This window comes from Oryx dammah, unplaced genomic scaffold (genome assembly GCF_014754425.2).
Source record: "Oryx dammah isolate SB20612 unplaced genomic scaffold, SCBI_Odam_1.1 HiC_scaffold_2, whole genome shotgun sequence".
NCBI classification, from domain to species: Eukaryota; Metazoa; Chordata; class Mammalia; order Artiodactyla; family Bovidae; genus Oryx; species Oryx dammah.
Window position 1 is genome coordinate 103,394,525 of NW_024070186.1, and position 144,179 is coordinate 103,538,703.

Sequence of the window (144,179 nt, forward strand, 5' to 3'; positions counted from 1 at the left end):
TTTCCCAGAGGTTCTGAACTAACAGTCAACTATAAACCCGGTGCAACTACATGCAGCACAGCCCCCACTGCTCACAGAAAACATCTCGCACTTTCTATTGATGCTGAACCAATTATGAAATATTGTTATTTTATTCCCTCCATTTTCCTATCTACTGACTTAGCATCCTTAGTCCAGCAACATGATTAACCTTACCTAATGAAAGAGAACCACATGGTTCTTCTATACTTTGAAAAGCATCCATCATAGAACAGATCTTTTGGACATGCCCATATCAGATTCAGACTTTTTAGTTATTGATAAGTTTTATCTTAAAAGTGAAAGGTAATAATACCAGAATGGTATTGTTGGATAAGCAATTACTCTAGACTCTCTCATAGAACCTAGTCCCTTAAAAGAAGCCAAATCAGCTCAAATAGTTGAACTTGTAGTCATACAAAGGGCATGTTAAATTGCCAATAAATAAGATATACATACATTACTGATACGATTTTGGAATAGTTCATTCCAAATAGTTCAGGACTTTGAAATGCTATGGAAACCCTAAGATTTTCTACCTGAGAAAGTTGCTATCATCAAGATAGAAGTCTGTAATTAAAAAGACAGCCATAGTATACCACCATTCTTAATAGGTGGTGTTAACAGAAGTTCTAGTACAAATGCACTCTCTCACAGAACAGAAAGGAAAAAACTTATGCAGAAGTTCAAGGAGTCCACAATAGAAGCATAAAATTAGACCTCAAAATCTGGGCAAAAATAGAAGTCATCACATTTTAAAAGTCATGAAAAATCTGTGAAATCAAGGAAAGACGTCTGGTGTCATCAGATAACTTGCAAAGAACCTTGCTAAAATCCTCCATGATATGGTTAATTATAATTGAGACAAATTGCTTCTGATATTAAATATTAATGGGAAACCTTTTCTAGAAGAGAGGATATGCCCAGTTTATGCTCCAATCTGTAATTAACATAATGATTAAAAAATGACAAAGGTAATACAGACTGAAACTACAAATGACAGGATTGGTTGAACATCTCCAAACAAATTTTATAAAATGGTTTACCCCATAGGTGAATATGTAGTAGTAGTAATAGAATATTTATTTTCTGGATGGTCAAAGACACAGCAATTGCAGTGAGCATAATTTAAAAAGAGAGACTAAGTTTTCATAATTTCTACCTAGGTCAGCCTAACATTTATCCCCATCCACTGATAGGGAAAGACATTTTGGTGGGGAGCAATTATTCATAGTTTATGAAAGGCTTTGTCCTTAATTCAGAAACTTCATTCACTGTCCTTGTTAATCCAAACTCTCTGTAAAAGTGGAAGTATTCTTAACATAGCTAGAAAGTTACAACTACTAGAGACCTTAAAATGACATTCAACTGCAAGTCAACTGCTGATTTAAGATCCTCAGAGGAAGCAAGCAACTGAGTGAAGTTGATATTTTTGCCCCATATCATCTGAATGAGATATCCAGAACCATTACTGGCCTGACTTTACAATGACCAAGAACTGGGCAAACAAAACTGAACAGACTTGGGGACCAACCAGGACAGAACTGTTTCCATTAGCACCTACTATAGATGCCATAGAAAAGGGCGTCAAGTTTCCTTATGTCCAATATTTAAGGTACTACAAAGGCAGGATAGAACTAGGCAAGGGGACTTGGGCTGGCTTGATATTAAAGACAGTGAAACCATCAAGAAGTTGATGTAAATGCACTCTCTTGACAGCCATAGATGACAGCCATAGGCTGGCCTTGGAGTTCCTTTCCACCTTGGCCCTGGAGATTCCATGACTGCTGACCCGCTTTATACCACCATGTAGCAGCCTGACTCATAAACCCTATACAACTCTGCCCTGGCACAGGCCTACCAGGTGCAAAAACCTCAGTAAGACCTTCAAAAGGAGAGATATAAAGACCAAAGGCATATGTACTAGATTTTCTCAAGATAACTTTTCCTAGCCCCAAAGGTAGGCATGATAGCTGTAACTCCTTAGGCCAAAACATAAAAAGCACTTGTTTTTGTTCAGTCTCTGTGTCTGACTCTTTGTGACTCTATGGACTACAGCACACCAGGCTCCTCTGTCTTCCACTGTCTCCCAGAGTTTGCTTAAATTCACATCCATTGAGTTGGTGATGGCATCCAGCCATCTCATCTTCTGTTGCCCTCTTGGCCCTCTCTAGCCTATCCAGACTTCTTTATCCTCTTCATCCATCTCTCATGCCCTGGCAGTCAGGATGGGTCTGAGACTTAATGCCCAACAAATTCTAAACATGAAGCTGGTATCAGCTCCCTAAGGTCTTATGGAAGAGTCTGTTGCCCACCCCCACTGCCAGAGTAGAGGAGCATCATTCATTTTTCTACCTCCCCCAAATCAGCATTTCAAAACATTAGTGTCTAAAATTATTCAAGGATCCCTTGAAAGAACAAAGACACAAAGCTGGAGCCCGCATAGCCTCAACACAATACCTTGAAAAATTCTGACTATGCAAGCATATCAGAAAAGGACAGGTAAAACCAAGTTACCCATTTATTCTTTCTACCTGTGTAAAAGGATCAGGCAAGAAGGCAAATCATATGAGAAATATCTTCATCTGTAACAATTTGTAACAGGGGGAAACAGATATTCAATATCTTAATATTAGATATTGATGACTTAGATATTTATACTTACTGTTACTTGAACATTATATTGAACTTATATGCAGAGTATATCATGCAAAATGCCAGGCTGGATGAAGCACAAGCTGGAATCAAGATTGCCGGGAGAAATATCAACAACCTCAGATATGCAGATGACACCACCCTTACGGCAGAAAGTGAAGAGGAACTAAAGAGCCTCTTGATGAAAGTGAAAGAGGAGAGTGAAAAAGTTGGCTTAAAACTCAACATTCAAAAAACTAAGATGATGGCATTTGGTCCCATCACGTCATCGCAAATAGATGGGAAAACAATGGGAATAGTGAGTGACTTTATTTTGGTGGCGGGGGGTGTTGCTCCAAAATCACTGCAGATGGTGACTGCAGCCATGAAATTAAAAGACGCTTGCTCCTTGGAAGAAAAGTTATGACCAACCTAGACAGCTTATTAAAAAGCAGAAACATTACTTTGCCAACAAAGGTCCATCTAGTCAAAGCTGTGATTTTTCCAGTAGTCATGTATAGATGTGAGAGCTGGACCATAAAAGGCTGAGTGCCCAAGTATTGATGCTTAGAACTGTGGTGTTGGAGAAGATTCTTGAGAGGCCCTTGGACTGCAAGGGGATCCAACCAGTCCATCCTAAAGGAAATCAGTCCTGAATATTCATTGGAAAGTTGATGCTGAAACTGAAACTCCAATACTTTGGCCACCTGATGATAAGAACTGATTCACTAGAGAAGAGCCTGATGCTGGGAAAGACTGAAGGCAGGAGGAGAAGGGGACAACAGAGGATGAGATGGTTGGATGGCATCACCGACTCGATGAACTTGAGTTTGAGCAAGTTCCGGAAGTTGCTGATGGGCAGGGAAGCCTGGTGTCCTGTAGTCCACGAGGTAGCAAAGAGTCAGACACAATTGAGTGGCTGAACTGTATGTTATGTTTGGTAACTGACCTAGAAATATGAACCTAAGGAGAAAATGAACCAATTAATTGTTCCTGCCTTCTAATTCAGTATCCAGAGGGAGACAGTCCATTAAGCAGCAGAACCTCAAAGTTACCTGTTGCATTAGTCACTCATCTTAGAAGAATGTCCAGATCATTACATAAGTATTTAGAAAAGGAAATATCACCTAACAAAAAATCTCAAATTATTTGGCATTGGAGTAGGAGCTAGATAGCAAGAAAATTAACTTTGGCAGCTGACAGAGTAACAGTCCATATTACACAGCAGTGAAACATTTGGTTAGGTTGTCACCTGTGATACTTGGAAGGTATGTAATGCACATGCTTGATAAACTTGCATCTCAGAGGGAAGAGGTTAGAAGAGAGAATTTTAATTACCATAGGTTATATCTGCCAACAAACAATAAATAGATGAAATTATTTAACTTGGGGATGAGATAGCTGATTTATAAGAATGAATGAAAGGGAACAGAGCAGATCCAGAAAGTCCAGGACTTGCAGGGTTGAGAAAGGCAATGCTTCTCCCCCAACTGATAAAAGATAAAAATAAGAAGACATCTGATCCAAAAGAAAGGTTTATTAAAATTTAGCCTTATAGCAAGAACTAAATCAAAAGCTTGGCTGAAACTGAAAACTTCTGAATGGTTATAATGATCAGAAACCATAGATCTATTTAAGGTTGCGGCATCCACTACATCATTTTTAAGAGGACAAAATGATTCAGTGAAAACAGACAAGGCTATGATTCTCCCACCAAACCCTCATAGGTTCAAGCTGTGCACTTAATTGGACTTAGCCTAGCAATGAAAATTATTGTGGACGTCTATTGGCACATGCTGCTGAATGGAATCAAACAGATGAGAATTCAATTAAATGTGTAGTTTTAGTCCAAAGAACCATAAGACTAGACCAAAATTCAATGATTATTTGAAACTTAAAATGATTCTTGGCCCTAAAGCACAAGCTGAGAAAGCTTCTTCATCTCTAAGGAAGATATATTCTCTAATGCTCTCCTCAAATATAATGGAGAAGCTTCCCAGGGCCTAAGCCAAGGACCTTGGAAAAATGAACTTGGAAGTCCTTTCCACAAAGCAAAATTGAGCTCTAATTAGAAATACCCTCAATCCACTGATAAAGAATCGAAACAACACATTCCTAGGGAGATCTTTATACTGCCATTGACTTTCAAATTTCCCATTCTTTCCCAACCTGAACAGGATTATTTGTTTCAGTTATCCTTTCTTTTTTCCACCAAAGTATGACTGTGTGAGAAACTAATAAATTTTCCTCTTAATTCATAGGTTTCCAGATAATGAAGGGCCATAACTGGACCTGATGAAAAGAATTCTATTTATTACTTAGAGATTCTGGGCTTTGAGTTTGATGCATTGACTGGAAGTAAACTTTGCATGGTATCTCTCAAGAATGATGGAATGTATTCTGGCTGCAAGAAAGTGGTGACCTGCATATCTGATGGCCAGAAAGACAGATAATAGAGATTTTTGCTGACTATTTCCATCTTGATTATTTCTCGTAAAAACAGGATTATACTTCCTGGATCTTTTGGAAATGGGTAAATGACCAATGACCAAAAACAAGACCAGGAGCTGACTGTGGCTCAGATCATGAATTCCTTATTGCTATATTCACACTTGAATTGAAGAAAGTAGGGAAAACCACTAGACCATTCAGGTATGACCGAAATCAAATCCCTAATGATTATACAGTGGAAGTGAGAAGTAGATTTAAGGGACTAGATCTGATAGAGTGCCTGATGAACTATGGATGGAGGTTCATGATACTGTACAGGAGGCAGGGAGCAAAACCATCTCCAAGAGAAAGAAATGCAAAAAAGCAAAATGGCAGTCAGAAGAGGCCTTACAAATAGCTGAGAAAAGAAGAGAAGTGAAAGGCAAAGGAGATATACCCATTTGAATGCAGAGTTCAAAGAATAGCAAGGGGAGATAAGAAAGCCTTCTTCAGCAATCAATGCAAAGAAACAGAGGAAAACAATAGAATGGGAAAGACTACAGAAGACGTCAAGAAAATTAGAGATACCAAGGGAATATTTCATGCAAAGATGGGCACAATAAAGGACAGAAATGGTATGGACCTAACAGAAGCAGAAGATATTAAGAACGGGTGGCAAGAATGCACAGAAGAACTATACAAAAAAGATCTTCATGATCCAGATAATCACGATGGTGTGATCACTTACCCAGAGCCAGAGATACTGAAATGCGAAGTCAAGTGGGTCTTAGGAAGCATCACTATGAACAAAACTAGTGGAGGTGATGGAATTCCAATTGAGCTCTTTCAAATCCTAAAAGATGATGCTGTGAAAGTGCTGCACTCAATATGCCAGCAAATTTGGAAAACTCAGCAATGGGCACAGGACTGGAAAAGGTCAGTTTTCATTCCAATGCTAAAGAAAGGCAATGCCAAAGAATGCTCAAACTACTGCACAATTGCACTCATCTCACACTCTAGCAAAGTAATGCTCAAAATTCTCCAAGACAGGCTTCAACAGTATGTGAACCAAGAATTTCCAGATGTTCAAGCTGGATTTAAAAAAGGCAGAAGAACCAGAGATCAAATTGCCAACATCTGTTGGATCATCAAAAAAGCAAGAGAGTTCCAGAAAAAACATCTACTTCTGCTTTATTGACTCCACCAAAACCTTTGACTGTGTGGATCAGAAAAAACTGTGGAGAATTCTTCAAGAGATGGGAATACCAGACCACCCTGCCTGCTTCCTGAGAACTCTGTAGAGTTAGAACTGGACATGGAACAGACTGGTTTCAAATAGGAAACAGAGTAAGTGAAGGTTGTATATTATATTATATTGCTTATTTAACTTATATGCAGAGTACATCCTGAGAAATGCTGGGCTGGAGGACACACAGGCTGGAATCAAGATTGCCGGGATATGCAGATGAGACTACCCTAATGGCATAAAGTGAAGAAGAACTAAAGAGTCTCCTGATGAAAGTGAAAGGGGAGAGTGAAAAACTTGGCTTAAAACTCAGCATTCAGAGAACGAAGATCATGGCATCTGGTCCCATCACTTCCTGGGAAATAGATGGGGAAACTGTGTCAGACTTTATTTTGGGGGGCTCCAAAATCACTGAAGATGGTGACTGCAGCCATGAAATTAAAAGACGCTTGCTCCTTGGAAGAAAAGCTATGACCAGCTTAGATAGCTTATTAAAAAGCAGAGACATTACTTTGCCAACAAAGGTCCATCTAGTCAAGGCTATGGTTTTTCCAGTAATCATGTATGGATGTGAGAGTTGGGCTAGAAAGAAAGCTGAGCACTGAAGAACTGATGCTTTTGAACTGTGGTGTTGGAGAAGACTCTTGAGAGTCCCTTGGACAGCAAAGAGATCCAGCCAGTCCATCCTAAAGGAAATCAGCCCTGAATATTCATTGGAAGGACTGATGCTGAAGCTGAAGCTCCAATACTTTGGCCACCTGATGTGAAGAACTGACTCATTTGAAAAGATCCTGATGCTGGGAAAGATTGAAGGCAGGAGGAGAAGGGGACAACAGAGGATGAGATGGTTGGATGGCATCACCAACTCAATGAACATGAGTTTGAGCAAGTTCTGGGCGTTGTTGATGGATGTGGAGGCCTGGCGTGCTTCAGTCCATGAGGTTGCAAAGAGTCGGACATGACTTAGTAACTGAAATGACCAACTCCTGGCCAATATTTGTTGGCACTAAATGCTCCAGAATTCTTTCTTCCTCTTTGTCTCAGCATCCAGCAATGGGGGGGGGGGGGGGAGGGGGGAGGTGTCTGATTGACAATCCCTCAGTTATTGTGACAAGCAGAAGCCCTCTGGTGATCCACAGTTGACATATTTATTTCTCACTCAGGCATTCTGCCTGTTTAAACCATAAACATATGGGAATGTATGGTACTGAAACATGATCTAACATATCCTGACTGATAAAAGAACCCATTACTATAATTTTCTTCTTGGTACACTTTCACCAAAAATTATGAAATTTGAGTTTCTAATTTCAGGACCTGGATAGTAAAAGTACTTAAATATGTTCCTCCAAAGAAGTTTGTAGGATCTGAAGCAAGAAATTAACATCTAGAATGTACAATAAAGAGACAGGAACACCAAAGAAAAAAGTGCAAACTATATACCCACAAGCTATTTACAGAAAATGCAAAAGCTAGCAACTATATAACAAGGTGCTCAAACTCATTAATAATCAAAGGAATGTAAATTAAGAAAAGATATTATTTTACACCTATTAGCCTGGAAATAGGAAGCTGGATGACTGTCAAATATTGGCAAGAATGTGTGAATATAGGGATCCTCAAGAATGGATCATGGGAAATTGACGAGTGAAATCTTTCGAGGCCAACTGGTTACCACATAGTCAAATTAAAACTCTTTAAAACTGGTTCTCATATGAAATAGAGGGAGATGGATTGAGAAGAACCATTTCTGTAAGTTAATACATCTGCAAAACAGAACACATTTTATAAGAACACATTAAAAAATATAGACAGTAAACTGATTAGAATGCTTGCCAATGACTGCAGAGGACTATGGGAATAAAGAATGAGGATGAAGGGAAATAATAAAGGGTTTAATGATAATGAGGCACAAACTGACTACCACCACCCTCTGCACTAGAGATCTCCCTGTAAATAAGTCATTTTGTTTCTTACCTCATCCCAACCAAAAGTGGGTTATATAAAAGGAGCAAATAATTTTTGTCAGTAGTTGTCATATAGCCAGTGACTGTAAGCCACAGGAAGATACCCCTGAGCACAAGTAAATGCCAGTGACCTTATCTGGATCATTTCATAACCTTTGAACAGTAGTATATACTGATGCAAGGTTTAACAATTACTTCTGAAGCAGGGAGTAGGAGCTGAATTTGTAGGGTTTTCTCATTTTTTTGATGTAAATATTGCCATCACAGTTGATTTCAAACTATTAAGGAATTAACAAACTATTGACAAAACTCCAGAAAATTTAACATTTGGCCCTCACAAGCTGGTAGGAGCATGTTCCAAGCAGTACCTTTGAGACTCCAGAATTACAGCAAAAGACCCCCTGATTTAAATGTAGATCTTGCCAAGAGGGGCACATAAACACGTAGAGATTTTCTGTTCATAAATACTTAGAAAGCAACACATTTCACCCACACTGAATCTTTAATCTGAGCTAACAGGAACTTCTTCCATCTTTCAATTTGGAATTCTTAATTATTGTACAATCACAGGGCACGTTATTTAATGTGAGTCTCACCAAAGTGAGATCTGAATCAGAGTTTAAACCTTGAGTGGTGTTATTTTGTTCCTACCTAGAGGGAGCAAAGTACCATAGTTGTATGTTCTTAACCACTTGAACAAAAGACATTAGCTCAGGTTAAGAGTACAGAGTGCCTGCGCTACCATCTCACAAAGGCTTTCTCTGTCTTCCAAATCATTGATCTCTCTCATCTAAAAGTCTGCTTAGATGGCAACCTGCTCTATTTCCAACATCCAATTTTCTTTTTGTTCCTCTTTTTTTGCAGATTCTGTTTTTCTTTTTTTTTAATTTAATTGGAGGCTAATTACAATATTGTATTGGTTTTGCCATAAATCAACATGAATCCACCACAGGTATACACGTGTTCCCCATCCTGAACCCCCCTCCCACCTCCCTCCCTGTACCATCCCTCTGGTTCATCCCAGTGCACTAGCTCCGAGCACCCTGTATCATGCATCGAACCTGGACTGGCAATTTGTTTCACATATGATATTATACATGTTTCAATGTCACTCTCCCAAATCATCCCACCCTTGCCCTCTCCCACAGGGTCCAAAAGACAGTTCTATACGTCTGTGTCTCTTTTGCTGTCTCGCATACAGGGTTATCATTACCATCTTTCTAAATTCCATATATATGCATTAGTATACTGTATTGGTGTTTTTCTTTCTGGCCTACTTCACTCTGTATAATAGGCTCCAGTTTCATCCACCTCATTAGAACTGATTCAAAGGTATTCTTTTTAATAGCTGAGCAATACTCCATTGTGGATATGTACCACAGCTTTCTTATCTATTCGTCTGCCAGTGGACATCTAGGTTGCTTCCATGTCCTGGCTATTATAAACAGTGCTGCGATAAACACTGGAGGATATGTGTCTCTTTCAATTCTGGTTTCCTTGGTGTGTATGCCCAGCAGTGGGATTGCTGGGTCATATGGCAGTTCTGTTTCCAGTTTTTTAAGGAATCTCCACACTGTTCTCCATAGTGGCTGTACTAGTTTGCATTCCCACCAACAGTGTAAGAGGGTTCCCTTTTCTCCACACCCTCTCCAGCATTTACTGCTTGTAGACTTTTGGATAGCAGCCATTCTGACTGGTGTGAAATGGTACCTCACTGTGGTCTTGACTTGCATTTTCTCTGATAATGAGTGATATTGAGCATCTTTTCATGTGTTTGTTAGCCATCTGTATGTCTTCTTTGGAGAAATGTCTGTTTAGTTCTTTGGCCCATTTCAGATTCTGTTTTTCATCTGAAGTAGGAAGGGAAGTAAAGTGAAAATCGCTCAGTCATGTCCAAGTCTTTGCAACCCCATGGACTATACAGTCCATGGAATTCTCTAGGCCAGAATACTGGAGTGGGTAGCTTTTCTTTTCTCCAGGGGATCTTCCCAGGGATCAAAGAGTTACATAATTTCTCATGATCCCAATTTCCTCTACTATTAAGGAGACTTAATTGAGGACAGTGCAACCTCCTCAGAGCTTTTATGGAGATTAGATTTGGAAGTATCAGTAGAGTTCTTGGCACATGAAACTAACACGCTTGCATGTTAGTTTACTTCTTGTTTCCCAAGTCCTAATTCAGCTTTATGGGCTAAAAAGCAACAAAAAAATGAGCAAAATTAGTCTCTGACCTAGTTTTCTTCTTTGCTAACAGCCTATTTCCTCCTCAAGTACATTTTCTTCTCTAGGCTCAAGCAGTTGAAACTAACAATATTCCTCATGAAAGGTTAGGAACCATAGATTTAGTTGTGGTTCTCAATAAGGCTGGTACTGTAGGCTAAGGTACATCCTCAAAACATGGGAACATTTTCACTTTCCTGATGACTGTGACAGAGATGCAGAGGCTCTTAGGCAATTAGGTTAGGGGCCAAGAATTTTAGATGTCCTAAATTAGAAATGACAATTTCACATAGGGAGTATCTTCCTGAACAAAATTTTAATACACCAGGTGTCAAACCCACTACAAGTACAAACTAATGATACTTTAGTAGATGAGATACCAAAAAGATTTTTCATATATTTATGCAAAAAGTCAACATAATTTAAGAGAAGGCTGTTATAGAAAGAAAAGCTTAAATGTGACAAAGACTGTTTTCAAACTATTCAATAGTTTACTATCTCTCTACTTTCTATCTACTCACTGTTATAAAGCCTTTTTAAATGCATATTAGTTTAAAAATGGTTTCAGCACAGAAATGCAATTTCTATAAAAACTTTAAAAACAAGGCAGATTGCAAATAAATGATAGCTTTGGGACTCCTTTTGTGACTTCATGCCAAGTATTATTACACTAGCATAACACTACATTTCATTATAAAAATATTTTTTAAATTTCACATATCATTTTACATTATATTTCTGTAGTACTGGGACCAAAACTTACATTGTGAAAACAGCATTAAAATTATTTGGGGGTTGCCTGTTTTCAGCTCTTACTATTCAATACAATATTGTCCCTTAAGGTTCATCACATAATTTCTCGTAGCCTCTTAGTCATAGTTTCTTTCCAATCTACAGTCACTGTTCTTATGGAAGAATAAAGCCTCCCAGGTTGTTTTAGCTGAGACTTACCACGTGTTCCAATATACACAATTTTGAAATGGCAGAACACATGAACTCTGTCACTAACATACCCTATGTCACAATATAGGAAATTTTAACACCACTCTTGTTATAGTGAGCTCATTTGTGAGAATCATATATTCTCATTTGTTTTCACTTCAACAGTCTGTAATTTATCTCGGCATGTTATTTCTACTTCAACTGGGGCTGTTCTTTCTCATTACACATAAATAAGTTCTTTTCCAATTATGCACAAGAGCAAAACTTAAGTTACATTCTAGTGTCCATTCATACCATTGCTTTTATTATATGAAATGACTTCTGATTGTCTCACTTATTCAGGAAGAAGGTACTAACACCTGACTACTTATGTTCTAATATATTTAATGTATTTATGACTGGACATTTATATGCTTGAATACATAATTTTTAATTTTTAAGATTTCTCCTGTATGTAACAGGACATTATACTGATTTTTTGAAACCATGTAGTTAGGCTATATTACACATAATTTCATTTTGGCATAGAAAAGAAAGCATTACAAACATTTGTTGTAAGGGTGCACTGTGTCTGACAGGACTGAGAAGCATGGATTTCAGGGAATTTTTATAAACATGAGCTCTCCTGGGTCTTGAAGCAAATTCCTTAGCTGTGAAGCTAGTCTGCATTCAGTAAGGAGGAGGCAAAGTCTACGGTTATCATTGTCTTTGACAGTATCATTTCCTCTAATTAATTCTTCTGCATTGCAAAATAATCTGTCTTCTAGTATATTTTTTTTAGTATATTTTTAAGAATAAAAATATAATTCACTACTATACATTATAATGGATAGTTTAAAAAAAAAAAAAGCATCCTAATTGCTTGTGAAATCAAAGGACACTTACTCCTTGGAAGGAAAGTTATGGCCAGCCTAGACAGCATATTAAAAAGCAGAGACATTAATTTGTCAACAAAGGTCCATCTATGGTTTTTCTAGTAGTCATGTATGGATGTGAGAGTTGGACTATATAGAAAGCTGAGTGCTGAAGAATTGATGCTTTTGAACTGCGGTGCTGGAGAAGACTCTTGAGAGTCCCTTGGATTGCAAGGAGATCCAACCAGTCCATTCTGAAGGAGATCAGCCCTGGGATTTCTTCGGAAGGAATGATGCTAAAACTGAAACTCCAATACTTTGGCCACCTGATGCGAAGAGCTGACTTATTTGAAAAGACCCTGATGCTGGGAAATATTGACGGCAGGAGGAGAAGGGGACGACAAGAGGATGAGATGGTTGGATGGCATCACTGACTCAATGGATATGAGTTTGGGTGGACTCCGGGAGTTGGTGATAGACAGGGAGACCTAGCGTGCTGTGGTTCATGGGGTCACAAAGAGTCAGACACGACTGAGTGACTGAACTGAACTAAATTGCTCGTGAGCATGCAGAGCAATAGGAACTTTCGTTCACTGCTGATGGGAATGCAAAAAAGGTAAAGTAACTTTAGAAGACAGTGACTTGGAAGTTTTATTATGAAGCTAAACACAGATTTACCATATAGTCCAGTAAGTCTGCTTCTAGATATTTACTCAACATAAAAATGTATGTTCATACAAAAATCTGTAATGAATGCTTCTTGTAACTTTATTCATAGTCACAAAAACCTAAAAACCACCAAAATGTTCCTGAATAAGTAAATGGATAAATAAACTGAGGTACAAATGGAGTATCAGTTATTAAAAAAAAAAAGAAACAAGCTATCAAATCAGGAAAGAACATGGATTTATTTTAAATGCATAAGACAAAATGAAAGAAGACAGTGACAGTCTGGAAAAGTATAACTGTAGAGACTGTAAAAAGATCAGTGTTTTCCAAGGAGAGGGAAGAGGGAAGGGTGAGTAGGTGAAGCATGGAAGATATTTTTAAGGCATGCATTTTGTATTATCACTTAGTTGTGGATACATTCAATTACGCATTTGTCAAAAGCAATAGAACTTCATAGCTCAAAGAGCAAACTGTAATGCATGCAAATTTAAAAAATCATTTAGACGGTCAGAGGATTCTAGGGTGGAATGCAAACTGTGACAAAACAATCTAATTGTACTACAAATGTTTGAGACAACTTTACTTTAAAAGTAGAAGAGGTGCTGAACAAAGTATAACTGTGGAAATTAGTGGACCCTCTAACACTACAGTGAAAGAAACTGTACATAACCACTGTACCCTCACTGATAAAGTTGTTTCCCACTGGGGTACAGATGCACAATTCTGATATCACTATATACATATAGTGGAGTTGAGCAATTAAGTAAATAGTTGGCAGATGAGGGGAGCCAGTTTTCTCATTGTTGGGAATTTACAGATAAGCAAGAGAAGAGAGAGTCCCTAGGACAGCAAGGAGATCAAACCAGTCAATCCTAAAGGAAATCAACCCTGAATATTCATTGGAAGGACTGATGCTGAAACTCAAATACTTTGGCCACCTGATACAAAGAGCTGACTCACTGGAAAAGACCCTGATGCTAGGAAAGACTGAGGGCAGGAGAAGAGGTCAACAGAGGATGAGATGGTTGGATGGCATCACCAATTCAATGGACATGAATTTGGGCAAACTCTGGGAGACGGTGAGGGACAGAGGCCTGGCGTGTGGCAGTTCATGGGGTCACAAAGAATCGGACATGACTTGGCGACTGAACAACAAGAGAAGGAAGCTAGAATGATCCATGTGGTAACAGATTAAAGTTGGAAACATTAATATAAACTCAGATTTAGCTTAGTGATAGATACAGATTGTTACATATAAAAATATTTCTAGATATATACATACAAGTTTTAGTGTATGGGTTAGTGTAACATATATTTCTTTGCTCTGTAGGCTAGAATGGTTGATTCTAGGACTAAGGCAGAAAATCAGCCTGAACTTAAGAATAAAATATAAAACTGTAGAACTTTTAGAAAAAAAAAATAAGAGAAAATCTTTAGTAACCAGAGTTGGATGAAAGTTCTGAGATTTGACACTAAATACATGATCCAAAGGAGAAGGCAATGGCATCCCACTCCAGTACTCTTGCCTGGAAAATCCCATGGATGGAGGAGCCTGGTAGGCTGCAGTCCATGGGGTCGCGAAGAGTCAGACACGACTGAGCGACTTCACTTTCACTTTTCAGTTTCATGCATTGGAGAAGGAAATGGCAACCCACTCCAGTGTTATTGCCTGGAGAATCCCAGGGACGGGGGAGCCTGGTGGGCTGCCATCTCTAGGGTCGCAAAGAGTTGGACATGACTGAAGCGACTTAGCAGCAACAACAGCAGCAGCATATGATCCAAAATCCTACTTAAATACTTAACATCCAAAAATTTAAACTTTTACTTTGCAAAAGACTCGGTTAAGAGAAAGAAAACTACAGACTGAGAGAAAATATTTGTAAGCCACATATCTGGCAAAGGACTAGTATCTGAAATATAGGAAGCACTTCCAAAGCACAAAAGCAACAAAGCAAAGAATCCAAAAGAAAATGGACAATAGTCATGAAGAGACATTATAGCTAAGGAGATACAGAGATAGCAAATAAGCAAATGAAAAGATATTCAGCATCATTAGACACTGGGGAAATGCAAAGTAAAACTACAATGAGATAATCACTACACATCATAAAATTTTTAATTAAAATAAATTTTTTAAAATAATTAAATTCAAAAAGAAATGACTTCCAACACTGATGAGGATGTGGAGAAACTGAATCTCATAACATTGCTGATGGAAACCCAAAATGGCACACCCAGTCCAGAAAACAGCTTGGCAATTAAAAATAAATAAATAAATATGCAACTACCATAGGATTCAACAACTGCACCCCTGAGCATTTACCCCAGAGAAACGAAAACACGTTCACACAAAAATCTGTACTATGCATAGTAGTTTCATTTGTAACAGTAATAAACTGAAAACAACGCAGATATCCTTGAATGAATGGTTAAGCTGTGAATGGCTAAACTGTGGCATATCTAGACCATAGAAAACTACTCAGCAATAAAAAAACACCAACTATAGATACATACAACCAGATGAATCTCCAGAAAACTATGCTAAGTTTAAAAAAGCAATTCCAAAAGGCTACACATAGTTTTAGTCTATTTATGTAACATTCTTTAAATGACAAATTACATAAACAGAACAGTTTTACAGACACCAGTGGTTAAGTGAAGTGGCAAGGGAACTCTGTGGTAATGTATTGACTATGTCAATATCCTGATGATGTGATTGTACCATAGTTTTGCAAGATGACACCACTGGAGTATACAAAGGGTACAAAGGATCTCTCTGGATTATTTCTTACAACTGTATGAGAATCCACAATTATCTTAAAAGGTTAATTTTTAAAAAGGGCCATGGGAAAGCTTTATTGCATATCCAAATAATTCTGTTAGGGGCTGCTATATTATCCAAGTACTGTGGAAGAAGCATGGTAATGTTCAATTTGTAGTGGAAAGACTATGCGCTTTGTCATTCGAAACCTTGGGTCAGATACAGCTTACTACATATCAGCTGTATGACCTTAGACAGTCTGACCTTCAGTGTCCTCTTCTATAAAACACTAGATTCCTTTTGAGGTTTAAGCAAGCCCTTTTATAACTGCTAAATTAGACACATAAAACACTGTATACTTAAAACCTCTGGCACTGTGCCTAACCGCATAGTAGTAGTCAAATGCTAGTTATCAAGAAGGAGAAAGAATCAGAGCAATTATTTAGCAAGCAATTGTTTCCTCTGTCCCTAGGATGCGTCCCTTGTTAAGTGATTATTTATTATAAAACAAAGTGTACAAGAGACAAGGAACCCCAACTAAGCAGACATGTTAACAGAAGTGTATATGTAATTTTTTTTTAAAAAATGGTCTAATAACATTTCCTTATTTTTAAAGAGTATATGATTATAGAGACTGAACATTTTAAAAAGAAACACAGAAAATGCAATCATTATAGAATAACATGATTAATCTTATTTTTATATGCATATATTTTTAGAACACTGTTATTATGTTGCTGATATACAATTTTCAGATCTACTTTTTGATTGCATGAGTATTTTTCCACATCATCAAATATCTTAAAACATCTTTTGCAATGTTATCTAAATTAGAGCCTTAATAGAATGGACATATTATTGATTCCAATTTTTTTCTTCAGTAAAAACTAATAGAAAAATTCAAGTTACATAAAATTTTGTATAAGTTGACTATTGACAAAAGAATACTTTCTATAGAGGGGATATTGAGAAAAAGAATATACAGGTAACCCACACACACACCTTTTTGAAAATTTGCTTTACACTTCATTTTTACAAATTACCTACATTAGTACCTGTTTTTGCTAACAGAAAGAAATCCAAAGAGGATTTTTGCTTTTACAAAAAATAGGCAAAAAGCAAAAACTGCACTCAGTGTTTGTTTTGCAGTTGTGCAGTTATAAAGGTGCTGCAAGCCCCAAGCAGTGAGAGTGGCGCCGCCCAACTCCTTTCTGGGAACCACACTCAGCCTCTCAGCTTTGAGCTGCCATTGCTTTGAACTGTGTCTATGAGCATGTGTGATTTATCTTGATTTACTTTGTGCATCCGTTAGCAAAATGTGTCCTAAGATGATTGCTTCTTTGCTTTACACCATTTCAGCTTACAAAAAGTTTAATAGGAACGTTCTACTTTCAGATAGCGGGGGAAACTTGTACTCTAAAATTCTTGATTTGTGTGACAAATCCTTCTGAAAAGAATGCAGCAGGATTTTTAAGAAGATGCTTTTTTGGAAGTAAGTATTTGTTCCTCTTGAATTAATTTCACTCTGATCAACACACATTAATGCTTTTTGAAGTAGAAGTAATAGAAACTTGGGAAGAAAGTGGAAACATCTCAGAATCTATTACATTTGAAGAAAAGAATGTCAAGTATGTTGTGAAAAGTATACCAGATATTGGGAAAATTTATTTCAAAGCACTTAGATCATTCAAATGTTAGACAGTCTCTTAGTCTGAAAAACAGTTCAGGCCTGATAGGAGGCTCAAACTAAACTCTGGACTCATTTAGGAAGTTACAGAGGAAAGAAAAAAAGGGAAACACATATATAAATTCAACAACCCAAATTACAGTTCCAGGGAATAGGTATATAATCAAAAAAACAAGAAAGGACTGCATTAGGAAGCCAAAATTAAGTTTTCAAAGAAAAAGCAATAAAGACAGGATAGACCCCCTGCTTAAAGAATAAGATTAAAAAACCATCCAGTGAAAAGAAGTAGAACTGCTTAATTTTGTTTTTATTTCTTCTTCATAAAGGAGAAAAAAAATCTTTATTGTATGGTTGAAGAGTACTGATAGAAAGCTAAAGCCCAAATGGATAGAGCAAAATGATAATGAAGGGAGGAAAATTCACATTGCACAATGTCACAGGGTAGTGTAGTCAATCCAACAAGCAGTATTTTGTGAAAAAGAAGATAGTTCTGAATTTTTAATCCACAGCAATATGATGTAAGATAGAAGCAGTAACTTTCCTGGGAGGATGATATAGCTACTAGCTGCATTTCAGATTCAACTGTAGAGAGATTTTAAACACACAGATATACAGGCTCCATTCAAATGCAGTAAATCAAAACACCCTTGTTGGCTGGGGGATGGGCATAACTGCTGCTTAGTGAACTAGTCTTTAGTCAACTAGGATCACCAACCCCATACATTTAGGAAGACTCTCATTAAATAGTACTTTTAGAATCTAAAAGGTTAATCCTCAATTACCTTGATTTTATAGCCAGAAACTGCCAATGACAAGTAGGTATTATATAAAATATATGTCTTACTGGTGCATACTGAATGATACCTTAAGACTCAGATAAGTTCAATTAATTTCTCAAATGAAAACAATCTCCTCTCTAGTTCTGTAGCTTTAATTAACATCAAACATAGGTGCCCTACTTCCCCTCTCTCCATTATACTTACAAATGATCTCTAAACAGGATATAACTACCCAAACAGATTTTTCTGGATTCATGGTACTTTTCATTATTATTTTAAGCTTTCAACCCAGTACTTTATGCAAGAACAAAGTAAAAGAACTATCCCTCATCTCTATATACATATTTCCTCTTTGATCAAGCCTGTCAGAATTGAGAAAGAGAGACCATGGAGAAAGCAGTCCACTTTGTTCTATGCTAGTCTGACTACAAAAACAAACGGAATGTAGGAAAGATAAAGGTATAATCCTACGCATCTTCAAGAAAGACAGTCCCAAGTGCAATAATTAGATTCTGTATATCTCAAGGGAAACGTACTGCTTTATCAAATCCATAATGAAAAGCAAGGATTGGTAAGAAAACTTTTTCTAATTTCAACGGATCTTTGTTTTCTCTTTAGAACTGTGCAGATTTCTTAAGTTACCATGCTATGCAAATTGTTACAGGCAAAATCAGAATTATAAATAAATGATATCTACTGCTGCACAAAACTAAAATAAGAATTTTATATTTAGTGACAGGTCAGAGCTAAGTTTGCAGTAAGGATTTCATTCGTGATAGAGCTTTGTACTGAGTTTTGCTAGTCCTGAAGCCAATTTATTTTAAATGGTGGATTTTCTCATCTTCCCAACTCATTTTAGTTTGGAAAACCTGACTTCTCTCTGATACCTCTGAATTCTCCAAACAATATCACAAATCAGTGAGCTCTTCATGCATAAATCACATAGAGATTAAACAAACTCAGGGGTAATTTGACACAGCCGTAAGATGTACTTTGTTTGGTCTCATTTATTTCCCTCTTGCTTCTTCTGTTACTTTGCATTTTAACCACTGTATAGATGGAGATTTAATCCATTTTATTATCTAATATTCTTCATTTACTTTTTGGTAATATTTTTAAAGGGAGACATAGTAGGGGAAGGTTGGAGAATTGTTTGGAATGTCCTTCAGGACAAAGTCCTATCATTCTTCCCACTTCTCTCATAGTTTCCTTACTGTGGTAAACACTGCACTTGAATACACTGAGAAGGTTCTTAAGAAGTCATTAGGCCTATTAAGGCCATTTAATTACCTTTGGATGAGAACTCAGCTCCCTAATTCCCAGTTTAGAAAGGCCATTTCAGGAGGCAAGTTAGGATTTTATTATTTTGGAATTAAATGTCAGACTACGGTTGAATTGTTTATCAACCACCTAAGAAAAAGGAAGAATCTTCAAATAGTTCCCTGCAGTTTGTTATTTGGAAAATTCCTAGTTTTCACCATCCCAGATTTAATTCAGATGAGGAAGAAAAGAAGACTTAACTCTTATCGTACAACTGGAACCACATGAACTTGTAATTTTATTATCCTACGTAGTTTTGCTCCCAAAGCAGGTTTAAGGGAGGAACAGTTAATTGAATGCCTATTAAGCACCTGTGTGCCAGATGCAGAGGAAGAAGGAAGATGGAAACAGAAGTAAATGGGCAATTATAACACAAGTGAAGTGTGTTATGATGAACATAAATCCAGGAAGCTAGCAATGGCAAGAAACTAAGCTGCAGGTTTTCTACAGCCTTCCTTGCAGCCCACTGACCTGCTGAGGTGTTCAGGTGCCAGTCCTTTCAGTGAAGTTTTAAGAATTCAGTAATCACAGGTATGCTGGGACATGCCCCAGAGAAGACGACAAAGCACTATATTTTGTATTCTCTACACAAAGAAGAAAGCAACATATTCCAAACCGGGGAAAATTCACCCCACCCATTTACAGGGTGATATAAAAGGCTTCCAGCTTTGACGGAGGCCCTTGGACTGCACGTCCAGTAAAGTGTGAGCACTTCCACACAGGCTTTCTTCCCTTTAGTCTGCACATAGATCAGTCTTACACCAAGACTGAGTGTTGACCCAGCCTTTGCCAGTTCCCTTCCCATTTTCCAGTCAAGGCATATAGACTAATAAACGAGACTGCATGTTCAATCACATTTTGGCCTCTGATTCCATAAAGACTCAAACTAACACAAGTGCTGTAGAGAAAAGTCACCTAAAGAAGAAGGATCCATTGCCATCTTTAAAAAGAAACTCTAGAGGGAACAAAAGGGAGGAACTGAATTTATAGAGTGAGGAGAGGATGGTCACACGGGGTAAGAAACAAGGGGAATATGTATAGCCATTCTCCCCATTCCACCCTCTCAGTCTCAACTGAGAAGAAACTAGAACCACCATTCGGTGTGAGGAAGTTAATCAAAGCATGACTTTGGTGGTACTGACTACAAAGGCAGATAAAGGCAGAAGAGATATAGGATCTAAACAGCCATGGTTAAAACAGCATTAAGATTGGTGGCTCTCCCAGACAAGAAGACTGATAGATACTTCAACCAGGATGAAGGATCGGTGAAGGACGTTAGTTACTACTGAGGGCAGATGGCTACAATCTCAAATCAGATGGAAATAACTTAGTAATTACTAAGTAATGCAATTTAGTAATTTAAGGGTTGAACTTGAATCTATTTGAAATAAACCTAGTATGAAAACTACGGCTTAATATTTTCCTTGTTGTAGTGACCATAGAAAGGGCTTAAAATCATCTTAAGAAGAACCATCTTTGCCATAAGCAGCCTCTGGGTCTAGTGAGATCTCTAGGCTGTAGGGGATCCGAATATGACACAGTGAGAGTTCTAGGGTTCTAGTGAGATCTCTAGGCTGTAGGGGATCCTAATATGACACATTAAAATATGTCACACTGACTTAAAGATTATTTTGAGTTGAAGACAGCTAAGAAATAGCAGATGCCAAAAAAAGAAAAACAAAACAAAACTAACTCTCTGCCCTCCCCTACATTTGCCTAAAACTAAACTTAGACTCTTCAATCACTGGAGATGCCTTCCAACCTAGAGCCAGCACGGAGAAGAATCTACATGACATGCTTTACCAAAACAACCCTTATCTTCCACTGGTTTCCCCCATATATTTACCTTGGAAGCTTAAAACCCTTTTCCTTTGTCTTGTCTCTTCTCAACATATTTACTGTCCTTTGTCAAAAATACTACATAAGCCCAATTCTAACCACCTCTGAGTTACTCATCACTGATTTCTCCTGCATATAAGCTCACCACACATGTTAACAAACTGTTTACTTTTCTTTTGTTAATCTGTCTTGTCAGCAGAGCCTCAGCCAAAGAAGCTAGAAGGGCAGAGGAAAAGTTCTTTTCAACTTCAGCTTACTGGACACTTTATCTTAGTCATTATTTATTGACCTGGTATTATTTGAGATGATAAATCAATTCCCTTAGTAGAGGCAGATATACTAGGAAATTAGTAAAATTTATGTTCCAAGGAGCATTGCCCCTTGCGTTATCCCTCCTAAGGCCCTGAGGCTCATTTTGAAATCAAAATTTTATATTTTTTTATATGAGGAAGAATCCCCATCTCCAAATTCCATAAGCTTCAAGCTTCACAAAGCCCAGATATGCCCCCTGGAGGCTTGTATAGCAGGCTAAGAAATGTGGATATTGTCTCAAATGGAGGATCATGTATGGATGTCAGGCAGGACAGTGATGTGTCCATATTTGCATTTCAGAAAGATTACTCTAGGAACAATGTGAAAGAGGACCCTATTTGCAGGGAAAATATAAGGAAGCTGACATTGTATTCCAAGCAAGAATAAAGTCCTTTTTCTTTTTCTTTTGTTAAAAGGACTTGTGTTCCTTTTGAAAGAGCAAGATCCTCTGGGGCATTTCTAATTTTACTTATAAAAGCTCTGGTCTCCCATTTCAGAAGTATTATTCTTCCTCCAAGAAGCTGAGGAGATTCCGATCTTTTGCAGTGTAACAATCCTTTCTCGCCTTCAGAAAGCAAAATATGGAGTTTCCATATTCAACAATGCTAACTTACTAGCATAAGGAGAACGGCAAGAATTTATTTTAAAATTACCTGTCAGTTTAAACATCGAAAATAGAACAGACTTAAATAGAGTATATGTTATATCCCTGGATGATAAACTTAATGTTACAAAAAATATACTAAGAGTACATATTTTAACATTAAATAAATTTAGAGCTCACCTGGAAGAAGAATATATCATAAACAAGAAGAGTGAGAGAGTTAGAGGTGGGTTGTTCTACCTGAGAGTAAATTTTAAAGCCACAAAAAACAGGGCTTTTTCCATAGGCATGAGAATAAGCAAAGAGAAGTCTGTTCAAAGTCTGAACTTTGAAAATGGACCAAGTATAAACATTCCACATGAATAGGGTAAGAATGAGCCGGTAGATGGCTAGTCATCTTTGCGCAGTTCTGTGGGATGAAGGGGAATCAACTTTTCCTCCAGGTGGGAGCTGTAGGGAAGGTCTCTCATTCTTCCTGATGGCTGAGACAACCACACAATCTATGTACCTCACAACTGTTTATTCTTCCTCAGAAAGCGACTATGACAAATCCATACACTGCCTTGGGGTACTGCCGAGAAGGAAGAAAAGTTTTCTACAGAGTTTATGAGTATTCCTCTGCCCTCTATAATTTTTTGAAATGCACATTGGGGCATGCAGATAAAACACAAAAACACACTGAAAATGGTAAGATGTTAGAAATTCACAAAAAGTTTTTAGTTTATGCTCTTGATTCAGGTTCAATCCCTGGGTCAGGAAGATATCCTGGAGAAGGTCATGGCAACCCACTCCAGTATTCTTGCCTGGAGAATTCCATGGACAGAGGAGCTGGGTGGGCTACAGTCCACAGGGTCACAAAGACTAGGACACAACTGAGTGATTGACACTTTCATATTGGGGTAAGGGCTTTAGAATGCACTTACACACATTTCAGTTTGAATTCTTAGTGAATTGGACATAGGTGCATGTTCTCCTTCAGACTGAAACTACCCGACTCTATAGGCAGACCCCTTGCTAAAGTTCCCAAGTAAAAAGAGTCAGGTCAGCCCCTCTGCACCTTTCAGCTAAAGGGCAACAACACCCAAAGACCTCTCCAGGCAAGAGATCTACCTCAATTATATAAATTCTCCTACCAGTTTCCCCTAAAACTTACAACTCTTCTGAGCCTAGGTTAAAAACAGACCTCCAGAGAAAGTATGTACAGAGGAGACACAAGCAACTTTGCCTTGTGGAGAGGTATGACAGAAGTCTGGAGAGCCGTTTTCAAAAATATACTCTACTTCTCCATATCCTAGATTGTAACTCCCAATTTACACATATATCCCACATGAGCGTGTGCGCTCTTTGAGCACAGAGGCCAGGCTCATAAGTCTTTGTATCACCATGCCCAAGCATGTGCCTAACACGTGACACATACTCAAATATTTGCTGTATAAAAATTTAGAAACTACTCTGTCAAAGCAAAATTCTGATCTCTAGATCAGTTAGTTTGGACTTTCACATTCTTGCCTTCAGAAAGAAAAAAATTCTCTCGTCAAAATCTCACTAGATGCAAAAGCAGAATGGATTAGTTGTTCTATTCAGGCAGCAAAATATGTAGGTATGGAGTAGGAAATCGTTTCCACTAAACAGCTAGGAATAAAAATTAGATGTTTGGATGTAATGCTTTAGTATCATGTAATGGTTTGGGCAAAGGGTTCCAGAACCTCATGACAAGGTGCTAATAACTGTTCGACAAACAGCCATCAGAATGGCTGATGTATTGTGTATTGCAATGCAGAGCTGTACTACTGAAAGAGAGTGGGATCCTATGGTCCTGCATCCCTATATCCTCCGTTTGTCTTTGTCTCTGGAAAAACTTTAGCCAGAGAGTAAGTTTAATCAGAGAAGTGAGAAAATGCAGAAACAAAGGTAAACAGTCAAAGAAGATCAAGTAATAATAATGTAAGCATAATCAAGGACCTTTGGTTCCTCCTCAATGGCTACGGATAATATTCTGAGCCATATTCAGTCTTATAGATACTGAATCCTCCACCAGGTGGTAGAAGTTAACTACATGAAGACCAGACCGTAGCCATGATATAAAGCTGCCACAATTCCAAAAACTCAAAGAAATGGAAACCAACCAATCCTGGAACTGAAGGTTCATTGTACTTAAAATAATGAAAATAATGCCAGTTAGACCACTGATGACTAATTTCAAGGTGACAGTCAGGGCTACTGTGCTGTGTCTGCATGTAACCCCATTCCTCAGCCTATAAAAGCTCTTGCCTGTGCGTTGTCAGTGGGGGAGAGGGGAAGGGGGGTAGGCCTTTGGGCAGGCATCTGCCTTCCACCCTCCATCCCCCACCCGTTGCCAGGATCCAAAATAAAGCAAACCTTCCTTTTCACCAAGCCGGCCTCTTTATTAGCTTTTGAGTGGTGAGCAGCCACTTATGGTTACACTATGAAAGTGTGGCATCTAGAAGATTTTGCTTTTATTAGGCTCTAGGGACCCCCATTAAGAATGATTTTTTTATGACATTTGTTATTTAATCTCCAGCTTGAATTTAATTTTTCCTTGAGGGAAAAGATGCTGTCCCAGACTCTAAAATAAATCGAATCATCTCAATCTAGACCTTAAAGAATAAACCTATTTCTATTTAACCTTCAAAACTCTGACAAATCCAATCAATCCTTCTTGTTAGTACCCAATATATATCAAATTAAGTGTTACTAACATATATGATGCAATAGAACGCTGTATCAAGAAACTAGAATGAATGTTTCAAGATTTGCAGAGTTACTTACCTATTTTCCCATCTGACAGTATATACTATAGCTGATCAATCTTTAGCAGACTTAAAAAAAAAAAAACAGCTTAGGACCATCTTCACTACTTCAGAACCACATAAGAAACTCAGAAATGTTGCATTTTAATGTCAACTATTGCAGTAAAAGTTGCCAGTGCTTGCCCATGTCCCTTTTCACCAGGTTGATAATGCATTTCCCAGTTGCTATGAATACTGGGGGCTCAGTGTTCACAGCTGCATTCTTTTCCAGAAAATTACCCTTGCCCACCCCAATAGATGCCACCCCACCCAGAGATGTATGTGGACAGCCTACAGCCAATGAACCAGGGAGGAAAGGGTATAAAGGGCCTTCTTACCCTACAGTGGATACATCCTATGGTGCCATTTGTGCCCCAGGGAACATACCATGGTGCCCATTACTACGTTCTGTCGAATCTCCTTCCAAATATTTAACTATCATTTTCTCACCATTCTAATCGCCCCTCATCCCAGTTCAGAACCATCTCTCACCTGACTATTCAAATTGCCAAATCAGTAGGCCCTCCTCTACAATATTGCCTGAATACTCAAAGATGCAAATATAATCATCTTCCACACCCCTCCCACAGCACACACATGTCTACGTGAAACCCTTCAATAAACAGCCCCACCATCTACACAGAGGGAGGAAATGGAACTCAGTTCACCATGCACTTCGTTTCTCCTCCAAGAAAATGAAACCAGGGAGCAAAGTCTTAAAATACATAGAATGTAATTGGATGGCATTTATCTATCTTGAAAGCCAAAGTTAGCTGAAATGGTTAATTATTTATAATCTTGGGGGAGTTAGAAGACTTCCTTCCATTTAGTAGAGAACTAAAAAAAATGAAGTAAATCCAGGGAAATGGGTTACAAAACTATTCACTTCTAAGTTAGGGAGTTTGTTACAGCAAGTTAGGACTTGGTGTGTGCTATGGTGTTCTGGGCAAGAATCTCTTGTATTTCTGGCCCAGAAATTGGTACACTGGATGGGAAATTTCACAGGTTCAGGTAGGGATGATTGGTTGCCAAGTGGGTAAGTAATGAAGAAAGTCAAACCTACAGTAGTATAATTATGTTTAAAAAATATGTGCTTCTTTGATATTTAAGTATCTAATGTTTGAAAGTTTAGCCTGTTAGAGAAACAGACTTGAGATTCTGAGTAACCAATTTAGACTTTTGGTTTACATTGGCACCTACCTTTACAAACAGTATTGGAATATTTAATAAAACTTATTTCCCTCCTCTCCCATTTTTTACTTTTAGATTCAGGAGATGTTATAGCATCTGCAATAGTTTGTCAGATAATATCAAAATAATATAATAAGCTTATGTTTCTTACAGTTTAATACCTCTATAGAAATTTAAGTTGTAAATCCCCTCATTAAACTCTGTTGTAACAAACTTACTGTACTTACAAATTGAATAAGATTTGAATATCAAAAGAGTAAGGCTTCTCATTTTGAACTTCAACGCATTAATAAATCAAATGTATTTAACAACTAATGTAACCCCTGAAATAATATTTTCTGTGTTAGGTCACCCTCAAAATCATTAGGATCTCAGTGACATACAAACCCAAGTTCAGATCCTTATAAAATCATAAAACACAGCAAAATTGAGCTGAATTCCTATATGACAAAAATGTCCCCTCCTTGAGATGGTTTCTGAGTTTTCTAGCTCACTATCACCATTCCCCATACCACATATACACAACACTCAGCCACTCAGTTACCTTTACCCTCCTGGTTTTTATAAAGGCATTAGCTGTTTCAACCCAGGTATCCAGAGAAGTGGTTCTCAGCCAGGGGCCTACTGTCACCCAGGGGCCAGCAGGCAATGTCTAGAGATATTTTTGGCTGTTACAGTTACGCATGGGTGCTACTGGCATCCAGTGGGTAGAGGCCAAGGATGCTGTTAAAATCTTACAGTGCACAGACTAGCTGCCAACAACAAAGAGCTGTCCAACCGAAAATGTCAACCATGCTAAGGTCGAGAAATTCAGACCTGAAAGGATACTTTTGAAACTCTCCAACATGGCACAGAGGCCTTACAATGATCTATCATCTTTGTGTGTCCTTGGAACCAATCCATTGACATTAAATAGATCACAAGTATCTTTATTCTTTAGAGTCCTCTTTGGTATTTGATTTCTTAAAATTTGAAGAGTTTCTCATTTAAGTTTATTCTTTATTTCCTTCAAAAAATCCTCCCTTACATTGAAATTATTTTGCTTCCTTCTAACCACCCTACAAGTATTTCACATTTATGTCCTCAGTCCATATGGAATTTATATGCTGGAATTCAGAGATGTAATTTTGTTTCCATATAGATAACCCATAGCTTCAGCAGCATTTATTGAATAGTTTATCTTTTTCCATTAGTTGGTAACACCAACTTTATCATATACTGAATTTTTATATAAACTCACCTGCTTCCAGGCTATTTTCTATTTATTTTTGAGATGCCATTATTTTAAATTATATATTTTATTAGGGAACTTACTATCTGATTTCTTCTTCACACTTCTTTAAATTTACTCTTACATGAGTTTCAGTATCAGCTCTCATGAAATTTTAGTTGCAACTAAATTCCATAAGCTCCAACTGAGCTTATGGAATAAGTTAAAGATAACTGATTTTTCTTATTGATGAATATTATATCCCTATTTGGATTTTATAAGCCTTTAACAATTACTCTGTAATAATCATGACAGACTTATTCCTGGGTGCTATATATAGTTTGTTTCTGAGGTTTTTGGTTTAAGTAAATTTTCTGATCTCTAGCACAGTTTTGAAGAGTGGATATCTTCACTTTGGTTTTGACTTTAAAAGGCTTATCACCTAATGCTTCACATTTAAATGTTACTTTTTTCCTTCTAGATTTTTGGCCAATACTTTCTATCAGGTTAATAAGTTTTATTCAGTTAATGGCTTTCTAAGTTTTTAACATCCTGAATGGGTGGTACTAAGCCATTTAAAGCAGAGACATTACTTTGCCGACTAAGGTCTGTCTAGTCAAGGCTATGGTTTTTCCTGTGGTCATGTATGGATGTGAGAGTTGGACTGTGAAGAAGGCTGAGCGCCGAAGAATTGATGCTTTTGAACTGTGGTGTTGGAGAAGACTCTTGAGGGTCCCTTGGACTGCAAGGAGATCCAACCAGTCCATTCTGAAGGAGATCAGCCCTGGGATTTCTTTGGAAGGAATGATGCTAAAGCTGAAACTCCAGTACTTCAGCCACCTCATGCGAAGAGTTGACTCACTGGAAAAGACTATGATGCTGGGAGGGATTGGGGGCAGAAGGAGAAGGGGACGACCGAGGATGAGATGGCTGGATGGCATCACGGACTCGATGGATGTGAGTCTGAGTGAATTCCAGGAGTTGGTGATAGACAGGGAGGCCTGGCGTGCTGCAATTCATGGGATCGCAAAGAATCAGACACGACTGAGCGACTGAACTGAACTGAAGCCATTTATAAAACAAAGCAACTTTGTTCTTTAAGTCTGCTGACTCTTCTTGGAAGACTTCTTATATTCGGAGATGCAGCTGGAAAGCATTCCTCCATCTTTGAACCCGCCTCCTTTTCATCCCTAGCTTTGGTCATCTCTCAGGGAAATCCTTTTAGCTTAAATCACCTTTGATTAGAATGCTCTTCAGTTTTCTGAGATTAACCCATTCACAGCAATATTTTAAGGGCCTTAAAAATTACTTCTATCATTTCACAGGCAGTTTGCAAGAAATAAAATTTAAAATTATAAGCCCAGCTCTTAATTGTGGTCAACACATACAATGAAGGATAATTTCTAAGATTCTTGAAAGTACTCACATGCTGCAACATCCTATTCTTTCAAGTTCTTATTTAACTTTGCAATCAGTAAGCAGGTCCTGCCAAAATACTAACACAAATGTACCCCAAAACTTCTGGGTGGCTGAGAAAGCTGGAGGAGGATTTGAGTGTGTATTCTCACACACATGAAGGGAACTACTTCCATCAGTCAAAAGGCCTCTTGAAGTGTTAGACTATTGTGGGTAAACAAAATTTCAGCAAAAATAATCTCTAGGCCTTATAAAAATGAAATAGTATTTCAGAGTATTCTTTCCTATTTTTTTTTCCCTGTGGGGGAAATATATTCAGCCTTGAACAGTTGGTTTTTCCTTTGTTTCATTTTTTTTCTGTGACAGTTACTAGTGGACGGTTTATATTTTAATCTCATTTTTTTATTCTTCACATTATTAAAGAGGAAATAATTCTTTATACTGATTTCAAGCCAAAATGTATCAGCATTGTACTTGGGAAGGAAATGGTTAGGTTCTGGGAGAGATTCTCCCCCCGATCCCCAGCAAATGTCCCCAATCAAAATACATATGTTGTTGGGGAATTTCTTGTCAGCCAGAAAACAATGTTTGACTGTTTCATTCTGAGTGTTATACATAATTTTCTGAACATGTCAGAATATCTTATGTAAGCAGTCTGCCTTCAAGTGAACATCTCCTTGATTATAATCAATTTACCTGTAAAGTCTGACACTGTTTTGAGAGTCATCTTAAAAAGCCACAGGTTACTTGCTAATCAAGGACCTCAAAGCATATGTGCTGTGTTTAGTCACTCAAGCATATGACTGAGCTTTAACTTTTTTCCTCCAATCCTAAAAGACTATGCATCTATCTTGTTCTCTGAAAGTTACACAGACATATCACAATATGCCTTACCCACACATGCAGTGATTGCTGTTGGTATATATCGGGGAGAAACACTGTTCTAAGAAGGAAAAGAAAAACAACAATTTGGCAGTGGGCTTTTGGCAGTGGGGTGGAATCAAATCCAAATTTCGCTCTCATTTTTATTAAAAGCAGCCGTTAATGACCTGCAATAGGCAAACAATGCTATTTATTTTTAAAGTGGTCTCCCCCTTTGAGCTATTTTCTATATAAATCAGTTACTTTATGTATTTACTTTCTTCAGTAAGTAGGTAAAGGTATTTGTCTTTCTGATTTTTCATTCTGATCCTTTATAAATCTCAGAAACAAGTTAGGTCTAGACTGATATAAAAATGAGAAGTGCTCTTCTGCCTATTTTTCTAACAAAAAGATACAACACATAAATTTCAAACTTCAGCTCTGTCAAAAAATGGGCCTCTGTATTTTCTAGTAACAGATAAAAGTACAGAGATCAAAAATCACATAAACACAAACATAGTTTCAACCTCTTGCCAAAAGTTTTCATCTCCCAGGAAACCCCCAGCATCTACCACTTACCTGATTTTTTATATAGCTGGTAGGAAAACTGCTTGATACACAAAAGTTTTTTTTGAGACCTGTAAAGCAGTCAGTTATGCCCCCTTCCTTGTATTGGTATTTTCCAGGTCAACAGCTGCACAGTACAATAGTAACATTCTGTCATTAGCCACACTTAGAGCTACAGGGCAGGGAATTCCTCTCAAGATTATCTCCTTTGCTATTTTAACAAGGCACCCCAAAATTTGACACAACATGTAATGGCCTTGATTAAACAGCAGGATGTGAGTTTACAACAAACCCTTTCTTATTCCTCTGCCTTTCTTCTTCCCCTCCCAACCAACAACTTTTCTCATCCCTGGAGTAACAGCAGAGAATTATAATACTTCAAATCTTGCAATATACTGTTAAATCAAATACTGCATTCCCGAATGAGAGAAAGATTAAGAAAAATAAGGAAAATTCTCTTTGGAAAACTCCTGAAGTAAAGGGAAACCGATGATATCGAATATCTTTACAACTGTGAAAACTTTCAATTTGGAAAAGAAAAATTAAAAAGATACCAGTGGGCTATGGTAGCCTTCAATACTGCTCGCCTTCCTCTCTCTTTAATCTTTTTATCTGCTACCAGCTGACTCAGACGCCGACTCAGGGGCCCTTGATGACCGTTCCAAGTCTCCTAGAGCCTCCTAAGGACCACCAAGAAAGCACAACAGAAAAGCCCGCAGACCCTCTCTCTTTAAAATGAAGAGGTAGAAGGCGTGGCCCAACGTGACTAGGAGAACGCCACGCCTATGGGGTGGGGCTGCTTCAGCCTCCGCCTCTCCAGAGGCGGGGGAAGGGGCGGGGGGAAGCCAGACGTGACGCCCTCAAGGAAGCCCGCCCTGGTTGGAGGGAGTTTAGAACGTTTGAGCGGGGGAAGGGGGCGGAGTCTAGTTTTCCGGTTGGTGTGCCCGGGTCGCCTGGGTAACCGGCCGCGCTGGTCCTGGCTGCGCCAGCGCAGGCCGCGGAGGTCTGTGGGTCAGACCTCGCGCTGGACTCTTTCGGTCTGTTCCGTGATGGCAGCCGCCGCCGCCGTGGTCACCCCGTCGGGTCTGGAGGATGAGGTGTCTCGGTCCCGCGGCGAAGGAGCCGGGGAGGTGGTCGTGGAGAGGGGGCCCGGCGCGGCCTACCACATGTTTGTGGTGATGGAGGACCTGGTGGAGAAGCTGAAGTTGCTCCGCTATGAGGAGGATCTCCTCCGGAAGAACAACCTGAAGCCCCCGTCCAGGTGGGTGCCCTCGTCCCCCGAGCGCCTGGATGCCGGCTGGGCCCTGGGGAGAAGCCTTCCTCCGGCCTTTGGGGGAACTCCGAGCGCGGGTTACCAAGCACTTGCCTCTGTCTTCCTACACGGGAAAGAGCACTTCACCCCAAACTTGGCGACGTAGGGCCGGACTGCTCACGGAGTTTAGACTTGGTATTTTTGTAGGGAGAGTAAAGTTTTGGAACTTCAAATAGGACTGGAAGGCAGCTTGCATAGAGCACTCACGCAGCTCCATAAAATGCAAATTTTTTTTTTTCCTGATTGTAAACATTATAAAACAACCTCTTAGAAAACTCAGCAAACTTACAATGTGTAAAAAAGTACTGCCGTCACTCATGATCTCATCCTCAAAGATGAATGCCATAATCAATTTAGATCTGTTTTTGTTTTCCTTTTCGAGAATTTGTCCCTACAACTTGTAACTTTCGTACCGAACACCTACCTGTGCATTTTATAAGTGTCTAGTAAACTTGTTCACTAATTGCTGTCTTTTAAAAGACTTCTGTCTTTGCAGTAACAGTACTTTTGGAAACTGAGACGTGAACAAGACAAATGAAGTGAGAATGGAATTGTCTCTTTTTTATAGAACCTGAAGTTCTGCTCTGTTCTGTTAAGGGGAAAGTCCATCATATTCTGAAGCCGCGGCTGGTATTAGTTGCTGAGGATGACGGACAGCCAGCACTTTCTCTTTAAATTAGTGTAGCCTATTGATAGGCCTCATAAACTTTGGAGATTTCCTTCACATTAATACTTATTTTTTTGTAGTAAATTTTTGTGTTTGTTTAATTGTGTAAGAGGCAATTTAGTTTAAGAATCTGTAGTACTTTCTCTAAATGACTATACCTAGGCTCAAATTATTTTCAAATTATTTACCTTGACAGTTTAAATTTAATTCCTTACTCTCTTCCAGTAACTTCCATTAGAAGATAATGTTGGCTTCATGTAAACTGCCCATATTGCTAAGTCAGTCAATAATAGAAAAGTTAGAGAAAGAAATAATGTTGTTTGATCCATGATATAAATTGTAAGATTGGAAGTTATTACTTAAATGAATAGCGTAATTCAAAAACAGTCAAAATTTTCTGTTAATAAAAATGTGTTTTTTCTCCAAGTATATTTTTCAAACAAAAATAAATTGGCTTTAAGATTCTGTTGATAACAATCTCTGTTATTTCCTCAGAAGTTCAGGAGGGTACTTTGAGTCATGGATTTGCATGGAGATATCCTAGTCTAAAGGTTCTCAAAGTATGGTCAACAGATTAGCAACATCAACATCACCTGGGAACTTACTAGAAGTGTAATCCTACAGGCCCTTTCCTGAGTCCAGTATATCAGAAATCCTAGAGGGTGAGGAGTAGAAGTCTGCTTTTGCAACAAGCCTTCCAGGTGATTTTGATACCCACTTAAGTTTGAGAACCACTAACCTAAACAGCATATTAAAAAGCAGAGACATTACTTTGCCAACAAAGGTCTGTCTAGTCAAGGCTATGGTTTTTCCAGTAGTCATGTATGGATGTGAGAGTTGAACTATAAAGAAAGCTGAGCACTGAAGAATTTATGCTTTTGAACTGTGGTGTTGGAGAAGACTCTTGAGAGTTCCTTGGACTGCAAGGAGATCCAGCCAGTCCATCCTAAAGGAGATCAGTCCTGGGTGTTCATTGGAAGGACTGATGTTGAAGCTCCAATACTTTGGCTAACTGATGTGAAGAACTGACTCATTGGAAAATACTCTGATGCTGGGAAAGATTGAAGGTGGGAGGAGAAGGGGCTGACAGATGAGATGGTTGGATGGCATCACCAACTCAATGGACATGAGTTTAGGTAAACTCCAGGAGTTGGTGATGGACTAGGAAGCCTGGTGTGCTGCAGTCCATGGGGTCGCAGAGGATCAGACACGACTGAGCTATTGAACCTAACTGAACTGAACTGAACTGTCTTGGGTCTCCTGTATCTATCAGTATCCATTCCTCTGTCCTGGAGTTGTCATCAGCTAATAAGGAAAAAAAAATGAATTATTAGTAGTGAGTGAACATATACCTACTTGGAAGGACTTCATGGCCTTTTTTTCCCTCCCAGCTATTATTTTCCAGAACATTTAAACTTACCCTGCAAGGGAAAAATTGGGAAGGAAAAAAAAAACTGGAAAAAAAATCAGGAAGGAGTAGATTGCTGATTCTTATGAAAAATAGTTATAGTATCTATAACTAATTATAAACAATAGTAATAGCTTCACATAAAAGCAAAATAAAGTCTGATCAAAGTAAAAAATGCTGTGGCTTGCAGGTTTTATTCCTTATAAGTTTAGGTGTGAGTCATGTTGGTCCTCATAGGGCTATTTTTAAGAGGCTAAGGGCTTTAACCTAAAGTCCACAAATGTTTGTTAGACTGGGATATACACAGGCAGTGGTTCTTAATCCTGGCTGAACCTTAGAACTATCTAGGAAGCTTTTGAAACATATCTACTCTGGACTTCACTCCCAAAAGTTTTGATTTAGTTTGTGAGGTAAGAAGCAGTGTTTAGTCAGGTAGCAGTAGTTTAACAAGCTCTTCAAGTGATTCAGCCAATTGAGAACAGTATACAGTATACAGCCAATCTGAGAACAACTGTTTAACATGGTGGGTAGGTTAGAAACAGTAAGTAAAGATTAACAGTGACACTGTATTAAAAAAAAGTAAAAATGCTCAATAAATAATCATTACGATCTTTATTTTAAACTCCAAGAGTCTCTTAAATTTCAAATTACCATTTCAAGAGATCTTCTCTTATTAATTATCCTGATACATAAATTATTTTGTTCAAAGTTCTACATTCATCAGTGCATTTTCTGGGTTAAAGTCTTTGAACTAATATTTTGTGTCCAGTAGAAATTGCCCTTAAAATCTTTAATATAAGAGTGTGGTGGGTTACTAGAAACCTCAGAATGAATTGTCAGTGTCTTTTGATGTTAAAGTCATTGGGACAAAAAACCTTTGGCAGTTTTGGATTTTGTTTGTTTAGCTACTATGGACTTGTTTGCAATATTTCATATTCTGTTCTCCTCCTTTGTTTTGGAACAGACACTATTTTGCACTGCCTACCAATCCCGGGGAACAGTTCTACATGTTTTGTACCCTTGCTGCTTGGTTGATTAACAAAGCAGGACGACCCTTTGAGCAGCCTCAAGAATATGATGACCCTAATGCAATAATATCTAACATATTATCTGAGCTTCGATCATTTGTAAGTATAAACAACTCCCTTCTTTCTGCATGTTTGCAAGTTAGGACATTTTTAATATTGATAATTCAGCAACATAAATGCTAGCTTTTTAGAAGAATTCTCTGTGAATAACTGTCTATGTGTGTGTGTTCAGTGTGTGTTCATTATTAATGTTGATATATCTCAGAGATGAATTTATGTATACTTAGTTCACCTTCTAAAAAATGATTAAAAACTAGAAAGCTGAAACACTGTGTTTTGAAAAGAAACTGATTTAATAGACCATGATAGCAGTGGTACTTTTCATTTCTGACTTTTCCTGGGGACAAGCAGTAAGAATTTTTGGCACACACATTATTAATTTTTGACAAGTGAATCACTTCATCCTTCACATAGTTGTTTAACAGTATGATACCAACCTAGTGGTTTTACTGATTTTTCACCCTAATAACATCAGTGATTTGTTCTGCTTTCATGAGGTTATTGCCTTTTAATTTGATACTGTTGCCTTTTAATTTGATACTTTTGACAATAAAGCATCTTCATTTTCTTTTTGTATTTATATACCAATGGATTTTTAAAAGAAGACTAAAGAGATGGATTTCTGAGAAGCAGTGTAATTACAGTTATTTTAAATCATTTGAAGAATCGAGAAGTGATACATTTATTCAACAGTACTTTGCTTAAAATATTTTGACATTTGCAATATAAATAACAAATAATACCCAGTTTATCTTTTGTATTTCAGGGAAGAACTGCAGATTTTCCTCCTTCAAAATTAAAGTCGGGTTATGGAGAGCATGTATGCTATGTTCTTGACTGTTTAGCTGAAGAAGCATTAAAATATATTGGTTTCACTTGGAAAAGGTAAAAATTAACCAACCTGGAAATAGTAATTTTATGTGCATAGCTTTTTCTTCTAACTGTTCAGAGCTATTTTATTGAACTGATAGGAAGTATTTCCTCTTGACCATTAAACTGAAAATGCCACAGGTAATTAGAAAAGTCAGTACAAACAAAATTGGAGATATCTAGTCATTGGAGATAGTCTTCCCGATTCAAATATGTAGTTATTAAAGATGTAACTGTAACTATATCCTAGTCAATTGAGTATATTTTTTGAAGTTTCTTTGAATATATTTATTTATACAAACAAAGATAGTATATACATGGGAAGTAACTGATAGCCTACAAATTTAAGGAAAAATAGAAATTAATAAAGTATTTCAAGTGGGATTTTTTCCTTTGTTTATAGTGATGAGGCAAGAAGAATACTGAAGAAGACACTCTGTTAGATATTGTTCATTACTTCTTTCTCTGACCTATGATTTGTCTATATTTCTGTTGCCATATCTTTCCCATGGTATTAAAGTCATTTGTTTACAGGTCTTTCTTTCTAGAAATTATGAAATCTTTGTATGGCAGTTAGCATAGCATTTGGTATATCATAGATACTCAATAAATGTTGACCACATGGATGAGGAAATAAAATATTTAGAAACTGTCAATTTGTATAGGTTATAACTAGAAAATATATAAATTTTGTCTTTTGGAGATTGAGATTATTGATAGGTTAAAAATTGTGGAAGGCATTTTTTAGGTAAAAACACGAGCAAACAGTGATTTTGAATTAGAACTAATTTCTTGGAAAGGTATATATATTATTTCTATATTTTAATGTATTAGAGAAGGAAATGGCAACCCACTCCAGTATTCTTGCCTAGGAAATCCCTTGGATAGAGGAGCCTGGCAAGCTACAGTTCATGAGACTGCAAAAGAGTTGGGCACAATTTAGTAACTAAATAACAACAACAAATTTTAATGTATATTCAATTACATTCTCTCAGGAAAACAATCTACTCTCTATTAATGAATACTTTTAAAAACTTACTTGATTTAGGTTATCATCAAGTTGAACCATATGAAATTACAGATATTCATCTATTTTTTAATTAAAAAAGAGTGGCAATTGCATATGCTCCAACTCAAACATTATGACTTAGTGCAGTATGGAGAATGAGTGTATGATCCACCTTACTTCCTTATTAGATTCTATGAAAAGTTATGAGGTATCCTACATGTATAATTTTTAGAAATTTTTAAACTTATTGCCCAGTGGATTCTAAATTCAGGAACTATTAGTATTTCAGCTACTATTTAATTTGGTACTTCTTTTGTTTCTTAGTGTATCTTATTCTTGGCCACGTATTATAATTTGGATAATTTATAGGGACCGTATATACATTGAGAGGAAAGGAGGAGGGAACATTGAAAATCAGATTAGAAAAACATTGAAAATCAGAATTACATATCAGCTATGTGATATGTAAGTGACAAAGAAGTTACATGTTTGTATATGCTTATTTTATATATTTAAATATGCTAAAATAAACCCTAGGAAACATAGAAATCCTAGGAAAACATTGCTTTTAAGATATAATCTAATTCTAATTAGTAAAAGCAAAAATAGGAAATTTATCCTTTAAGATTAATTTGGTGTATAGTACTTCCTTCCTTAATATTAAATGTCAATTTTTGTTTTTTGTTAACCTTTCTGAGGTATGGATTTTTATAAGTTTCCAGAAATAAATGCAAATACTTCTGAATATTTTTAATATGAGAAATATATGTCATTAATCCTTTTTTAAAGCATTAAAAATTTCAGTATCTAATAAGGATTATTTAACTTAATTTCAATATACAGTCATTAAAAGGAAAGAGAAATAGAAACACTAAAGAAGCGTAATAGCACATACATCACCAAATTAGGCCAACCAACATCCAGAACTTAAGCAGCATGCTGGGAAGTTCCAAATAATAGCAGTCTGGAGTCCCAATTGGGAAAAGTATGTCCACGCCACAAGTGAGACTTCAAATTGCAGTTTCAGGGCCTTTTGCTTATAATCCCAGAGTGCAAACTAATAATAATCATCAGTTTGTGTGCAAAAATGAAGCTTTGGTTTTATGTTAACACTTTTACAATGCTGTTTGTTTTATCTTACGAGTCATAGGATTCCATTAAATCCTGGGCACAGTTGGCCAGGCCTCCAGGAGCTCAAGAATTCCAGGCCCACTCCCTTTTTTATTTAAAGTGCTGCCTGACTAGTTGTGCTTGCAGACAACCATGGAATATTCTGTGGCCAGGCACACCAGAAGCAAGGTCAGAAACCTGCTGTCTCGTGCTTCTGAAGCCTGAACCAGAGCTTCCTCCATTTTAATTTCCATAATAGCCTCAGGATTATTTATACTTAAGAGCATAGGAATAAGGCAAAATAACATGAACAATCTTGTTAATTCTGTAGGTCAATTAACAATCCCAAACAGTCAAAAGAAACAAAATAAAAAACAATGAGTTAAACAATGGAAAAAACCCATTTCTGAGTGATAGGGGATGTAGTAAAGAAAAAGTCCCACCAGGAATGAGAGGTATGTTTTTGTACATTAACTCGTATATCCATTAACTTATCAGCTATGATAACAGTAAAACATTCTATCAAGATACAATTGTGTTTTCCTGTGCTCAGATGGCAGTGGCACCCGACTCCAGTCCTCTTGCCTGGAAAATCCCATGGATGGAGGAGCCTGGAGGGCTACAGTCCATGGGGTCGCTAAGAGTCAGACACGACTGAGTGACTTCACTTTCACTTTTCACTTTGATGCACTGGAGAAGGAAATGGCAACCCACTCTAGTGTTCTTGCCTAGAGAATCCCAGGGATCAGGGATCCTGGTGGGCTGCCATCTATGGGGTAGCACAGAGTTGGACACGACTGAAGCGACTTAGCAGCAGCAGCATGTTCAGATGGTAAAGAATCTGCCTGCAATGCAGGAGACCTGGGTTCTATCCCTGGGTTGCAAAGATCCCCTAGAGGAGGGCATGGCAGCCTGGAGAATCCCCATGGACAAAGGAGCCTGGTGGGCTATATTCCATGGGGTCACAAAAAGTCAGACACTACTGAGTGACTAACCACAGCATATGAAATCTTTTAATACTTTGCTTCCTTGCAAAATCTTATGTAGGGGTTCTAAGGAAAAGCTAATATTAGGAACAGACAAAGTAGGAAATAACATTGAAGTCGATAACACCTGAATTTTCATGGTAGGGGGGTGAAATAATAATAGATGGTCCTCTTCCAATATAAAAGATCAACATGTATTAAGCATCCAGAGAAAGGGATTCCTAAGTGATACCTGGAGCTAATGTTTACATCATCAGTTATAATACTTACTAGTTGAGGAGTGATTTCAAAAAACATACTGTAGGTTTTAGGGGAAACAGTCCATTCACAATAGTTGATGGAGTTTTCCAGTATGCAGCGTTACCCAAATGCAAGAAGTTGTTCCACATCAGTCTATCATTAGCCTTGTCACAATCTATCAGTAAGTAGGTACAACTGTTAAAGTAACACATGACATTGGCATATAATCTTTGTGTTCAAGGCTTGAGCTATATCTTTATCAATGGGGTGTGATCTAGCAGACAGATAAATTTTGTCCATGGAAAGGCAAAATTAAGAAAGCACAGGCCTTGTTTGCTGAACAAGTGAAGTTATCCTGAGTTCAGGTCCAGCTCAGGTTTCTCCAGCTGAAGATTATCCTATAGCTTTCTTCATATTTTCTTTTAATCGAAGCATATCCTTGAAGGTTGAGGCGTGAATGACAACCCACAGTACAGTCAAGCTTCCAAGAATAACCTATTCATGAGATTAACAGTGGTTTAAGTGGCACATTTTTCTTGTCTGGGGATCATCACTAATACAGTATTATCCTTCCCCTGAGCAATCACATCAGCAGGTGTGGGAGGACCACTAGGCTGCTTTACTCAGACTTCAGCTCCAATTGCATGCATTTCTTTTTTTTTTTTTTTTAAGATCATTATATAGTCCAGTTGTTTTTAAACATGACTGCTCATTAGAATCACATCTGGAACTTTGGAGAAAAAACAATAGCTGGGCATTTCTATTTTTTTTTTTTTTTTTTTTTCAGAAAATTCCAAGATAATTCTAATGGGCATCTGGATTTTAAAAAGTGATTACAGGTTTTCCTATTAAATGATAGTTTTAGTGATATAGAATTCTGTTATTTTCTGTTGACCAATCATGATGCAGTGGTATTAAAAGGGATAATAGTTAAATAATCACAATCACAATAGTAGAATGACTTTTATCAGTTTTCATAATCAGTAACCAGACAAAAAATAAAAGATAATTACAATTGCAAGCCATAATGGAAACATGATTAACCTAACAATATATAATAATTACATACAATCTAGAGGGTTAAGTAGACTGATGAGGTAAGTGGAAGTGCATACATGCCCATGTTTTCATCCACCAGCCAGTCTATATATTTTGGTATTTAATCCATTTGCATTTAAGATAATTTAAGATAATGATTGTTTTGGGTTTATTTTTTATAGATCTTTTCCTTCTCGTGTGTTTCTTTCCTAGAGAAGTTCCTTTAGCAGTTGCTGTAAATAAAGCTAGATTGATGGTGCTGAATTCTCTTCACTTTTGCTTGTCTGTAAAGCTTTTGAGTTCTCCATCAAATCTGAATGAGAATCTTGCTGGGTAGAGTATTCTTGGTTGTAGGTTCTCTTCTGTTTTAGCACTTTAAATATATATGCCAAAAAAAATATGCCACTCCTTTCTGTCTTGTAGAGTTTCTGTTTAGAAATCAGCTGATAACCTTATGGGAGTTTGCTTGTAAGTAATTTGTCGCTTTTCCCTTGTTGCTTTTAATATTTTATCTTTGTCTTTAATTTTTTGTCTTTTTGATTACTGTGTGTCTTGGTGTGTTCCTCCTTGGGTTTATTGTGCCTGAGACTTTCTGTGCTTGCTTCCTGGACTTGTTTGACTGTTTCCTTTCCTATGTTAGGGAAGTTTTCAGCTATTATCTCTTCAAATATTTCCTTGAGTCTTCTCTCTATCTCTTCTCCTTCTGGGACCCCTATTATGTGAATATTGGTGCATTTAATGTTGTCCCAGAAGTCTCTTAGGCTGTCTTCATTTATTTTTATTCTTTTTTCTATATTCTGTTTTATGGAAGTAATTTCCACCATTCTTTCTTCCAGGTCACTTATCCATTCTCCTGCCTCAGTTATTCTGCTGTTGATCCTTTCTAGTGTATTGTTCATCTCTGTTCATTTGTTCTTTAGTTCTTCTAGGGCTTTGATAAACATTTCTTGCATCTTCCTTCATTCTTTTTCTGAGATCTTCCTAGATCATCTCTATCATTACTCTGAATTCATTTTGTGGAAAGTTGCGTATCTCTACTTCATTTAGTTGTTTTTCTGGGGTTTTATCTTGTCCCTTCTTCTGGGACATAACCCTCTGCCTTTCCATTTTGATTAACTTTCTGTTATGTGGTTTTCATCCTGGTAGATGCAGGATTATAGTTCTTCTTGCTTCTTCTGTTTGCTCTCTGGTGGATGAGGCTAAGAGACTTGTGTGAGCTTCCTGATGGGAGGGACTGGCAGTGGGAAAAACTGGGTCTTGCTCTGGTGGACAGGGCCCAGCTCAGTAGAACTTTGATCTGATTGTCTGCTGATGGGTAGGGCTGCATTCCCTCTCTGTAGGCCTGGAGTCTGTAGGCTCTATGTTAGGGTTGATGGAGATCTCCAAGAAGACTGACCCAAGGGGCACCTCCCATGACTGCTGCTGCCAGGCCCCCTGTCCCCACAGTGAGCCACTGATGACATACGCCTCCAAAGAAAACACTCCAACACTAGCAGATACGTCTATTTCAGTCTCCATGGGGTTACTACTCCTTTCCCCTAGGTCCTGGTCTGCATAGGGTTTTGTTTCTATTTTCCAACAGTAGAGTCTCTATTTTACCCGCTCCTGTAATAGTCCTATAATCAAATTGTGCTGGTCCTCAAAGTCAGATTGCCTGGGGATTCCTAATCCCTTTGCTGGGTCCCCAGGCTGGGAAGCCTGCCTTGGGGCTCAGAACTTTTGTGCGTTACCCACCCAGCAGTTATAGGATCTTATTTTATCATTATTACACCCCTCCTACCATCTTGTTGTGGCTTCTCCTTTCTCTTTGGACGTGGGGTGTCTTTTTATGGTGGGTTCCAGCGTTCTGTTGATGGTAGTTTAAGAGCTAGTTCTGATTTTGGTGCCCTCGCAGGATGAGATAACTGCACATCCTGTTACTCTGGCATCTTGATCCAGTACCCTATGTGTCAGTGATCTTGGTGGAGAAATAACTGTTCAATACTTACTTTCCAGCACAAGAGATGACTCTACACATGGATGTCACCAGGTGGTTGATACCAAATCAGATTGATTATATTCTTTGTAGCCAAATATGGAGAAGCTCTGTACAGTCAGCAAAACAAGACCGGGAGCTGACTGTGGCTCAGATCATGAGTTCCTTATTGCCAAATTCAGACTTAAATTGAAGAAAGTAGGGAAAACCACTAGACATTCACATTTGACCTAAGTCAAATCCCTTATAATTATACGGTGAAAGTGACAAATAGATTCAAGGGATTAGATCTGATAGAGTGCCTGAAAAACTATGGATGGAGGTTCATGACATTGTATAGGAGGCAGTGATCAAGACCATCCCCAAGAAAAAGAAACGCAAAAAGGCAAAATGGTTGTCTGAAGAGGCCTTACGAATAGCTCAGAAAAGGAGAGAAGCTAAAGGCAAAGGAGAAAAGGGAAGATATACCTGTCTGAAAGCAGAGTTCCAAAGAATAGCAAGGAGAGATAAGGAAGCCTTCTTCAGTGATCAGTGCACAGAAATAGAGGAAAACAATAGAATAGTAAAGACTAGAGATCTCTTCAAGAAAAAAGATCTCTTCAAGATACCAAGGGAATATTTCATGCAAAGATGGGCACAATAAAGAACAGAAATGGTATGGACCTAACAGAAGCAGAAGCTATTAAGAAGAAGTGGCAAGAATACATAGAACTATACAAAAAAGATCTTGATGACTCAGATAAGCACGATGGCATTATCACTCACTTGGAGCCAGACATCCTGGAATGTGAAGTCAAGTGTACCTTAGGAAGTATCACTACTAACAAAGCTAGTGGAGGTGATGGAATTCCAGTTGAACTATTTCAAATCCTGAAAGATGATGCTGTGAAAGTGCTGCACCCAATATGCCAACAAATTTGGAAAACTCAGCAGTGCCCACAGGACTGGAAAAGGTCAGTTTTCATCCCAATCCCAAAGAAAGGCAAAGCCAAAGAATGCTCAAACTACCGCACAATTGCACTCATCTCACATGCTAGCAAAGTAATGCTCAAAATCCTCCAAGCCAGGCTTCAAGGGTACGTGAATCGAGAACTTCCAGATGTTCAAGTTGGATTTAGAAAAGGCAGAGGAACCAGAGATCAAATTGCCAACATGTGTTGGATCATCAAAAAAGCAAGAGAGTTCCAGAAAAACATCTATTTCTGCTTTATTGACACCGCCAAAGCCTTTGACTGTGTGGATCACAACAAACTGGAAAATTCTTAAAGAGATGGGATATCTTACCTTATCAGACCACCTTACCTGCCTCTTGAGAAACCTGTATGCAGGTCAAGAAGCAACAGTGAGAACTGGACATGGAATAACAGACTGGTTCCAAATTGGGAAAGAAGTACATCAAGGCTGTATATTGTCATCTTGCTTATTTAACTTACATGCAGAGTACATCATGTGAAATGCTGGGCTGGATGAAGCACAAGCTGGAATCAAGGTTCCTGGGAGAAATATCAATCACCTCAGATAAACAGATGACACCACCCTTATGGCAGAAAGTGAAGAAGAACTAAAGGGAAAAGTGATGAAAGTGAAAGAGGAAAGTGAAAAAGTTGGCTTAAAACTCAACATTCAGGAAACTAACATCATGGCCTCTGGTCCTGCCACTTCATGGCAGATAGACGGGGAAGCAACGGAAACAGTGAGAGACTTTATTTTGGGGGGCTCCAAAATCACTGCAAATGGTGACTGCAGCCATGCAATTGAAAGACACTTGCTCCTTGGAAGAAAAGCTATGACCAACCTAGTCAGCATATTAGAAAGCAGAGACATTACTTTGCCGACAAAGGCCCATCTAGTCATAGTCAAAGGTATGGTTTTTCCAGTAGGCAAGTATGGATGTGAGGGTTGGAATATAAAGAAAGCTGAGTGCCTAAGAATTGATGCTTTTGAACTGTGGTGTTAGAGAAGACTCTTGAGAGTCCCTTGGACTGCAAGGAGATCCAACCAGTCCAACCTAAAGGAGATCAGTCCTGAGCGTTCACTGGGAGGACTGATGCTGAAGCCGAAGCTCCGATACTTTGGCCACCAGATGCGAAGAACTTACTCATTAGAAAGACCCTGATGCTGGGAAGGATTGAAGGTGGGAGAAGAAGAGGCCAACAGAGGATGAGATGGTTGAATGACATCACCGACTCAGTGGACAGGAGTTTGAGCAAGCTCCAAGAGTTGGTGATGGACAGGGAAGCTTGGCCTGCTGCAGTCCATGGGGTCACAAAGAGTCAGACACTACTGAGTGACTGAACTGAACCAAACTCTGCATATAAGTTAAATAATCAGAAGCAGATATTTTTCTGGAACTCCTTTGCTTTCTCCATTCTTCACTATCCAGCAAATGTTGGCGATTTGATCTCTCATTCCTCTGCCTCTTTTGAAATCTAGCGTATTCGTCTGTAATTTTTTGATTCACATATTGCTAAAGCCTAGGTTGAAATATTTTGAGCATTATCTTTGTAGCATGTGAAATGAGTGCAGTTGTATGGTAGTTTGATCACATACATGTAAAATGAGCATAGTTTTACAGTAGTTGTATGGCATTGCCCTTCTTAGGGATTGGAATGAAAACTGACCTTTTCTTGTCCTGTGCCCATTGCTGAGTTTTCCAATTTGACGTGTGGAGTGCAGCACTTTAACAGCATCATGTTTTAGGATTTTAAGTAGCTAATAGGCATTCTATCACCTCCACCAGCTTTGTTAATAGTAACGCTTTCTAAGATTCACTTGACTTCACACTCAGGATTTGTGGCTCTAGGTGAGTAACCACACCATCCATGGTTACCTGGATCATTAAGACCTTTTTGTATAGTTCTTCTGTGTATTTTTACCATCTCTTAGTATCTTCTGTTTTTGTTAGGTCCTTACCTTTTCTGTCCTGTATTGCTTCATCCTTGTATGATTTGTTTTCTTGATATCTCCAGTTTTCTTGAAGAGATCTCTAGTCTTACCCATTCTATTGTTTTCCCCTCTTTCTTTTCACTGTTTACTTAAGAAGGACTTCATATTTCTCCCTGATACTCTCTGGAACTCTGTGTTCAAAGATATACTCTGTTGGGTATATCTTTCCCTTTCTTCCTTGCTTTCACATCTCTTCTTTCCTCAGCTATTTGTAAAGCCTCCTCAACCACTTTGCTTTTTTTCTTTTCTTTTTCTTCGGGGTGGTTTTGGTCACTGCCTCCCTCACAGTGTCACAAATTTCCATCCATAGTTCTTCAGGCACTCTGTATATCAGATCTAATCCCTTGAATCTATTTATCACCTCTGCTGTACAAACAAGGGATTTGATTTAGGTCATACCTGAACAGCCTAGTGATTTTCCCTACTTCTTCTATTTAAGTCTGACTTTTGCAGTAAGGAGCTCATGATCTGAGCCACAGTCAGCTCCAGGTCTTGTTTTTACTGACTGTATAGAGCTCCTCCATCTTTGGCTGCAGAGTACAGCCAGAGTCCTCTCTTATATTGTTGGAAAAGGGTGTTTGCTATAACCAGCATATTTTCTTGGCAAAACTCTGTTAGCCTTTGTTCTGCTTCATTTTGAACTCCAACGCCATGCTTGCCTATTATTCTGGGTATGTCTTGACTTCCTACTTTGCATTCCAATCCCCTATGATGAATAAGATAACTTTTTTGGTGTTCCAGAAGGTGTTGTAGGTCTTCATAGAGCAGGTCAACTTCTTTAGCATCAGTGGTTGGGGCATAGACTTGGATTACTGTAATGTTGAATGACTTGCCTTGAAAACAGATTTATAACATTCTGTTGTTTTTGAGTTTGTACCCAAGTGTTGCATTTCGAACTCTTGTTGACTATAAAGGCTACTCCATTTCTTCTAAGGAATTATTGCCCGCAATGGTAGATATAATGATCCTCTGTATTAAAGTCACTTATTCCTATCCATTTTAGTCTACTGATTCCTGAGATGTAGATGTTCAATCTTGCCGTCTCCTACCTGACCACACAAGACGGTAAGTTGACCGTGACCAATTTACCATGATTCATGACACTAACATTCCAGGTTCCTGTCAATATTGTTCTTTACAGCATCAGACTTTACTTTTACCACCAGACATATCCACAGTTAACATCATTTTTGCTTTGGCCCAGCCACTTCCCTCTTTTTGGAGCTAATAGTAATTGCCTTCCTTTCTTCCCCAGTAGCATAATGGATACCTTCTCACCTGGAGGCTTCATCTTTCAGTGTCCTATCTTTTTGCCTTTTCACACCGTTCATGGGGTCTCAAGGCAAGAATACTGGAGTGGTTTGTCATTTCCTCCTCCAGTGGACCACATCTTCTCAGAACTCTCCATTATGACCTGTCCATCTTGGGTGGCCCTGCAGGGCATAATTCATAGCTTCTTTGAGTTATGCAAGCCCCTTTGTCACAGCAAGACTGTGGTCCATGAAGGGATGTTAGATATATGATGTGAAAAGTAGGATTCATGCAAGAAAACGTTGCGAAGTCTATGTAATAATAATTATAACAGTCCTGAATAGCTAATATTTAGGTAATAAGCTAAGAAAAATATCTTAACAGGGTAAGTGTTAGTCACTCAGTCGTGCCCAACTCTTTGCAACCCCATGGACTATAGCCCACCAGGCTTCTCTGTCCATGAGATTTTCCAGGCAAGGATACTGAAGCGAGTTGCCATTTCCTTCTCCAGGGGACCTTCCGAACCCAGGGGTCGAACCCAGGTCTTCTACACTGCAGGGAGATTCTTTACCGACTGAGCTACAAGGGAAATGCCTAACAGGGTTAGGCAGAGTATTAATTTTCTTAATATACACAAAAGCAGAGGGCATTGATAGGCATTTCACTGAAAAACACATAACCAGTTAAAACATGAGAAGGCATTCAACCACTCTCATGTGAAAGAAATGCTATTAGGGATTTTTTTCCCTTAGATGATAGACAAAAATTGAATCTTATTTACCATATTGGCAAATGTATGGAAAAGGCATCACTGCTGTTGGGAGTTTAAATTAGGGTGACATTTTGTAAGTTGTTTTTAGTAATATTGAACAAAACAACAAAATAGACATAGTTGTTGGCCCAGCATTTATACTTGATGTATAAGAATGATCTTTGCAGTATTGTCTAGTAAGGAAATGAAAAATAATCTTAATGTTCATCCATGGGTTGCTAGTTATATTGCTACTGTACTGCTGTTTGATCGAAAACAGTGCAGGTATGTTGAGAGAGAGAGCTAGCATGAGGGCAAGAGAGAGGGATGAGGAGGGAGAGAGAGAGAGACGCACAATTGACCTTTTAACAGTGCAGGGGTTAAGGATCTGGAAAATCCACATGTAACTTAGTGTGCTTGTGCTTGTACTCAGGCACTCAAGTCGTGTCTTTGTGACCCCATGGACTGTAGCCCACCAGTCTTCTCTGTCCTTTGGATTTTTGAAGAATCCTGGAGTGGGTAGGGCTTCCTTATAAGCTGTTCCTCCGTATCCACAGTTCCACATCTATAGATTCAACCTACCAAGAATCATGTAATAGTTAGTATTTACTATAGATTAAAAAAAAAATCTCTGTGTTAAATAGACCCACACAGTTCAAACCTATTGTGTTCAAGGGTCAACTGTGTATGTACTTAAATATGATATGTTAGTAAGTGAAAAAAGTTGGTTAGCTAATAGTATGCACCGTACCTTCTCATTCATGTACTACTTAAATCTTCAAGTTTAGAAATAAACATTTTTGCTTCTTTACATAGAGAGTTTCAGGAAGGATACATGAAACATTTAACTGATTATGGGAAGAGGGGCAGGTGAAAAAGAACCAGAACTGGCGTAGAGTGGGGAGGATCCTTAATACTCACATTGTACCTTTTTGCCCTGCTGAAATGTTTTGTTTTTCCCTCTCATCTCATGTAAAGCTTTATTATTTTAGACCAGCATACCCAGTGGAAGAATTAGATGAAGAAACTGTTGCAGAAGATGATGCAGAATTAACATTGAATAAAGTGGATGAAGAATTTGTGGTATGTGTGTTGCTGAACTTTTTTGTTCATTTTCACCTTTGGATTCATTTCCCTTCTCTTAATTCCCCTAGACTTCCATTTTCTGGAATATAGTTTATTTCATTGTTTGTAGATTTAAAAAACAAAACCAGCTTTTGAATATAGTGCCAAATACCAGTAATTTAAACCTTTGATTAAATTAATTCTCATGTTCACTGATTATGGTGTGAATTTAGCAGAGGTTCTTCGAATATAGACAGAAAATAGTCGACCACTAGTTATATAGGTAAACAGTTTGTTAACCATTCATGATCTTAAATAGACCATAAATAATAGAGAATTTAGAAGACAGCAATAGACTTTTGAATTAACACAGTCTGCTTCATAAGAATACCATTCATTTCTCAGTAACTCCTTTATGCTTCTGAAATTAAGATGATTACTACCCTACCCTGCAGGAACATTAAAAAATACTTATAAATATTAACATTATTTAAGTTGTTTGGCCACCTCTGGGCATATCCTCATTCTTAAAATTCTATCTATAGTGTGAAATTAAATGATCATGTCTTTATAACAGACTGGACTAGGAGAATGGTAGAGAAGAGTTCTTCCTCAGAATCAGAGATGAGTTGACACTAGTATTTTAGAAAGTGTATATATGATTTAAAATGAAAATGGTGGAGAAGGAAAATGTTGCAGTATATTTTACTGTCATAGACCAATTACATTTTTCAGGTGATTTTTAAAAAATCAATAGATGATACATACATTCTGTATTTAACTTAACAGTAATTTATTATGCTACTATGGGCTCCAAAATCACTGCAGATGGTGACTGCAACCATGAAATTAAAAGACGCTTACTCCTTGGAAGAAAAGTTATGACCAACCTAGATAGTATATTCAAAAGCAGAGACATTACTTTGCCAACAAAGGTCCGTCTAGTCAAGGCTATGGTTTTTCCAGTGGTCACGTATGGGTGTGAGAGTTGGACTGTGAAGAAGGCTGAGCGCCAAAGAATTGATGCTTTTGAACTGTGGTGTTGGAGAAGACTCTTGAGAGTCCCTTGGACTGCAAGGAAATCCAACCAGTCCATTCTGAAGGAGATCAGCCCTGGGATTTCTTTGGAAGGAATGATGCTAAAGCTGAAACTCCAGTACTTTGGCCACCTCATGTGAAGAGTTGACTCATTGGAAAAGACTCTGATGCTGGGAGGGATTGGGAGCAGGAGGAGAAGGGGACGACAGAGGATGAGAGGGCTGGATGGCATCACTGACTCGATGGACGTGAGTCTGAGTGAACTCCAGGAGTTGGTGATGGACAGGGAGGCCTGGCGTGCTGCGATTCATGGGGTCACAAAGAGTCGGACACAACTGAGCGACTGAACTGAACTGAACTGATAGGCTGCAAAGATATTAATTACTGCATTATTTTATAGTGAATGCTGAAAATAACTATTAAATAAATTAGACATATCCATATGGTAGAATGTCACACAGCCATTAAAAGAAATGTTTACAAAAAAATGTTAGTTACATTTGATGATAACATACTATATGCACAAGCTCAACTATGTAAAATACACAGAAAAACAGTTAACACCAATATATTAATATTAGTTATATGTGGGTAGAAGGATTATGGATGATTATTTTCCCTTCTATGCTTTCTATCTTTAAAGTTTTTAATGTATTTTATCAGTAGTATAAATATTTTAAACCATATGTGTAAAAAAGATGACTGCTGTTGTAAACAGCAGTGAACATTGGGGTACACGTGTCTCTTTCAGTTCTGGTTTCCTCAGTGTGTTTGCCCAGCAGTGGGATTTCTGGGTCATACGGCAGTTCTATTTCCAGTTTTTTAAGGAATCTCCACACTTTTCTCCATAGTGGCTGTACTAGTTTGATTTCCCACCAATAATGTAAGAGGGTTCCCTTTTCTCCATACGCTCTCCAGCATTTATTGTTTGTAGACTTTTGGATAGCAGCCATTCTGACTGGCATGAGATGGTACCTAATTGTGGTTTTGATTTGCATTTCTCTGATAATGAGTAATGTTGAGGATCTTTTCATGTGTTTGTTAGCCATCTGTATATCTTCTTTGGAGAAATGTCTTTTTAGTTGTTTGGCCCATTTTTTGATTGGGTCGCTTATTTTTCTGATACTGAGCTGCATGAGCTGCTTGTATATTTTTGAGATTAATTCTTTTTCAGTTGCCTCGTTTGCTATTATTTTCTCCCATTCTGAAGGCTGTCTTTTCACCTTGCTTATAGTTTCCTTCATTGCGCAAAAGCTTTTAAGTTTAATTAGGTCCCATTTGTTTATTTTTGCTTTTATTTTCATTACTTTGGGAGGTGGGTCATAGAGGATCCTGCTGTGATTCATGTCAGAGAGTGTTTTGCCTATGTTCTCTTCTAGGAGTTTTATAGTTTCTGGTCTTACATTTAGATCTTTAATCCATTTTGAGTTTATTTTTGTATATGGTGTTAGAAAGTGTTCTAGTTTCATTCTTTTACAGGTGGTTGACCAGTTTTCCCAGCACCACTTGTTAAAGAGATTGACTTTTCTCCATTGTATATTCTTGCCTCCTCTGTCAAATATAAGGCGTCCTTAGGTGTGTGGATCCATCTCTGGGCTTTCCATTTTGTTCCATTTGTCTATATTTCTGTCTTTGTGCCAGTACCATACCGTCTTGATGACTGTAGCTTTGTAGTATAGCCTGAAGTCAGGCAGGTTGATTCCTCCAGTCCCATTCTTCTTTCTCAAGATTGCTTAGGCTACTTGAGGTTTTTTGTATTTCCATACAAATAGGACATGGAGGCAACATAGATGTCCATCAGTAGACAAATGGATAAGAAAGTTGTGTACATAAACACAATGGAATATTACTCAGCTATTAGAAAGAATGCATTTGAATCAGTTCTAACGAGGTGGATGAAACTGGAGCCTATTATACAAAGTGAAGTAAGTCAGAAAGAAAAACACTGATACAGTTTCTTAATGCATATATATGGAATTTAGAAAGATGGTAACAATGACCCTATATGCGAGACAGCAAAAGAGACACAGATATAAAGAAAAGACTTTTTGACTCAATGGGAGAAGACAAGGGTGGGATGATTTGAGAGAATAGCATTGAAACATGTATATTACCATGTGTGAAACAGATGACCAGTCCAGGTTCAATGCGTAAAACAAGGCACTCAAAGCTGGTGCACAGGGACAACCCAGAGGGATGGGATGGGGAGGGAGGTGGCGGGGGGGGGGGGGCCCAGGTTGGGGGACACATGTACACCCATGGCTGATTCATGTCAGTGTATGGCAAAACCCACCAAGTGTTGTATAGTAATTAGCCTCCAATTAAAATAAATAAATTGATTTTTTTTAAAAGATGACTACTGTCTATAGAAAGAAAAAGACCATTGTAAAACCAATCAGTTTAAAAGATATCTTTCTTAACGTGATAAATTTTTAAAGTTAAGGTAAAAATGTAGTCATTCATGTGTTTATTGAGCACCTGTTATGTAGTAAGCACTGGGCAAGACCCTGGTGGAGCTGCATGTACAAAAACTCAGAGGAAGGAGGACGCTTACCATGATCAAGGAACTGAGAGAAAACCATTGCGGCCGGCTCTCCTGAATGAGGAGGAGAGTGCCTTCAGATTGTGCATGTTAGTTGCCCAGTCTTGTATGGCTCTTTGGGACCCCCATGGACTATATAGCCTGCCAGGCTCCTCTGCCCATGGACTTCTCCAGGCAAGAATACTAGAGTGGGTTGCCATTCCCGTCTCCAGGGTTAACTGGGAAGAAAGACCAGGTCCAGATCATTTAGGTCATTTTAGGGAGTTTTAGACTTTATTCTTTGTGTAATAAATCTTTCCATTCAGGCTTAGAAAATTTTAAGTCCTCATATAGTCCCTGTTGTTAATCTCACTTATTTTATTCAGATATTTCCTCATCTTGTTTCTTAGTTACTGTTTATTATTAGTAGTAAATCGTTTATCTACAGATACCTGGTCCTAATGCATCAGTATTTAGCTTCAAAGATGTATAACTCAAAACAGCTAGTCAGGGGAAAAAAGGACAAAAACCAACTAATCAGAAGGAAAACTCCATGAGGGCATAAACCAATTTTGCACATTTTTTGTCTCCAGTTTATTATGCAATGCCTGGTGCATAGTAGCTGTTCATTAAATATTTGACAAAAAATCATCTGTCAGCGTATTGCTTGTAACTTTTAGAAAATAGGGTTTTTTTTTTCTTTTTCTGAGGACCATTTAATGTTCAAAGCAGCATTGCTGTTTGTATAAATTAGAGAAACAAACTAGAAAGCATCCTCTTCACACATTTCTTGCCAACTGTGAAGTAAAGACCTTCTGCTGTCATAAGACCAAGCTGAAGCCTTCCTCAAAGAGTTGTGTCTGAGGCTCTTAGTTCCCTTACATCATGTCTCTTGAATTTTTTCCTTTTCCTTCTTCCTCGTTATTATATTATTCTAAGGAGGCCTTTTACCTTTCTCATTCTTCTTAGTAAGGAGAGCTGGATCAGTGCCAAAAGCCTCTGGATGGTGGTATATTACTTTGTTTTGTTGCCAGAGTTTGTGGGATAGCTCACAGATGGCAAAGATCGTTTCTGACAAAGTAAAGTTCTTCTGTGATCAACAAGAAACTCAAAAGCTTCCGTTTTTGACTGGTCAAATCAAGTTAGGACACATTGATAACTGGAAAGTGAGAGAGAGAGATAGGGGAAGGAGGGAGGGAGGGCGGCCTAGAGGGAAGAAGCGAGGATTGGGATCACGACACAGAATATTCTCACAGAATGTCCTCACAGTATATAATCATATCCTTAGTAATTGGCAGTAAGAGAATGAAGACACATAGTAGACAAAGAAATGACAGGAAATTGAGTACCTTTTAAATTACTGAGATTAAAATCCTCCATTTAAAGCTAGTTTTTTGAGTCTGTTTATATTCAAATTCATTTTGAATGCTTTCTTAATAATTTTTAATAACTTAAATTCTTTTTCTAGTACCTACTCTTAAAGCTTTTTGCCTAATAGTGTTCAATCGACCACAGTTCAACAAGTACTTATTGATCACCTGTGTAAACAGTACTGATTAGGTTATTATAAAAGCGTTATAAACTCGTCTCTTCTCCCATCGGCACTGAGTCATTGGCACCTGTCATTTGCTCTGGTTAAGTACACCATCATTAGTGCAAACTCAGGATAGACTGAGCTGTTTCTCAGAGATGTGCATCTGCATATATGCTTAGGATTTAAGATGTAAACACATCAGTTTTGTCTACACATCTAGGCCCCACTGCCTCCATCCCTAAAAAAGTGAACATTATTTGATTGTACATTATCTGCATTTATATTGTTTCATAGTTTACTATAATCTTTCTAACTTCTCAAAGATTAACATAGTTCTAATGTCTCAGCTTAGTGGCCCCACTCCTAGGAGTTTCTTTGTAGACCTGGGATGGTTAGATTACATTGTCACAAGCTCCCAGGTGATACTAATGCTGCTGATCTAAGAACCACATTTTGAGAACCACTGTCTTACATACTTCTAAGTGCTTAAAGATAAAGGTTATCTTTGAAATCAACTACAGTAGCTTTTGTGCAGCTCTACATGTGAAAGTGTCCACCAAACAACTCTCACTTATTTTTTTTGTTTTTCTTTACAAGACTTTAGAACCAAGCTCCATTGGCCTCATTATCATGTCTTTAAGCTTTGGATATTCTTGTTAAAATTGCTTCACCCACTTTGTCACTTGTCATCACAAAGACATTTTAACATTTTGTCCTACCTGCTTATACAGCCTGCTCAAACTCTGTATTTACTGTGTATTGGGAAGGAGATTGCTTGTCAAAGGGTCTCTTCTGACCCTGTCTCCCGTATCAGTTGGGCTCAGAATCAGGACCAGCTTGGAATCTACCTGAATTATCCTGTTATTAGATAGTTAATATCTAAGATACAAGATTAATATCCTACATCCTTATATAGAATTAATATTTAATATGTTTAAACTTAAGCATATAGGAGATGAGATGTCAAAAATACACCTTACTGTGATTGGTCCCTGGAGTAGGTGAGAGTACTCCATATCTATCAACCTCTCATTTTTGTCCATTTTAGTCATCTTACTCAAAATTTCCATTAACTGTTACTTATTCTGTTCTTATGTTTATTTATCCCTAGTTTCACAGCTCTTTTTTTTTCTTAAGTGATTGTAAAAAAAGCAGGTCCTATTTTTAAATGGCATCATCAAAACCTTAAAAAACAGATAACATAATGCCCTACTTGGCTTTTAAATGTCCCTTCTTTGTTAGTCTTCCTGTCAAACTTAGCATAAGTGTTTGGAATTGATAGGTATACATTGCTATATTTAAAATATATAACCAACAAGGACCTACTGTAAATCTGGAAATATATTTTTTAATTACAACTTTTATAATTATTAACTTTTAAACTCTTTTATTTTCCTAAGGAAGAGGAGACAGACAATGAAGAAAACTTTATTGATCTCAACGTTTTGAAGGCCCAGACCTATCACTTGGTGAGTTACATGGGATACATGCAGGACCAATAAGCAGTCAGTACATGTATTCTGCTGGGAATGGAAGCAAGTAGAAATCATTGTTCTGGCCATTGTTCTGTGTGTCATTTGAAAAGTAGCTCTTGAAATTATTTTCCTATACATAAAATGTTATAGCAAATATAAAACTCAGAGGGGCAAGTGGAATAGCCTCTGGTCTATATCATGAAGTATCAACTCAGGGTCAATTTCAAGTTATTTTCCATTATAATGGCCTGTAATGGTCTTCAGTATAGGAAGATACCTAAATTGTAGGTAATTCTTTGAAATAAAGTGGATTATATTAAGACTGGTATATGAATAGATGGTCAGTTGCTTCAGGTCAGTTTTTGCTTTATTTTAATTAGGAAATAAGCTCAGTCTATAAAAGAGAACCCACTCAATGAAATAATTTCAAAGTACAGTTGAGATTTTTGTATTTTCCTATATGTATGTTATATTTCAATAAAGTGATACTTATCGCATGCCACAAAAATACATATGAAACAAAATCTTATTTGTTCTTTATTTAATTTTTCTTATCTTAATTCTGCAAATAATTTTGGACCTAGTTTTGGGTACATATCATGAAGACTTCCCTGGCCACCTCACCCCAAAGTGGTCTCTTCACTTACCATTCACTGCCATAGTATTGTTAGCATTTGTAACTATTATTAACAGTATGTGTGTGTTTTCTGCCCAGCTTGAGGTGTATGTAATATAATGTGGCTAACTTGCCTGACTGTGTGAGTTGTCTTTGAGACTTTTCTGTACTTACTAGGTGTATGACTTTGAGTAGGTCTCCAATCTTCTTGCATCATATCTTCATCATCCATAAAATCAGAATAAAACTATTACCTTTAACAAAGATTTTTTTAAAGACTAAAAGAGTTACTGCACATAAAGCATTTATACGATGTCTGTCTGGCACATAGAAAGTACTTAAAAGTTATTGGCAAAAGCCAAAACCACACCTCCCCCCACATTCCTTCTCTTAAATCTGACTGGTATAAGCTCCTTGGTAACAGGACTAACTATCATTTTTTATATTCTCCATAGTGTAATACAAAAGGTACTGACTAAATGCTTCTTAAGTGAACAAATAAATTTTTGTTTCTTAATTGAAAATTATTTCAAAATAATATGTTAACGTTTAAATACAGCCAAGCTTCAGTTATAACAATATACTTGCCAATCACTACAGTTTTCAAAGTACTTTAAAACCCATCCTTTCCTGACCTTTTAAGGTATTTGAGAAGATGTTACCTCCGTTTTATAGATACACAAACTGAAATTTCTAACCTTGAGACAGTTTAATCTTTTAAAAAGCAAATAAATTGCAGTGCCATAATTTTAGCTCAGTTTCTTCAAACTCCCAAGTCTATTGCTTTTTCTCCTTTACCTTATAACAAAGAGTTCAGTGGCATAGATTGCTAACTTAAGCAAGGATGCTTTGGTGCTTGGTGTTCTTGTGATGAAGATGTGATGACAGAGTTCTAAAGTGTGAAGAAAAAAACAAAAGGAGAGTTGCATACACAGTTATTCTTATAAAGAAGTTGTTACTTGTACTGTTCATTCTTATATTGATGGTGTAAATAGAAGCCTGTGCAGGCCACCTGTGATTCCCTCTAGACTATGTAGTTTGAGTATTGGGAAGGAACAAAGTAATTTAACTTGCCTCTACCATGACTCTAAGTCCCTACTGGTCCTAATTTCAATTTTTTGCCTCCATTAAACTGTGTAAGGATGGGTTTTTGCTCTACCAGTGACTTTAAAAATGATCTAAGTATTAGATCCTTTGGTCGATAGTTACTCATATATAACCTATACCTTTTTTGAGCTAAGACTGTATGGTTGCGTTTTCACAAGAGGAAAAAGTCTGAACACCAGGTGTTTGTGGATGGTCAGCCATGAAGTACTAATGAGGCAGAAAACCCTTTTATATTTTAAAAAATCTGGCAAGTTTATGATGTTGCCCACTAAAGCCATCTGCCTGAGACAGCTGTATCTGACTAGAGCTTTCAGTGGCTCAGGCTGCTCTTTCCCTAAGACAGAACTGCTGTATAGTTAGTAACACAGATTTAAGATTTTATGTTTCATGAAGCAGGTGGGCTCACAATGCAGAAGAAATATTATCTCACTCAAGTTGATGTGATGAATTCATCGCTAGAACAAGAATGGTGGATTCTATCTAGGAAATTGATTTCCTAAATGTAAACGTGACTGTGCCAGCCCAGCACCATGTGGCATACAGCAGTCCCCTCTGTGGTTTTAAACATTAGATGCTTCTCCAGTCATTCTTTGTCTCCTCCCCTAGCTTTATGGTTCCTCACAGGCTCTGGCATCATACTCATCTGATTTGTTTATTGTCTGTCTCAACCAGTAGAACACAAACTCCTCTAGAGCAGAAACTTTTTAAACTGCTTTTTCACCTACCTGTGCCTGTTGTGTAGAATGTGCTCGATATTGAATAATATTGAATGAAAACACGTATGAATGAATGCTATTTTATATTTATAATTTTATGAGAAAGTATAGTTTAATCTTCATAGAGAAGAGAATCTCTCAGCAATAATTGGGTTCTCTTCTATGTACCATGTAGGATTGTACAAGGAGAAATTTACTTATATTCCTTTCTTTCATTTAATAAAGCATAGTCTAGACCCTGAGAAGTTTGCTCTTAAGGATGGTGGTGACTCAAGAAGCTGGGTCTACATGAGCATTTTCCTGAGACTTGTGGTCGGAACAAGAGAGAAGGCAAATGAAAGACATACGTTGTAGATCGTGTTCTCTGAAAGTAGACACTGAGACAGTTTGGGATGCAAGATGTTCATGTTGAAAAGACAGGGTGAGAAAGTGGTATTGTGCTGAGGGGGCATGGAACTCTGAGTCAGGCCTGATAAAGCCTTGGCCAGCCTACTGAGGAGCTGTGGAGAAGTGCTGCCTGCTGGGCTTGATCTCTGGAGGCAGGCTGCCCTGGGAAGGCGGCAACCCCCAGGATCGGTAGCTCTGCACGTGGGACAGAGCCCAAGGGAGCTGACAGCAGGAAAGCCACTTGCTGCCCAGCTGAGTGCAAGTCCTTCCTTGAAAGAAATCCAAGAGGCCGAGTGTCCTTACTCCCACTAAATAGCTGAAGCCTATAACTGCTAATTTGAAGAATTTGTAAAGAGATGCTGTGTGCCCATTGACTAAACTTTGCAATGTCTTCCTAATCAGAGCGTGATGCGGCAGCAGCATTTCATGAACACTGAAACCGGGGTTCTAAGAAAATGGTGCTTCCTATCAGTCATGAATGTTTGCAGTGATGGCATTGGCTTGTGTGGAAGCAGGTGTTTTTCAGAATAGTTATCTGCTTTGAGGTTTAAAAAATATACTTTGAAGCCATTTTTGCTGTGATTTGCTCCTCTCGTCTCTTAATGCATTATAGTTTTACCAATAACACAGGTATACCTCATCTTGTGATACTTCACTTTATTATGCTTTGCAGATACTGCATTTTGCAGATACTGCCTTTTTTTTTTTTTTTTTTTTAACAAATCGAAGATTTGTGGCAACCCTGCATTGAGCAAGTCTGCTGGTGTTATTTTTCCAACAGTATTTTCTCACTTGATCTCTGTGTCATATTTTGATAATTCTAGAAATGTTTCAAACTTTTCCATAATTATTATATTTGTTATGGCAATTTGTGATCAATGATTTTTTTTATCAATGATCTTGTTGTTACCACTGTAACTTGCTAAAGGCTCAGATGATAGCATTTTTATTGATAAAATCTTTTTTAATTAAAGCATGTACATTATTTTTTAGACATAATGCTGTTGCACACTTAACAGACTACAGTGTATTGTAAACATATCTCTTATGTGCACTGGGAAACCGAAACAGTTGTGTGATTTGCTTTATTGTGGTATTCACTTTATTGAAGTGGTCTGAAGCCAAACCTGCAACATCGCTGAGGTTTATGCCCATACTGTGCAAGAAAACAATTCCTGCAACTAGTGAGGGATTGCTTTATTTTTCCAGAGTTTGATTTGCAGGCTATTTGTTTAAATTTTGAATTTTTTCTTAGAAAAAAAATGCTAGCCCCCAGAGTTCCACATTCTTTTAGTCCCTCTTGTTTCCAAATGTTTTCCAAGTCTGAAACTGAGTTAAAAGCGTCTGTGAGATTGGCCATGGGGTGGAGGACACTAGCCGGGAATGAAGCTCTGACATTTGGGCAGAGCCTGTGAGGGTTAGTGATGTGGTAGAATGTTCAAAGATGTGAGGAGTGGGAGCAGGGAAAGAAGCAAGGTGTTCGGCAGGTGTTCTGGTTATTACCATTTGAAATTTGAGCATGCTGATTGGAAAGTGCCAGCATGTTCATGGTAACTAGGCTGTAATTATGAGTGGTCTCTGAAAAACCTCTCCATTCTGAAGCTCAACAGAATCCCAGCAGTAGCGATCTGGCAGCATAATGCAGATGTCTCATTCTTCTCCCCCAGCAAAAAAAAAAAAAAAAAGGGAGGGAAGCTGCACACTCTCTGAATTCTATTTTTAAATGCCCATCACTTCATTTCAAAACATTTTTTTCAAACATGCCATAGACACCATTCTTCCTTGAGATGCTAAATTTAAGGTTTTAGAAACCAAATCCTAAGTTATACTGCACAAAACCAACTCTCTGAAAAGGTTTAAACACAATTGGTTTTTAATTACTTAGCAAAAAATTCATTGTAGCAAGAATGAGAATTTTTAGCTTAAAAGGCAAAAGCTGTAAGGAAGTAAAACTCTGGGCTTAGGATAAAAATCATTTCAGTTGTAGTTTAGGGTGCCATTGTGGCAAGTCTGCAATATTGTAATAAAAAAAAGGGAAGAAGATGGATCTACTTTGATTAATAGCTTAAATACTTTACATTTTCTACACTTTATATATGGTTTACACTGTACTGTTCAACAAAGTGTCTTTCTGAGTAATACGAGGGAAAATATACCATGCTACAACATGGTATATTTGATGAACTATGATAAACTATGCCCCATAGGTTATCTCTGGTTCTGATTCCTGCTTGAGGAAAATGTTCTTTCTTCTCCTTTCCTAAAACAATGGGATGTGAGTTCTCCTCTCTGTGCTGTGACTGTGCTCTATCATTGGTACTTCACAGAAGAAACAATTAAAATGCCACATGTTTTGAGTGTGATGGAATGTGTTATGGCTGAGCAAATGCTTTTATTTCTCTGTTAACTAACCCGTACCACCCCAGCAGTTTCACATCTGGAGGTGAATAGGAAATGTAGGTTAGAGAAAAAAGCTGCACCCCTCACTGCTCAGAGGAGACTCAAATGGCAGTTCTTGCTGGGTTTAAAAGAGAGTTTTGCTTGATCTTTAGCATTGCTTTTGAATCCATATTTGAAATAGGAAAGATCCTCATCTTCATCCTGGTTTTATTGTGAGGAAGCAAGGACTTTTCAAGGTCTCTTCCAACTCTGAGTCCATACCTTTAAGGCCAGTGCTACAGTGGAAAAGCAGCATTAGACAGAAAATCCTGACCACATGGCCATGATTTATCCTCTCTCTAACTCAATTTCTTATCTTTAGGTGGGGACACAATTCAACCCAGGGTTGTTTTAAGATTAATACAACTTGGGTACCACACCTAGCATGGTGCTGGCAGAGAGTATATGTTTGATGAATTTCTTATTTTGTATAATTTCTACCTCTCCTAGAGATTGGAATTAGTTATAAACATTCTTAGGTGTTATAGGAGAATAGAAAAATGCCCCAGTCTCACAATACAAATTTCTAGACCACCATGAATATTTTTGAGTAAGACGCTTATGTAGCATGTAAGTTATAAGGAAGATGGCATTTTGATATAAATTAGGAAGCTCTGGTGATAGCATGGCTTTAATTTCGTTATCTGTCCCTGGATTATTATTGAAGGCCCTTTGGACTCAGGAGTCATAGGATCGCATAGGATCTCCTCTGTAGAAGTGACTAAGGGGAATCTAATGAAAAGTATTGTAGTTTTAGGATCTTTTCTAGGAATCATTTGAAAGCTGTCATTTTATGAATGGATGGGTTTTACTTCCTTAATCAACACTGCTGCTGCTGCTAAGTCACTTTAGTCGTGTCCGACTCTGTGGGACCCCATAGACAGCAGCCCACCAGGCTCCCCCGTCCCTGGGATTCTCCAGGCAACAACACTGGAGTGGGTTACCATTTCCTTCTCCAATGCATGAAAGTGAAAAGTGAAAGGGAAGTAGCTCAGTCGTGTCCGACTCTTCGAGACCCCATGGACTGCAGCCTTCCAGGCTCCTCCATCCATGGGATTTTCCAGGCAAGAGTACTGGAGTGGGGTGCCATCACCTTCTCCTTAATCAACACTAATAGCATGTAATTTATTATAAAATTCAGTACATTAGATGTTTACCCGGAATGTGTGCTCTTCTATAAACCTATATTCTTAAAAACCGTCACCTGCACCCATCTACCCCTCACAGTGTTAGTGCTTTGAATATCTGACAACTGATTCATTTTTATCCAGGACATGTAGTTAGTTACTAAGACCTATAGATGGTGCCTTTGAAATCCCTCTCATATTCACCTTCCCCAGCTCTACCCTTTGCTGAAATATTTTTCTTCTTATTCCTCAATCTTTTTTTTTTTTTTCCCCCAATGTTATGGGATCCTAGTTCCCTGATCAGGGACTGAACCTGGGCCCTCGACAGTGAAAGCATGGAGTCCTAACCACTGGACCACTAGAGAATATCCTCTTTCTCTTTGATGTTACTCCCCCAAACATGACTTTTGCCAGATCATTCTGAATCCAATAACTTTTGTTGGCTTTTCATTGCCTACAGCTAAGTTTAGACAGATAACAAAGCAATACATTTGTGGTCTGGCTTTCAAAACCCTTAGCAATTTGACAACTGTCTATATAGCCAACTTTATTTTCTTTTTCTGGGACAACTTTTCCAGGTAGACTCATGAGGTTTCAAGGTAACCTCATGAGTATATCTGCTCTCATCTCATCCTCTTTTGTCTCTTACCTAAAATGCCTTCCCGTCATCTCCTGACCCTTCAATGTTTAAGGTTCAGCTCAAATCCTGCCTCCTTAGTGATACCTTTCCTTATCACCCCAGCTCCATTTACTCCTATGATTCACAAATCTACAACCTATAAATTTTCATAAAACAAAACTAAAATATTCTTTTATGAGGATTTTTCACTATCCCTGGAGTAGAACAGTACCTGGTATTTAGTAGGTACTAAATAAAGATTTGTTAGGTTAAATTATTTTACCTTGTTTGTAACTTTTCTTTGTCCTCTGGCTTAGAGGACAAAATTCACATTCCTCAGCCTGGCCTCTGAGGTCTTCATGATATATTCAATTTTCTTTTGCTTCCCAACATTTAGCTTCTTAATCTCCTAGTCTCTCGTCTCATATTATCTTCACAAGCTATGTTCATTCCATATTTCATATTTGGCTTATGATGCTTTCCTGCCTATGTAAACACTTGACTTGCCTCTTCTGCCTGTTTACATCCCAAACTTCCTTGTAAAGTTAAACTTAAATGTCACCATTGCCATTAAAATGCACTTCTCTCTATTATTCAGACTTCTAAAGCATTTACCACCCCTGTACCAGCTAGTGTTTGGAAATCAAACTTACATTTTTACTTGTTTTTATTGAAAAAACTTTATTCTTTTTAAAGGTAAACTATATTCCTTGTTTATTTTAAATGAAAGCCCAAAAGAATACAAAGAAAAAATTAAAAATTTCTTCAGATCTCAGCACCTAGATATAAACATTGTATCCCTTTACACATAATTGCCCTGAGGTCAAGCGAGACGCTAACATTTAGTGAATCTGGATGAAGGGTATATGTGAATTTTTAATGCTATTTGTGTAATTTTTTATAAGTCTGAAAAAAATTATACTGATGCAAAAATAGATTACTGAAGTAGTGCAGAGTTAAAAAAATAACCCACATATATGGTTATATTAGTATATGAAGAAATGCAAATCAATCAGTGATTCAATTAAATGGTGATGAGATAACAAGCTGTTCATTTGGAGAAAAAAGATGGATTCCTCCCTCATATCTTACACCCAAATAAACCTCATATGGATCAACAAATTAAAAACTGATGAGGCCCAAGGATATCAGTGGCAAGTGTAATATTCATGGGTTGAAATAGGCATGATAAAGCATGGCGAGAAAACTAAAAACCGTAAAGGAAGAGTACTGATAAATCTCAATGCGTAAAAATTAAAACCTTATATATGGAGGGATGGGGAATACCATAAAGTTAAAAGACAGGTAAGAAACTGGACAAATATAGTTGTAACTTATATGACAAAGGATTGATAGCCATATAGTAAGGTGCTTCAGAGCTCGTGTTCTCGGGTGACCTTGCCTGGGCCCTGCCACTTACTAGTGATGTGACACTGGGAAGTTGCATCACTACTCTCTCCCTCATTTCTTATTCAAAAAAATGGGAATAAGCCTCCTTTGATTCATGGTCTTATTACTGGGCATTTAACCTGTGTGTAAAAGCATTTGATACCATGCTTGGCATAGAATAATGGTAATGGTAATTATAATTACTAACATATATTGGGGGCTTATTATGTATCAAGTATTATGAAAGCCTTTCAAACACATCATTTAATTTAATCCCCGTAACAACACTTTCAATGTGGAGAGGGTAAAATTATTACTTCCATTTTACAGATGGGGACCCTGAGATTTAATGACTAGCCGCTAGTTAAGTGATAAAGGCGGAATTTGACCAGAGATGGGATGCCTGACTCATTGTCTTAACATTTACATCATACTGTGGTGATTCTTAAGACAACTTGGTTCCCTGAGTCCTGGAAATATTTAATCTTGACAATTAATTGGATTTTAATATTCCTCTCAGTAGGTATGAATTGAGCTCTTCAGATGTATTTGAGTGCTGGTATATCCATGTGCTTGCAGTCTCAAAAGAAACCTTATAGAAATTCCTGCCATAAAAAGTTAGACTTATTTTGCATACTCTGCAACATCTAGTATCGGGGCATTGATATATACATGTTGTTGCCATCTCAAAGAAAAGAAGCCTTACAGATATTTATGCCATAAAAAGTTAGACTTATTTTACATACTCTGCAACACCAAGTATAATGTCTACATTATTTCCTCCAGATGCACTTCCTGTGTTACTTTCTTTGGTTTTAGTTTGAGAAAATAGTCTACGGAAATGATTTTATCTTAGCACTTAGTGTACCAGTGTAGCTAAAGTAGTTAAAGTAGCAAAGGTAGTTTGATGTGTTAAATAGAAATAATATTGGCGGTTAAATTCTCATTCAAAAGCAATTTCAGATCTTTTATTAGAAAATTAAATTTATTTTGTGTTAATTTGGGGAGCTTTCTTTTTACCCTTTTTGGTATATGGGAACAAAATTTGTTCAATTCTTGGTTCACATTATAACTCAATAAAATTTCTTTTGATAGTCTTAAAATTGAACTTAAAACTTTCATGAACTTCATATATTTCAAGACAGAGGCTACCATCTATCTATTTCTTTCGATAGATTAGCCAGGGTTTAATTTGGTTATTCAGAGCAAATTTGAAGATACTTTTTGTATGGTATTAAACATTCTTCTTCACAGTAATATAGTGTTAAATCATGTAAAGCCTAATTTGGAAAGAAAATAATGAATTAGATTCACATTTTGTGCTGCTTTAATCATGAAGAAGAATTGACTTGTAGCGACATGAATGGTTTTATCTCTGCCTTAAATATAATTTGTTAAAATCATTAGATTTTGAGGGAATACTCTGATTGAAATATCAATAACTTATTTACCCCTTTCTCTAGCTTTATTGATAGATGGGAAAGAAGGGCACTAGATACCCGTACCCTTAGGAGAAACCCTGTTTAATCCATAGTAATACTATATATACTCTATTAGCCTTTTGGCCATCTAGCCTATCTTGGAAATGTGGCAAATGAGGCAGAATTCAAAAAAGACCCCTGAACAACCAAAATAAGAATAAACACTTTCATCTAAAATTTTTCTGTGAAGAGTCCTAACCTCACTGCCCTCCATCCCTGAATGCTCACTTTTTTCTCTTGTATTCTTGTGCTCAGTCGCTCAGTCACGTCCAACTCTGTAACCCCATGGACTGTAGCCTGCCAGGCTCTTCTGTCCATGGGATTTCCCAGGCAAGAATACTAGAGTGGGTTGTCCTTTCCTTCTCCAGGGGATCTTCCTGACCCAGGGATCAAACCCTTGTCTCTTGAGTCTCCTGCATTGGCAGGTGGATTCTTTACCGCTGCACCACCTGGGAAGTCCAACTTTGCCTAAATTCTAACAAGGTTGGTTATTAGGTTTCTAAATCCACAGCAGCTTAGAAGGAAGAGGTGCTACAGACAAGCAGGAAGACAGCCACAGGTGATCACTGGCATCATAATAATAAACACAGCTCTAGGAACAATTTAAAAGCAGACATTAGAAAGCAAAACTTATAGTTATCTGGGATTGTTTAGTGTGGGATCAGTCATATCCAGATTTCTCCGCTTTTAAGGCATCGTTGTATTACAGCATAGTACAATAAGAGACGTCAAAAAGATTAAATTATAGCCAGTAAGTGTCAGCATTCCCCGTATCTGAAATCCATTCTGACAGTGGTGTCTGATCTTCCTCAGAGGCAGGGATTTGGGCTTGGTAGTTGCAGGCTTAAGCACCTCCCCTTGCTCTTGTTTCACTACTAGTTATGTGTTGGGATCGTCTAAATCTCTCTTCGTCTCCCATTTTCACCTGGAAGTCAGTGAGTCCAGTTTCTGCCCAGGCCTTCATGATCTAGGTCCTCCCAGCAGGCTCCAGTCTGAATTGTGATCTCTCTGTGGTGTCTGACCTGAGGTATCCATTATCAGAAATGTGTTCTCATGGGTGCCTGAGCCTTGAGCTTCACTCTTGGGTCTACCCATCTAACGGCTTTATTTACCCTCATGTGATCTCCCTTTTTGATATGCAAGGCCTTTCCTTATTACCTCTCTATCATCATAAGACCAAAACCACATCTAATTGTATATATTTGTGTGTGTGTGTGTGTACATAAATGCACACACAGAGAACATAGTATTTCTTGAGATGCTAAACTATGCCATTCATATTTCCTGGGAAAAGGGGAGACTACTTTCTGGAATAGGATTCTGAGCAGGCTAGTACCGTTGCATGTTTGATCCTTGAACTGACCTTGGGTAATATGCATCAAGGTTACATTATGGGATGGCCTAGACTGTTATCTTCATTTCTTCCTTTGGCAGTCTTAGCGTCAGTTCTCATCAGTTTCTCTTTCTTAGGACCAATTATTACCTGCATTAACTAGCCTCAGATGCTTTCTAATAGGCTATAAACTCTTTACAGGCAGGAATTAAATCCTTTTGTCATCCCATACTAAGCACAGTGCCTGGAGGTATTACCTTGCATGTTATAGAAGCTTAACAGATAGCTTATTGGTAAATTAATTAATTATAAATGAGACTTCAGGATAGTCTGTATATTATTGAGCTTCTAATTGTTTCTTCAGCAACATTAACTAGAAAATGCAGTTTCCCAAGAGGCATCCTTTATCTTAGTTAATGTTGTTTCAGAGAGGGACTTCGTCATGATGATATAAAATTTTGATTAAGTGGAAACAGCAGTTTATTTCTCTTTACTAATAGCTTCACATAAAACACCATTTGTTATCAGAGAAACAATTAGAAAGGAAAGATTTTCTCAAAGTATTATAACCAAGGCGTGGTTAAAATTATTTATACTTCATATGTAGGGCTTGCTCAGTGAATGTATCCACTTATTAGGCATTAGGAAATTTTGAGTGAGGAACAAAGTTATGAAACGTATGTGCAAAGATGGAAGTAGAAAGAGACTGTATAGTTTGAATACATTAATGCTGCCCTACCAAATCTAATGTGCTTTTTGCCTTTACTTCATTTAGTAACCTAGGTTGTTTCCCCCAGTATATTAACTGTAACCTAGGACTAAGTGAAAACTTTCAAGCTACTACATTAAATCATTTCAGGACATTGGGAGTAGGAATTAGCAAATCATTGCTTACCAGAACCAAATAACAAGCTAAGAAGGGTAAATGCAGCTTACTAAAGGGCCCAGGATAAAAATAAATAGTAGCTCATGCACTGGAGTATCTTGATGTAGAGTTTGAGCTCCATATATTCTGTTAACTCTTGGATTCTGAGTCTGATTCAGACAGGGCCAATGCTAACCCATTTGCCTTTGTGAAAATCAGAAAAATGTGCCTTTCCTTGAGTAAAAATTTTAAGTATGTTAGGCACGACTTGAATAATCCTATGTTCAGGCCTGAAGAAAGTGGGAATGTGGATGGCTTTGATGATTCTGGGTTCCACTCTCCTGTAAGGAAAGGAGGAAGGCGGGCATGGGGATGAGAGGATGGTCTTGGGTAGCAATGGCTCGGGTATTTCATCAAGAATACCAATTTCAGTTCACTCAGACAGTGGGTCTGTAAAGCAACTGATTTTTAAATCAGTGATTAGAACATCTATGTTCTGTTAAGAATCATAGAAAAACTGCTGCTTCAGAGGACATGTCCCTTTTTGACTCAGCCTGGCTCTGCAGGGTTGGGATGTGGGAGGCTCGTAATCATGGCAGGAGCAAGCCTGTGTATATGCCATACACACGCCCCAGATGTCAGGGCTCAAATCCCACTGGCAATGCATCTACCCTCCCACCCTCACCCTCATCCTCATAAGACCTCACCCTGGTTGTTATAGACAATGAGTTGGTCAGAATTGGGCTTCCTAGAGCCAGGGAGGGGAACTGGGATGTGCCAGTGAGTGTGCAAGTATATGAATGTTAATGAGTATCTGTGTGGAGCTACATGACTGAGAACATTCCCCGTGGCTTTACAGTTCCCCTGGGAGATCCAGTATCTCTTTCATGCCATCACATACATCCTTATACAACTTCACACCTGTCTGTTTCGTGAATACACCACCGCTCCCCAGTTTCGATGCTATGTGCTACCTTGGGTTTGGTTTATACAGATATATAGCATTATATTAGGTGCACAATACGAGCACTTTAATGTTTCAAATAGGATCTTGAACATTTTGCACTTAGAGTTTCCACATTTTACTTTTCTTAATGTAATCCTTGTATTTTTTCATACTTCTGGGTTTTTTAAAAATAGAATGTAACTGAATAAATTCAGACCACATATTGTGAAATGAAAAAGCATATATTAGTTACCCATCCTCTAACTGCATGGTTAGAACTGTATAGCCCCCAGAATTTCTGAACAAAAAGCGGTATATGCTCCCTTAAGGCTCTGAGCCTATTTCGAACTTGCTGGATATGAACTGGGAGGTAGGAGAGGACGAGAGGCTTTCTCGCATTAGCAGTGCCCTAGAGACTCAGTCAGGAATGAGTTCAAAGCCCCTAAAGACATCAAGCTCCCCATAAAATCAAATCCCAATATAAGGTTATTCTTAAACTTGGTGTTAGACTGGATAAAAATATCTTTTAGTGACATAAATTCACATTGAGTGTAATTTCACCATGAGGTTGTTTATATAGTCTTTTATTTTAAATGTTGTATTTTGGGAAATATCAAACATATACACAATTAGAATGAGATAATGAACCCTTTGGCAGTAGTAACCAGTTTAACAGTTAAAATTTGGTTGATTGTGTTTCCTTTGAAGCCCCTGCCTCTTTTTTTCTTTGCCCCATAGTATTTTAAAGTAAATTTTAGATATTACATCAATTCATGTGTAAATATTTCAGCTGCTGCTGCTGCTGCTAAGTCGCTTCAGTCATGTCTGACTCTGTGCAACCCCATAGACGGCAGCCCACCAGGCTCCCCCGTCCCTGGGATTCTCCAGGCAACAACACTGGAGTGGGTTGCCATTTCCTTCCCCAATGCATGAAAGCAGAAAGTGAAAGTGAAGTCGCTCAGTTGTGTACGAGCGACCCTATGGACTGCAGCCCACCAGGCTCCTTCATCCATGGGATTTTCCAGGCAAGAGTACTGGAGTGGGGTGCCATTGCCCTCTCCAAATATTTCAGCACTTATCTCTAATTTATAAGTCTTTTTAAAAATATATCCACCATGCTATTTTCATACCTATAAAATTAATAATAATTCCTTAATATCATCTAATACTCTTCCACATTCCAATTTCCCTGATTGTCTCAAAAACATCCTTTTACAGATTATTTAAACTAGAATCCATAGAAGGTCTATACATTGTATTTGGCTGTTTATGTCCCTCAGGTTTCTTTTTTTCTACATTAGTATTTTTCCTTACTTTTAAAACAGTTTTTCAAGGGAGCATAAAAGGAAAAATACTACCAAAATTAACATATTAAGCTTTATGTTTTGTTGTTGTTGTTGTTCAGTCGCTCAGTCATGTCCAATTTTTTCTATCCCCATGAATTGCAGCATGCCAGGCTTCCCCATCCTTCACCATCTCCCAGAGTTTGCTCTAACTCATGTCCATTGAGTCAGTGATGCCATCCAACTATCTCATCCTCTGTTCCCCCTTCTCCTCCTGCCCTCAGTCTTTCCCAGCATCAGGGTCTTTTCCAATGAGTTGCCTCTACATATCAGGTGGCCAAAGTATTAGAGCATCAACTTCAGCATCAGTTCTTCCAATGAATATTCAGAACTAGTTTCCTTTTGCATTGACTGATTTGATCTCTTTGCTGTCCAGGGGACTCTCAAGAGTCTTCTCCAACACCACAATTTGAAAGCATCAATTCTTCAGCGCTCAGCCTTCGTTATGGTCCAACTCTCACAACTGTACATGATTACTGGAAAAGCCATAGCTTTGACTATAAGCTTTATCTTTAAATCATTAATTTTTATGTATGTTTTCAGATCCATACATACTTAATGCTTAAATGTATAGGGCTAGGAAAAATGGGGGAAGAAAGTTTTCCTTTTCTGATTTGAAAACAGGCATGAATTGATCTTATTACTCAACAGCAGAAATCAAATGCAGAAAGTTAACCCTATTTGAGTTCAAATAGGTCTGCATTAAATCACATTTTTAAGCTTTATTATGATTTAACCTAACCAAAATATCACCTTATAAATACAAATTTGTAAATGAAGTCCCCTTTGCTTCGGAATTTTATCTTTTTTGTTTCTCAGGTTTGGGGTTTGTATTTCAGTACAGTGAGTTCAATCTAAGACAGTGTTTTCTTACCAAACATGTGAGTGTTTGTATCTTCTCAGCTGTTATTAACATACCTAAATGGCTTGTCCATTTGACAGTATTCCTATTGAGTTCACTCTGATATCTCAGAAGCCTTATTCTTTATATAAAAAACAATAGTTACATCACAAATTTGCTTCTTTATAATTCTAAGTACTTATTTTGCTATTCTACCAGCTTGGTGCATTATCTTCTTTCAACATGGATAGGAGGACAGAAAAGAATTTCTTCTGCTGCTATAATTTTAACACTGCCGTGCTTGATATAAATTGTGCAGTGCTGCTAAAATGCCTCAAAATTTTACCATTTCTTTTTATAAACTCTCAATCCTGTGATATCTTTCCTTTCTTAGGATATGAACGAGTCTGCCAAACAAGAAGATATTTTGGAATCTACAACAGATGCTGCGGAATGGAGTCTGGAAGTAGAACGTGTACTACCACAACTGAAAGTCACGATCAGGACTGACAATAAGGTATAGAAGAGAGAACACGTTTCGGTCAGATAGATTTTTATATGGCCATTTAGGATCAAGGGTACTCCTGCTTATACAAATGATTTCAGAAGGGATTCAGTTTCCAGTGTTTTATTTTAGTAGAGATTTAGTAAACTGTTGTTGAATGAATATATAACATTATATGGTCCACAAATCAAGGAATATATCTTTAAAATGATTTGGAATATATCACATTTCCCTGGGAGTAAGGTGTATTTTCTCGATATATTTTGATATATTTTCTTGGCAGTCATATTTTGTCTAAGTGAATAGTGAATGAAATTGGAATTCTGTGACTATATTGAGTAGAGTTAAAAGTGGTTTTAGATCTCTGCTGGATGGCGAAACAAGACATCCTGGAAGTTACCTTACATAATCTATTCAGTACCTGTGACTAAAAGTTAAATATTAAGAAAATCATCAAGAAATCATATGCAAAAAATATTTGGAGATTAGGCCAAATGAACCAGCCCATTTAATGAAGTTTCTGCTTTTTTACCTACAATTTATGAGTAAAAACTTCAGAATAAGCTAATAAATGACTAGACAATCCTATTCTTTAGACAATACTATATACTAGACAATACTATATAGTAATCTCTAAAAAGAGCTAGAGAGACATCTAGGTTAAAAAAAATAAAAAAGAACGAAAGGATTTTCATCTTTGGAACCTGAGACAAGCTCCAGAATTATGGAACAAGGTTCCAGGGAAACTTGTCATTCTGTAAATGTGGTTGTGTGTCTATCTTCAAAGTAGAAGCCTTGCAAAGACTGCTGTTCTCATTTTCTGGGAAGCTAATTCATACTAGATTGTCTGGATTTGGGCTTGTAGAGTTGAATCCTGGAGAAGGTAAGACTTGGCCTAGGGCCAGTCCACTCCTAGCACAGTCTTAAAATAAGGACCTCAGAGGTCTTCCGAGACTGTGAACGGCTGTGGAACAAGCTTTCTCTAGAGTAGATGGGCAAATCCTGCAGCCCTCTTTACCATATGTTTACCCAGTCATTATGGAGGACAGTTATTATTTGAATACATCGGGGGTAAATTCCTATTTATATGTCTCATATACAAATACATATTAATAAGAATTCCTTTCCTGATTTGATCTCTGCTGAAAGTCATAATTTGCAAAAATGTAATTTTTTCTTAAAATGTAATTTCTCATTTTTATAGTTTTGTCAGAACAAATTCTCTTCATAAAATTAAAGATCACTACTATTGTGACTGTAGTTAGAACATGTTAAAATAACTGTGTAGTTGGGAGCTCTCAGGCACATTTTAGTTCCATAAGGAAGCAAGTTTAATTTGTTTACTTTCAAGGTAAGTAAACTCTTGAAATCAAACATCTCACAATAGGATGTTTGATAGGATAATAATAGGACCATACGAATGGTCTTGATCACCATATAATAGAAGTAATTGAATAAAAAACAAGAGAATATAAATGTAACTGCTAACCTGTACAGTTTTATAAACCAGTATAGCAGTAATCAAAATCCTGGATTCTTACAAAATCGAGGAAGAATTAACTAGTTCAGGGTTGAACTGAGTCTCATGCCATTCATTACCAGCCTTGACCTTACGAGGATACACTATGTCAAATTAGCTATACAATCCCTGTGTTACAGGCAATACTTGAAAATGTCAGATAAAGTTTTTAGGGGGGTTGGTATTTTTTAGAATATGTGAATATCATTTTGAGTTTAGATTTTTGTGGTAAAACATAGTGATGTAAAATCATGTTTGATTGCTTTTTCTGAATTCTTCTCTAGATAATTTGGTCTTTGTGTCCAGTAGTTAGTTCATAAACCCTTTTTTTCCCCTAAATATTTCAGCTGTAGCAAATGGGAATTGCAGCTTTAAGGTCAATTCTTTATTGAGCTCACTTAAGAAAAATAAAATTATACATTGATTTGAGAAAATAAGGTGCTAATGAATAGAGAAATGTTTTTCATGTCTCAGAAGTAAAGTAATCTGGTAATATATGTGGTTTCTCACGGACTCATTATCCTCCTTCATCAGGAGACGTTGACTCCAACATCATGGTAGATCCCCTTCTTCCTCAACTCCTGACTAAACCAAAACCTCCCCTTTACTTTTGGACAAAACAATAACCTTTCACCCATCTGCAGACTGTTTAGGACCTCTTAAAGATTTCAACTTCATGTTTGGCGGGGGGGGGGGTGAAAAATTACTTACTTTCAGATCAATGTGTTTTACTGATCACTGTTAGATTAAGTTTTAAGTAGCATAGAGATGTAGGAGATAAGTAATGCAGAGTTTCCATTATTTAAAACCATTATAAATTTATTTAAAATGATCTGGTGTTATAAGTAAAAAAAGTTGCATATTTATTTGCCACCAGTTCAAGCATTTGTTTTGCTTTTTTTTCTTACAAGTTCAGTTTATTCCTTGTATGCTTCCCAACTGCAAAAAAAGTAAATCTTCTTTTCCGTTCTTTTTGCATATTATAGTCTGTATGCTTGATGAGATCCTGTCATACACCAATATTTTATTTTGTATATGCGTCATCTTGTAATCACATTTTTATTGCAAGGCCAGCTTATCCTTGTTTCTGGCATACTTGTTACTATTGCCAGTTCCCAAAGAAAGCAAATAAATTTTAATATTAGCTTAAACAAATTACAATTGGGAAAATAAATATGTTGCCAAAACTACAAATAATACATTCCACAACTGAAGATAAAAGATTTTGTCATATGCTGGCTTGAATGGACTGTATGAGCTGTTTCCTTTTTTAGAGCTAGATACAGAGAATGCTCCTGGTGATTACTTCTAGAGTAGCTGTATATCCGTCTCAGATCTACCTCAACTTGGAATAATATGTCTGAAGACACAGTCAGAAGTTCTGCCAAGAGTGTCAATAAATTCAGCCAAATCCTGGGTCGTTTAGCCCTAGTTAATGCTTCGTTTAGGGCCAAGTGCGTAAGGCTAGGGTGTGAGTTCCTTAGAAGGACAGTCTGAGGACACTTAAGCTAGAGTAGATGTTGGTGCCACCTAATAAAATTATCTACAGCTATTAGTGTGCAACTCTACATCTTGTTCTTTTTTTCCTCTTTATTTCTCTAATCTTTCCTTTCTGCTGTGTTTTTTTTGTTGTTGTTGTTCTTTATTGGGCTTCTCTGGTAGCTCAGTCGATAAAGAATCTGCCTGCAATGCAGGAGACCCAGGTTCAGTTCCTGGGTCAGGAAGATTCCCTGGAAAAGGAAATGGCAACCCATTCCAGTATTCTTGTCTGGAGTATCCCATGGACAGAGGAGCCTGGCAGGCTACAGTCCATGGGGTCACAAGAGCTGGACATGACTTAGCCACTAAGCCACCATTGTTCTTTATTAGATCCAATAGTAAGTGCCCACAACTATTACACACCTACTTGGATGGAATGTAAAACTTTAAGAGCAAACATCTGTGATTATACTCAGACTAGATTTAAATCTGTAACTGCTCAAGAATTATCCTAATCTCTGAGTCTTTTTAAAATAAAATTTTATTTTTAATTATATAAGTAACACAGAAATAATATTTCAAGAGGAGGCAAGCAGTGTACTGTGAACTAGAAGCTAGGGAGAAACATTTAGTCCCACCATCAAATCCTGTTTTATTGAACAAAGTTTCAGAAACTTAATAGAACTGTGGTAGTTATAAAGACCCAGGGAAGATGGAGCCTATCTCACACACCTTCTGTGGGCACCCGAAATTCATATTTCTACCACTTAACTAGCTGTGTGATCCAGGGCAAGCTACTGTACCTCTCTGTTCCTCTTTTCCTTATCTCTAAAAAGGGACTAATTATATTACTCACCTTGTGGAGTTGTTGTAAAGCACCAAGAACAGTATCTGACACATAGTTATTGCCTAATAAATATTGATTATTTTTATGTTACAGCATTGTTTTGTAATATTATTGTGTTCTATCATAGCCCTCTTTGTGTCTTTATCAGTGTTCAGGAGGAGTTTACAAAATTTCTGCACTAATGCTTCCAACATTTAAGGAATATTGATTACTGTCAGCCTTATATTTTTTAATAGAATATAGTTGGATTCATACACATATTATTTTTGTAATCTTTCTAGTTTTTCCCTAGTAAAGGTATATATAATATGATGAAAATAATCGTAGTAAATGATATTTGTTCAGTGTTTGCTTTGTGCCACGTGCTATTCTTAGCACTTCACATATGTTAACTCATTTAATCCTTTCCACTGCCCTATGATATGCAGGTACCTTTTAATACAAATGAGGAAACTGAAACAAGGAGAAGTTATTTGCCTCTGCCTAGTAAGTGACAGACACGATATTTGAGCCTCCAACCTGGGTTCTTACCTATTCAATTAATGACTGTATAGCACACTGGTTTAAAAGCACAAATTCTGAATCCAGGATGCTTGAATAATAGTCTTGACTCTAACACTTATTAGTGGTTGGACCCTGTGGGTAGGTTACTTAACCACTCTATGCCTCAGTTTCCTCGTCTGTAAAATGGAATTCATTATAAAGCCTACCTTAAGTTATTAAAAGTATTAAATGAATTAACATATCTAAAGCACTTAGAATGATGCCAGAAGAATCACTTAATATATGTTGCTGTGTGCTTTTGTGTATAGTGTTGAAATTATACCTCTTTTTTTCACTTAACATTTCATCATGAGTATTTCCACATATTCTTAAAAATGATAAAGCATAACTTTAGATGACTGTCTGTAGTGCCAGATAGTTACCATCACTGTCCAGCTAAGCACAGGTAGCAAGATGGCTTGGCCAAATTTAGCAGGTTACGATCAAACCAGGAGGTTTAAGATCCGGGTGGAGAAATGACAGGGCAGTGTCACACAAGAGCTAGTGGTTAGGATATGGGCAAGCCTAAGGACCATAAGATCTGAGAACACAATCCGGTAGCTGGAAGTGGATTGGCTAGTGAGTCATTTTAGAGAACAAGTGGTTGTTGCATAAGAAAATCCAATTGAAAGAGAAAACTTGGAGAACAGAAAGCCAATGATGATTAAATAGAAAATGAAATTAGAAATCTTACATAATTACTTATTGGTGCAAGAATGTACAGTCAGAAAAGCCTACGGGTTGTAACTGCTGTTACCTGTTTTTAACTGTGTGAGGGGCTCTTCTCCAGGTTACTTTATGATGATTATTGAAGGATAATATTTCCTACTTGATCAAAATATTTTAATTTCTATGATGATAATTTTTAAACTTTTAAAAATTTTTATTCATTTATTTTAATTGGTGGATAATTACAGTATTGTGATGGTTTTTGCCATAGTGAATCAGTTGACAGTTGTTGGGTTAAATAATAAAATGATTGAAGCTGAGATGCCAAAGAATTCTACATGTCCTCTATTTCTGGGAAAATAGAAAATATGCATGCATATTCATATAGATTTCACTTTCTGTATTTTTGATTAATTTTGATTGCTAAAGAAATACTTAATGCCATTTCTTAAGGAGAGTTATTCTTTTTTTTAGTTTTCTTTTTACTATAGAAAAGCAAGCCTTTATTTGACTTTATGAAAATAAACAGAACCCACCTAAATGAGAGCAAGTCTATTTATTCAGAGCTTGCTATAGCAAGGAATCAGCCACCACCACTTGCATTTGGCAGAGAATTTAAGGCATGCAGGAATACTTAAAAGAATTATAGTAGAAAAAAGGAAAGGCTTCAAATGTTCAGATGTGACTGGAAATTTAGAGGCAGGCTCACTAGAAACAGGGCCTCTCGTGATCGGTTAGGGGTGGATATTTGGCTTTGTCTGATTGGTCCTACATTAGAAATGGAGTGGCAGCAGGGGCTAAAAATTGGAGAAGCCAACAGTTATTAAGTGCTGACCATTTTGGTCACTTGCTACACAGGTTATGGCTTAGCTTCCTGAAGTAGTGGCCACAGATTGTGGGTCAGAATTCTATTCTGAGTAATGGTCTAGCTATCTGTTGTCCATTTGTATGTTCAGTTTCTCAACTTTAGTCATTGAATCGAAGGGAAATGTCTTCTTAAAATGATCAATCTTATTAATCTTTATCAGGAGAATGATTTTTTCAAGTCAAGGGTTTTTACATAGAAGCCAAGTAATCATTAATAATATTTATTTCACAAATAAGGAAGAGCAGCAAGTGTGAAATCAGTTTTCAACTAAACCTTACACAGATTCTTTTTTTTTCAATTATGCAGTATTTATTCCTAAAAGATTGTATATTAGAATGATTTAATATTAGGTATTTAATGCAGTGAACAAATGTTCTATCATGCTTTAATGCCCTATGGATATTGTAATTAGAATTTTGATTAATGACTTAAATAGACTTTTTTCCAAATTATAATTAAATGTTTCTTGCTTTGTTGCTTTAAAAGATAGTTGGCTAGGTACCCCTTCTTTCCACCAAAATGTCTTTAGTCATTATGTAAATCTTCAGGTTCATTACAAGGAATTCAGATAAAGAGATGATTTTTTACTTAAAGCTTAGGTAGTACTGCAGCATGTGTTTCTAATTATTTCAAGCCTTTCATTCACTGAACTGCTTTTTTACATCCTTACTTGTTCTTCAGAGTCCAGTTTTGTCAGGTTGCACTTGTAAAAAGAACCTTAAACTTTAAATTTCAACTCCAAGCAATTGGATTTTGTTTTAATGTAAACAAACCATACGGGTGTTGCCTTGGGTAATTCACAACAAGAAACCTTTTGGGAAGTATTTGTGCTAAGGGTGTAATCATTACAATAGTCTTGAGCCCTTGGGCTCTTCAGTCACTGTGCTAGCTAAAACCTAAAAGGGAATAGAGAGGCCTTCATTAATCAGAAGGTGGAATTCCATTTAAATGAACCTGAAGAAACCACAGAATTGCTGTATTATTTCTAAGTCTCTTCATATTGTAAGCCAAATCCTGCAGAAGTGTACAATGGTAGGCTTTCTCTTTTTACTCTTGTAGACAAATCTGTACCAGGAAGCAATAGAGGGTATTTTTTCCATTCCAAAGCAGTGGAAGGTCAACTTGCTTTGATCTTCTGCCATCAGTGTGTTGAAGAGTGTTAATAAAATTTAGCTTTCTAAATATTTCTTACCTATATGGATTTATCAATTATTACAGTTCTGGAATAAAGAGCATTTCTTAAGACTTGTTCTCTGGTTGCTGGATAGGCTATATTGATAGGATCCTTGTTCAGTTCAGTTCAGTCATTCAGTCATGTCCAACTCTTTGTGACCCCATGAACCACAGCACGCCAGGACTCCCTGTCCATCACCAATACCTGGAGTCCACCCAAACTCGTGTCCATTGAGTCAGTGATGCCATCCAACCATCTCATTCTCTGTCATCCCCATCTCCTCCTGCCCTCAATCTTTCCCAGCATCAGGGTCTTCTCAAATGAGTCAGCTCTTCTCATCAGGTGGCCAAGTATTGGAGTATTACCTTCACCATCAGTCCTTCCAGTGAACACCAAAGGCTGATCTTCAGAATGGACTGGTTAGATCTCTTTGCAGTCCAAGGGACTCTCAAGAGTCTTCTCCAACACCACAGTTCAAAAGCATCAATTCCTCGGTGCTCAGCTTTCTTTATAGTCCAACTCTCACTTCCATACATGACCACTGGGAAAACCATAGCCTAGACAGACCTTTGTTGACAAAGTAATGTCTGCTTTTTACTATGCTGGCTAGGTTGGTCATAACTTTCCTTCCAAGGAGTAAGCGTCTTTTAATTTCATGGCTGGAATCGCCATCTGCAGTGATTTTGGAGCCCAAAAAAATAAAGTCTGACACTGTTTCCACTGTTTCCCCATCTATTTCCCATGAAGTGATGGGACCGGATGCCACGATCTTCATTTTCTGAATGTTGAGCTGTAAGCCAACTTTTTCAATATATCGGTAATCCAAGTCTATGCCCTGACCAGTAACACTGAAGAAACTGAAGTTGAACAGTTCTATGAAGACCTACAAGACCTTCTAGAACTAACACCCCAAAAAAGATGTGCTTTTCATTATAGGGGACTGGAATGCAAAAGTAGGAAGTCAAGAAAAACCTGGAGTAACAGGCAAATTTGGCCTTGGAGTACAGAATGAAGCAGGGCAAAGGCTAATAGAGTTCTGCCAAGAGAACACACTGGTCAAAGCAAACGCCCTCTTCCGACAACACAAGAGAAGACACTACACATGGACATCATCAGATGGTCAAAACCAAAATCAGATTGATTATATTCTTTGCAGCCAAAGATGGAGAAGCTCTATACAGTCAGCAAAAACAAGACCGGGAACTGACTGTGGCTCAGATCATGAACTCCTCATTGCCAAATTCAGACTTAAATTGAAGAAAGTAGGGAAAACCACTAGACCATTCAGGTATGACCTAAATCAAATCCCTTATGATTATACAGTGGAAGTGAGAAATAGATTTAAGGGACTAGATCTGATAGAGTGCCTGATGAACTATGGATGGAGGTTCATGACATTGTACAGGAGACAGGGATCAAGACCATCCCTGAGGGAAAAAAAAAAATGCAAAAAAGCAAAATGGCTGTCTGAGGAGGCCTTACAAATAGCTGTGAAAAGAAGAGAAGTGAAAAGCAAAGGAAAAAAGGAAAGATATACCCATTTGGAAACAGAGTTCCAAAGAATAGCAAGGAGAGATAAGAAAGCCTTCTCCAGTGATCAATGCAAAGAAATAGAGGAAAACAATAGAATGGGAAAGACTAGAGATCTCTTCAAGAAAATTAGAGATACCAAGGGAACATTTCATGCAAAGATGGGCTCGATAAAGGACAGAAATGGAATGGACCTAACAGAAGCAGAAGATATGAAGAAGAAGTGATAAGAATACACAGAAGAACTGTACTAAAAAGATCTTCATGACCCAGATAATCACAATGGTATGATCACTCACACTCACGTAGAGCCAGACATCCTGGAATGTGAAGTCAAGTGAGGCTTAGGAAGCATCATATGAACAAAGCTACTGGAGGTGATGGAATTCCAGTTGAGCTATTTTAAATCCTGAAATGTGATGCTGTGAAAGTGCTGCACTCAATATGCCAGCAAATTTGGAAAACTCAGCAGTGGCCACAGGACTGGAAAAGGTCAGTTTTCATTCCAATCCCAAAGAAAGGCAATGCAAAAGAATGCTCAAACGACCGCACAATTGCAATCATCTCCCACATTAGTAAAGTAATGCTCAAAATTCTCCAAGCCAGGCTTCAGCAATATGTGAACCGTGAACTTCCAGATGTTCAAGCTGGTTTTAGAAAAGGCAGAGGAACCAGAGATCAAATTGCTAACATCCGGTGGATCATTGAAAAGCAGGAGAGTTCCAGAAAAAATCTATTTCTGCTTTATTGACTATGCCAAAGCCTTTGACTGTATGGATCACCATAAACTGTTGAAAATTCAGAAAGAGATAGGAATACCAGAACACCTGACCTGTCTCTTGAGAAACCTGTATGCAGTTCAAGAAGCAACAGTTAGAACTGGACATGGAACAATAGACTGGTTCCAAATAGGAAAAGGATTATGTCAAGGCTGTATATTGTCACCCTGCTTATTTAACTTATATGCAGAGTGCATCATGAGAAACACTGGGCTGGAGGAAGCACAAGCTGGAATCAAGATTGCCAGGAGAAATATCAATAACCTCAGATATGCAGATGACACCACCCTTATGGCAGAAAGTGAAGAACTAAAGAGCCTCTTGGTGAAAGTGAAAGAGAGTAAAAAAGTTGGCTTAAAGCTCAACATTCGGAAAGGATCCTTATAGACATGAGCAAAAATATATTATATACTTTGTGGACTCAGCTCAGTCCAGTTCAGTCACTCAGTCATGTCTGACTCTGTGACCCCTCGGACTGCATAATGCCAGGCTTCCCTATCTATCGACAGCTCCTAGAGCTTGCTCAAGCTCACGTCCATCGAGTTGGTGATGCCATCCAACCATCTCATCCTCTGTCGACCCCTTCTCCTGCCTTCAGTCTTTCCCAGCCTCAGGGTCTTTTCCCAGCATAAGGAGTCAGTTCTTCACATCAGGTGGCCAAAGTATTGGAGTTTCAGCTTCAGCATCAGTCCTTCCAATGAATATTCCAGGCTGATTTCCTTTAGGATTGACCTGTTTGATCTCCTTGCAGTCCAAGGGACTCTCAAGAGTTTTCTCCTGCACCACAGTCGAAAAGCATCAATTCTTTGGCGCTTAGCTCTATGGTCCAACTCTCACATCCATACATGACTACTAGAAAAACCATAGCTTTAACTATACAGACATTTGTCAGCAAAGTAATATCTCTGCTTTTTAATATGCTGTCTAGGTTGGTCATAGCTTTTCTTCCAAGGAGTAAGCGTCTTTTAATTTCATGGCCGCAGCCACCATCTGCAGTGATTTTGGAGCCCAAGAAAGTAAAGTCTGTCACTGTTTACATTGTTTCCCCATCTGTTTGCCTTGAAGTGATGGTACTGGATGTCATCATATTAGTTTTTTGAATTTTTAGTTTTAAGTCAACTTTTTCACTCCCCTCTTTCACTTTCATCAAGAGGCTCCTCAGTTCCTCTTTGCTTTCTGCCATAAGGACGGTGTCATCTGCATATCTGAGGTTATTGATATTTCTCCTGGAAATCATGATTCCAGCTTGTGCTTCATCCAGCCTGGCATTTCACATGATGTACTCTGCATAAATGTTAAATAAGCAGGGTTACAGTATAGAGCCTTGACGTACTCCTCTCCCAATTTGAAACCAGTCCGTTGTCCCATGTCCAGTTCTGACGGTTGCTTCTTGACCTGCATACAGATTTCTCAGGAGGCAGGTCAGGTGGCCTGGTATTCCCATCTCTTTAAGAATTTCCCACCATTTGTTGTGATCCACACAGTCAAAGTTTTAGTGTAATCAATGAATGAAGCAGAAATAGATGTTTTTCTGGAATTCTCTTGCTTTTTCTATGATCCAGGATGTTGGTAGTTTGATCTCTTGATTCCTCTGCGTTTTCTAAATCCATCTTGAACAGTCTGTGGGCTGTGATACAGGAATACATTTTACGTACATATTAGTCAGAAGATGGGATTCTGCCTGTTATTTGAATAATGGAGAAACTACAGTTGTGATTCTTACAGATTTTCTGGTAGACCTTTTGTTGAAAAATATTCACGAAAGTTTTAAAAAATAAGGCACCAGATTTTGCAGTTACCAGTAGCACATGTAAATACAGGTGGCAGTAAGTTAGTCTCCATGAGGCTCCGTACGGGAGTAATAGCTCCAGTTACTGTCACAAAGGTTTGTAATTGTGTCTATTGCTGCCAGACAATAAATGCTTTTTAATATAGTAAGGCCATAAATGTACACGCTGCTGTTGTTTAAACAAAATACAATTTTCAGCAAATTTATCCTTGAAACACCTGCTATAATCAAAAAGAGGTGAATGCTATCAAAATAAACTGCCTAAATTAACTATAGACACACATACATTTTTAGAGCAGCCGGTGTGATTACTCAACTGCAGGTTGTCTCAGAGAATGAGAGGAAATATTCACTGACGGACTTTTACAGGCACACTTTCTTTAAGGGAGACTGCACGAAAGAGTACTGTTTTGGATTTTTGTATTGTTTTTAAAAAATGATGTCATTTAGTGGACTTTAAGTTGCATTCTCAAGGTCAGTTGTATTTTTTTTTTTTCTTTTCTTTGTAGCTCGTGGGTCATGGGCAGGGTTGTAGGAAAGTATACTAGGCATAATTATGCATTTGAAAATACTACAGAGGGGCGAAGGAAAATCCAGCCATCCTTAGGCACCTGGAAATGATTTTTAGCTGCTTCTGTCAGCGCTGAGCGTTCAGGATATTCTGTGTTTAAACTTGGTTGAAGATGCTTTCCTTCCTATTTACCCTGAGTGTGATAAATGTTTCAAATGGATCCAGAAAGGTTTCATTTATCACAAGTTGGAACAGTTTTTGCTTTAGAGATTACAATCAGCTCTAACTAAAGAACATCAACAGTGGTAGATTTTTAAGGAAATAACCAATAAAGATTACATGTTACATAAATGCTGTAGAGGAAAGTGATTCATGCCTCGTGGCAGATATACCTCAGGTAGACATTTGTGATTGAGAGCGTGGAGTTAATACACATTGATTATAACTGAAATTTCTAGACTGCCTAAATATTTCATTATTGCAAAGTATAATTTCATGTTTCCTTTTAATTACTTAATATAAAATATGAATTGAAGCAGAAACCATTTATCATATGGACCTCTTTATGAAATACACTTTGTAATTGCCTTGCCTCATTTTTCCAATCAATAGAGCAGTTCTCACCATCAGAATGTTTTATTACAAATTTCTTAACATTTGTACAGATTGTTACCCCCATAGTCTTTATCCCATTATATGTGGTTGTTTCTTTATGCCATGGTAACAATTTATGTTTCTTAGTTCTTCAGATATGTAGATGACTTCCATTTTTGTTTTTTGAGTATCAGTATGAGATCAAAGTTTTGATGATTAATTCTTGAGGTTGAGAGGGACTTGCAAGGTCATCCCTTCTGGCCCTCCACCATGGTTCCTCAGCGTCATGTGAAATAATGACATTCTGAGTCAGCCTGAGAGTGTTCCTGCATTTTCAGAAGAGCCCTTTTCTCTGCCTTGCCAAATCTCTTCTCAAGGCTCATGACTCTAACTAAAGTTTGGAAGCCCTCACTCAGAAGATTTGGACTTTTAAAAGGGTTGTGGATAGAGAAAGCATGAATAATAAGACAGAGTCAACATATGAAAATGCTTAGTAGCAGATGGTAATCAGTATAGATAATCTCTGAGCACACATTAGAAATGTTATTTTTTAACTAACAAGGTATTTTATGGAGAGATTATGGATCTCTACTTTCAGTTCAGTTAGTCAGATGTGAGGATCCCAGTGATTGTTATGATAGCCTTTGCTTACCCTTTATATGCATGTCTTATTTTTCTGTACAAGAGGAATGTCTAGGAAGCAAGAACTTTTCCAAGGAAATACATATTTCTAGCATGATTCCCACACCTCCTGCAACATATAGCATACACCGAACATACATACTGAACTCTGCCTAAGTCATATGGTTAGTTCTTTGAACACTTAGAAAGAAAAATCCTGCTTGCACTCCAAAAAGGTGTACCACAGAAGACTTTAAGCTGCTGACAATTAAAGAAAAATCTCCCATTTAAAAATTCAAAGCAACCACATTCTGCAATTATCCTGCAACCTGGTGGGCATTTTTCATTAAGGAAGTAATTTAATCTCATGAAAAAATTATTTAATTTAATGCACAGTCTCTCTCTTTTTCTCTCTCACTCACATACACAAAAATGTGAGCAGTGATGAAGCTGAAAATTAATGTAACAATTAGGACAGGAAGAAGCGACTGCAAAACTGCTTGTGCAGAGTGGCAAAAAGCGAGAATACAGATGATGTTCCGTCATTAGAGTGGGGAGTGTTCTGGGTGGAGGAGGGAAATATGCTACTCATATCCTTGCAGAGAGTATGATAAATTATTGACCTATTCCAAAAATATTTGCTATAGTGAACTTAGCCATATGCAGCTCCGTCTATCAAGCTATCTTCTCTGCCTCTTTCATTTAACCTGATTTCCTGCTATCAGATTACCAGAGAATTTTGTCATTGACTGCAGATGGGATATTAAACATGTCACAGGAACATCAGTATTCCAGAGTGAAATCTTGAGACTGATCACTTTGGGACCGCAGCTCACCCTTGGCCCTATCTCTGTATGACTGCAGCGACAGTTATCATTTTAATAACTAGGTCTGTCTCCCTCTGGTTAAAACACAGATGAATTGTCCAGGTCCCCTTCCAAGCAAGGCCTTGCTGCCCAACTTCAGAGAGTGCTGTCTGCAGACAACCTCCAGCTATTAGCTCCTTCAGTACAGAGCTGCCTAACCCAAGCTCATGCCCTGCCAGGGTAACCCACATCTGGCTTATGTGAGTTGTTTATAGTTTGTGACTTACATACATAACGCTGATTTGAAAATTCTTGAATATGTCATTTGGGAAACATAAGTACACATTTCTCTTACAGTTTCTACTAAGAGTGGAATTGCTGGGTCATAGTGTCTGCATATGTTCACCTTTAGCAGACCCTGCCAGATACTGATGGTTTTTGAAAGTAATTATACAAATTTATACTCTTCCTGCCTTGTCTGAAAGTTCCAGTTTCTCCCCATTTTCTTCAGCATTTAGTATAGTTTTAGTCTTTTTTATTTTAATAATCATGGTGGGTTTCTTGTGATGTCTCATTGTCATTTTAATTTGCTTTTTCCTGATGCCTGATGAAGTTGTGCCTGTTTCCATATGTTTATTTGGCAATTGTGTATTCCCTTTTGTCTTTTGCTATTGGGTTACCTGCTTTTTTTTTTGATTTAAAGAAGTTTTTTTTAAATACCCTGGACATGAGTCCTTTGTCAGGTATATTAATATGTATTGTAAATATCTACCTTTTGGCTCTCTTTTCACTCTTATTGGTGTACTGTGATAAAATGGCTTAATTGTAATATACACAAAATGATCTGTTTTGGAGAGAGTGGAATATGGCTGATATTTGTGTTTTAATCTTTGTTTCAATAATCTTTATTTAAATCTAGGTTTAAGAATCTTTGCTTCCCAGTGTTACAAAGATAATCTCCTGTTTTCCTCTTGATGCTGTTTTGTTTTACCTTTTTCATTGAGATCTGCAGTCCATCTAACATTTATTCTTATATACAGTGTGAGGGTGTAAGGCAGAACTCAAGATTTATTTGGTTTTCATATGTTTATGCAATTGACCCAATTTATTTTTAAAAATTTTCTTTTTACCAGTGTTCTGCTTTGTCATAAAAAGAGAACATGTTTTTGTGGGTCTGTAACTGGACATTCTGTTTTATTTCATTGGTCTGTTTGTTTCAGTAGTATCTCTTAGATTTTATTTTCTGTTTATTTGTTTCTGCTACTTAAAAATACATTTATCTGTGTATGTGTGTATTTGTACACATCTCCAGCAAACTTGCTAAACTCACTTATTCATTCTAACTGTAGGCCTGTAGACTTTTGCATTTTCTGTGTATACAATTATATTATCTGCAAATAACATCCATCTTATTTCTTTCTTTATAAGCCTTATCCCTTTTATTTCCTTTGTCTTGTCTGAAATATACTGATTAAGAATCCTAGTCTATGTTGGATATATGTGGCATTAGTAAGGAAAAAGCTTTCAATATTTCAGTTTTACCATAAATATCATAAGATGGGTTAAGGAACTTTCTTTTTTGTTCCTAGTTTGTTGAGTTATTATTATGAATGGATGTTAAATTTTTTCACGTGATATTTTTCTTTATTCATCTATGGAAATGACCATTTGATTTATCTCTTCTTGTTTTCTCTCATGTTATAATGGTTTATTGAGTATTAAACTAACCTTGCATTTTGGAATTAATGTACCTTAATCATGTTATATTATCTTGTATGTTACTGGATTCTGTTGGCTGTTAGGTTTTTATATCCCTACAAAAGATACTGATCTGTATTTTTTTTCTTGTTTTTTAAATATCTTTGTCAGGTTTTCGTGTGATGTTCTGAAGTTCTTATAAAACAAGTTGGCAGTTGCTATCCCCTTTTCTTCTATTTTCTGGTAGAGTTCACATAAGGTTGTTGTTATTTCTTTCTTACGTGTTTGAGAAAACTCACTGATAATGCCATATAGGTATAGGAATTCCCTGGTTGCCCAGCTTCCACTGCTGAGGGTGCAGAGTCAATCCCTGACTGAGGAACTAAGCTCCCACAGGCCATGTAGCATGGCCAAAAACAAAACGAGACACACAGGTAAAGCATGTAGGTGTGGCTATTTCTTTGTGAAAAAGTTTTTAATTACATATGTTTATCCTAAAATGTTTCATATTTTTTCATTATACTATTGATGTATAAATACATTCTTATAAAAATTCAAATATTAAAGGTAAAACTAAAGACTCCTTTAACCATTACCCCATAAAATTTTTAGTTATGCTTTACTGCATTTCATCAGAGAAAGGACGTGATACCCTGTGCTGGTCTGTGCAGGTTTAGGCTCTACCCAGTTTGCCTTTGTGAGCTTGGGCAGCCTACTTTGAAGCAGCCACATCTCAATATCCTCATGAAGTTTTTAAGAGATTCATATGTAATGACATTAGAAACAATGTTTAACATAGTGCCTGACACATATAACGCATTCCTTGAATATTAACATTGCATTTGCTATTATTGGGCTTAAAAAGATCTCAGAATGTATGTAAGTGTGTAAGGTACATAGGATTTACTCCCCAGAGTGATTTTTTAAAATTCCCAGAGAAAGTGAATTCAGAGTTGAAACAAAGGTTTAAAAAGAAAAATTGGGTTAGGCACTTTTCATGGAGGGAACCCGTAAAAGCTGTTGTAAATGGTTTTATATTCATTAAAATAAAACTACAAAAACAGAACAATGAACGAAGATTCCATCACTAATTATTCATAACAGAATTGAGGGAGGAACAATAAGAATAGAGGGAAAAGGTGGGACATACAGCAGAAGTAACATTCTGTGATGGAAAGCAGTTCAAGACGTCAGGGCCTTGGGACCCTGCCCCTGCCCTTGGGGGCTGGAGCGAAAGGCGCCCATAGATCAGTCAGCTGTGCCCTGGCATGGACTTTTCCTGAGCCTGTAAGAAAACCATTCCAGTACACATGAAGGTGCCTTCCTCAGCTTTTCTATATCAAGAGTCTTTGGCACAATGCCTTTCCACACATAAAGAAGCTCAAACTTGGGTGGAAAAAAAAAAAAAACTGAGAATTTGACATTTCACAAGTTGTAAATTAGTAGAACTTATACACAGATAAAAGTTCCATTTGCCATCCCTAGCTCATGTTTCAGACTCACTTTTCCCTGCTATTTCAGAGAGGCGCTTTAAGCACTAAGTTGGGAAAAAACAAAATGTCTCTATGTATGCAAAGGAAATTGTTCAGGTGTTTTTCTGTTGAAGTACAACCCAAAGATCTGTAGTCTTCCAGTCACCTTAACTTTTGTAACTAGATCTCATACATTTTGATTTTATGGTATACTATGAATCACCATCTGCAATGATGTTATCACAGTTCTCCAGTTTCTGAAAAAGGGAGATATATAATTTGGTACTCAAGAATTTGGAACAGGGAGGAGGATTATAGTTTCAACAATACCTTTGCCATCTACCTCACAGTGACAGAACTACACACAAGATTTTGTATGAAAGGATTTGTAAAATAGAAGGAAAGTCTAAAGAAATGATATTCTCTATCATTATTAGTTTTCTCATTTCCATAGAAGAAATGTGGTAGATTAGATTAAAAAGTCACCTTCAATAGTGATGAGAAATGATGCTTAATAGACACACATGGAGCACTTTGGAATAGGTGACCAGTAACCTCTGGTGGTTCATGTGATCTCACTTGACACGTAACAAAAAGAAATCTTGGTTTACCTTAAGTACTCTCTGGTAGTTCATTTTATGACAAAGAAAAGCAGCATATAGTATGTGGAAGAGGCACCAACGTGGAATGATTTCCACTTTCCAGACATGAAACTTTGGAAAGGTCATTTAACCTGATTCTTTTCTTCCCTATAAATTACGTATATATAGTCAGATTTCTGTATCACAGACCACCCCCAAATCACAGTGGTTTACAACAATAATAACATACATTTATTCTCATTCAAGATATGCATTTGCCGATGTGTGCTCAGCTGTGGCTTTGCTCCAGCTGCTTTCCATGTTTCTTATTCTCAGACCTATAGGATAAACCCTTTGTGGGGCTTGCCTATTATCATGGCTGAAAGAAAGGGCAAGTGAGTTGACAATACCTCTTACAGCTTCTGCACAGTCCTGGCGTAGGCCCTGTCCGTCATCATTCCACTGGCCAAAGAGAATCACGTGGTCAAGGCCAGCATGACTGGAGCAGTGAAGTGCACTTCTCCCACAACCAACAGCAAGTCACATAACCCTATTACAGGGACGGATAGCGGTGAAAAAGAAGGGACAAGGAATATCTACTAGTGCTCTCAAACGTTGTGAGTCTCAGACAAGAAAAGTGTTTAAAAGTGCCTCATAATCAAATGGATTCTCTCTTATTTAAGAATTGCTGTTATTGTTTAACAGTTCTTCTTACTGTTCCTTATTTGGAGGATCAGATTCTAACATATCATTGAAACCTATATTCTCCATTCTTACCACTAGCCTTTCTAAAGTTTTTAACTCTCTCAGTTGTAGTTTTTTAAAGCTATGTATTCATGTTTTGGGACCTCCCAGATGGCTCAGTAGTGACAAATCTGCCTGCAACTTAGGAGACACAGGTTCAATTCCTCGGTTGGGAAGATCCTCTGAGAAGAAAATGGCAACCCACTTCAGTATTCTTGCCTGGAAATCCCATGGACAGAGGAGCCTGGTGGGCTACAATCCATGGGGTAAAAAAGTTGGATACAACTTAGCAACTAAACAAGAACATTCATGTTTTTAAAATGTTACAAGTACAATTATTTATATCCTCTATTATAGCTATACTAAACCCCTCTCAGAAATGTCTTTGGGCACCCAGGAAGTTTTTGACATTTTTTCCCCTGATGATTAAAAGTGACAAGATTCTTCCATAGGAAATTGGGAAAGTGTTATTAGAATGAGGAAGAAATTTAAAATACCAATATTCAAATCCTGTCTTAATAAACACATAAAAATATACACAGATATTAATTTTTTCTAGGTGGACGACTAGTGAATATACTCTATTGGCAGTGTTTGTCCACCTTACTGTATGCTACATGTGTGAAAAAAAGGCTTTTTTTCCTATGAAATATTTTTGATATGAATTTAACATTTTAATATACAATATTATATATTGAATATTAAATCATACAGAATTTTAAAATCCAGTGATAAGCACTTATGAACCCAGTACCCAACCTGAGAGAGAACTGGATCATTACAATACCCTGGAAGCTGTCCATGTGCTACCCTGCTGCTGCCCCCTCCCCACCCCCCGACCCTGTAGGTAATCACTGTCCTCTGATTTGGGCACTGCCAGTAGCTGCTGCTGCCTCTTTTTTTTTTCCTTTTTAGTGTTTTCACATATGTGTGTATCCTTCCCAGGTGGCTCAGTAAAGAATCTACCTGCAATATAGGAGATCCAGCTTCGATCCCTGGGTCGGGAAGATTGCCTGAAGAAGGCAGTGGCAACCCACTCTAGTATTTTTGTATAGAGAATTCCACGGACAGAGGAGCCTGGTGGGCTACAGTCCATGGGATCACATAGAGTCGGGCATGACTTGGCGACTAACACATGTGTGTACATCTCCAAATAGTGCATCCTTGATTTTTGCTTTGAGCTTTATAAAAACGTTATCATGCTACATTGTTTTTAGGAATGAAGTATATGTTGCAGAATTAGTTTAAATCATCCTGTACTGTTAGATATTTAGAGAGTGTTCTGCTATTTTACACAGAGCTTATACATTGGCCTTTGTGTGTATCCCCAATTATTTCCTTGGGAATAATTTCTAGAGGTGAAATTGCTGGGTTAAAGTGTAAGAACACTTTTATAAGGCTTTTATAAAAGTAATTGTATGTCAGGAAATGTGTCCATCTCAAAGATCTTAAGAAAACAAGCATTCAAATTTGCCTGGCAGATAATTATAGATCATTACTAGTTTTCCACTTTAAAAGGCAATAAGAATACACAAATATCCCATTAGCTTATCAAATTAGAAAGTCCAAAACCAAATTCTTCAGTATTTCTGACCCCCTGAAATCCATTCTGTTCTTGTCACACCGTGATTGTACTATGCTCTCAGTACCTAAGACTAGAAACCTTGCAGACATCTGTCTACTTACTTCCCCAGCACCCCTTCAGCCACCTCACACTTCCCCTGAGTCAGTAATCAAATACTTGTAGTCTGTCTCTGCAATGTCCCTGGAATCCACCCCTTCCCTTCCATTCTTACAAGCACTGCTCTGATAAACTCCTGCTAATCTGTCAGTGAGCTTCTCACAGCCTCTTAATTGGCCTGCTGCTGCTGCTGCTAAGTCGCTTCAGTCGTGTCTGACTCTGTGCAACCTCATAGACGGCAGCCCACCAGGCTCCCCCATCCCTGGGATTCTCTAGGTGAGAACACTGGAGTGGGTTGCCATTTCCTCCTCCAATGCATGAAAGTGAAAAGTGAAAGTGAAGTCACCCAGTCGTGTCAGACTGTTCGTGACCCTATAGACTGCAGCCTGCCATGCTCCTATGTCCATGGGATTTTCCAGGCAAGAGTACTGGAGTGGGTTGCCATTGCCTCCTCCAATTGGTCTGCTACCAGCCTTCAGTCTCTTACCTTTCTAATTAGTCCTTCACTCTGTTACTTTCTCAAAACACAGACTTGTCTTTAAAACTGAAATCAAAACTCTTTGATAGCTCTCCATTATCTCTACAAGATAAAATCCACACTCCTTAATTAAAGCCCTTGATCTAATTTAACCTACCATTTCCAGCTTTGTTTCCTTGTGATTCAACCACCCCACCCCACCCCACCCTAAGAACTTTGTGTGTTATAGTCTGTTTTCCCTTGTTCTTGTTACTCCCTCAGCCTAAAATACTGTTCCTCTCCCCCTCCTTTTCAGCAAATTGAAATGCTAGTACTCATGTTTCAAGGTTCCAATGAAATGCCAGCTCCTCCATGGAGCTTAACATCAATGTAAGTTGTCATAGTTATGCACAGATGAGCCAGGCATGTTTGGTTCTCTCAAAATACTTTGAAAATCAAAACATGAAAGAAATGCATGTTTTAAACATTTGCTGGATAGAAAACAATGCTAGGTAGAAAAAAGTAGAACACAAAAGTATTTTAAACACCAGTTACACTAAATTTTAAATGTATATATATAAATATATGTGTATGTTTATACATTTATGTATGTATATATATATACACACATATATATCTATTGACAGAGACAGACTGATAGGAATACTTGAGCTTGATGTTTATTAAGCTTCTAACATTTTTTTTTAAATCAGGCAGGATGAGTACTTCTTTACAAAATTATTATAATGATACTTGTTAGGTTCATTATCTTTCATCAAAATGCTTGCTTGAGCTTAACAGGTTTCCATTTTAAAACCTAACCATATTAGGTCTAGTTGCAGGAGGTCAGCCAGTTGCTTCTCCTTCCTGTTCCTGTGTTGACTGGCTTAGTTGGAGGGGCCTGTTTGCTGGTCACATCTAACCATCGTCATTGGTCATCAGCAGTCCCCTCAAGTATAAAATAAAGGCATTGCTCTAGATGACTATTAGATGGGTGAATCGATGATCTTCAAGGTTCTTTCCATGCTCTGTATTCTGAGATACTTTCCACTCATGAGACAGAAAAAGTGTTTAAGGACACAGCAAAGTGCTGTTTGTTCTCTGCTCTAGGGTTTCGCTGGTGGCTCAGGCAGTAAAGAATCTGTCTGCAATGCAAGAGACCCAGGTTTGATCCCTGGATCAGGAAGATCTCCTGGAGAAGGGACTGGCTTCCCACTCTAGTATCCTTGCCTGAGGAGCCTGGCAGGCTACCGTCCATGGGGTCGCAGAGTTGGACACAGCTGAGCAACAAACAGTTCTTTGACTAGCACCTTCACTGGTGTCAAGCAGCCAGTTTCTCCTATATTAACTCTGAACCGCCAAAAGATACTGTGTGGGGATTAGTACCCTGGGCTTCTGATCCACATGCACCAGTACCTCTGAGGCCTTGTACGTGGCCCTTTCTGTCACTGAGCATCTGTTTGCCTATCTGTGAAATGATGAAGGTCAGGCTAGATGCTCTTTGAGCTTCTTTGCAGATGTAATGTAGTTTTATAATTGATACGTGTGAAATATCCAAGGATTTTTTACCATATAATCACAGACACATGTTTCAAAGTTAAGAAATCATTAGACTAGAACTATTCACAAAAGAGTTTTTCCTTCATAAAGTGGTATAGATATAAAATGGGAGCAGGAAGGGAGAAAATGCAGGAAGGTATGTGTGATTGAGGGATAGCCTGGCCCCATCACTTACTTCAACTCACCTTAATATTTTTTCTCATCTGATGAATATTTTTCAAGTCTTAAAATTGTTACCTTTAGTAATATAAATCAAAAATTTTGAGAATCTCTTCTAGGAAATTAAAATGTTGTGATAGATTTTAAATATGCACACAAATTTAGATCAGTCTAGAAGTAGTAGAATATGTCTCAAATATATGAACTCTAATAATCATTACAGAGATTTCTTAAGAGAGAGACTGAAGTCTAAACAAGAGAGCCCCATTTTAATTTCAAGGGACAAACTAATATTTGATATATGATACAAGTTCAAACTACCTTACAATTGCACTCATTTCACATGCTAGCAAGGTAATGCTTAAAACCCTTCAAGCCAGGCTTCAGCAGTATGTGAACCAACAACTTCCAGATGTACAAGCTGGATTTAGAAAAGGCAGAGGAACTAGAGGTTAAATTGCCAACATCCATTGGATCATAGAAGAAGCAAGAGAACTCCAGAAAAACATCTGCTTCATTTACTACACTAAAGCCTTTGGCTGTGTGTGTATAACAAACTGGAAAATTCTGAAAGAGATGGAAATACCAGACCACCTTACCTGCCTCCTGAGAAACCTGTATATGGGTCAAGAAGCAACAGTTAGAACCAGACAGGGAACAACGGACTGTTTCAAAATTGGGAAAAGAATATGTCAAGGCTGTATATTGTCACCTTGCTTATTTAACTTATATGCAGAGTACATCATGTGAAATGCTGGAATGGATATATCTATCACAAACTGAAATCAAGACGGCTGGAAGAAATATCAACAACCTCAGATACGTAGATGATACTCCCCTAATGGCAGAAAACAAAGAGGAACTAAAGAGCCTCTTGATGAAGGTGAAAGAGGAGAGTGAGAAAGCTGACTTAAAACTCAAGAAAGAAAAGAACTTAAGACGATCATGCCATTCAGTCCTGTCACTTCATGACAAATAGATGGGGAAACAATGGAAACAGTGAGAGACTTTATTTTCTTGGGCTCCAGAATCACTGCAGATGGTGACTGCAGCCATGAAATTAGGACACTCCTTCTTTGGAAGAAAAGCTATGACAAACCTAGCTGCTGCTGCTGCTGCTGCTAAGTCGCTTCAGTCGTTGCTGACAAAGGTACATCTAGTCAAAGCCGTGATTTTTTCCAATAGTCATGTACGGTTGTGAGAGTTTGACCATGAAGAATGCTGACTGCCACAGAATTGGTGCTTTTGAACTGTGGTGCTGGAGAGGACTCTTGAGAGTCCTTGAACTGCAAGGAGATCCAACCAGTCAATCCTAAAGGAAATCAATCCTGAATATTCTTTGGAAGGACTGATGCTGAAGCTGAAGCTCCAATACTTTGGCCACCTGATGTGAAGAGCCAATTAATTGTACAAAACCCTGATGCTGGAAAAGATTGAAGGCAAGAGGAGAAGGGGGCAATAGAGGACAAGATGGTACCATGGCATCACTGACTCAATGGACATAAGTTTGAGCAGACTGGGAGATGGTGAAGGATGGGGAAGCCTGGCGTGCTGCAGTCCATGGAGTCACAAAAAGTTGGACATGACTTAGCAACTGAACAAAAACTTGATTCCAGTGTTGTTTCTGTTATACATAATTGTTACTGTTTAAACAAGTATTTCTTTTCTAGTAATTAGGTTTTTTTTTTTTCCATTTTGATGGGTAGTCATAAATATTAACCACCAGCAGTGCAGGGATAATTTATATTCAAATTGTCAGACATCACTCTGTGAACACATAAAATAATTTAAATTTATTTAGAACCTTTTATCCTGAAGTGCTCTACACATATTTCTTTATATCTGATTGCAAGCTATATATAGGCCTCTCCTATCTGAAACAGAGCAGCAACCAAAATAATTAAAATAAAGAATACAGCTTCAAAAAAGTAGAAGAAAGAAGGAAATATATTTTTCACTTGTTCCTCTATGCTCTTATCCCTATAGGATTGGAGAATCCATGTTGACCAAATGCACCAGCACAGAAGTGGGATTGAATCTGCTCTAAAGGAAACCAAGGTATGTGAATTACTTCAGATGAGTCCGTGAGTCCATTTATTCATCTGTGAAGTACCTGTTAAGGGAAGACATGAAAGAAAAACGGCCCAGTCCTTACCCTTGAGGAGTTTACTGATCAAATATACCATATTATATTTCAACAGCCCTAAGATTTAAACCAACTAAAGAAAGGTAACTATTTAAAAGGTGTGTGTATGAGTTGCGGCGGGTCCCTCTCGAGTTACGACGGGGACCTCAGGGACCCGCTCTTATGGCCTCAAGAAAGGCCAGTCTCCATGCAAGTTGCGAGGGGCATCTCGGGATTCCTTTCCAGTTGGTGCCGGGGCCTAAGACGTCGTGTGGATAGTTTATTGCATACTTTAGATACAGTTTATATATCTAGGTGTGTTAGAATCATTTCATCATTCTTTCCTCTTTGAATCGCAAAGAATAACAGAGCGCCAGGCCAGCAATGCCTAGAACCTACAGCTTCCAGGCTTGCTGCCCTGCCAGTAATAGGGACTTTTGGAGACTACCACAAGGAAGCCAAGCTGGAGTAAGGTTCTGGTTCCCAGGCTGGAGCTATAAGTTCGGTTTGGTTTGGTTTGAACAGTATAAGTTTATTTTCCCACAGCTCCAGAGGCTAGAAGTCTGATATCAGGATGCCAGCATGACCAGGTTGTGGGAGGGCTCTCTTCCTGGCTCACATGCAGCCACTTACTCGCTGTGTCCTCACATGGGGAAAGAGAGCTGTGATGTCTCTTCCTCATATTATAACAACACCAGTTCCGTGAGCTCCACTCTGATGACCTCATTTAATCAAAATCACCTCCTAAAAGGCTCCAGTACAGTCACTTGAGGAGAGATGGGGGAAAGGAAGGCATCATCGTATTAATTTTGGAAAACACAATTCAGTCATAGCAAGATTGCTCATGCCAAAGTATGAATCTGCTATAGAACCCCTTTTTCTCTCTGGATACCACTCAAAACTGGCATCTTTTTTGTGTCACCCAATGATGTCACTGCAGACTAGACCGATAAGTTTAATGATCTACTTCCAGCTGCAAAATTCCAGTCATCTTTGAATTGTGCTTGTAAGAAAATTACGTTATTCCCTTACCTACTTTGATTGTGAACTTTAAAGCAAATTCCACTCACACACATTTTGGATTTGCATAAGGACAAATAAATCAACTAACACTACCAGGTGCTTTTTAATTTTAGCATTCTGCAAAGTGTGACTAAAATAATTCTCCTTGCAGACTTTTTTGTTACTGAAAATTTCAAACTGTTTCGTCTTTTTCATTTGTAACTAAGAATTTGTGGGCTGAACGGAGGGAGATTTAACCCATTTTAAACTACTTTGGAAAAACATATTTGTGCTTTCTTTGCCTATTAAAATTTCATGAAATTTCTAGGGATTTTTGGACAGACTTCATAGTGAAATTAGTAGGACTCTGGAAAAGATTGGCAGCCGAGAAAAGTACATCAACAATCAGCTCGAGCACTTGGTTCAGGAGTATCGCGCAGCTCAAGCCCAGCTGAGTGAGGTAACTGAAGAGTGACACCTGGGGCTCATTCCAGGTCATGACTCTAATCCCTAAACTTGACACAGCACTTCTCTTCTAGAGGGTCATGCAGTACTTTTCACAGACAGCAGCACAATAATTCTCTGCCCGCATTCGGAAGCAAATGGAACTTGTCATCTCCATTTTACGTGTGATAGAAATGACATCCTAGGAATCTTTAAAATGCATTTCTTCATTTGATTGAAGTAAAAGAAGTCATATATTCCTTAGAAAAGGAACAGAGTGTCAGGACACCTGGTTTTGTTTCTAAGTCTGCTGTTAATTTACTGTCTGAGTAGGAGGAAGTAGAAGAGTATGCATTTACATGTGTCAGGGAGAAAAGACAGCCTTGCCATAATGGCTTACAACCACATAATAAAGGATATGAAAGCAAGACACATTCAAAGACAGCAGTTTAATTAATTAAATGAGCACGTTTTTTGATCCTTGCAACGTTTTAGAATTTCAACCAAAAATAAAAACCTTCATCCTTTGAAAGCAGCCGTGCTTTGTTCCAGCGGTAGGGATCTAAAGGCTTTTTTCTCTGGGATTTATGCTCCCCACTTTCCTGATGTTGAGGAAGACCACTAAGAGCACTTACTGATGTCAGTTGAAGGCAGACAAAAGTTAGAAGGAGAAAAGAATGGGAATAAACTGGAGCTACTTCTGTATTAATACTTTTAGGAGTTCTCAAAGACGAAGCAGAAACTAACCTTAACATTTTTTATTGTTTAATTAACTGTTCACACATATACACACGTATTTATGGGTATTTTTACTTTTAAAATGCTGTAAAAAGTCTCTTAAAGCCACCCTGTATTTCTCAAACACTGACACAAATAATTGTTAAATTAGTTCTCAAGAACACATTCTGTATTGTCATACTGCCTATTAAATCTTACTAATTACTGATTCTGATATTCTATTGTTTTTGAGAATGAGTTTTCCCTGCATAGCAGGCAGATTAGATCAACCAAGAGCCATTGTCTAAACTGATTAGGAATGGCTGAGGACAAATTTTTATTGTGAATTGTGGCCCTGTGTGTTACATAGTCAGTATATGGTGATTGAGGTAGTTCACCCTTATATAGTGTTTTCATTAAATACATGGTGCCTGTTAGGGACATTCAAATAGCTGCTGTTAAAATGTCACTTTTCACAAATGTATTCATAGACAAGGAAGGGGATTGTCATAAAATGATATGCAGAAATTGTGAATACAAAGAGGTCATATTTAAGTAATCTGCTTGTTTTGATTTTGCCATTAAACAAAATGTTTTCTCCCTCAGGCAAGGGAGCGTTACCAGCAGGGAAATGGTGGAGTAACTGAAAGGACCAGAATCCTGTCTGAGGTACACACTGTGTTCACCCAGATTCTCACCTGTCAGCAGGGCCCTGCTGTTGACAGCCATGGATGGTTTAATACTGCTACAGCCATGGTTATTTACTTTAGTAATTGCTTCCTGTGGCTCTAAATCCTTTTCTTCAGGAGAAAAATCCCTAAATTTTCTTTTCAATGAATCAGTTAGGTATTTATATACCTACTTATTTTCACAAAATGCCTAAAATTGTTTTACTAAATGTAACGTAAAACATGCTAATGCTATTAGCACGTTTATAACCTTCCTTAATCTTTTTAAAAACATAATAATTATAATTAATATATATATAGAAGAGTAAGTAAAGTATTTACTTAAATGTCTATGAAGGTGAAGTCTCTCAGTCATGTCCGACTCTGTGACCCCGTGGACTGTAACCTACTAGGCTTCTCTGTCCATGGGATTCTCCAGGCAAGAATACTGGAGTGGATTGCCATTTCCTTCTCCAGGGGATCTTCCCGACACAGGGATCGAACCCGGGTCTCCCACATTGGAGGCAGACGCTTTAACCTCTGAGCCACTATAGTAAATTTTAATGTTAGTATTTAAGATGTAATCTTTTTAATGACTGTTGTTGATAACTTGTATGTGATCCTATTTCTCTGTCCAGAAACTGAGACAGGCATTTAACCCTTTCCCTTCTAAAGGGATTTTTAGAATAGTCTGAAAAGAAGAGTTTTTAGAATGTTTACAAACATTGTTGTATTTACTTTCATCATTTTGCAAGACACAGAAGACCTAATATATATTAGTTATATTAATAATACATGTACTATATTTTATGTATTAGGTCTTACCTTTAAATGTGTGTGTGTGTGTGTGTATATATATATATATATATATTAATAATATATACTCCCACTTTTCACTGAAGAGCTGAGAGGAAAAAAGACCTGACAAGATCAGTAGCCAGTGTGGGACTAAAGTCTGAGACTGTCTTTGGATACATTCAAGTATAATTGTTACAAACTTTTCTGTATAGTGGGCTTCCTAGGTGGCTCAGTGGTAAAGAATCCACCTGCCAGTGCAGGAGACACAGGAGATGTGGGTTCAATCCCTGGGTCGGGAAGGTCCCCTGGAGAAGGAAAAGACAACCCACTTCAGTGTTCTTGCCTGGAGAATCCCATGGACAGAGGTGGGCTACAGTCCACGGGGTCACAAAGAGTCTGACGTGACTGAGCAAACAGAGCACATACACGTTCTATGCAGTAGAATTAAGCTTTTTTTTCTGGAGATTATTTGAGGAGTAAATAGTTATTTTAAAATAATAAGAATATTACTTTAGAAATATTTAGACTCTAGTCCTGTGGTGCTTCTAGGCAGATAAAACATTATACAGAATTAAAGTGCTCACTTACGTTAGGTAAATTAACACTGGAAGGGAGTCCAGGGAACCATTTAGTTCTTTCGGAGTATGTAGTTATCCCCAGTTGTAACATTTCAGATGCCTGAACAAAATTAATTTGCTTTACTTGGATGTGCACTTTATTCCCAAAGAAGTTTTTACTCACCAGTATGATAAAAAATAAAGACAACTAAGTTATAATAATTATGGTTTGGTTCTGCTGCTGCTAAGTCACTTCAGTCGTGTCTGACTCTGTGTGACCCCATAGACGGCAGCCCACCAGACTCCCCTGTCCCTGGGATTCTCTAGGCAAGAACACTGGAGTGGGGTGCCATTTCCTTCTCCAATGCATGAAAGTGCCTTCTCCATGGTTTGGTTCTAGATTGTATCAAAATTTTTTCAGATTTTTAAAGGTGATAACTTTCTACCAATGTTAATGCTAGTTTGGAATTTTGCTAATAACAGAGACTATAGTACAGTTGTGAGTATGATGTAGAGTATATATAAGGGCCACTATAACAGCACAGGATAAAGCAGTTAGAATATTTTTACATATAGCCATATGGCATAAATGTTATTTTTAGTGTCCTATAGTGGAAGAGGTGGCATATTCTCTTACAAAATTATAATATTGAGAAAGACACCTAGTAAATCTTTAGAATTAGCAGAGCCTTTAGGATGTTTATGGTATTTTAATTAATAACTAGTCATTAGACCACTTGCATGGTAGATGCTGTGAGATAACTGCAAAGCTTGAGTGCCTAATGCCTAAAAAAAACCAACTTAGATCTTTTTTATTCTATCATGTTACAACCTGAGACAGTTAATGAGAAAGTAATTTGGGGACGTTTAACAATAGGAACACGCTTAGAAGATAAAAAGCTTAGCATGTCTGCATACTTTATCTTATTGTTCAAATTATGTCCAGGATAGTGCTAATATCTTTGTATCCCTTTATGTGTGTATTATGTCTGAATTATTTGTCTTAATACATCATCCAAAAATTTGGAAGTTTCTTTAAAATCCAGCGCTCATGAGAACTTTTGTTTTCAATGAAAGGTTACAGAAGAGCTAGAAAAGGTGAAACAAGAAATGGAAGAAAAAGGCAGCAGTATGACTGACGGTGGTAAGTACACACTAATTTTAAGGAGAAACTGAGCAAAAGAAGTGTCTTTCCTTAAGAAATGTATTTTTAAGAAGGTATTAATAAATAGGAAGTCTCCTTTTTAAAATGAATTTGTTTGAAGGAGGGGTACATGGTACAAAAATGATGTCTGAGAATCAGTATACTATCTTCCTTATAAATGAGCTGAGAAGAGTCATTTTTACTATCATTCAGGATTTTATTCAAACTCTATCTGTTCAGAAATAGGGTAGAAAATGTTTAAATATATACTTTGATATGCCGGTTTAAAAAAAGTAATATTTTGTTCTGTTTTCATCCAGTGAGATTCATCATTCCATTTTATTGTACAAAAACACTCAGTGTAGGTGGTGATGTGATGACTCCTTTTTCACTCACCCCCAGTAGGCCTGATGGGCAAGGGTCAGACAGGGAAGAATTAATATTCCGACAGTAATCGTCTTCCATTGTGAGCTAGTTACTTTGACATGGCCTGGTGGTGATTGCCCAAAGGCCTTTCTATGTTCTAGAAAGCTTTTAGAGTTCTAATGGTATATACTGAGTAATCTTTCAAAAGGTGATGTATAGAGGGTTTGCAATATGTTTGAATGAGCCCATTAGCTCTGTCTCAAAGTAATTCTTTCTTCCCTTTGTATCCCTTTTTTAATCTCCTTTCTCCCATAGTATCCTTTTTTCCTTAGACAAGTATACTAGCCCATTAAAAAATACTGAAGAAATCATTATATACACCTTTAGCAACTCTTCCTCTAGAAAAGAAGTTCAGCCTCAGTACATCAAATGCTACATCATTTCCCAGCCTAGAAATTTCAGGTGTTTAAAATGCCATAGCAAAACTGTGTGAATGTCAGTAAATTGTTGGCTATGTTTTTAACCCTATTTTTGGCTTAAGACAAAGTGAGGAAAATGTCATACCATTCTGTAATAAACTGGTACTCCAAATGAAAATTTTTACTCCATGTTATTTTCATTCTGCAGCTCCTCTGGTGAAGATTAAACAGAGCTTAACGAAGCTGAAGCAAGAAACTGTTCAGATGGACATTAGAATCGGTGTTGTGGAACACACATTACTCCAGTCGACACTGAAGGAAAAGTCCAACATGACAAGAGACATGCATGCCACAATCATTCCAGAATCTGCAGTGGGCTCTTATTAAAGCATACCATTTTTTATGCTTCTGATTATTGGTTTTGTATAGAAAATCATATTTCACGTTGCATAGATTACAAAGCACAGTTATTCCTCTTCAAGCATGTTGATGGGTATTTTTTTACATATATACACACATATTGTATCATGAAGATTATGGATGGTCAAAACTTTTAATTGAATATAATATTTAATAAAGTAATTTAAAATCCTCACTTTCAAAGCAGCTTTCACTAATCATTACATATAGTAAAGCCCTGACCTGGTGGCTCCCTGTTCTTATGGTTCCTTGCATTTGAGGGAGAAGAACATGGTGCAGAGTGGGTAGGACCCATGCTTTCTGCAGGTGCTGCTGCTGCTGTCAGCACAGGGACCTTTGGCACAAGCCGGCCCCTTCCATTTGATACACACACAGTGATCTCAAGTGTTTCTGCTCCCAGATGCGGCCAGCAATGGCTGGGAATTCTTTCCAAAATTCTAAACTACTCTTGCCTCAACTTTATGGTTACCTAAAATTACTTTTTTTTAAAAAAAAAAGCATAAGAATAAAACTTCAGTATCTTTATTAACATTTGAAGTTTATTACTTACCATGACCATTTCATGACTAAACTGATTTTATATCTACTATGATCTAAGGTTCCCTGATAGAAAATAAATATTTCAGTCATGTTTGATTAAGTTCCTGTAGTGAATAAAGAGGTGTATACATTTCTCAGTTCTACTTTTTTCTGTGGCATCAGATATACTAAAGAATCATTTTGTAGCAGAAGGAAGGAGAGCTAGTCATGTCACAATCAGCCTCCTGGTACTGGCGGTCTTTACTTACACATCTTACTGAGCAACTTTCTCATCTGGGATTTCTAAGTTGGTGACATAAGCAATATGAGAGTGACCAGACTTGGAACTGGGGGAAACTGATGAAATGTGCTCAAACCAGAAGATAGCCCACACTTATTTTTTTTAAGTAAGGGGGAAACAAGGATCTAGTGATAAATTTTGATTAGAATACTATATGTGTATATATATATATATGACAGAAAAAATCCCCTTCTTATTTTTCATTCGATTATTTTATTTCCACCCTGCTTTGTTTTCGCCTTTGCTTTCCATATATATACCCTCACACACACAAATATTTTTCTTTCAAACATTCTAGTTTAAGATTACATTTAGATAAACCAGTATGCATAAACTATCCTTTTACTCAAGAGTGAAAGTGAAAGTCCTGTCTGACTCTTTGTGACCCCATGGACTATACACTCCGTGGAATTCTCCAGGCCAGAATACTGGAGTGGGTAGCCTTTCCCTTCTCTAGGGGATCTTCCCAACCCAGGGATCAAACCCAGGTCTCCCACGTTGCGGGCAGATTCTTTACCAGCTGAGCTATCAGGGAAGCCCATTACTCAAGCGGGTGGCAATCAATACAATGGCGAAGTCAGTTTATTTAATTGGGGATAATAGGTAGTTTGAAATGAAGTCCCACATTCCCTTCCTTTATGGTCATTGGGAGGCGCAGAACAGAAAGACCAAAACCTAACTTTTGGACCCACAAACTTAACAGCAGTTTCCCTGGAACTTATTTGCATAGGTGTTGTCATGGTTCAGATGGTAAAGCGTCTGTCTACAATGCTGGAGACCCGGGTTCAAGCCCTGGGTTGGGAAGATGCCCTGGGGAAGGAAGTGACAATCCACTCCAGTATTATTGGCTGGAAAATCCCATGGACAGAGGAGCCTTGTAGACTACAGTCTGAGCAACTTTCACTATTGTTATGGCTAAGTAGTAATGTGGCAAATTTAATCAGTGCAGAGACCCCTTCTAGATAAATGAGAGCTCTCCATAAAATGTACTGTTACTCAGAAACAAAGTGCACTGTTCATTTCATGCAAATGCAATAATCCAAGAACTCTTCCAATAACTAGTGTTAGCAACCTATTTTCACTTCCTTTGAAATAATCCAATTTACTCAGATTGGGCCAGGTGGTCCTCCTTTCAGTTCCCATAGAGCCCTGTGAATAACAGAACTTGTTGAACTATATTGTCACTATTTTTTCCTCCATCATCTCTAATAGATTGAGCTGCTTGAAGGTAAGGAGAAAATCTTGTTTCTGTGTTCCTAACCAGGTCCTAGCACATAGGGTGTGAGTTAGTAAGTGAATGGGTAGATGTAGTGTGCAGCTCCAGAGTATATTGCAGGTCCTATTCTACAGCAGATTAATTTAATGTTATCAAGTCTGAGATCTGACAGTTTCAAGATAGTAATTATAAATCATAGGTCCAGGATTGGAATTGGCAGCATTAGTATGAACTCATGGGTTTTTCAGTTAGATTAATTGAAAATATAAATATTTATAGATATAGAAATACAAATACTTTTATACATGTGTTTACTAGTTCTGTCCTCTAAAAGTGTCTAGAAACAGTGACTGCTGCTGCTGCTGCTGCTGCTGTGTTGCTTCAGTCGTGTCTGACTCTGTGACCCCATAGACGGCAGCCCACCAGGCTCCCCCATCCCTGGGATTTTCCAGGCAAGAGTACTGGAGTGGGGTGCCATTGCCTTCTCCAGTAGATAGCAATGAGAATACCTAGCACTCAGATCTTGGTTTTTAAATTTTCTACTTAACAAAACAAAAAAAACAGGTTTCTTAGAAAAATTACTAATTGCTGGGCTGGGGCAGAGAAAGCACAGATGAGCCCGGAATTCTTTGCCAGATAGTAAGGACATGTACAAAGAAATGATGGAGCTATGGCTAAAGATGTAGACTGTAGAATATCATACTAGCCAATCTGGGACAACTGAGCATCAAAACAAATAATTATAGTAATAAATTATAATCCAGAGAATAAAACAACATGATAAATGAATCAATGGCAGAAGAGAAGGGTCCTCCTTATAGTACAATAACAGCTAAAGTAAAAGAAATATAGCATTTAGAAATCACCATCTGGCGACTGCCATGCAGGTGTATCTCACAGATACTGTAGGTTCAATCCCAGGCTACCACCATAAAGCAAATAATAAAGTATATCATATGAAGTTTTTAGTTTCCCAGAGCATGTAAAGGTTATGTTCACAATAAACTGTGGTCTCTATTGTCTGCAATAACATTGTCTTTTAAAACTATATTGTACTATATTAAAAAAAAAACTATATTGTACTATATTGTATATATTTTAATTAAAAAATACTTTATTGCTAAAAACTGCTAACCATCATCTGAGGTTTACAAGTCATAGTAATAGAATCAAGGCCCACTCATCAAGTTGTGAACAAGAAGTTTAAATGAATAAATTGTGTTCTTTCCCAGGTTGGTTGAGAAAGGATAAACAGGAAGGAGGGGAGAAGAAAGGTCTCCACTTCTGCTGGGACTTGTTAAATAGTCAAGAAGGAAAGTACTCTTCAAGCAGAAAATTGAGAGACAAATTTGGATAATAGCTAATTATCATTCAATGATATCTTGAGTAGCAAATAAGAAGGAATTTGAAGGAGGAAAAAAAGATCACTAATCAGGGAATTTCCTGGTGTTCCAGTGATTAGGATTCCATGCTTCCACTGCAGAGGGCATGGGCTTAATGCCTGGTCAAGAACCAAGATCCCAAATGCCACATGGCATGGCCAAAAAGGAAAAAAAACGGTCACTGATCATATAATAATAATAGTAAACATTTGAAGAATTAACTTTTCTTAACAACTACCCAAATGAAGCACAGAGAATGAAATAAGCATTTCCAAAGCATGTTGGGAAAATGGCACAATATTACTGGTAATTTGAACTAGCCTCAATGTACTTCTTTATGTACGTTGTTGTCTAGTTGCTAAGTTGTGTCCCACTCTTTGTGACCCCATGGACTGCAGTCCACCAGACTCCTCTGTCCATGGAATCTTCCAGGCACAAATACTGGAGTAGGTTGCCATTGACAAATGCTAAAACTAGTAGGTGAAAGTTTAATGAAAAACTGAGTATTTACATAATCTCAAAGCCCATGAGATATTCTACAGAGAGAAAAATCATAACTTGACAGTGGAGAAACCTGGGATATATCACTTTAAGGGATCAAAAGTTAACGTTACTAGAAGTGAAACAAATAGATAGCATGTTTCTCCTGAAAAGAGTACACATTCCTGAAAGTGTATGACGAATCTGTTAATAGTCATGAGAAAACATCAGACAAATCCAGTAGAGGGATGTTTTACAAAATGGCCTCTCTTCTTTCAAAAAGTGTACTTGTGGCTGACTCACACTGCTGTATGGCAGAAGCCAGCACAATATGGTGGAGCAATTATCCTCCAATGAAAAATAAATTTTAAAAAAATCAAGAGAGGCTGTGAAATTAAAAAAAAAAATTACAAGGTCATGAAAAACACTGAGGAATTGCTCCAGATTAAATGAGGTGAAAGAGACATAATTAAATGCAACAAACAATTCAAGACTGAATAGTGGGCAAAAAAATAAAAAAGCCTTTATTTGTTAGAAAAGGTAAGATTTTCTGAGACAGGTAAGATTAAGATCTATAGACTGGATAATTGTGTTAAATCAACATTTTTTTTAATATTTGTACTGGAGTTATATAAAAGGACGTCCTTTGTTTTAGCAATACACACAAGTATTTGGAGGCAAAGAAGCATCATGTCAGCAACTTGCTCTCAAATGGTTCAGGGAAAAAAATGTATACTTGTGTGTTTGTATATTCACACACGTATAGAGAAGAAAAATGATTTTTAAAATATGGTTAACTGTTAACATTTTGAGATTTGAGAGAATAATATATAAAAATATGTAGAAATCCACTGTACATTTTTAGAACTTTTCTATAAATCTGAAATTATTTCAAAGTATAAAGCTAAAAAAATGATGGTTCTTGGAAATGATATGCTTCGTATAAAGTAAGTCTCCCTTTGATTCAAATAGGCAACTTGTGTGAATCGTATGACCTCTCCAATAAAATTATATGGCCCATTGAACATGTCTTAAACTTACATAATCATTTATTCATTGATGAAGTAGGAACAACTTTCTGACACCTCTAAGGAACTATTTCTCTACTGCCCTCTTAATTAACCTAGGTCAGCATTTCCCATGAGTTTAAACATAAGCAAATGTTTCTATAACCAGTAAATCTGAAAAACATTAAACATCATTTCCTTCAGGACTTCTCATCTACACTGTGAATCTGCAAGCAGCAAATCTAGTTCCCTTTCTTTTCTTTTTCACAAATAATGTAACAGCAGACCCTCTTCACTGAGAATGCCCTTTAAGAATGTAGATTTAGGAAAACGGGTATGAAAAATCAATGTGCAAATCTTAGATTATTTTCCAACCTTTTATTAGAACAGATGGATCTGTGAAGGAAGATGAGAAAACATGTAATTCTCTGATTCAAAACTCTTCTGCGTGACGTGGATGGTTAACAAACATGGGTTTGAATGCTGAGGGTCAGTAGACTTTAAGGATTTAGGAACCTTTGTAGAGAACCTAGGATTAAATGCCCAAATGCTTTTCTTCTTAAAACTCTTTTCTGCCAGCCTGAAATGCTTTTTGTGTTTTCTTTAAAGCAGTCTTCATTATAACAATGTGATTGAAGTAGTTAGGATCCTCTCTATTTTGTAGTCAAATAGCAATCATTGTCAAAGCTTTACCTTTTTAAAAACTGAATGCTCCCAACAACCAAGTCATAATTCCTAAAACTTTATATTTGAAAATGTGGCATGGTTTTTTAACGGGTAAAATCAATTTTGGATTCACTAGTTTGTTGTCGTTTGACAAGTCTTTTTACAAATATAGGGAAGAAGAGGGCAAGAACCATTTTAATGTGTTCATGTTAACCTGTTCTAAAGAATACATTTTAAGCATTAGATTTCCATAATTGGGTGTTTTCAATACAGACATGCAAAGTTCAAACCTGTGATTTGCTGAGTCACCATTAGTATTTTATTTCAGGCCACCTTGGTCCACTCCATACTTTGTCCTTGCCTCTTTAAGAACTACAGTGACACTTTGCAGTTGCTCCTCAATAGTGCCCTAGAGCTCATCATCTGCTTTTTCCCATCCCCTATTTGGGAAACTATTGGATAAAATCTTTGTACATAGCCCCTACTCTACGGGTCAGTAGTCAACAGCAAGTTATCACTTCCTTACCCTACACAGCATTCTCTAGGTTGGAAACCTCTGAAGTTCCTAATTCTAGTATGGAATCAAGTAGGCAACTTCTAAAAAAAAAAAATATATATATATATATATATCCAATTTCCCAGCCCTCCTCTCCCTCAGTTCTTATTGCACAGGTCTTGGGTGGAAACTTGGGTGGTCAGAAAGTTTAAAAAGCTCCTCAGGTGCCTTTGATGCAGCTAATCTAAGAACTCCTTTAAGGAATTACCACTCTAGAAATGTTTCCTGGCTATGATTAAACAGATAAACTACCTTAGATCCAAAAGGGTCTTCAAAGAGGATCTAAATTAGTGCTTCTTCTGTGAGCTATCTTAAAATTAGCCCCATCTGAAATGATTTTTAATAAAGTACCCTAGATTATTTACCACTAGAGTTTAAGACATACTAATATTAAAAACGGTCTTTAAAAAATAGTAAAACCAAAAAAAAAAAAAAATAGTAAAACCAAAGCCATAAAGGGTTAAGTGCCCTGCCTATGTAACAAACCAAGATTATAAAGTGCAGAGTTTCCTAATCTGAGGGAGCTTCATGTTCATAGCCCATCACCCATCCTGTCCCATCTATAGCCCAACACACAATTATACAGTCAGATTTCCATTCATAGCCAAAACCTACTTTTTTCTCTACTCCCTATATAAAGGCTTTGGCATAGAACACTGCATGGGGAGTCCAGACACTTTATTCCAATCCCAACTTTTCTAGTAATTTCCTGCATGACGTTAAGGATGTTACTTATCTTCAGCATTACTTTTCTTCTTCTGAAAAGTTAGGAGTAGGACTAACATATTCTGGATGCTTCTAGTCCTAAGACTGCATGATTTTAAATTTTAATAGGCTCACTTCCACTGTAGTAGCTTGCAATGGTGTACCAGCCCCTAAGAGCTCATTGTCAGAGATTCAGAAATTTTGAGAGTGGTTGTTAAACTGTTGTAGCTTAAAATCAGCCATCAATGGGAGTATTTACACCATAGAAATAGGACTAAAAATCGTGGCTTTAAAAAACAAAAAGACAAGAGGAGAACATGATGACAGAGGAATAGGTGGGCGTGGAGTACATCTCTCTCCATGGATACATCAAGAATACACCTTCAGATACAGAAGGGCATGCAGAACACCAGCTGAGCGCAGACAGGAGGACCTGATCAGTGGAAAAGAATATATAGAACCATGCAAAACTCAGTAGGACAAAGGAACTAGGGGGGAAAAACAGGAGTGTTAGTAGGACTGGACTGGCCTTTAGTGGGTAGGGAAACTGAAGCAGGGGTCTGATCCCTAAATCAGGGCAATTGTCTGAGTCAGAGGAGAAACAGTTAAGGCTAAAAGTAAAACAGCTGATCTGTGGCAGCCTAAATGGAATGAGAATCAGACAGTCCTTGCCGCAGCCATACATACCCCAGACAGGAACACTGGTCCCCTGAAAGGAGCAACAGCTTGGAGCTGGAGTTTAGGGATTGTGGAGCAACCCCAGGGCCAGGGATGCTGTAGACTGCGGAGAGACAGATCAAGGAGATGTGGGGGAGGAGATCATGGTGGGAATTGCCTATGGAAGAAAGCCGGGCAGCCGTGGAAGCAAGGAGAACTACCTGAAAAAGAATACAGAAAATGACAGTACAAATGATCAAAACCTTGAAAACAAGATGGAGAAAAAGCAAGAATCAATTAACAAAGACCTAGAAGAATTAAAGAATTAACATACAGAGACAAACAACACAATTACTGAAACTAAAAATACTCTAGAAGGAATCAATAGCAGAATATCTGAAGGAGAAGAACGAATCAGTGAGCTGGAAGATAAAATGGTGGAAATAACTTCTGAAGAGCAGAATAAAGTAAAAAGAATGAAAATAACTGAGGACAGTCTCAGAGATCTCTGGGACCATATCAAATGCACCAACATTCAAATTATAGGGGTCCCAGGAGAAGAAGAGAGAAAGAAAGGGTATGAGAAAATTTTTGAGGAGGTTATAGTTGAAAATTTCCCCAAAATGGAAAAGGAAATAGTCAATCAAGTCCAAGAGGCACAAAGAATCCCATACAGGATAAACTCAAGGAGAAACATGCCAAAACACATACTAATCAAACTAACAAAGACTAAACACAAAGAAAGAGTATTAAAAGCAGCAAGGGAGAAGCATCAAGTAACATACAAGGGAAACCCCATATGCTTAATAGCTGATCTTTCAGCAGAAACTGCAGGCCAGAAGGGAATGGCAGGATATATTTAAAGTACAGAAAGGAGAAAATCTACAACCAAGATAACTGTACCCAACAAGGATCTCATTCAAAATTGATGGAAAAATAAAAAGCTTTTCAGACAAGCAAAAGTTAAAAGAATTCAGTACCACCAAACCAACTTTACAACAAATGTTAAAGGGTCTTATATAGTCAAGAAGTACAAGAGAAGAAAAAAGATCTACAAAATCAACCCCAAACAATTAACAAAATGGCAATGGGAACATATATATCAATAATTACTTTAAATGAAAATGGATTAAATACTCCAACCAAAAGACACAGACTGGCTGAATGGACACAAAAAACAAGACCCATATATATGCTGTCTATAAGAAACCCACTTCAGATCTCAAGACACATATAGACTGAAAGTGAGAGGATGGAAAAAATATATTCCATGCAAATGGGAAGCAAAAGAAAGCTAGAGTAGCAATCCTCATATCAGACAAAATAGACCTTAAAATAAAGTAGATTTCAAGAGATAAGGAAGGACACTACATAATGATCAAGGGATCAATCCATGAGGAAGACATAACAATTGTAAATATCTATGCACCCAAGATAGCAGCACCTCAATACATAAAACAAACACTAACAGACATAAAAGGAGAAATTGACAGTAACACAATAATAGTAGGAGACTTTAACACCCCACTCACACTAATGGATAGATCATCAAAAAAAATTAATAAGGAAACACAAGTCTTAAATGATACATTAGATGAGATGGATCTCATTGATATCTTCAGAACATCCCATCCAAATGCAGAAGAGTACACCTTTTTCTCAAGTGCATACGGAACATTCTCTAGGATAGACCACATTTTAGGTCACAAATCAAACCTCAGTAAATTTAAGAAAATTGAAATCATATCAAGCATCTTCTCCTACCACAATGCTATGAGACTAGATATCAATTACAAGAAAAAACCCATGAGAAACACAAACACATAGAGATTAAACAACATGTTTCTAAATAATCAACAGGTTACTGAAGAAATCAAAATGGAAATAAAAAAATTTCTAGAAACAAATGACAAAACACGACAACTCAAAACCTATGGGATAGGGCAAAAGCAGTTCTAAGAAGGAAGTTTACAGCAATACAATCCTACCTCAAGAAACAAGAAAAACATTGAACAGACAGCCTAACTTTACACCTAAAACTGGAAAAAGAAGAACAAAAACCTTGGAAATTAGTAGAAGAAAAGAAATCACAATCATCTGAGCAGAAAAAATAAATGAAAGAAATAATAGTAAAGATTAATAAAACTAAAATCTGGTTGAGAAGATAAACAAAATTGACAAACCTTTAGCCAGACTCATCAAGAAAAAAAGAGAGAAGAATCAAATCAACAAAGTTAGAAATGAAAAAGGAGAGGTTACAACAAACAATGCAGAAATACAAAGGATTATAGGAGATTATTATGAACAACTATATGGCAATAAAATGAATAACCTGGAAGAAAGGGACAGATTCTTAGAAAAGTTCAATCTTCCAAGACTGAACCAGGAAGAAATAAAATTATGAACAACTCAATTACAAGCACTGAAATTGAAGCAGTGATGAAAAATCTCCCCAAAAAACAAAAGCCCAGGACCAGATGGCTTCACAGAAGAGTTCTATCAAACTTTTAGAGAAGAGCTAATGCCTATCCTTCTAAAACTCTTTCCAAAAAATTGCAGAGGAAGGAACACTTCCAAACTCATTCTACAAGGCCACCATCACCCTGATACCAAAACCAGACAAAGACAGCACAAAAAAGAAAACTACAGGCCAATATCACTGATGAACATAGATGCAAAATTCCTCAACAAAATTTTAGCAAACAGAATTCAGCAACACATCAAAAAGCTCATGCACCATGATCAAATTGGGTTTATTCCAGGGATGCAAGGATTGTTCAATATACACAAATCAATCAATGTGATACACCATATTAACAAATTGAAAAATAAAAACCATATGATCATCTCAATAGATGCAGAAAAAGCCTTTGACAAAATTCAGCACCCATTTATGATTAAAACTCTTCAAAAAATGGGCATAGAAGGAACCTACCTCAACATAGTAAAGGCCATATATGATAAGTCTACAGCAAAGATTATTCTCAATGGTGAATAACTGAAAGCATTCCCCCTAAGATCAGGAACAAGACAATGGTGTCCACTTTTGCCACTATATTCAACATAGTTCTGGGAGTTCTAGCTACAGCAATCAGAGAAGAAAAAGAAATAAAAGGAATCCAGATTGGAAAAGAAGTAAAACTCTCACTGTCTGCAGATGACATGATACTATACATAGAAAACCCTAAAGTTAGTATCAGAAAATTACTAGAACTAATCAGTGAATTTAGCACAGTTGCAGGATACAAAATCAGTACACAGAAATCCCTTGAATTTCTATATACTAGCAATGAAAAATCTGAAAGAGAAATTAAGGAATCAATCCCATTCACCATTGCAACAAAAAGAATTAAATATCTAGGAATAAACTTACTTAAGGAGACAAAAGAATGGTATACAGAAAATTATAAGACACTAATAAAAGAAATCAAAGATGACATAAACAGATGGAGAGATATTCCTTGTTCCTGACTAGGAAGAATCAATATTGTGAAAATGACTATACTACCAAACACAATCTACAGATTCAATGCGATCCCTATCTAATTACCAATGGCATTTTTCACAGAACTGGAACAAAAGATTTCACAATTCATATGGAAGCACAAAAGACCCTGAATAGCCAAAGCAGTCCTGAGAAAGAAAAATGGAGCTGGAGGAAACAACCTTCCTGACTTCAGATTATACTATAAAGATACAGTCATCAAGACAATATGGTACTGGCACAAAAACAGAAATATAGACCAATAGAACAAGATATAAAGCCCAGAAATAAACCCATGCATCTATGGGGTACTGTATTTTTGACAAAGGAGGCAAAAATTTACAATGGGACAAAGATATCCTCTTCAATAAATGGTGCTAGGAAAACTGTACAGCTACACGTAAAAGAATGAAATTAGAACACCTCCTAACACTATACACAAATATAAAGTCAAAATGGATTAAAGACCTAAATGTAAGACCAGAAACTATAAAACTCTTAGAGGAAAACATAGGCAGAACACTCGATGACATAAATCAAAGCAAGATCCTCTATGGCCCACCTCCTAGAGTAACAGGAATAAAAACAAAAGGAAACAAGTGGGACCTGATTAAACTTAAAAGCTTTTGCACAGCAAAGGAAACTATAAGCAAGGTGAAAAGACAACCCTCAGAATGGGAGAAAATAATAGCAAATGAAACAACTGACAAAGAATTAATTTCCAAAATATACAAGCAGCTCATACAACCCAATACCAGACAAACAAACAACCCAATCAAAAAGTGGGGAAAAGACCTAAACAGACATTTCTCCAGAGAAGACATACAGATGGCTGACAAACACATGAAAGGATGCTCAACATTGCTCATTATCAGAGAAATGCAAACAAAACTATAATGAGTTATCACCTCATACCAGTCAGAATGGCCCTTATCAAAAAGTACGAACAATAAATGCTGGAAAGGGTGTGGAGAAAAGGGAACACTCTTGCACTGTTGGTGGGAATGTAAATTGATACAACCACTATGGAAGACAGTATGGAGATTCTTAAAAAACTAGGAATAAAACCACTATATGACCCAGCAATCCCACTCCTAGGCATATCCCCTGAGGAAACCAAAATTGAAAGAGACATATGTATCCCGTTGTTCATTGCAGCACTACTTACAATAGCTAGAACATGGAAGCAACCTAGATGTCCATCCACAAATGAATGGATAAAGAAGTTGTGGTACATATACACAATGGAATATTACTCAGCCATAAAAAGGATCACATTTGAGTCAGTTCTAATGAGGTGGATGAACCTAGAACCTATTATACAGAGTGAAGTGAGTTAGAAAGAGAAAGATAAATACTGTATTCTAACGCACATATACAGAATCCAGAAAAATGGTACTGAAGAACTTATTTACAGGGCAACAATGGAGAAACAGACATAGAGAATAAACTTATGGACATGGGGAGAGGGGAGGAGAGGGTGAAATGTATGGAAATAGTAACATGGAAACTTACATTACCATTTGTAAAATAGATAGCCAATGGGAATTCGCTGTATGGCTCAGGAAACTCAAACAGGGGCTCTGTATCAACCTAGAAGGGTGGGATGAGGAGGGAGATGGGAGGGAGGTTCAAAAGGGAGAGGACATGGGTACACCTATGGCTGATTCATATTGAGGTTTGACAGAAAACAGCAAAATTCTGTAAAGCAATTATCCTTCAATAAAAGTAAACAGATTTTTTAAAAAGTGAAAAAAAAAAAAGGAAAACAGAACAGAGAGGCAGTTTACTAGCATGCCATGAATAGTAATATTCCATAGAGCAGAACCAAATGCAGTAAATATACAACAGAACATTCCACCATATTTTAAGGTATATTATTATAGTACTACCTGAATTAGACCAGATTTGGAAATTGTTCTCAAAAATCACCATCCCCATAAACCTACTAAGCATGTGGAATGTGCATCCACTGCACCACTTTATCGATGCTATTTCACTGTCTTCCTAACCAAACCCAGTTCCTTTTACTGCTTTTCAAATCAATAAGCTAAAGCAGCCCAAGCATCTTCTTACACGATAGATTCAAAGATCACGCTTGTACTACTAAAAATATGTAGACTGCACAACCAGTTCAATTACCTGGCTATAAAAAAACAACTAATTCAGTTCACTGCACCATTGATCCATTTAATTGTAGAGCAGCTTCCTATTGATAACAGGAAATGTCCCTGACCTAGTCATGCTGAGACTGAAACTGGCCAGTTTTCCACAAGCATAAATTTCAATAAGGATTATTCATAATACATAGGAACTATGACCACAGCCAGAGTTTATTAGATTTTTCTCTTAGTTTTACTGACTTATTGCCTTTGCATGTGACCCAATTTCTTTTATGCTTCCTGGACTTTGTTGGTCATTATGTTAGCCTATATTTATGTTCATCACTGGATATTTTATCTCAGATAGCCCCTGTGATACATTTTAAGCCATCTATTCATCTGGTTCTTGGAAACCATTCAGGAACCCATGAGCTTTACAGAAGGTAGTGCTGATTCAGAAGTGACACCTTCAGTCGTATATCTTACCTCTTGGTTTAGGCAGATGCTTTTTTGGCACATTTATATAGGACAAATACAACAAAAATTTGATAAATTATTCCTCTATTTTGAGCACAGTATTAGGTACTGAGAGAAATAGATAAGACATTATCCTTCCCTCCAAGAGTTCACATTCTAATGGGAAAGATAGATGCATATAATTAAAATGTTATAATGCCAAGTTTCCTAAGAGAAAAATAAACAGTATTATTGAAGCTGGGTGAAAGAGTAATTCTAACTTGGAGGAAACAGAGAATTCATAGAGTTGGTCCCTGGTGAATGAGTAAGAGTCCAGTTGCAAAGAAAAATAGGAAAACTCATTCCAGCAGAAGGAAAGACAGTCATGGGAGTGTGTTATGATATGAAGGGATCAGATGGTCTAGAGGAAGTATTAGAGGAACACTGGGAAAAAAGAAAGCTAAAATGGAGCATTCTGAATACCAGGATGAGTCCAGGAGGAAAAGTGGCAAATCAACATACATAATGCAATAAACTGTAATAATAAACCTGGGTGCAATGAGACATGATTGAGAAAAGATGACTCCAGTGGGGAAAAAAAAAGGGTATTTCAGCCAGGTCTTCTAGAATTTTGCAAAATGAAAAGGAGGATAATCAGCATTCTAAGAGAAGACAAACATGAGCAAAGGCACAAAAGATAGTGATAATGCTGATTGTGGCTCTGTATGCCAGGTACAGTGCTAAGCATTTTATCTATATGATCATATTTCATGTTGCAACTGAGGGAGGCATTATCTCCATTTTAGAGATGTGAAGCTGAGATTCAGAGGAGCCACATGCCCAAGGCCCCACAATAGTGTATTTGAGCCCATTATGCTGTGATACATTCAATCTAAATGCAAAGATATACAACATAAGAGGACAGCAGTAAGTCAAGCTGATAATAGGGCAGTACAGTTTTTAAATTATAACAGTCCTTTATGGAACAGCTACTACTCTGAAAGCAATTTAATATATGTACAAACATACCCTTGCAATACTGTGGTTCAGTTCCTAACCACCACAATAAATCAAGTCACTGAAATGTTTTTGGTTTCCCAGTGCATATAAAAGCTGTATTTATACTATACTGTAGTCTATTAAGTGTGCAGTAACATTATGCCTATAAAACAATAGACATATTTTAATTTTAAGTACTTTATTGCTGAAATATATTAACCATAATCTGACCTTTCAAAGGGTCATCCTCTTTTGGCCTTGATGTTGATGGCTGCTGACTGATCAAGGTGGTGGTTGCTGAAGGTTAGGATGGCTCTGGCCATTTCTTAAAAGAAGACAAAAGTAGTTTGCTGCACCCATTGATTCTTCCTTTCCTGAGTGATTTCCCTGTAGTGTGCAAGGTTGTTGGATAGCATTTTACCTGAAGTGGAACTTTAAAAATTGAAGTCAATTCTCTCAAGCCCTGCCCCTGCTTTATCAACTAAAGTTTTTGTCATGTTCTAAATCCTTTGTTGTCATTTCAACATTATCACAGCATCTTCACTAGTAGTAGGTTATCTCAAGAAACCACTTTCTCTGCTCATCTATAAGAAGCAACTCATCTGTTCAAGTTTTATCATGAGATTGCAGCAATTCAGCCACATCTTCAGGCTCCACTTCTAATTTTAGTTCTCTTGCTATTTCCATCACCTCTGCAGTTACATCCTCCACAGAAGTCTTGAACCCCTCAAAGTCATCCATGAGGGTTAGAATCAACTTCTTCCAAACTGTGGTTAATGTTGATATTTTGCTCTCTTCCCATGAGTCTCAAATGTTCTCAATGGCATCTGAAATGGTGAATTCTTTCCAGAATGTTTTCACTTTTCTTTGCCCAGATTCATAAGAGCAATCACTATCTAAGGCAGTTACATCCTTACGGAATGTATTTCTTTAGTATTTACAAATAGCTGAGAAAAGAAGAGAAACTAAAAGCAAAGGAGAAAAGGAAAGATATACATATTTGAATGCAGAGTTCCAAAGAATAGCAAGGAGAGATAAGAAAGCCTTCCTCAGTGATCAATGCAAAGAAATAGAGGAAAACAACAGAATGGGAAAGACTAGAGATCTCTTTAAGAAAATTAGAGATACCAAAGGAACATTTCACGCAAAGATGGGCTCAATAAAGAACAGAAATGGTATGGACCTAACAGAAGCAGAAGATATTAAGAAGAGGTGGCAAGAAGAACTGTACAAAAAAGATCTTCATGACCCAGATAATCATGATGGTGTGATCACTCACCTAGAACCAGACATTCTGGAATGTGAAGTCAAGTGGGCCTTAGGAAGCATCACTACAAACAAAGCTAGTGGAGTTGATGGAATTCCAGTTGAGCTATTTCAAATCCTAGAAGATGATGCTGTGAAAGTGCTGCACTCAATATGCCAGCAAATCTGGAAAACTCAGCAGTGGCCACAGGACTATAAAAGGTCAGTTTTCATTCCAATCCCAAAGAAAGGCAATGCCAAAGAATGCTCAAACTACTGCACAATTGCACTCATCTCACAAGCTAGCAAAGTAATGCTCAAAATTCTCCAAGCCAGGCTTCAGCAGTACATGAACCGTGAACTTCCAGATATTCAAGCTGGATTTAGAAAAGGCAGAAAAACCAGAGATCAAATTGCCAACATCCACTGGATCATCGAAAAAGGAAGAGAGTTCCAGAAAAACATCTACTTCTGCTTTATTGATTATGCAAAAGCCTTTGACTGTGTGGATTACAACAAACTGTGGAAAATTCTTCAAGAGATGGGAATACCAGACCACCTGACCTGCCCCTTGAGAAATCTTTATGCGGTTCAAGAAGCAACAGTTAGAAATGGACACGGAACAACAGACTGGTTCCAAATTGGGAAAAGAGTTCATCAAGGCTGCATATTGTCACCCTGCTTGTTTAACTTATAAGCAAAAGGCAATGGCACCCCACTCCAGTACTCTTGCCTAGAAAATCCCATGGATGGAGGAGCCTGGCGGGCTGCAGTCCATGGGGTCGCGAAGAGTTGGACACCACTGAGCGACTTCACTTTCACTTTTCAGTTTCATGCATTGGAGAAGGAAATGGCAACCCACTCCAGTGTTCTTGCCTGGAGAATCCCAGGGACAGGGAAGCCTGATGGGCTGCCTTCTATGGGGTCACACAGAGTCGGACATGACTGAAGTGACTTAGCAACAGCAGCAGCAGCAGAGTACATCATGTGAAATGCCCGGCTGGATGAAGCACAAGCTGGAATCGATTGCCGAGAGAAATATCATAACCTCGGATATGCAGATGACACCACCTCTATGGTAGAAAGTGAAGAAGAACTAAAGAGCCTCTTAATGAAAATGAAAGAGAAGAGTGAAAAAGCTGCCTGAAAACTCAACACTCAGAAAACTAAGATCATGGCATTGGTCCAATCACTTCATGGCTAATAGATGGGGAAACAATGGAAACGGTGACAAATTTTATTTTTCTGGGCTCCAAAACCACTGCAGATGGTGACCACAGCCATGAAATGAAAAGATATTGCTCCTTGGAAGAAAAGCTATGACCAACTTAGACAGCACATTAAAAAGCAGAGATGTTACTTTGCCAACAAAGGTCCATCTAGTCAAAGCTATGGTTTTTCCAGTAGTCATGTATGCATGTGAGAGTTGGACTATAAAGAAAGCTGAGCACTGAAGAATTGATGCTTTTGAACTGTGGTGCTGGAGAACACTCTTGAGAGTCCCTTGGACTGCAAGGAGATCCAACCAGTCAATCCTAAAGGAAATCAGTCCTGAATACTCATTGGAAGGACTGATGCTGAAGCTGAAGCTCCAATACTGTGGCCACCTGATGCTAAGAACTGACTTATTGGAAAAGACCCTGATGCTGGAAAAGACTGAAGGTGGGAGGAGAAGGGGACCACAGATGATGAGATGGTTGGATGCCCATCAGCAACATGATGGACATGAGTTTGAGTAGGCTCCAGGAGTTGGTGATGGACAGGGAGGCCTGGCCTGCTGCAGCCCATGGAGTCACAAAGAGTCAGACATGACTCAGCAAGTGAACTGAACTGAGGACTTAAAAGTTGAAGTGACTCCTTGATCCATGAGCTACAGAATGGATGTGTTAGCAGGCATGAAAACAAGATATATCTCCATCGGAGCTCTTGGATGACCAGGTACATTGTCAATAAGTGGTAATATTTTGAAAAGAATCTTGTTTCTGATCAGTGAATCTCAACAATGGGCCTATATTCCATAAGCCATGTTGTAAAAAGATATGCTGTCATCCAGATTTTGTTGTTCCATTTTTAGAGCACAGGCAGAGTAGATATAGCATAATTCTTAAGGGCCCTAGAATTTTCAGAATGGTAAATGAGCACTGGCTTTGACCTAAAGTCACCAGCTGCATTAGACCCTAACAAGAGAGTCACCTTGTCATTTGAAGACGTGAGGTGAGGCATTGACTTCTCTTTCACTATGAAAGTTCTAGCTGGCATCTTCCTCCAATGTAAGACTTTCATCTATTTTGAAAAAAATCTGTTGTTTCATGTAGTCATTTTCATGGATTACCTTAGCTAGATCTCCTGGATAACCTGCACTTGCTGTTTCCCCTTATACTTTGATGTTATGGAGGCAGCTTTCTTTAAACCTCATGAACCAACCTCTGCTGAATTCAAGCTTTTCTTCTGGTGCTTCCTCATCTCTCTCAGCCTTCACAGAATTTAAGAGAGTCAGGGCCTTTTTTAGGGTTATGGTTTGGCTTAAGGGAATGTTATAGCTGGTTTGATCTTCTATCCAAACCACTAAAACTTTCTCCATATCATCAGTAAGGCTGTTCCTCTTTCTTACCATTCATGTGTCCACTGGAGTAGCACTTTGATTTCCTTCAAAAACTTTGCCTTTGCATTCACAACTTGGTCAACTGTTTGGAAAAGAGGCCAAGCTTTTGGCCTTTCTCAGCTTTCAACATGCCTTTTTCACTAACCTTGATCATTCCTAGCTTTTGAATTAAAGTAACAGGTGTGCAACACTTCCTTTCATTTAAACACTTACAGGTCATCATGGGGCTACTAATTGGCCTATTTTCAACTTTATTGTGTTTTAGGGAGTAGAGAGGCCCAAGGAGGGGGAGAATTGGGGAACAGTCAGTGGAGCAGTCAGAACACACACATTTATCCTTAAGTTTGCTGTCTTAGATGGACATGGTTTATGGTTCCCCAAAACGATGACAATTGTCACACGAAAGATCGCTGATCACAGATCACCATAACAACTAGAGTAATAATAATAAAATTCAAAATGTTATGAGAATTAGCAGTATGTGACACAGACACGAAGTGGGCAAACTCTGTTGGAAAACTAGTGCTGATAGATCTGTTCAATGCAGGGTTGCCACAAACTTTGAATTTGTAAAAACAAACAAACAAACAAACAAAAAAACACTGTATCTGTGAAGCACAGTATGGTACAATAAAACAAGGTATGCCTATATTAAATTTCCAGAACAGCTTGAAGAAAAATATTGACCAAAGCACCCTGTTAGTGGCAAAGTCACACAAAAACGGCAGGGGGAGATGAGTAGGGGAGGGAGAGAAGACACATGACTTTCTAGAGAGGTATCAATAGAAAAAAGTGAGGAAGTTGGGGCAGCTATGGATGACAACTATACTATGCTATGCCATATGCTATGCCATTGACTCTTCTTCCATATGAACATAAAGAAGGATCCAGAGTCACGGTCAGGAGAAACCCTATTTATTTTATTTAAGTCTTGAGGGATCTGAAGCATGTTGAAAATATATATGTGGATACATTCAAATAGACAGCTGCTGGTGCTGTCAGTCAGTAGTTGGTACAGGAGAGGGTGGAGGAACCTGACTCCAAAGTAAAATGGAGAATGAGAAAATGAACCAAGCTTCTGTTCCTCAGAGGGGACCAGTATGGGAAGACCAACTCTGCCAAGGGATGTCACGATTTAGTCCGGTTTGGAATCTGCTAAGTCGCTTCAGTTGTGTCCGACTCTGTGCGACCCCATAGAAGGCAGCCCACCAGGCTCCCCCGTCCCTGGGATTCTCCAGGCAAAAACACTGGAGTGGGGTGCCATTTCCTTCTCCAATGCATGAAAGTGAAAAGTGAAAGTGAAGTCGCTCAGTCGTGTCTGACTCTTTGCGGACCCCATGGACTGCGGCCTACCAGGCTCCTCCATCCATGGGATTTTCCAGGCAAGAGTACTGGAGTGAGGTGCCATTGTCTTCTCCAGTTTGGAATCAGGAAGTGGCAAATCCTGGAGTTTCAATCCAGGGGCAAGGGTCAGAGCAGAGTGGGTATGACACTATATGCCAAACCAGGTAAGGCTAGATAAAGAATGAGAGGAAGAGCTAGTCTTCCCAGGCCTTGGGGATGGTAGGGAAATAGGATTTGGAGGGATAATGGATGGGTGTCCTCCTGCGATAAACCTACCTGGGAGGGGGTCCAAAATGTCCAGAAAGTTTTACGGCCCTAGAAACCGACTCAGCCCCATTATTTCCAGAGGGTGCTGTTGATCCAAGGTGTCCCCTTCAGTCAGATTCCTGACCTCTTTCTTGGTTTAAGTAGATGCACTTTGGTCCTACCTTCTCTCACTAGGATTCCAGAAAGGGCTGGAGTAACTCTGTCCCCCCTCCCCCAACACACACATATACCCATTACCCATATACAGTTCAGCCCTGCTCATTTATGTGTACAGGGAGCTGGGAGCAAGCAAGGCTGACACACGTCTTGAATTAGGACAGAATTGGGAGTAGAGATGGGAGTCATCTTCCAGAGGCTATAACTCAAGCCTGGAGTGGATAAGATCTTTCAGAAATAGAAACTGGGATAAGAACCAAAGGTTGGAAGTGCTTCCCTTTAAGAACTGTCCAGTGGGAGGAAAGGAGGAAAGATTAATCAAGTAAGTTAAAGGCAAGTGAGGAGGAGGCAGCTTCTAATGTTTCTCTTCTTTCCCTCCTCCTCCTCCTTTCCTGTGTATCGCTTTTATTTTTCACTTTGATTTCTAATTAGAATCTTAAAAAAAAAAATTGTTTCATTATAAAATGAAGGTAAGGATTTCTGCCTCTGGGGACCCTGTGAGTATTAATCGGGATCATGGATGTGACTGCATTTCTGGGTGTTCAGTGTGTTGATTTTCACCACTTGTGGCACCAGTGCCTGCCCTCCTGCTTCCCTGGGGTTGTCTGCCTCAGCTTATAAATCCCTTGATATCATCATCAAAATGGAAACAGGTGTGCTTAAATTAGGTGTGGCTGATTTCTACATGCAGGCTTAATAGCAAAAGAAAAGAATCAAGCCTTTGGTTTCCAAATGAGCATTCACAGCGTATTGAAAACATGTTCTTTGCTACACCCTTTAATGGGTGAGAAAATTGAAATAATCAGCTGAATAGAAGTACCCTATCCAAATTCATAGTTCTAGTCTGTGCCCTGGCAGATACTTTCTTGCCTGTCACTTAGCACTTGGGAAATTGCAGGGAGTGAAAAGAAGCAAGACAATAAATCATTGGGAAGTACCTACCTTTCCAATTCTGGAGCAAACAATTCCCCAGAATTACTTTACAGGAGGTCTGCAGCTTAGTTCTTATGTTTCAGCTCTGCTGTTTTGCAAGAGCAAAGGGCAATCATCAGCCTGTTTACCTTTTCCCTTTATTAGAAATAGCCAGTGTTTATGACTATAGGAATGACCAAGTTCCATTTACTGGACCCACCTTTCCTGTAATATTCAATACAATTCATATTGTTTTCCTTAGGAAACCATATAGCTGTCAAAGAATAGTGCCACTGTCTGCACATTAATTCTCCTATGGCCAGGGAAATCCATGATCCTGGACAAACTAAATGGGAAATCTGAACAGTTGTAAAGTAACCTTCCTCAACTGCCAGTCCCTAGAAAGTTGATGATTGCTTCTGCCATGGCCCAGCAGCCTCTCAACCCTTGGAGCTTGGGCTGAGCTCCAGAAGAAAACATGTTATGGTTGAGTTATAATCACGTCTACTTCTGGCTGACATCATCAACTCCTCTCCATCACCGGAGGGTCCAGGTATCCCCAGGAGACTACCCCAGGTTGTATCACATAATGATCCGTGCGTGTATATACGAGTATATATGTATACAGATAGAATAATGTCACAGAAGATTCAGATTTAGGCCTCAACTAAAAATCACAGGATGCTACAACATGAAGCCTCCATTCCCATCTGGGACACCAATCAGGAGGAGTGATGCTCTCTGTTGAACCGTAGTCTTCCTGGATATTCCTGAAATGAGGTGCTCAGTTGCAGTTCTGAATATGAAATGTAATGAGGCTGGATTAAAAGAATTCTTACATTGGCTGCTTCACTCTTCTGCATTATCTGCTTAGTCCAATACACATTTAAGTGAATTCTCGCTGCCTGCTAGACTCTAATCACCACCATGGGTACCAGCATCACCAGCCCCCAGTTAGCTGTCCACTTTTAAAAAAAATCAAAACAAAATCAACAGGGTTCCCCCCGCCCTTTCACTGAGTCCCCAGAGCTCCTGGAATGGAGTCTGTTCCAAGCTCCTGCTGCTGCTGCTGCTGCTGCTAAGTCGCTTCAGTCGTGTCCAACCCTGTGCGACCCCAGAGATGGCAGCCCACCAGGCTCCCCTGTCCCTGGGATTCTCCAGGCAAGAACACTGGAGTGTTGCCATTTCCTTCTCCAATGCAGGAAAGTGAAAAGTGAAAGTGAAGTCACTCAGTCGTGTCCGACTCGTACCAAGCTCTTATGGGTATTCAAAGGACATGGGCCTGTTCCCAGGTCTGGAATGTGGGCTGGCAGGGCTCTGAGTTTGGCATTGGGTCAATTTAACATTTCCTGTTTCCCCAAGGAGCAGAAAACCAGCTTCGTTCATAGGCCTGTTTGGTATGAGCTGACTGAAAGAGAAATCCTTTTTCTATTGTTGCTGCCATTGAAGTATTGCTTTCCCTATATTTTATATTGATATATGCATATTTGGGGGCTTTCCTAGTAGCTCAGCTGGTAAAGAATCCTTCTGCAGTGCAGGAGACCCCAGTTTGATTCCTGGGTTGGGAAGATCCCCTGGAGAAGGGATAGGCTACCCACTCCAGTATTCTTGGGCTTCCCTCGTGGCTCAGACGGTAAAGAACTCACCTGCAATGTGGGAAACCTGAGTTCAGTCCCTGGGTTGAGAAGATCCCTTGGAGGAGGGTATGGCAACCTATTCCAGTATTCTTGGCCTGGAGAATCCCCAAGGACAGAGGAACCTGGTAGTCTGAAGTCCATGGGGTCATGAAGAGTCTGACATGACCTAGCGATTGAACAACAAAATGTATATTTTACATATATTTTGTTTACATATTTTACACATATATAGACCTATATAACTTTGATATATCAGAGTAGAAACCTTAGATATGTTACTGGTCTATGGTTCAGCTGAGGTAGAGAAGCCTGAGTCTAAAGTGTGTGGCCCTTGTTTCCTGATATCTTCGTTTTCTTTACTAAAGTATGAGTACCCTGCATAGATATTAATAGAGTAATCTTTAATGGACCTTATCCTACTAAATGGGCTTCCCTGGTGGCTCAGCTGTAAAGAACCCACCTGCCAATACAGAAGATATGGGTTCAGTCCTTGGGTCGGGAAGATCCCCTGGAGAAGGAAATGGCAACCCACTCTAGTACTCTTGTCTGAGACAGAAGGGCCTGGCAGGCTACAGTCCCTGGGATTACAAAAGAGTCACACAATCTTAGCAACTAAACAACAACATCCTACTAAACTACCTGCCCACCCATTCTCACTGAGCTTTCCCGTTCATCCACAGAGACACATAGGGCAGCAATCATTACCCTGATTTGATAAAAAGGAAGCTGAGGCTCAAGTGAAGTGGCTGCCCACGAGCACTTAGGTGGTTGGGGTGGAGTCAGAGAAAAGTCGTTTCCCAGCTGGCAGCCCAGGGCCCTTTTTGAGACTGAAGGTTACACAGAACCCAGTGAACATTTAAAACATATCTAGGGATTGATTAAGGGCTTCCCGGTAGCTCAGCTGGTAAAGAATCTGCCTGCAATGCAGGAGACCCTGGTTCAATTCCTGGGTTGAGAAGTTCCCCTCGGGACCATTCTTGGGCTTCCCTGGTGGCTCAGATAGTAAAGAAACACCACCTGCAGTGCGGGAGACCCGGGTTCGATCCCTGGGTCGGGAAGATCCCCTGGAGGAGGGCATGGCAACCCACTCCAGTATTCTTGCCTGGAGAATCCCCATGGACAGAGGAGCTACAGTTCATGGGGTTGGAAAGAGTTGAACACGACTGAGAGACTAAGCACAGCATGGCACAGTGACTGACTAAACTACCCACAGTCCCTGGCAGTTAGTAAGTACATAAGAAGATAAAGCCAAATATTAAAAATATATATGCACTGTACTGAAAGTTCTTAGGGATTGTCCTGGAGTTCCAGGCTTAAAGCAGTCGTCAGGTATTCTATAATGAAAAATGGTCATGGTTGGAATGTGCTTCTTTATCTCACTAATTCTATAACCAATTTTTATCAAGAACCTCAGGGCTGAAGAGCGCAAACTGAATTTTGAAGCTTATCTTATTAATATTCACCACCACACTCTCAGTGGGTGCAGGGCATGTATCATTATTTTCATGTTTCCTGTGGAAACATGGCAGTGAAAAGAAGTATAGCCATGTGTGTCTGGGTTAAGGATTCAGAGACCGTTTTCTTTTAGCACCATCATCCACGTCCAATTCAGCTCTGCCCTCCCCTGTAAGAAGCAACACTGAGATAAACCAACTGTCATTTCAGCCTGATGGCCCCGGTGTCACAGTCTGACCAAAATAATAAGATCGAAGCCCCAAGGCTATGATGAAAATAAAAGGCTATGATGAAGCGAGATCAGCAAAGAACCCTGGGTACTCAACTGTCCTTAAAAAATAAGTAAAAATATAGATGTGTATTATATGATACAGTGGCCATTAAAACCTATACATCACAGTGAAAACAGCTTAGCCATCCAAGCAACCACAGAGCTGGGGTTTTTAGATTTGATTCTGCAGTGATGTTTCAGCCTGGTCTTGAGCATCCATGTGACAATTTCATTGCTTCCTAATCCTTCTCACTATTCCTCATTCTGCAAAACTCTCTGGTTTTTTTAAATCAGGCATCAACACCTGGCATCAACAGTGACTACTGAAAAAAACATAATAAATGTCACGTAGGGGCAGGTCAGTGGTCCATTTGATCAAGAATCTTGTCACCATTATCTGAGACATTTGGGGGAGGACATGACTTCTTAAAAACTGGTGTTGCACTTCTGAAAATGCATCCCACAAATACAAGAATTGCATGAGATTATTTACTGCAGTGATGTTTGTAAAACCAAAAACCTGAAAACCAACTAAGTAGTCATTAATGACACTGGCTGAATAAATTAAGGCACATCCACACAATGGAATATAACTCAGCTCTATAACTCTACAAGGATGAAGAAGGTCTTTGTGTACACATAAGGAAAGATCTTGAGGACATATTTTCAAATAAATAAAGCAAGATGCAACAAGCAATTATGTATAGCATGCTGCTATTTGTTTAACACTTATGGGGGTAAATATATTTGATCATGTAGTATATATTTATTGAATACTTTCACTGTCCCAGGAACTCTTATAGACTCTGAAGATATGACAACAAACAAAACTGACTAAACTCCCTGCCTTCATGGAATTTATTCTTATTTGTCTACATATGCAGTTTTTAAAATAGAAGATACAAGAAGTCCATAATAGTGATTAACTGTTGCGAGATGCAAGGGCTGGGCAAACATAGAACAGCTGCAAGAGAACAAGTTTCCACTATAGGCCTTTTGTATTTCCTAAATACTTATATAAAAATGGACAAGAAAATCTTAAACATCTTTCATTAATGATACGATATAGATTTATACTCATTAATGTCTTCAAACCTGTCTTGAACCTCTTTATGTATTTAGCCTACATATGACACCCTGTTAGCAGAGACTCTTCCATATATTTACTTGTTGAATTAAATAAAATAGCATTCCTTTCATTTACACTATAAACATTTCTTTCTTGGTTGAAAAACCAACCCCTTTCATCTAATACGTCTAGATTAAATCAATGTATTTATGTTTTTTGTCCCTAAAACCATTCATTAATCTATAAACCTTAATGAAATCTTCCCATTATCTTTTGCCTTTTCTCACTGAAGAGTTCTCATTCCTGCTAATAAATTTCTTAGTTCTCTTCGGTTAATTACATAAATCAGCTTCTCTGCTCATAATTGAAGTGACTGGGACTCCATTTCGTCTCCCTATGGCAACCACCAGCCACCAGCCTCATCCCTCTCCTATCTTTCATCTTCATTTTCATCCATGAACTCTTTTCCATCAGAAAACATCCAAAAATGATTCTTACAGAGCCCAGATTATTTTTTAAAATCTTTCAGTAAATTCATCCCTTCCTGTCCCCCACCACTCCTCTGCCTCCCAGGTTTCTTATTCCCTGTCCGCCCTCGCCCATGGAGGATGCAGTGCTGTGAGACCATTGTTGGGTTTCATGTCATACCAGTGTGTTTCTGCTCCTCTTTTTTCACCCATGCCTTTCACAGCCAAAGTAAAAGATATTTCCCCACTCTGATCATCCTCAGCCCTTCTACAGAGTTTAAAACAGTTTGAAATCATTTATACTCATCATAGCTTACAGGATCTTATCATTAAGAGGGTTTCTGGCTATTGGTTGACCTCCAGCATCCCTGGTCTCTGACAGAGGTGCCTCTGGAGAGTCCTGTGGGCCCCACTTTCTCCAGTTTACAGATATCCATAGGCTCTGCCCACATCCCCTAGGATCCTTTTCTAGGGTGGCCAACTAACAGGTTGGCTTGACTTGCCTAGAACTGAGAAAGTTCCTGAGATGTGGAACTTTCCATTTTGAATGCAGTCCTTGGTAAGCTGGAATGAACAGGTCACTCTCTTTTCTAATTTACACATCTGCTTCTGTGTTGGTCTTCACTCTTGGTGTCTGTGTCTACTTGCTGAAGAGCTACTCTCACACTGCTAACCTCCCCTAACCTCCCCACAACCCCCCAGAGAGCCAGAAAAGAAAGAAAGTGAAGTCGCTCAGTTGTGTCCGACTCTTTTCATCCCCATGGACTTGTAGCCTACCAGGCTCCTCCATCCATAGAATTTTCCAGGCAAGAGTACTGGAGTGGGTTGCCATTTCCTTCTCCAGGGGATCTTCCCAACCCAGGGATGTAACCTGGGTCTTCCACATTGCGGGCAGACACTTTACCATCTGAGCAGCTCTTAACCAATGACTGAAATGTAAAGAGTTTAGACATGCCAGCATTTTTTACCCTGAAGTGGACAATGCTTAGGACTTTCACTGTCTCCAGTGCTCCTTGTAAGATTAGGTCAACCTTACCCTCCATGGGACTTTGTTTGGTGCTACATCCTTGCCTGGTTGTCTCTCCTTTGCTGTTCCACTTCCTCATTCACCTCTAGTGTTCCCAGGAATCAGTTCAGTTCAGTTCAGTTCAGTCGCTCAGTCGTGTCCAGCTCTTTGCGACCCCATGAATCGCAGCACGCCAGGCCTTCCTGTCCATCACCATCTCCCGGAGTTCACTCAGACTCACGTCCATCGAGTCAGTGATGCCATCCAGCCATCTCATCCTCTGTCTTCCCCTTCTCCTCCTGCCCCCAATACCTCTCAGCATCAGAGTCTTTTCCAATGAGTCAACTCTTCGTATGAGGTGGCTAAAATACTGGAGTTTCAGCTTTAGCATCATTCCTTCCAAAGAAATCCCAGGGCTGATCTCCTTCAGAATGGACTGGTTGGATCTCCTTGTAGTCCAAGGGACTCTCAAGAGTCTTCTCCAACACCACAGTTCAAAAGCATCAATTCTTCGGCGCTCAGCCTTCTTCACAGTCCAACTCTCACATCCATACATGACCACAGGAAAAACCATAGCCTTGACTAGATGGACTTTAGTCGGCAAAGTAATGTCTCTGCTTTTGAATATACTATCTAGGTTGGTCATAACTTTTCTTCCAAGGAGTAAGCTACCTCCTAATAAATCACTTCTTTATCTCAAAGTCTACTTCTGAGGAGTCCAAATATTTTAGTTGTCTATTGCTGTGTGTAAAACCATCCCAAAGTGTAGTGGCTAAAACAACCATTTTATTATCTCTCATAGTACAATGGGAGGACTGGCTCAGGTAGGTGGTTCTTCTAGCCTGTGTAATCACAGAGGGGCTGCAGTCATCTGGGGGCTTTCCTGGGCTGGACTGTCCAAGGTGCCCCATGCTGTGGAACCTCGTGTGTCTGAGGTCCCTTGACAGTTCTGCTTGTCACACCTGGGGTCTCCCATGTCTGTGGTCTGATGGAGGCTGGGGCTAGAGTCACCTGGAGAACCCACATGATTACTGGATACCTGATCTTTGCTCCCTCTCCATGTCGTTCCAAGGCTGCTTCACTTATATGCATTTCCTAGGGCTGCTGAAACAAAGTACCATAAACTGGTGGCTTAAAACAACACATAAGTATTCTATCACAGTTCTGGTGGCTGGAGGTCAAAGCCAAGGTGTCAGCAGGGCCATGCTTCTTCTGAAGGCTCCAGGGAAGAATCCTTTGCCACTCTTTCTAGCTTCTGGCAATTGCTCTCAGTCTTTGAGGTGCCCTGGCTTGTAGCTATATCATTATAATCTCTGCCTCTGTCATCACATGGCCTTTGCCCGATGTGTGCCTGTGTACTTACATGACCTTATGTCAGATGGTAAAGAATCTGCCTGCAATGCGGTAGACCTGGTTCAATCCCTGGGTCAGGAAGATCCCCTGGAGAATGGAATGGTAACTCCCTCCAGCATTTTTGCCTGGAGAATTCCATGGACAGAGAAGCCCAACAGCCTATAGTACATGGGGTTGCAAAGTGTCAGACAAGACTGGACAACAAACACTTTCACTTTTTCACTTTCTTATGAGCATACCAGCTATTGGCTCTAAGTTTCATCTAATCCATATGATCTCATTTTAATGCAGTTCTGCCTGCAAAGACCCTATTTCCAAATAAGGTCTCACCTACAGTTTTCAACTGGGCACACAGTCTCTCTACGTGGCCTCTCTATCAGAGCAGCCAGACTTCTCGGAGGCAGCTCAAGGTTCCCAGAAATGCAAAAGTAGAAGCTACCAGGGCTTATTAAGACTTATCAATCATTCGCAGTGTGCCTGGCACTGTTTTAAATGTTAAGGTTACAATAAAGAACAAGACAGGAGAGGTGCCTGTAGTCATACAATCTCCACTGTAGTGGAGAGAACATCACTAACCATTTCCCTTCCCTAGAACTCTTAGAGTTAGCATGTTGCGATAAAATGGGAGAAGAACTAACAAACTACATCTGAACTCTAGCTGAGCTTTGGGTTCCAGACAGAATAAAAGATAAGGGAGCCTGTCCCAGGGCTCAATCACATAACATCCCTGGGCCTCCATTGCCTCATCTAAATAATGGGAGGCTGAACCCGATGACCTGACAGCCTATCAGACAACCTACCAGTCTTCCAACTGAGGTCTCCACAATTGATGCCACAGCTCTCTTTTGCTCAGACAAATTTCCAGACTTCATCTCCTTCATGGGCTTTAGAAATAGCTAATGCTTTATGGTCGGAGAAGTCAATGGCAACCCACTCCAGTACTCTTGCCTAGAAAATCCCATGGATGGTGGAGCCTGGTAGGCTGCAGTCCATAGGGTCACGAAGAATCGGACACAACTGAGCGACTTCACTTTCACTTTTCACTTTCATGCATTGGAGAAGGAAATGGCAACCCACTCCAGTGTTCTTGCCTGGAGAATCCCAGGGACGGGGGAGCCTGGTGGGCGGCCGTCTATGGGGTCGCACAGAGTCGGACACGACAGAAGTGACTTGCAGCAGCAGCAGCAGCAGCAGCAATGCTTTATGGTAAAAAAGTAAGGGTAGAATGAGAGCTTATAGAGGAAGAAAGAAAATGAGGTTTCTGAGCAATTGGTAATCATCTCTCCCACTTCACAAGACAGACAGCCCATCTTCTTGTACTCTTTCCTTTAAATTATGACTCTCCCCTAAATTATTAACACACATCTGCTCAAATTGTGGTTTCCATCTCAACTGACCCATTTGGCAGGAGTGACAGGCTGCAAATTGTGATCTGGGCCAACATCACCTGATTTTTTACCATTGCTATCTTGAGCATACACCTGTTACAGAGAACGCCAGGTGTGCAGCAACAGATGTGCCTGGGATTCACAAAGAAAAACAGGTAGCTGCTCCTCTATGTTTCTAAGCATAAAAACACAGTGATACCCATTACTATATTTAATAGAAGGGACCAGAGGATCAGCCCACTGGTGAAATATAGGTATCTTGTTCCAAGCAAGTCAGAAGAGCTGAGAATATGGGCTTTTTTTGAAAATAAGTGTTAACAGTGCTCTGAATAAAAGGTGACTCTGTGCCAGTGTTGTTTCAAAGTGTAGTACAGGGACCACATGTATCAAAATTACTTGGGCTGCATATAAAAGTGCAGATTTCTGGACCAATTTCAGAGACTCAGAGTTAGTAGATCTGGCACTTAATCATTTCCCCAAAGCACACTGAAAATATTGAATCCTATTAGTATCTCATCCTTTCATGCAGTTCTCATCATTCCGTGTTCTTTCGTCTAGGCTGTTTGGATTCTAGGTCAGATCTTCTCAAACAACCGTCTTGCCAGGGACCTGGAATGAGCCCAATCATCAATACCCCCACTCTTACCCTCTCTTCCTTCTGCCCTCAGCTCTGCACTCTCCACTTCTGCTGAAGCTGTAGGGACACAAAATCCAAGGGTGGAACCAAAAATAGAATCACCCCAACCGAGGGCCAGCCATAGGCTCTGATCTGAAGGCAGGGTAGCTGGGGAACCCAGAAAGTTGGCGATGCAAGGAAGTTTGGTGAGTGTGGTAGAAAGGGGAACAGCCAGGCAGTATCCCACAGCAGCACGCTCTGACTGCCACACACTACAGTGAGGTCAAGTTTCAAAACCCAGGGGTGGAAAAGACTAGATTTTGTCATATGTCACTGAGAAAATTAAAAGGATTATATAATGAAATATTCAGAGTGTGGCAAGAAGCTTACACCAGAAGAAGAGAGTTTTGAGTCAAAAAATTTTAACTACCTTAAAGTTTAACACATTCCCTATCACTCAACAGAGATTTAGTTCTTGCCATTTAATCTGTGGCATTCAAAATTAATTCTGTTGTGTTGTAAAAGTCATTCATCTCATATTGATTCCATCAATATTTATCAATGCCTGCAGGGGATACAATGGTCAGCAAAAGCTAACTTGGTCCTTGCCCTTTGGGAGTTTATATTCTACCAGAGGAAGAAAGTTGTTGAGTAAATAAACACAGAAACAAAGGCATTATGACAAACTGAGCAAGTATGACAATGAGGTTCAGGGTGTTATAAAGATATATTACAGGAGACCTGTCCCAGTCTGGTAAGGTGGGGAGTGGAGGAGCAGCGAGAAGGTGTCCCTGAAGAAGTGACATGTGGTCTAAGAGTGAAGAATGAGTAAGTTAACCAAACTTGGGGGGTGGAGCCTGGGAGAGCGTTTCAGAGTAGTAGGATGAAGATACCCACGTGCAAGCAAGCAAGTGGTCCTGACTGCAGACAGCAGAGAGAAGGGGGTCCACGTGAGGCTGGATTTTCTAGTCCTGTTAAGTAGGTAGTTCTTTATCTAAGAACAATGAGAGCCATGAAAGCAGGAGATAATATGGTCAGCTTGCGTTTTAAAAGGTCTCTTATCCAGCAGATGAAGAGGGCCAAGGCTGAAAGTGAGGACACTACTCAGGGGCCTACAGCAATAGATCAGATGGGTGGTGATGTGGCTTGGGCAAAGCGGGTGGCCATGGAGATGGGGAGGAGAGGATCTGAGACATATTTCAAAGGCATTGATGACAGGGCTTAATCATGGATTGGATATAGGATTGAAGGAGAGGGGAGGGATGAGTCAGGAATGATGTCCAGGTGTCTGGCTCATACCACCAAATGGGAGACTCTGTCCTTCCCTGAGGGAGGAAACACTTAAGAGGATGGGATTTGTGTGGGGGGTAAGGGGTAGGGGGTGGATAATTACATAAACTTTTGGGTATATTTAGTTTGAAGTGTCTTTGAGACATCCCAAATGGAGATCTAGAGGGAGGTACCTGAAGTCCAGGAGTCATCATGCTTGGATGGCAATTGCATTCATAGGTGTGAATGAGGTCACCTAGAGATTCCATACACCCTATGTTAACACAGAGTGGTGGTTGAAGGCAGGAGTCCTGGAGCAGAATTTCCTGGATTTGCATCCCAGCTCAGTTACCTCCTAGCTGTGCAACCATGAGAAAATGACTCTAAACCAAATTTTCCTATCTATAATACAGAGACAATAGCACTTCCTATCTTATAGCCCTGTTGGGAATATAAAGTGGCAGAAAGTATTTAAAACTCTGAGTGTGGTTCTCAGAATCTAGTAACAATTTTGTTAACTAGTGTGGACTTTCCTTCCTCCAGAGTTAGTAAGTAGGACCCAGGGCTAAGCCTTGTGGAAATCCAATGTTTAATGACTAGATAAAGAAGAATGAAGAGCAACCACATTATAGTCTGAATCTGTGCTGTCCGAATCCACCCACCAGAGAAACTAGGTCAGCAGCTGTATCTGGAGTCTGCTAGGGTGGGTTATCCCTTTTCAGGCAGATAGAAAGGGAGGCAAGAGTTCTTGAAGGGAGCTCCAAATCAGAGGCCTAGTTCAAGGAATAAAGGGAAATAGAGTAGGGGATGATAAAGCAGAGTTCAGGAAGAGGCTAGAAATAGCCCAGGAGCAGATCAGAAATGAAAGAGCAAAAGACTGGGAAATGCTTGCTAACTATGGGATTCCCGGAGCATCCTCCTGAAGGTAGGGGGACAAGATGGGAGAAGCCACAGGATTTCATACCATCCTCAGAGAGATCGAGGCCTGCTGCTCAGAACCACTTACCCTAGAAATAGTTAAAATGGTTCTATACATAAACAGGGGGCTTCCCAAGTGGCTCAGTGATAAACAATCTGCCTGCCAATGCAGGAGACTCAGGAGTTGCAGGTTCAATACCTGGTTTGGGAAGACCCCCTGGAGAAGGAAATGGAAACCCACTCTCGTATTCTTACCTGTAGAATCCCATGGAGAGAGGAGCCTGGTGGGCTTCAGTCCATAGGGTCACAAAGAGTCAAACATGACGTGACTGAACATGCGTGCATGCATTCATAAACAGTGAGATAACAGAACTTGGTAGCCCTCCTAGTTTAAGAGCTGAAGAGCATCCTATGTTAGATAAACTTAGGCAGGACACAGTATGAAATTTTGATACATATATATTATGTTAATATGTTACTTTTAAAAGACATTGTCTGCCATTTTCAACTAGTGTTATTGTTTGGGGCTATAATATATCAGACAAGAGTTATTTGCTTTATCCAAAAACCCGATTGAGAGCCACATTGAAAATGTTGTAAAAATGCTTATCAAGATGATGATAATGATGATAGTAATAGTGATATCTTCCATGGCATTATCAATGTTGTTCAGAGGCAGTGAGATCTGGTCAAATGTGACACCTGTGTTATGAAAAAAATTATATATATATATATATTAATGTGTGTGTGTGGGGGGGGACAAGAGGAGTATGCATGGCAAGAAAACTTAATTAAAAGCAAATTTGGACTGAAACCAAATATATAGCAGTAGAATTTGCATTATTAAAGTATTGATATTGGCTTCTGCTCCCAAAAGTCTATTCTCCTTATTAGGATAGCTTCTATTTCTCCCATTAGATTGATGAATTGCTGAAGGAAGCAAAAAGCAAATTCCTCTCAGTAAGTGAAAATCATTTCATTGAGCATGAATTTCTTTTGGTCCAGCCCCAATACTAAAATAGTCACAGGATGAATATCAAATGGTCTCCAGTCCAATCTATTTTCAGTCAAAGGCAAACATGCAATGCAGTTGAAAGGAAGAAACATTATTACTTGAAATTTAATAGAGAACTTGGTAAATGTTTAAATAGACTAAATCTACCACTCCCCGCTCCCATACCCGCCCCGCCTCCCCCCGCCCCCCACCCTCACGTAGACGTGTTGTTCTGAAAGGTCTCGAGTTGACACGGTCTATTTACTCATTGATTGCATGTTTCCCACTGTGCCGACAGCCTTATAGTCCCCAGGATCATTTTTGAAGGTAGCTTTTTAGTTTTTTAAATCAGGGCATTGTAATGTATTAAAGACAGGCAGAATGAAAAGCAGCTCTCTCTCCACACACATCCACAGGCATACACGCGCCTCCACGACATACTCCCCACCTGTCTCCTTGCTGCCCTGCCTCTCTGCTGGGATCCTCCCGTTTTACTGGAGTTTGGGAGTAAAAATCACTCAAACAATCCTCACCTTCCGATTCCACGCAGTTAAGCACCTGGCAAAAGAAGCAAGTGGGGGATCAAAGCACGGTATTAGCACTTGCAGCAGTAAAGCTGGCTAGAATAAAACGGCGCAGACCTAGCACCGGATCCGATTTCTGTTACCAGCCAGAGAACACTCGGCGTTTGGTTAACCCGTGCGGAAGTACAGCTCGGACCTATTAGTTCTCTGCTCAGTAACTTTGTACCTGGGAACCTACTGGACCGTGACTTATTAGCCATCTGCAAGTGGAGAAGCCAGAACGAGTGACTTTGCTGGACCCATCAGTGACAGGCTAACCGCCTGGAGACCTGAGACAGGCAAGTGCAGCTCCTAGGAGCACTTGGGTCTAAGAAGCCAGGAGAAAAAGAACCGTGACCTACCAGCACTTTAAACTGCGACCAATGAAGAAATGTGTCCCTCCTTGCACCAATCAGAAGACCATCTTCCTTCAAGAGAAGAACAGGGAAAGGTGGAAAGGGCAGTGCCAGGGTGCATTCCCACCAGGGCCATTGGCCATTCCGGATACATGTAGAGAAACGATACTTTTCACTATTTTCCCAATGGAAATAATGCATAAAAATACTTTTTCCTTTCATATCAAGCACTGGTTATTGATGACTCAGAAATACTAGGACGGAAAAAAGTTTATTGAGGTCAAGTTTAATTATTCATGTTCACCATTTTGATGATTATTAACCCCCTTTTTCAACCCGCAGCAAAGGACTTCTGGAGATCAGCTAATTTGGTGTCTCTGAAGAAGCTGATACAGTTTGTTGTTAGATGTGTTTTGCTTCACAGACAATAGTGCTGTGATAGAATGGTTTGGCCATGAATCTGCAAATAAATGAATAAATCACACACCTGTTAAATTGTGTGCTGCACACAATGAAGGGGTTGTGATGTGGGTTGTTTTGTTTTTTTTTTTAAAGAAAAAAATGTTACTTCTCTCCATTTGCTGCTCCTAAACAATTTCTAAATGTAATGTCTTGTATGTCTCCCCTCTTAGTGATACTCAAAGCACTCATGGTGTCAGTATATATGAATTTTAATTCTATTTATTCTCTCCATCAACTTTCGGAATTGCAAATATAAACACTGTGATTTGGCCTATGAGCAAATTAAAATATACCAACATGCTGATCCTGCTCTAGGTCATACTGTAAGGCAAGTAAGGAGAAGTAGGAGGGATAGACCCTGAACTGGTGCCAGAGCATGCCACTCACCTGGCCAGGTGGCCTGTGGAAGGGTGGAAGGTGCGCAGAATCCTGGAGGAACTCACCTAAACCTTGGAGCCTCAAGGCACCCATTCAGGAATACCTACAATGGGTGAGATCAGCATGCCAGGAACGTGGCCATTTTATCCACTGGCCCAGGCTAAAGGAAGTAGGAAACCATGAAGAAGTTGGGTTGAAAACTTACTCATGGATAGCTTCTGAGTCTTCAGTTGTATCTTGCAGCTTTAAAACAATTTCATCTTCAAGAATAGAGAAATGTATTCCCTATGAAAGAGGATATTGCATCTTTATCTAAGCTAAATGATAATTGCAACGCTGAATTTGTGCTACTTTGTACCTGTTATCTCCCAAGATAGGCAGGAAAAAGAGTAAAGGCATTGGAGCCAGAAAAGCTGGCTTTAAATTCATGTTCCATGTTTCTAGTTGTCATTGACTGAGTTACTTAAGTTACTGATTTGTTTATTCATCTCAAAATAGGCATTTTTAAGATTCCAAATGAAATAGAATCTAGAATCTAAAAAATACAACAGACTAGTGAATATAATGAAAATAGAGGCAGATTCACAGAGATAAAGCATAAATTAGTGGTTACTAGCGAGGAGAGGGGACAGGAGAGGGGCAACATAGCAGATTAAGGCACACAAACTATTGGATATAAAATAAGTTATAAGAATATGCTACATAACATAAGGAACATACCCAGTATTTTATAATAACTATAAATGAAGTGCATGCTAAGTTGCTTCATTTCTGTCCAACTCTGCAACCCTATGGACTGTAACCCTCCAGGCTCCTCTGTCTATGGGACTCTCCAGGCAAGAATACTGGAGTGGGTGGCCATTCCCTTCTCTAGGGGATCGTCCCAAACCAGGGATAGAACCCAGGTTTCCTGCACTGCGGGTGGATTCTTTACCAGCTGGGCAACCAGGGCAACCATAAATGGAGTATAACCTTTAAAAATTATGTATCACTATATTGTTCACCTATAACATATAATATTGTACATCAACTATATTTCAATGGAAAGTTTTTTAAGAGGCAATAAATTATTATACAGTAAGGCTGTTGGGGGAATTAAATGAGATTGTATGTGTGTAAAACAAACATTCAGATTGAAATAGACATGTAGAAGTTAGATGGTTTTACTGTGTTTTGGCTACTTTGTGTATTAACTTCTTGGTTCACCTGTTCCACATATATGTATCTGTAACAACATCAAAGAGGTTCTTTAGCTTGAAATATCATAAAGACAAAGGGATGTGAAACTGATAGAAAAAAAGAAATAATTTTAAATGATTGAATGCTGTATTACTGAGAGCTACATGCAGTTGACTTAGCTGTAATTGTGCTAATAAACTATATGTTCCATATAGTGGAGTTTTGATATAACTTACCATTCCTCCTCACTGAGAACTGAAGCCTCCTACAGGAAAGACTAATAGTCTCTGACTTGGGGTAAACTTTCCTTTCTTCTTTGTATTATTAGTTCAGCTAAGCCTTTCCTCGGAGAAGGCAATGGCACCCCACTCCAGCACTCTTGCCTGGAAAATCCCATGGACAGAGGAGCCTGGTAGGCTGCAGTCCATGGGGTCGCTGAGGGTCGGACATGACTGAGCAACTTCACTTTCACTTTTCACTTTCATGCATTGGAGAAGGAAATGGCAACCCACTCCACTGTTCTTGCCTGGAGAATCCCGGGGACGAGGGAGCCTGGTGGGCTGCCGTCTATGAGGTCACACAGAGTCGGACACGACTAAAGCGACTTAGCAGCAGCAGCAGCAAGCCTTTCCTGCCTGCCTTGAGAGGTTGCAGCCTAGCTGGCCAGCTCTTATCACTCCTGATAAGAGTATTCATTAATATTGGTAAGGAAGGTCTCAGTCTCTCCAGTGACTGAGTCAAAATGTTAGCCACAGTTTACTTGGGATATTGAAATAGTCCTTTTTATTTTTCTTTCCCTAAAAGCTTCCTTCCCTTTTTTATCTGACTAGAGTAGCCCCCTGCCCTTATCCATAAGCCATACATTTCAAGACCCTCCATGGATGCCTGAAAGCACAGATAGTACCAAACCCTATATACATCAATATTAGGTTTTTCCCCTGTACGTACATAGCTATAATAAAGTTTAATTTATAAACTAGGAGATGTCATTTAATTTATAAATAGTAAGAGATGGACAACAATAATGGATAATAAAATAGAATAATTGTAATGATACACTGTAATAATAGTTATGTGAATATGGTCTCTCTCTCTCAAAGTATCTTCTTGTACAGATTAAAAAATTTTTCTATATTAACTGACTACTTCAGTTCAGTTCAGTCGCTCAGTCGTGTCTGACTTTTTGCGACCCCATGAATAGGAGCACTGCAGGCCTCCCTGTCCATCACCAACTCCCAGAGTTCACTCAGACTCACATCCATCGAGTATGTGATGCCATCCAGCCATTCACCCTCTGTCGTCCCCTTCTCCTCCTGCCGCCAATCCCTCCCAGCATCAGAGTCTTTTCCAATGAGTCAACTCTTCGCATGAGGTGGCCAAAGTACTGGAGCTTCAGCTTTAGCATCATTCCTTCCAAAGAAATCCCAGGGCTGATCTCCTTCAGAATGGACTGGTTGGATCTCCTTGCAGTCCAAGGGACTCTCAAGAGTCTTCTCTAACACCACAGTTCAAAAGCATCAATTCTTCAGTGCTCAGCCTTCTTCACAGTCCAATTCTCACATCCATACATGACCGCAGGAAAAACCAGAGCCTTGACTAGATGGACTTTAGTCGGCAAAGGATGTCTCTGCTTTTGAATATACTATCTAGTTTGGTCATAACTTTTCTTCCAAGGAGTAAGCGTCCTTTAATTTCATGGCTGCAGTCACCATCTGCAGTGATTTTGGAGCCCAAAAAAATAAAGTCTGACACTGTTTCCACTGTTTCCCCATCTATTTCCCATGAAGTGATGGGACCAGATGTCATGATCTTCATTTTCTGAATGTTGAGCTTTGAGCCAACTTTTTCACTCTCCTCTTTTACTTTCATCAAGAGGCTTTTCAGTTCCTCTTCACTTTCTGCCAGAAGGGTGGTGTCATCTGCATATCTGAGGTTATTGATATTTCTCCCGGCAATCTTGATTCCAGCTTGTGTTTCTTCCAGTCCAGCGTTTCTCATGATGTACTCTGCATAGAAGTTAAATAAGCAGGGTGACAATATACAGCCTTGACGTAATCCTTTTCCTATTTGGAACCAGTCTGTTGTTCCATGTCCAGTTCTAACTGTTGTTTCCTGACCTGCATACAGATTTCTTAAGAGGCAGAGGTCTGGTATTCCCATCTCTTTCACAATTTTCCACAGTGGATTGTGATCCACACAGTCAAAGGCTTTGGCATAGTCAATAAAGCAGAAATAGATGTTTTTCTGGAACTCTCTTGCTTTTTCCATGATCCAGCGGATGTTGGCAATTTGATCTCTGGTTCCTCTGCCTTTTCTAAAACCAGCTTGAACATCTGGAAGTTCATGGTTTACGTATTGCTGAAGCCTGGCTTGGAGAATTTTGAGCATTACTTTACTAGCATGTGAGATGAGTACAATTGTGGGGTAGTTTGAGCATTCTTTGGCATTGCCTTTCTTTGGGACTGGAATGAAAACTGGCCTTTTCCAGTCCTGTGGCCACTGCTGAGTTTTCCAAATTTGCTGGCATATTGAGTGCAGCACTTTCACAGCATCATCTTTCAGGATTTGAAACAGCTCAACTGAAATTCCATCACCTCCACTAGCTTTGTTCATAGTGATGCTTTCTAAGGCCCACTTGACTTCATATTCCAGGATGTCTGTCTCTAGATTAGTGATCACATCATCATGATTATCTGGGTCGTGAAGATCTTTTTTGTACAGTTCTTCCGTGTATTCTTGCCACCTCTTCTTAATATCTTCTGCTTCTGTTAGGTCCATACCATTTCTGTCCTTTATCGAGCCCATTTTTGCATGAAATGTTCCCTTGGTATCTCTAATTTTCTTAAAGAGATCTCTAGTCTTTCCCATTCTGTTGTTTTCCTCTATTTCTTTGCATTGACTACTTAAGCCCCGTGTCAAATTTGAATTTCTTTGTCCTTCTTTACAGTGTTACAAAAAGAAGATTAATTCTTACCATATATTTTGGCAACCACAGAGAACCATTTTTTTTCTTTTTGTATTAAGTCAAGAACTTTCACCTTTTCATTTAAAGTTGGGAAGCACTTTACAGTTCCTTTTTAGATATCCAAATTGCCAGCATCATTACCTTGAGGCCATTATTAAGTAAAATAAGGGTTACCTGAAAACAAGCGATGTGATAAGGCAACAGTTGGTCTGATAACCTAAATGACTACCTGGTGGAATACACTCAACAAAGGGATGATTCACCTCCTGGGAGGGATGGAGCGAAATTTCATCATGCTATTCAGAACAACATGCAACTTGTGTGTCTGTGTGTGTTCAGTTGCTTAGTCACGTCTGACTCTTTGCAACCCCATGGACTGCAACCTGCCAGACTCCTCTGTCCGTGAGATTCTCCAGGCAAGAATACTGGAGTGGGTTGCCACTCCTTTTCCACAACAGGCAACATAAAATGTTGCATTCAGAAGTGTTTATTTCTGAAATTTTCTATTTAATCCTCTCTGACCAAGGTTCACTGTGTTTGACTGAAATCTTAGAAACCAAAACAACTTTTAAGGAGGGTCTTACTGCATTCTATATCATACTGGAGAGATTTTACTTTCATTTTTCTTCTCATTTTCTCCTGCTACTGATGGAAAGGGAAGTTTTCATGTTGGTTTCAACCTGAACAATGAATTTCCTCATTGAGTGAAACGTGGATGCCACAATACTTTCTGTGTAATTTGTGCACCTGAACTGTACTGTAGGGCTGTAGGCTATAGTTACTCCTTAACTAAGCATTTACATCTGATGCTGAATGGGCTTCCAAAGCACATAAAGTGATACTGAAATCTATGTCTGCTATCTTCAAGTGCCGTTTTCAGCAGTTTGTCAGCAGGGCCTTCTAGCCTCATAAAATGACTAAGTAGAAGGCATAAGTGAAAACCATCTGGCTTCCAAAATGCTGCTCTCCTCTCTCCCCACTTTTTTATAGCCTCTGAAATTCTTAGCACTGTTCATTCATTCTTCAACCCACAAGTGTTTATTGAGGTCCTCCAAGGATTTCTTCAGAGAACTAGGTAGAAACTCATATAGCAGTGTATGTATATCAATGCATGGGGCTGCAGCACACACAGAACTCACAGTGGGTACAGGAGGGGGACATTTAAGCAATTATTACAATAAGGGTGCTCAGTGCCTTGGCAGGAAAAGCACAGTTCTCTTGTGAACCTTTCTAGAAACTTTTAGCCTGTGGGGGTGGAGGGAGGCAGGAGATGCTTCCTGGAGGAAGCAGGATTTTAACAATCCTATGACACCATTCTTCTGAACTAAGGCATTTCTGTTGACCTTTGTTAAACGACTCAGTGGTAAAGATTTCACCTGCAATGCAGAGACGCAGGTGATATGGGTTCCATCTCTGCGTGGGGAAGATCCCCTGGAGGAGGAAATGGCAGCTCACTCACTCCAGCAATCTTGCCTGGACAATCTCATGGACAGAGGAGCCTGGAGGGTTACAGCCCGTGGGATTGCAAGGGGTTGGCACAACACTTATGCCTTCTACTAAGCACGCACCATCACCATACCAAAAGGCAAACCACTTACTTGAAAGAAAACACTTTTAGATCATAAGAAGTATGGGAACTAGTTCAAACTAGTGTTCACAAACTGAGGCCCTGAAGACATCAATATTTGAATTGTTAAATACTGGATGGTGGCAGAAGGGAAGTTAAGCCTAAGGTGGCATTGTTAAAAGAGCTGGGAGCCACTTCTGGGGAGGATTTTGTGTCTGCAGAGATTTGAGGCAGCTGGGTGGGGGTGAGGTAGGAATAGGGCTTGGGGCTCAAGACCTTGAAACAAGATGCAGCTGCAGCAATCATTTCCTCCACATTTAGTTTTGCCTACAGCCTTCTGCACTCTTGAGCTAGTCCTTACAAGTCCCACTCAATGAGGAAAATGCCTCAACTTGGCTTCTAGGTTGTGAATGTGAAGTGTGAGAGGAAAAATATCTTTAAAATATCTGACAATATGTCTAAGGTATCTGAGAGCCAAGACAAGTTTGGCTGGAAAAATCCATCTCGTTTTCCTGTAGGTTATCTATGTGACCCCTCCTATGTAAATTGTTTTATAACTGTGTGATTCTATAACTCAACATAAAAATTGGTCGTTCATTATTCGGTTACATTATATGAACAGTATCTGGCATCTCCATCTTCCTCATCCCTATAACATTTCAGAAATGCCTGTAAGTGAATCTCCTTTTTATTATTCAGAAAAACTTTCAGCCAAACATAATTGCAACATAATTTACACAGGCACTCTGGATATAATAAAAAATCCTTCACCTTAATCTCAATTTGTGTCCTTTTTGAGTTCACCCAAACCCATGTCCATCGAGTTGGTGATGCCATCCAACCATATCATCCTCTGTCATCTCCTTCTCCTCCTGCTCTCAATCTTTCCCTGCATCAGGGTCTTTTCCAATGAGTCAGCTCTTTGCATCAGGTGGCCAAAGTATTGGAGCTTCAGCTTCAACATCAGTACTGCCAGTGAACACCCAGGACTGATCTCCTTTAGGATGGACTGGCTGGATCGCTTCGCAGTCCAAGGGACTCTCAAGAGTCTTCTCCAACACCACAGTTCAAAAGCATCAATTCTTTGATGCTCACCTTTCTTCACAGTCCAACTCTCACATCCATATATGACCACTGGAAAAATCATAGCTTTGACTAGACGGACCTTTGTTAGCAAAGTAACGTCTCTGCTTTTCAATATGCCGTCTAAGTTGGTCATAACTCTCCTTCCAAGGAGTAAGTGTCTTTTAATTGATGACAGGGAGCCCTGGCGTGCTGCGGTTCATGGGGTCGCAAAGAGTCAGACACAACTGAACGACTGAACTGAACTGAGTCCAACTCAAAACATTTATCAAATGATTTGCTTTCTTCTATTAAGTGACTCAGTGGTAAAGAATCCACCTGCCAATGAAGGACACATGGTTTGATCCCTGGGTTGGTAAGATCCCCTGGAGAAGGAAATGGCAACCCACTCCAGAATTCTTGCCTGGGAAATCCCATAGACAGAGGAGCTTGGTGGGCTACAATCCATGGGGTCGCAAAGAGTTGGACACGACCGGGCGACTAAACAGCAACATTAAGAAAATAATAGGAATGGTTTTCCTATGAAAATGAAGAGGGGTCACAAGTTATTGTCAACTAGGCAACTGGGAATTTTGTCTCTATTCCTCTTCCTGCTGCGAGACATGTAAATTCTGAACCAGGAGCCCTACCGCTCCTCCTGATAGCAGGATGTGTGTGTGTGTGTTAAGTTGTTTAATTTATCCAATTTGTTTATTCATGCAAAAATGTCATAAAATTATTATAGAGTTAATAATCGGGGGTATTAAGTGAGGTTGTGTATTGATCTATAAAAGCATCAACAAGGTTCTTCAATTTGAAATATCATAAAGACAGAGGCAGTAAAATATACAGAGGAAAAGAGAGAAGAAAGAGAAGAGAAAGGAAAAAAAACTAGATGACTGCACACACGTTCATATGTTTGAGGGACTGCACTTGGAGTTTCTGCTTTTGCCACGGGACGAAGATCGGCACCTGTTGTCCCAACATTGAAGTGTGGAAATGGGACACGTTCCATGGGAATGATACCAAAGATCTGAATAACATGTCATAGTGTCACTTTCACTCTATTCCA

General features: G+C 38.6%; 1 protein-coding gene across 1 annotated transcript; it reads left to right on the forward strand.

Moving 5' to 3' along the window:
- The first annotated feature begins 31,215 nt into the window (after window positions 1-31,215).
- Window positions 31,216-101,251, forward strand: IFT57 (intraflagellar transport 57). Its single transcript, XM_040225188.1, has 11 exons — window positions 31,216-31,598; window positions 34,689-34,851; window positions 35,579-35,697; window positions 47,981-48,071; window positions 54,547-54,615; window positions 70,225-70,347; window positions 94,403-94,474; window positions 95,872-96,003; window positions 97,311-97,373; window positions 99,805-99,871; window positions 100,865-101,251. The coding sequence occupies exons 1-11, from the start codon at window positions 31,387-31,389 to the stop codon at window positions 101,041-101,043; spliced, it is 1,290 nt and encodes a 429-aa protein (XP_040081122.1). The 5' UTR covers window positions 31,216-31,386; the 3' UTR covers window positions 101,044-101,251.
- The last annotated feature ends 42,928 nt before the right edge of the window (window positions 101,252-144,179 follow it).

What these genes read in the sequence shown, in the direction of transcription:
- IFT57 (XM_040225188.1), top strand. Translation starts at nt 31,387, where the DNA reads ATGGCAGCCGCCGCCGCCGTGGTCACCCCGTCGGGTCTGGAGGATGAG. An exon ending in CTGCTCTAAAGGAAACCAAG is followed by an intron (nt 94,475 to 95,871) that starts GTATGTGAATTA and finishes TGAAATTTCTAG; the next exon opens with GGATTTTTGGACAGACTTCA. An exon ending in GGACCAGAATCCTGTCTGAG is followed by an intron (nt 97,374 to 99,804) that starts GTACACACTGTG and finishes TTTCAATGAAAG; the next exon opens with GTTACAGAAGAGCTAGAAAA.